The 114,127-nt window shown below is 37.5% G+C and overlaps 11 protein-coding genes, 2 long non-coding RNA genes and 1 pseudogene across 22 annotated transcripts; 5 read left to right on the plus strand and 9 right to left on the minus strand.

Annotated features, from left to right (window-relative positions):
- Positions 1–3,016: 3,016 nt before the first annotated feature.
- On the minus strand, positions 3,017–6,087 carry LOC133741858 (uncharacterized). The gene is made up of 3 exons (XR_009862186.1): positions 5,360–6,087; positions 4,729–4,805; positions 3,017–3,212 (listed from the first exon to the last, which is right to left on the minus strand). It is a non-coding gene; the product is annotated as an uncharacterized LOC133741858 (long non-coding RNA).
- Positions 6,088–8,510: 2,423 nt separating this feature from the next.
- Positions 8,511–9,851, minus strand: LOC133744956 (serine carboxypeptidase-like 31). Its single transcript, XM_062172974.1, has 6 exons — positions 9,721–9,851; positions 9,473–9,568; positions 9,232–9,337; positions 9,029–9,086; positions 8,832–8,932; positions 8,511–8,534 (listed from the first exon to the last, which is right to left on the minus strand). The coding sequence occupies exons 1-6, from the start codon at positions 9,849–9,851 to the stop codon at positions 8,511–8,513; spliced, it is 516 nt and encodes a 171-aa protein (XP_062028958.1).
- A 10,749-nt stretch (positions 9,852–20,600) lies between these two features.
- LOC133706812 (protein NOI4) lies at positions 20,601–22,095 on the minus strand. 2 transcript variants are annotated; one of them, XM_062132361.1, is made up of 3 exons: positions 21,965–22,095; positions 21,125–21,349; positions 20,601–20,866 (listed from the first exon to the last, which is right to left on the minus strand). In XM_062132361.1, the coding sequence occupies exons 1-3, from the start codon at positions 21,971–21,973 to the stop codon at positions 20,843–20,845; spliced, it is 258 nt and encodes an 85-aa protein (XP_061988345.1). In that variant the 5' UTR covers positions 21,974–22,095; the 3' UTR covers positions 20,601–20,842. The 2 variants fall into 2 exon arrangements, with proteins under 2 accessions (XP_061988345.1, XP_061988344.1); XM_062132360.1 differs by having other exon boundaries at positions 21,119–21,349.
- An 866-nt stretch (positions 22,096–22,961) lies between these two features.
- On the minus strand, positions 22,962–46,915 carry LOC133745730 (callose synthase 10). The gene is made up of 51 exons (XM_062173847.1): positions 46,451–46,915; positions 45,922–46,019; positions 45,565–45,728; positions 44,638–44,749; positions 44,283–44,393; positions 44,011–44,136; positions 43,789–43,878; positions 42,487–42,584; positions 42,286–42,403; positions 41,573–41,701; positions 40,708–40,784; positions 40,547–40,625; positions 39,565–39,657; positions 39,371–39,473; positions 39,105–39,228; positions 38,830–39,016; positions 38,682–38,734; positions 37,326–37,386; positions 36,656–36,737; positions 35,656–35,705; positions 35,414–35,500; positions 35,018–35,106; positions 34,563–34,590; positions 33,964–34,061; positions 33,759–33,840; positions 33,505–33,665; positions 33,269–33,389; positions 32,831–32,928; positions 32,641–32,731; positions 32,354–32,514; positions 32,158–32,267; positions 31,398–31,532; positions 31,196–31,264; positions 30,934–31,105; positions 29,761–29,878; positions 28,925–29,044; positions 28,543–28,658; positions 28,364–28,447; positions 27,662–27,774; positions 27,274–27,326; positions 27,014–27,190; positions 26,864–26,911; positions 26,206–26,364; positions 25,210–25,323; positions 25,024–25,112; positions 24,749–24,907; positions 24,502–24,604; positions 24,099–24,218; positions 23,874–23,924; positions 23,576–23,758; positions 22,962–23,456 (listed from the first exon to the last, which is right to left on the minus strand). Exons 1-51 carry the CDS (start codon positions 46,656–46,658, stop codon positions 23,220–23,222), a joined length of 5,709 nt encoding a protein of 1,902 aa, XP_062029831.1. The 5' UTR covers positions 46,659–46,915; the 3' UTR covers positions 22,962–23,219.
- Positions 46,916–51,792: 4,877 nt separating this feature from the next.
- LOC133746299 (ATPase 7, plasma membrane-type-like) lies at positions 51,793–55,254 on the minus strand (annotated as a pseudogene).
- A 353-nt stretch (positions 55,255–55,607) lies between these two features.
- Positions 55,608–58,894, plus strand: LOC133745228 (phosphopantothenoylcysteine decarboxylase-like). Its single transcript, XM_062173260.1, has 3 exons — positions 55,608–55,763; positions 57,570–57,966; positions 58,390–58,894. Exons 2-3 carry the CDS (start codon positions 57,622–57,624, stop codon positions 58,693–58,695), a joined length of 651 nt encoding a protein of 216 aa, XP_062029244.1. The 5' UTR covers positions 55,608–55,763; positions 57,570–57,621; the 3' UTR covers positions 58,696–58,894.
- A 4,135-nt stretch (positions 58,895–63,029) lies between these two features.
- Positions 63,030–67,632, plus strand: LOC133746198 (probable phosphopantothenoylcysteine decarboxylase). Of its 3 annotated transcripts, none has more exons than XM_062174367.1 (5): positions 63,030–63,607; positions 64,554–64,892; positions 65,718–65,927; positions 66,122–66,466; positions 67,060–67,632. In XM_062174367.1, exons 2-5 carry the CDS (start codon positions 64,557–64,559, stop codon positions 67,324–67,326), a joined length of 1,158 nt encoding a protein of 385 aa, XP_062030351.1. In that variant the 5' UTR covers positions 63,030–63,607; positions 64,554–64,556; the 3' UTR covers positions 67,327–67,632. The 3 variants fall into 3 exon arrangements, with proteins under 3 accessions (XP_062030351.1, XP_062030352.1, XP_062030353.1); XM_062174368.1 differs by having other exon boundaries at positions 67,119–67,301; XM_062174369.1 differs by lacking the exons at positions 63,030–63,607; positions 64,554–64,892 and having other exon boundaries at positions 65,791–65,927; positions 66,056–66,466.
- A 726-nt stretch (positions 67,633–68,358) lies between these two features.
- On the plus strand, positions 68,359–69,989 carry LOC133745472 (GDSL esterase/lipase At3g48460). The gene is made up of 2 exons (XM_062173546.1): positions 68,359–69,027; positions 69,320–69,989. Exons 1-2 carry the CDS (start codon positions 68,380–68,382, stop codon positions 69,821–69,823), a joined length of 1,152 nt encoding a protein of 383 aa, XP_062029530.1. The 5' UTR covers positions 68,359–68,379; the 3' UTR covers positions 69,824–69,989.
- Positions 69,990–70,396: 407 nt separating this feature from the next.
- On the minus strand, positions 70,397–73,108 carry LOC133745473 (E3 ubiquitin-protein ligase AIRP2-like). The gene is made up of 5 exons (XM_062173548.1): positions 72,722–73,108; positions 71,645–71,807; positions 71,464–71,530; positions 70,914–71,142; positions 70,397–70,780 (listed from the first exon to the last, which is right to left on the minus strand). The coding sequence occupies exons 1-5, from the start codon at positions 72,808–72,810 to the stop codon at positions 70,570–70,572; spliced, it is 759 nt and encodes a 252-aa protein (XP_062029532.1). The 5' UTR covers positions 72,811–73,108; the 3' UTR covers positions 70,397–70,569.
- Positions 73,109–74,799: 1,691 nt separating this feature from the next.
- LOC133706499 (B3 domain-containing protein Os01g0905400-like) lies at positions 74,800–83,178 on the plus strand. 7 transcript variants are annotated; one of them, XM_062132045.1, is made up of 18 exons: positions 74,800–74,971; positions 75,124–75,179; positions 76,190–76,355; positions 76,664–77,612; positions 77,745–77,876; positions 77,975–78,058; positions 78,142–78,225; positions 78,313–78,390; positions 78,506–78,745; positions 78,863–79,006; positions 79,115–79,180; positions 79,326–79,403; positions 81,085–81,162; positions 81,290–81,568; positions 81,700–81,822; positions 81,964–82,047; positions 82,164–82,327; positions 82,763–83,178. In XM_062132045.1, the coding sequence occupies exons 3-18, from the start codon at positions 76,221–76,223 to the stop codon at positions 83,075–83,077; spliced, it is 3,033 nt and encodes a 1,010-aa protein (XP_061988029.1). In that variant the 5' UTR covers positions 74,800–74,971; positions 75,124–75,179; positions 76,190–76,220; the 3' UTR covers positions 83,078–83,178. The 7 variants fall into 7 exon arrangements, with proteins under 7 accessions (XP_061988029.1, XP_061988030.1, XP_061988028.1 ...); XM_062132040.1 differs by lacking the exons at positions 74,800–74,971; positions 75,124–75,179 and adding an exon at positions 75,714–76,093 and having other exon boundaries at positions 77,975–78,052; XM_062132039.1 differs by lacking the exons at positions 74,800–74,971; positions 75,124–75,179 and adding an exon at positions 75,716–76,093.
- A 471-nt stretch (positions 83,179–83,649) lies between these two features.
- LOC133706501 (adenine/guanine permease AZG2) lies at positions 83,650–85,555 on the minus strand. Its single transcript, XM_062132047.1, has one exon. It carries the CDS (start codon positions 85,536–85,538, stop codon positions 83,898–83,900), a length of 1,641 nt encoding a protein of 546 aa, XP_061988031.1. The 5' UTR covers positions 85,539–85,555; the 3' UTR covers positions 83,650–83,897.
- Positions 85,556–92,220: 6,665 nt separating this feature from the next.
- Positions 92,221–93,209, minus strand: LOC133742963 (uncharacterized). The gene is made up of 4 exons (XR_009862841.1): positions 92,999–93,209; positions 92,788–92,871; positions 92,496–92,686; positions 92,221–92,396 (listed from the first exon to the last, which is right to left on the minus strand). It is a non-coding gene; the product is annotated as an uncharacterized LOC133742963 (long non-coding RNA).
- A 5,975-nt stretch (positions 93,210–99,184) lies between these two features.
- Positions 99,185–106,703, plus strand: LOC133746392 (uncharacterized). Its single transcript, XM_062174572.1, has 20 exons — positions 99,185–99,427; positions 99,742–99,828; positions 99,938–100,006; positions 100,114–100,246; positions 100,349–100,395; positions 100,507–100,593; positions 100,675–100,736; positions 100,881–100,923; positions 101,019–101,099; positions 101,181–101,297; positions 101,983–102,088; positions 102,841–102,904; positions 103,247–103,289; positions 103,453–103,653; positions 103,742–103,903; positions 104,471–104,602; positions 105,128–105,274; positions 105,442–105,528; positions 106,104–106,172; positions 106,284–106,703. The coding sequence occupies exons 1-20, from the start codon at positions 99,296–99,298 to the stop codon at positions 106,368–106,370; spliced, it is 1,956 nt and encodes a 651-aa protein (XP_062030556.1). The 5' UTR covers positions 99,185–99,295; the 3' UTR covers positions 106,371–106,703.
- A 450-nt stretch (positions 106,704–107,153) lies between these two features.
- LOC133746082 (disease resistance protein RPV1-like) lies at positions 107,154–112,039 on the minus strand. The gene is made up of 5 exons (XM_062174249.1): positions 111,213–112,039; positions 109,706–110,807; positions 109,254–109,529; positions 107,679–109,157; positions 107,154–107,529 (listed from the first exon to the last, which is right to left on the minus strand). Exons 1-5 carry the CDS (start codon positions 111,716–111,718, stop codon positions 107,443–107,445), a joined length of 3,450 nt encoding a protein of 1,149 aa, XP_062030233.1. The 5' UTR covers positions 111,719–112,039; the 3' UTR covers positions 107,154–107,442.
- Between the last annotated feature and the right edge of the window lie 2,088 nt (positions 112,040–114,127).

The raw sequence follows: 114,127 nt of genomic DNA on the forward strand, positions 1-114,127 counted from the left end.
AAGCCTGGGACTGAAGATGAAGTACCCGCATCAAAAAAGCTCCATATTAATCCTACTGGCATACCCAACCAGGTTCTCATATTCTAAGAGCTTGCTCCGGAGAATTGATGTTTCCTAAAAGCACATAATAGCAAGCAGTGTTAAAATACTCCAAAAGTAAATTGAAAAGGAAAACATAAGAAAAGGACCAAAAAAAAGATACAACTTGGCATACCACACAGGACCAATTTCCTTCGGAAAAATCAAAATATATCAGGAATAATATTTACAATAGATATGAAATCATTATTTAAAATCCAAGTTCTTCATTAATTCGTGATATCATTTTATGATGAGATACAGAATCAGGACTGTCACCGCAATAACATTGTGTAAATAAGTCTGCACATCAAAATATATATGGGAAAGATCAAAGCAGGTCTTGAAACCTAGCGGCTATTAAATCTGAAGGAAGAAGGGGGGACAGCATGCATTATTTCAGTTAAGAGATGAACTATAAAGCTATAAGTGAATCGTCAGGAAAGTCATCTGCCTCCGAAAACTTGCTTCCAAGACTTCATCGACTTAAAATTTTATCACATGTTGGGTCAAATTTTGTGCACATACCAATGATATCTGAGTTTAAGTTCAGTAGCAATATCATTCTTAGTTGTTTTAACTCTCTATTTTGGTAGGGAAGATATACTCAATCGACAAACTGTCAGTTATGGTGTCAAAAATTGTTTCAAGTAAAGGACGTCGGAATGTCATTTCAGAACTGAAACTGTGTCATATATATATTCCAAATCAAAAAATTGTCCAGGCCAGACACAAAAGTATATTTCAAGCCTACTTTTCCATTTTGATTATTGATAGTGGAACTTGAACCCGCATCAGAATCTTAGTCTCACCAACCAAATTAGTCTTCTTTCGTTGCCTTCGTTTATGTTCGTCGAGGCTTGAAAGGTACAACAAGAAGCCGATGATTACTTCTCGGGAGATTCACACCGCTGTGAGGCTTGTGCTTCCTGGTGAATTGGCCAAGCACGCCGTTTGTGAGGGGACTAAGGCTGTGACTAAGTTCACAACTCTTGAAAGGTTGTGTGATTTGGGTTTAGGGTTTGTGTGGATTTAGGGGTGGAGAAATTAGGGATAGTCGTTTATGGTTTTAGTATTTGTTCAATTTCTGATTCATGTGCTTTGACTGGGGTAAAGTAAGTACTAATTTTGTTCAAGTAGTGTTGACATGAAGTAAGTACTAATTTTGTTCATGTGCTTTGACTGGGGTAAAGTAAGTACTAATTTTGTTCAAGTAGTGTTGAAATGAAATTTCCTTTGCCCAAGTGATTTGTGCCTTTTTAATTTATGTTTTTGTTATCGGTGAGATGGTTTATATTGTGAAGATGGTTTGGTAGACCCTGAGTACCTCCATGGTTAATGCTCATAACCTTATGATTGGTTCTGATAGAATGTCGATGTAAATGGAGATTTGCTTATCAATTGTGAGATGCAGCACTATATTTAAATTTTCATCATATGAGTGATGCATAAACGCATGTTGTTGTTGTGGTCCTTATGCTGGGATCATTTTCCAATATGGTGTATTTCAATTTGAGTTCTTATGCTCTCTGCTGAAGCCTCAAAATAGATGGCTATGTTTTGAAGGCAAGGGATATATGTACCTAACTTGCCTGGTAGTCATAAGTAACAGAGCATATATGCAGCTGTAGATGAGCTTGTTTTTGTTCTATTTTGGCCTTTCTCTGTTTTTATTCAATTCTGCAACTTAGGTGACTTGTTATTCTTTGGTGAGCTGAGTTTGATCTGTTCATGTACGTATTCTTTTTGTAGACTATGTTTTTGCTGTTATTGTAATTAGTTATCATATCTTTGTTTTTCTGGCTGGTTTGCTTGTACTTTTTATTGATTATGTGACAGTTTTCATTATCTCTTTTTTAATATGTGTGATGCTAAATTAATCTGCTCTTGTCAGTATTTTGATTATGTCAAGTCTTCATGAAATTTGCTTATCAGATATAGAGATTGATAGGGTAAATTGGGATAAATGTACCTACTTACATGCCTGGTATTCGTAAATAACAGAGCATATATGTAACTATAGATGAGTTTCTTTTTGTTCTATTTTAGAGATAGAAGTGATTCTATTATGCGTGCCTTTCTCTTATTGATTCAGTTCTGCAACTTAGGTGACTAGTTATTGTTTGGTGAACTGAGTTTTATATGTTTTTGTGCATCATTGTGCTGTCTGCACCTAATAGCCCATTGCTATTTCATTTGACAAACTGGACCAGTGCAGTAGCAGAACACGAGTACAAGTGTAATAGCAGAGCTGGACGAGTATGAGTGCAGCGAGTGCAGTAGCAGGATTTGACGAGTGCAGTAGCAGGATTGGACGAGTGCAGTAGCAAAACACGAGTGCAAGTGTAGTACCAGCCTTGGACGAGTATGAGTGCAGTGAGTACAATAGTAGGATTGGACGAGTGCAGTAGCAGGATTAGACGATCACGAGTGCATGAAGGTTAAAGACATTAATCATGAAGGTTAGAATTGTAAATGTCTTATTGACACATGGCAACAAAATAACAACTTGTCCATGCATGAAGGTTAGAATTGTAAATGTCTTATTGACATATGGCAACAAAATAACAACTTGTCCTTATGTGTAAAATTTTGCCCTTATAAACTCTAAATCAACTTGTAGGGATGTATTTGTGAATTTATCTTTTGTCAAGAGCTTATGTGTGGTTTGCTAATACTTTAAATCACAATGATAATCAAATAAGAATTTAAGATACAAACAAGAAAGCTCCGTCAAAACAAGGTTTAGGGATCAATGAACATGGTCAGGAACTTAATTAGGCCATATATATAGTAACACTATTATTCATCATTTCATTTCATCCTCTTTTTCCTTCACACACTGTCACGCCCCGAATTTTGAATAACAAATTCAAATCCGAAACATGAATTAAACAACTTAAACAAATAAACGTTCTGAATTTTTTTTTTTCTCAGAAACAACCTCGCCACTCACGCTCAAATTCAAAACTCGAAGACCTCGAGTTAATTATTACAACTCACTCGTACAAAGTAAATTGTAAAGCTCTAATGAGCATAACAAACCTCACAACTGAAAATCAGAGTATTACAAAGCAGCTACTCTACACGGTTCGATCACCTTCCTGAATTCTCCAGTCCTGTAGGATTATCCGCTACACCGTTTGAATAGTGTACCGGGATTGCAACAACACAAAACCCGGTAAGCTTTTGACAGCCAGTATGAGTAAAAGAAAGAATGGTTGATTTATTATAACACAGTACTTTTAACTCAAGTAACAACCAACAATTTCAACATCCACAAAGAAAACCACAATCTCGATAATCGATCACCAAAATCATTAACTCCAAATCATTTGAAATCACACACAAAGAAATCAAATGAATCACTCATCTCTACTCTTAACAAGATGTCTTTATCCCCACAATACGGAATAATATTTCTCAACTTTCTACAAGTCTCATCCATCACTGCACTTCCCAATTAAACTAATAAGAACATTAATCATGCATAGAAAATTAATTCAGGAAATAACCAACACGCATAAAATCAGAAGTCTTAGTAATCCCTGCATATAATTTAGTTCAGGAGATTACATTAAAATCAAACAATAAAATGAAAACGAGAAATAAACGGGAAATCGAACCATAGAAATGATCAAGGAAATAAATAGAGATAATAAACAATATAACCGAAAAAGAAGAAAAGAGAAAAAGAATAGAAATTTAAACAAAAGAATTAACAAGGAAATTAATTAAAAACATCAGCAACTCACACTAATAAATCCATCCAAAACTCAACACCTTTTACCAAAAGGACTCTTACAAGTCACATCGTGACAAAATCATAGGAAATGTTAACCTAACAAATCATTATGAAAATCCGGTCCAACCTGGACACGTTGGCAGACAGACTAGAGCTCTAACTGATCGAAATCACTAACCGGGCCAAAGGCGTAATTACGATATATTGCCTGAGGATGCAACCTGCAAACCCCGGATCTTTAGGCCAACCTGACCCTTAGATCAAAACATTTAAGCGAGTCGCACTGGACCCAAAATGTTAAAACAAATCAAACGGAGAAATCACAACCTGTGACTCTCAAATCCTCAGACCACCGGTCGTCAGATTAAAACATTTAAAATGGTCATACCGGACCTGAAAATGTTTCCCAACCCAAAAGGAGAAATCACAACCTGCAACTCCCCAAATCCTCAAACACTTTTCAAAACAATAGAAATACCATTTCCCACGACATATTGTTTCCCGAAAAGTCATACCCAAAAACAATATATGAACTCACTCACAAATATTGTTTGCATCACAACAATTCTACCAATACATATATGTTTCCGACATATGTAAATATTCAATTCAATAATCCACATACCACAATGCCACACCATCCATATATATATTCTACATAAATATATATATACGTAATTATCCGCTCAGGTATAATCACTAATACCAACTATAGTCCACACAATAAAATCGTGAAATTCATTTTTATAGTTTAAATACATTTTACTTACCTATGGACCGTAGTTGATCAAGCCCATATGATTTAAAACAAATATTTATTTCATAAATATTTTCACACAATTACGACAAAATAAAGTAATTAAATTTATTCGGTTCGTAATATGAACCACGTGAGGTTTACTCACCTCTGATCCAGCTGCGTCTTCTTAACAGCTCAATTAACAATCTCACGAATCGTCCGCCAAATAAATCCATCGATCACCTAATCCAATAATGATCTTAACTTAGCCAACAACTCAAAAGCACACATATACGGGAATCTGACGGTCGGATTCTAACTTATATAAAAATCCGACGGATGGATTCTCACAAATCGCCTCCCGAATCACCATTTCTCAATTATACGAAGATCCAACGGTCGGATCTTCGTCCGTGACCACACAAAGTCATCGGGACAGTCATACGATCAACATATCAAATCTACAATTCCATCAGACGGTCTGATCTTCACAGATCACAAATCGAACGATCGAAATCGATCGAAACTTAAAAATTCATAACTTAATCATACGATATCCAAAAATTACGTGTAATATACCAAAATGATCGTATTGAAATATAGAATCTGAAAATGTACAGAAACCATATTTTTGATCCCCGGAGGTGGCCGGAAAGGGCCGCCGGAGTTAGTGGCAGAGCCGCCGCCGACCACCACCAATGGTGTCGGGGCCGGGCTGCTCTTCTTCCTCTCATCATGCTTAACAACTTTCATAACTACCATGTAAGCTGAAAATGACCGGAAGTGGTTGAAATTACCTAAAACAGTCGAGGTGGCCGGAATTTTTCCAGAAACCGGCGAGAATTTGCAGAAACCGGCGAAGCTACGATCAACGTAAAAATGTCCTCCTTTCGCTGCGATTCCTTCAGGAGACTTGTTCAGAACTTAAAGACGAACTCACTGGTTCAAGAATCACTCAAAACGAAGCTCTACAGCTCGAGATATCTTGATCGAAAGCGTCGGTGGCCGGAAAATTTCCAGAATCCGGCGAGCTTGAATTCCGACGTAAAAACTTCAATTTCTCGCTTCGATCCCTTCATGAAAGTTGTTCAAAACTTCAATCTGAGTTCACCAGCTCAAGAATCACAAGAAATGATGGTCTGTAGCTCGAGATATCCGGATCGATAGCTCCGGTTTCGTTCTTGGTTGGGTTTGACTTGCAGCCACTGCTACGGGCCACGCCACCGTGTGAGGCTGCTTCTGGGAGCTTCAGGAAGTTGAGGCGAGCTTGTGGATGGATTTTGGTGAGGATTGGTGACCGGTAGCTTGAGATATCAAGCTTGGTTCCAAAACGAGCTCAAACCGGGCGGAGCTTCCCGCCGCCGCTGGTGGCCGTGTCACGGTGCAAGGCTGCCTCTGGCAGCTGCGCAAGGCTGAGACGAAGCAAAAGGAAGTGGTTCGACGCCGTTTGGTGGCCGGTGGAGGTAGAGAGAGACCGAAGAGCCTTTGCTCTGTTTTTCGGTTTCGGTCGAGCGAGAGAGAGAGAGAGAGAGAGAGAGAGAATTGTCTGCTTCTTTCAATTATGCAGACATGTATGATGATTAGAACAACCGGCCTTGAATCAAGGTACACCTTACCTTTTAACAAAGGTGTTTGCCACCAAATTGTTTTGAATAAAAAAAACAGGTTATTACACACACAATGAACACCACGACCTCACCTCACTCTTAGCTCTCTCTTCCTCACCGTAACAGCCACCCCATCCATCTCTTATTTTTCTTGCAATCACCGCCAGCACTCAACTCAATCCATTTCTATTTTACTCACCCACCGAACCACACCACCATATTTATCCCACCACATGCCAGCAAGTTGCAGACCTACAACCACACGTACACCCTCTATTTCTTCAAGATCTCTTTTTTTTACCTGCATATATATCAGACCCAAATCCACCCCTCTTCGGCGGAGAACCAATTACATGTCCATAAGAGCATTCTGGACAGTGAGATTCAAATAGATTCCCAAGTACAGAGCGTTCAAAATTGAAACTTTCATAAGAGCATTCTGGAATCAAACTTTGAGGGTTTCTTCCAAAATCAAAACTAAAGAGTCTAATAAATAAGAACAGAGTGGCATCGTATGGAGAATGTACCAACGCGTTTAGTCATGAAACGCCTAGAGAAATTGATGAATTGAAGAGCACTACTGCCGTCATCTTCCTCCATCAAATTCTCGATCTCCATGTGGTCGGCGTTTGGATCATTCACATTTGACTCGTTGTTTGGATCAGAGAGTGGATTTTTCGACCTCGTCGGCGGAACTGACATCAGAGCCGTCCTCGTCGCCATGTTCGTCACCGATGAAGGCTGTGAGGAGAGAGAGAATCGTCGCGGATGAAGGCCGTGAGAAGAGAGCTCTGAATATGACTGCAGACGGGCAATTTATAATTAAATTGAGGGAAAAATTCACCAACGGTGTCTGGACACTTAGGGGACTTTCAGAATGATACCTGAACTTACAAAGTTATCAATATGATACCTGGACTCATTTTTTCGTATCAACATCGTACCTATGACCAATTTTTGTAACGGCTCCGTGACGGAAATTGGCCGTAGGTATCACATTGATACGAAAAAATGGGTCCAGGTATCACATTGATAACTTTGTAAGTTCAGGTATCATTCTGAAAGTCCCTAAGTGTCCAGACACCGTTGGTGAATTTTTCCCAATTTTGCACGTGCGATGCACGTGAGTCACTTAATGAAGACAAAATGACTGATTTACCCTCAAATTCTTTCTTTCTTTTCTTTTCTTTTTTTCTTTATTCTTCTTTCTTTCTTTCTTTCTTCTTCTTCTTTTCTGGTTTCTTCTTCCCCTGATTTGAATCATCAAGATTCAAATCATCTTGCTCGTCCGATTCCCACCACCCACTACTAGAATTTTTCTCATATACATCGGCCAGAAACCGATGTAAAAAAAAATTTGTGCACATGTGTTAGTGGGTGATGTAAAAGATCGGAAAAAAATAGACATCGGTTAAAAACCGATGTCCCATATAATAATAAACATCGGATTATGTTCCAAAATCGATGTTAAACTGCTATTATGATCACAAATTGGTGTTTTTAGATATTGTTAAACCTTCATATTTATGCATTTAATGCTTAACGAAATATAGGTCCAACAGCAGTAGTATTCATTTTAACATCGTTACTCATTCTAGAAACGATGTGTTACATTCTCTTACACATCGGTGTTTTTGAAGTTTGCCTGCTGTTTATAAGTTTTACGGGTACTTGCCATATATCACACTATTTAAGATTGAATCTACATTCTTTTGTATTACGTGACCGATGTTCATTAATCTATTAAACATCGTTTCCTTTTATGAAGCGATGTCCATTTTTCTATTAAACATCAGTTTTTGAGGTTGGCACCGATGTTCATACTTATACTAGACATCGTTTTTCATTTAATAAATCGATGTCCATTGGATTGTTTTACATCGTTTCTTACTTATTAAGTCGATGTCCATTGAGTTGTTTTACATCGTTTCTTACTTAATAACTCGATGTCCATTGGATTGTGTTACATCGTTTCTTACGTAATAATTCAATGTGCACTGAATAAAGAGACATCGATTTTTGTTTCCAATCTGATGTATCATCTCTTTAATGACATCGTTTTTGTAGTTTAATACTGATTTGAAATACGCGTATATACATCATGTCCTTTATAAATTGAAAATTGGTAAGATACCAATATGAACTCAATTCAATTACAAACCAACAATCACAATTGGAACACCATCCAAAGGTTTTGCAAAATTATAAGCATCAAAATACCTAAAACTACTAATAAGCTTCTTGTTGAACTTAAAGAGTTATACATACACAAAGCTAGTGACCAAAACTTCTGAACCATATGTGTGGTAATAACTACCATCCTCCTTGCTTGTAACATTCCTCACCAAAAGACAGGTTGAAAGACCTGCACATATAAAGACACGTTCAAATTTATATTAGGATCCACGCCAGAACACTTCTAGCTGGAGCAGCCCCATTCTAATGCTCCTGCATAATATGTATATATCAATTAGATGGAATTTAATTTTTCTAGCTGGAGGTTTAGCCATTGTTTCATAGTACAAGAAAATGATTACCGACTCACATAAATAATTGTTGTTTAAGAGATTGGGGCACAGTTTAGCTTGGCAGTACATTATACTAGCTGTTTAAGAGATTATGAATTCTAATATTTCTCTATCACAAGTTCTACAAGTTTTACCTTTTCAATAAGATTCATGGAGGACGAAACATTTGCAATATCATAAATCCGCGTAACTTTAGCTGCTTCATCAAGTAGAGAAAAGGCAAGAGTTTCAGCTCCTTAAGTAATATGTCAAATAAGGCAGAGATTCCCCAAGGAGAAAATAGGTGAATAAAGCCAGTGAGTTGCTTGGTTTGAAGCAAGGAACTGCATGCCGGCTCCTCTGAATGTAGCAAATGTAAGCCCCTTATATTCTTGAAACCACCCATTCACCTAAGTACCATATATACCAAACCGTATACAAATAAAGATTAGACTTAAATTGAGAGAATTAATGGAACTGGTATATAGTTTTGTAGAACTGATGTAGATCAAATTCATGTGATTTCCATTGTTAAGGCTAGCTAAAGCTGATTACCTGCTTTTGGTGGTACCACGGTGTCCATGCTTTTGTAATAGGCAGTCCCAGAGCACTTATGCTATATCTCGTGGACAGCACAGGAACTCTTCCATCCGTGTCTCCACTTAATTATCCATAAAACAAAACCATAATCAGTTAAGGTGGTTTAAGATTAATTCATCGTATAATATATATCCCCTCAAAATTACTGATGTTAATTAGGCAGGGAACATAAATGTATAAATAAGTTTAAATGTACCTGTACACCCATATTCTCATTCCTGCTGCAATGAGTTTCTTGTATATAGGAAGAACAGATGGCTTTGAATCAACCCACTCATGAAATATTTTGGTACTGCAACGAAATTAGGTAAACAAAATTGTATTAGCAAATTGCCACTTGTTGAGTGCAGTCTGGATATAACTAGCAATCTTGGCAAACGTGGTCAAATTAAGTATTGTTGCTAGCTATGTCCAAAATAGTGCGAGGGAGATGGGATTAATTACCTGCAGATGCTCCAGTTCTTGAGCTGGGGACCATTACTAACATGGAGGGCCTTTTGCACATCTGCTCTGTTATAGAATTTTCTTGAATAATCATCCAGACACGGATCATAGCCACCCATAATCCTTGCCATCTGATAAAAGAAAAAGACATTCAAGTCTATGACTAATTTTAATTCAAAATATAGACATCAGTCAACAGTAAAAAGCGATGTTAGTTATATTCATAGAAATCGGTTTTTGAGGAATCGATGTTAATGACATTGTTTTACATCGCGTGTATTTCTCACCGATGTAATTGTCGTGATGTCTATGAGCATAATTCTAGTAGTGACCGATCGCCGATCAAACACCGCCGCTACGTCTGAATCCACCTTCATGCACCACAGATGTTTCTGGTTCCCCCAACTTCAAATCCTATAGCAAATTGAAATTGTGCATTGAGGCTTCACCGCTCACTCCGAGTTCATCCCCGCCGCCGCCGCCAATGACTTGACCACCACCACTCTCGTTCTCTCCTCCGACCCCCTTTTATACACCATTGATCAGAAACTCAGACCCCGCCAGCCCTCCACTCTCAAATCACAGCTCCAATCCCACCCCTCCATCCTCTCATTCGTTCCCGACATGCAACACCACCTCCACACCATCCTCACCTGCAACTTCATCGGTTTAGCCGACAACTTCGACCTCTAGCCCAACTTCGATCAGAGGCAATTTTAGGCAGACAAAGATTAACAACTTCGGCCTCCACACCATCCTCACCTGCAGAAAATTCGAGCTGTTCTTATTCACCAGCTTCACCACTCCGCTGCTACCCACCATTGTGCCTCGCCGATTAGTAGACAAAGAACTCGGAGCCTCCACCATCGAGAAATTGAGGCTCACGTTCTGCGTGTCCTGCGCGGCGGATATCGGCATCGTCGGAGAAAATGTTGTATGAACATAAATTTAGTTTGGGTTCCACGGTGGCAGCTAGTCGAGCTCGTTGATTGCGGCCTTGGCTTTCTTGATTAGCCAATCGACGACCTTGCTAGGTTGGTCGTATCCAAGCCGGTCCTGCATGTCGTAGAATTGAATGGCGGTGTGGGCGACGAGCCTGATGCTGCGGTCCCTGGGGCCTTTGGTGGTGCAAACCTTGCTTTGGCGGTCCTTTCGGCCGGTGGTCCTTAGAATGTGGCCTTTTGCCTCCACGATTTCGCTAGCGGTGGAGGAAGAAGCAGTCCTTATCCCCAAACCCAATCGAGAAGCAGCGGAGGACGTTGTTGTTGTGCGGTGGTGGAGGTTGTTGTGATCAAGTCATTGGCGACGGCGGCGAGGATGAACTCGGAGTGAGCGGTGAAGCCTCAATGCACAATTTCAATTTTCTATAGGATTTGAAGTTGGGGGAACCAGAAACATCTGTGGTGCATGAAGGTGGATTCAGACGCAGCGGCGGTGGTTGATCGGCGATCGGTGGTGGGAATCGGACGAGCAAGATGATTTGAATCTTGATGATTCAAATCAGGGGAAGAAGAAACCAGAAAAGAAGAAGAAGAAGAAAGAAAGAAGAATAAAGAAAAAAAGAAAAGAAAAGAAAGAAAGAATTTGAGGGTAAATCGGTCCTTTTGTCTTCATTAAGTGACTCACGTGCATCGCACGTGCAAAATTGGGAAAAATTCACCAACGGTGTCTGGACACTTAGGGACTTTCAGAATGATACCTGAACTTACAAAGTTATCAATGTGATACCTGGACTCATTTTTTCGTATCAATGTGATACCTACGGCCAATTTCCGTCACGGAGCCGTTACGGAAATTGGTCATAGGTACGACGTTGATACGAAAAAATGAGTCTAGGTATCACATTGATAACTTTGTAAGTTCAGGTATCATTATGAAAGTCCCCTAAATGTCCAGACACCGTTGGTGAATTTTTCCCTTACATTGAGATTAAAAGTGACATTTTATTATTAAATTTGGTGGTGAATAGGCTCACAAATCTATTAGCGGAGTAAGTAAGTTAATATTAAGTCAAAATGACTCTTTAAACAAAAGCAGTTTTTATATCACTGATGGCAGCACCTTTCTCAACCGATTGGCTATCAATATGACATTACATAAGTTTTCGGTGGCTTGAAAAAAAAGTATTGGATGACCTAGAAAATAATAAAGTTATTAAAAGTATACAGTGTGTCATTGGTCCAACAAAAAATCGCAAAAAATTCTGAATTTTTTTCTCATGTTATGTTTGATGCAGTGGCCTTTCCATAAAGAAAATTAAAAATGTGATGACGACATCTTCAGATATTGATACTTCTTATTTTCGGTGGCATGGAAATAAGTATTAGGGGACCTAGAAAATAATGAAGTTATTAGAAGTATATGTTTAAGTAAAATAGATTCGAGAGAGAATTGTAGAGAGAGATGTATATTATTATTGAGAATAGGAGCCCTATATATAGGGATTACAAAGTGCTAGTTCTAATGTTGCAAGGAATACCAATCCGTGTAGGATTGGGAAATCTAGAACCTTCTCTTCTATTGCTACTCCTAGTTTGATAAGGCACACTAAATCGATATTCCTTCAACACTCCCCCTTGTGCCGCTTCAAACTTGGTGGTGACGCTTCATCCGTTGCCTCGTTAAAAACCTTGCCAGGTAACAAAAACCCTGTGGGATAAAAATAACCCTGGTCGAAGGACAAAAAGAGCACAACACGTCCTTCACTCTTCGAGATCGAACATGTAGACATCATAACTCCCCCTGATGTCGATATCTCCCCCTGATTGCTACAATCGTGGGAGTTCGGATAACTTTCTCAATCCGATGCTCTTCACATGTTTCTCGAAGGTGGATTTAGGTAACGACTTAGTGAATAAGTCCGCTATATTATCCTCTGATCGGATTTGATTCACTTCAATCTTTAGAAGTGATTGTTGTTGCTGATTATAAAAGAACTTAGGCGATATATGCTTGGTGTTTGTCGCCTTTGATGAAACCTAACTTCATTTGTTCAATACAAGCTGTATTATCCTCATAAATGCATGTAGGTTCATCTGTGGTAGACTTCAAACCACAACTTCCTTGAATATGTTGAATCACAGACCTTAGCCATATACATTCACGAACGGCTTCATGTAGAGCAATAATCTCTGCATGATTCGAGGAAGTAGCAACAAGGGTCTGTTTCGTAGACCTCCAAGATATCGCAGTGCTTCCCATGGTAAAGACATAACCAGTTTGGGAGCGACCTTTGTGAGGGTCAGAGAGGTACCCTGCATCAGCAAAACCCATCAAGACATCATTGTCGTTTTGATGGAGGGAGATAGGAGGACGCCGGCCACCATGATTGGCGGCGGCGCCGGCGGCGGCAACATGGACGGGGGCGTTTTTGCCTTTTGGGGTCCGATCCCAACTTTCCGTCATTCCTTTTCTCTCTGTAGGGATAGAATAGGCCCATATCAATCGTACCTCCTAGGTATCGAAAGATTGTCTTTACACCAATCCAATGGCGGCGTGTTGGCGCAGAGCTATGTTGAGCTAACAAGTTCACTGCAAAAGAGATGTCTGGTCTTGTGCATTGAGCTAAGTACAATAATGCGCCTATTGCACTTAAATAGGGCACTTCGGCCTCTAATGGTTCTTCGTCCTCATCCTTTGGACGAAACGGATCTTTTCCGGGCTCAAGACTACGACCAATCATGGGAGTACTCACAGGCTTTGCTTTATCTTCATTAAAGCGCCTTAGGATTTTCTGAGTATATGCAGACTGATGGATCAAAATCCCATCACTACGGTGCTCGAGTTCTAAACCGAGACAAAACCGTGTTTTCCCAAGATCTTTCATCTCAAATTCGGATTTCAAGTATTTAGCAGTTTCCTTCAACTCATCTAGAGTTCCAATTAGGTTCATGTCATCGACATAAACTGCTACGATTGCAAATCCGGAACTTGTTCTCTTAATGAACACGCGTGGGCATATTTCGTTGTTAATATATCCCTTCCCAATCAAGTAGTCACTTAGACGGTTATACCACATCCGTCCGGATTGTTTTAATCCATATAGTGAGCGTTTTAACCTTATTGAAAACGCGCTCCGTGGTTTAGAGCCACTTGATTTGGGTAATTGAAGTCCATCTGGAACCTTCATATATATCTCTGAATCTAGATCCCCATAGAGATATGCTGTAACCACATCCATAAGCTGCATGTCAAGTTTTTCGGAAACTACCAAACTGACAAGGTAGCGGAACGTTATAACGTCCATTACGGGAGAATATGTCTCCTCGTAGTCGATTCCAGGGCGTTGTGAGAAACCTTGCGCCACAAGGCGGGCTTTATATCTTACCACCTCATTTTTCTCATTACGCTTTCTAACAAAGACCCATTTATGGCCAACAGGCTTTACACTTGGGGGTGTCTGCGTTACAGGCCCAAATACCTGTCTCTTTGTTAGTGAATCCAATTCAACCTGGATCGCATCTTTCCATTTAGGCCAATCTGCTCTTCGTTGACATTCTTCAACAGAGCGAGGTTCGATATCATCATATTCTATAATTCCTTTTGCAATATGATATGCAAATGCATCATCAATCGCCATAGAATTTCTATCCATCATCTCATGTACACTAGTGTAATTTATGGAGATCTCTCTATTCTCTGGAGTTGGTTCTGACATTGGAGCGTCCCCCAATGATGTTGATAAGAGCATATTTATGCGATGTTAATAGCGTTAATCTCCATACTTTCTTTGTTAGTTTAGTGTATTTTCTAGTTATTTACTTTGTTTATTTGTTTTATAGGTATCTTGGAGTAAAGAAGAAGAAAAGAAGTAAAAGAGGGATTGAAAAGCAAAATCGGGAAATCTGCCTGTGCAGATCAGTTAATTTCGACAGAGCACTGAGACCAGCTCAGAACGATCCAGAGGATGATCTTTATATTGATGGATAGCCTCAGATGTCTAGTTTCCGAATCTTTTTACGGCTCATCAATATCATTTTTCTAGAGGAAGTTATGGCCGATTTAGTACAAGAGGTCAGGCTGAGCGTGAATCTGAGGTTGGACGAGAATTTATGTTTCGAGGCCCAAATCACACCAAGAAGCCCGAGGACGAGTTTGTGCTTCATATTCTGACTTATGATGGACAAATGGCACGATGTGAATGGTTAGAATAAGTCATCAAGTTCAAGAGCCAATAGGAAAACTCCACCTAAGTACGTGAACCCAAATTCTTTTAGGTTTTGGGTTTCCTAACCTCTAAGCATATAAAAGGAGATCAATCTGCAGCAGCTCTCTCTTCTTCTTCCTCCCTTTTTCATTATTTTGTGTTTTTGATTCCAATTATGTGTAACTAAATTTCCAGTAGTTAGGGGGCAGTTGAAGCCCCTAGACATGATCCATAACATGCTTTGACATTCAATTTGTTTTCCAATTAATAAAGTTGAGGTTTTGTTTACCGATTTCTCATTGATGAATTCTATGTTTGTGTGCTTTGGAGGCCTACTTAGTATGCATGCTAGGGTTCTAATACTTTGATTGTTTGATGCCTGGATCAATAGTTGGATTCCTCAAATTGTCTAGAGAAGTAATTGGTAGTTTTCACTAGCAAGTAAACAAAACCCTAGGTTTAGCAAGGCTCTAAGTTATTTGCGATGCCTAGTGATTGCTCAAACTCTTTTCAAACTTAATGATCTCTGCATGTTTAATCTAATAAACGTACCTTTAGGTTGCATTGCTTGGGAATAGTCTAGGTGTAGAGCACTTCCTGCCTAGCGTACAAAGTAAGAAAGGGTAATAGGTTGTGTTCAAGCGTACCGAGCCAATCTGAGCGTCTTCAACTAAGTTAATTGGAAGTAAATTGGACAAAGTATGTTGTGTGTGATTGTTGGAGGTGGATACTTCCTTCCTAGCTAGTTTCATCATCTTGATATCAACCAATCTCAAATCTGTCTCAGTTTCGTTTCTCCTTCTGTCCTCTGTTTTCACGTATTTTACTTTCATAGTAAACGAAATCCAAAAATTCCCAAATTTTGTGTGCTGGACGCCTTGTGTGTCTAGTACGTCTCTGTAAATTTTCATATTTTTCTGGGTTGTTTTGGTTAGGTTTTTAGTTTGTTTTTCGACTGCTGTTCTGCAGGAGCTGCAGTCACGTTTTTGTGACTTTTGTTGAAGCACTTAGTTTAACTTAATCCTCTGCGGGAGACCCTTATTTCTCTATACTACGATTGACATATTTGCAGGAGAATAAGGAAAATCAATAGCTTATAAATTTAGCCATCAATGTCTCTTAGACATAACCATAATCCGGAATATTCTCATGAGATGGATTATTCACATCGATGATTAATGGATTATTTTGTGCCAAACTCGCTTTCTTTCTTGGGCGAGAATCCATCGAACCTATGGGCCTCCCGCGCTTCCTGGCAGGAGCCGTGGGCCTAGCCATAACGTCACCATCATTGAGAGATGGGACGTTGGCGCCATGCTCATGCATTCTTGAGTTGGCGTCATGTCCTCTACTTTTAGGGACATCAATCCTTGCAGGCACGTTTGCAGCAGGTATGTGTGATCTCGTCACTTTAGCGATATCAGAAAACGCATCAGGCATCGATTCTGCTACGTTCTGAAGATCGAGAATTCTCCGCACTTCAATTTCGGACTGTGCGGTTTGGGGATCAAGATGAGACAGAGTGGGGACAGACCACGACAATTCCTGTCGTTCCTGTTGAACATTGATGTTCTTATCTCCCCCTAACGACGGGAAGACTGTCTCATCGAAGTGACAATCCGCAAATCTAGCGGTAAAGAGATCGCCTGTCAAGGGTTCTATGTAGCGGATAATCGTTGGAGAATCATATCCAACATAAATGCCTAATCGTCTTTGAGGACCCATTTTGGTGCGCTGTGGTGGCGCAATTGGCACATAAACTGCACACCCAAATATGCGTAAGTGTGAGACATTAGGCTCATACCCAGTCACCATCTGGGACGCAGAAAAGGGTTGAGTGGCAGTGGGCCTCAGACGAAGAAGCACAGCTGCATGCAATATTGCATAGCCCCAAGCAGAAATAGGGAGATTGGTGCGCATTACCAATGCCCTAGCGACCATTTGTAGTCGTTTAATGGCGGCTTCTGCGAGACCATTTGGGGTGTGAACATGAGGAACTGGATGTTCAACTTCTATCCCAATGGACATGCAATAATCATCAAAAGTCTTTGATGTAAACTCTCCAGCATTGTCTAATCTTATAGACTTAATAGGATGATCAGGGTGGTGAGCCCTTAACTTAATTATTTGTTCTAGGAGTTTAGCAAATGCAGCGTTCCTTGTGGACAATAGCATGACATGTGACCAGCGTGTCGATGCATCAACCAATACCATAAAATATCGAAATGGTCCGCATGATGGTTGAATATGTCCACAAATATCACCTTGGATTCTTTGCAAGAATGGTATATTTTCTTTGGTGTCCTTTGCATAGGATTGTCTCGATCCTAAATTTGCTAAAGAGCAGGCTTTGCAGAACGAATGATGGGCTTTAGAAACAACCAATGAGGATTTTGGTTGAGCCACAAAATCACAAGTGACTTTAGAAGTAAAAGTTGGAGACAAAAGAGCCTTGGTGGCGTCAATGCCACCCAGAGGCCGCAGGGGGAAGGCGGCGCCGGCCAAGGATGGCCGGATTTGGGGGTGAACGGTGCCGTGAGGCGCAGGGGCTCCTTCGGTGTCCAAAAACCGAGTTTTACTTCTTTTCGTTCTGAAAAAGGGATGTCCGTGTGAAGTCTTTAATATACGGATCATCATGTCACGACCTGGGTGTCCCAAACGGTCGTGCCAAAGCCTATATGTGTCGGAATCCCATAAATCATCTCTCATGACATGGTTGGATTCAATGACTCGAATAGTGGTTGCATACAACCCACTAGAGCGACACATAAGTTTCTCTAATACTCGGTTTAGAGGTGATGCAAAGGAACTCTTGTCCATTCTCACAATGTGTTTCCACATGAAAACCATTGGCTCTTATATCTTTTAAGTGATAAAGTTCGAAAAAATATGTCCATGACATGAAAAATAAATCGATACTTTATTAATAATAGCCAATGGTTACATCAAAGTTTCTTGACCAAAATCTAATCCAGCATAAAAATCAAACCGTAGACAAATCGTAGTCACTCAATCCGTACGGTAATTTCAATTTTGTTGTGACCAGGTAAGGTAAGGCGAGATTTTGGTGGAGCGTTGCTCACTTTTAAAACCGTTCTCTCAGATCAAACCTTGCCTAGACATCACAATTACTCTTGAGTACGCCTAGAGGGAAAGAGTTAATACAATAAGTCATTTTATTGATTTAAGGCATAATTGCCATTACATGATTCTTGGAAATAATAAAGACTATAAAAATCTGCGGCATTTTGTCTTCATCGCCAGATTTAAAGTCTTTGTGAACTCGATGTCTTGATCACCCTGATGCGACTACCTTCGTAGGTACATTGCAAATTCAGGTCCATTGATCAGACGTTCCATATCAGAAATAGACACCGTAAAGAGGATTCTCCCTTGATTGAGGCGCATTGGCGCAATATGCATAGTCCCTAGGACTGGTGGCGTTGGAAAGTGGTGCCTATGGCCAACGTTGGCTCTATGGTTTCCAACCCTATGTCCCTCAAAATCACGCCTCCTACGGTCGTGGGATTGTCGCCTTGAGCGATTACCTTCTTGAGCATTTCGATCGTATGGATCATGACGTCTATGGCGACTTTCTCTAGCCATAGGACGATGCTCTTGATAGCTATCTTGAAGCCTATCAAATCTTCTTTTCACAAGTTCATTGCCATGTCTTTCAGTAGTGGCCATAGCTTCAATAAGCTGTTGAAAACTTGTGATCCGTCTTGCATTTACATGAGTCCGGAATAAGTCAGAGGACCTCATAGCACATACGGGGAAGGTATTGAGGGTTTTCTCAATCAACTGGTCTTCTGTGATTTTTTTTCCACAAAGACGCATCATTGCTCTGATGCTGAGAGCTTCCGAATAAAATTGCATGACAGTGTCAAATTCAGAGAAGCGAAGATCTTTCCATTCTGCTTCTGTATTCGGAAGTATGGAGTCACGAACATTGCCATATCGTTCGCGAAGCGCATGCCAAAGCTTTATGGCGCTATCCTCATTTATGAACTCAAACTGTAGGTCACTATCCATGTGACGTTTCATGAAGGCAAGTGCCTTGGAATTATCTTTCTCAGTTTGAGGGTCTGGAGCTGTTTCTATATGACAAAGCTCTTGGATTGTATGCAATAAATCACGGGCAATAAGGTGGATCTCGACATCAGTGACCCAAATTAAGTACCTTTTGCCTGTATAATCCAATGGAACAAAATCGAGTTTGTTCATGTTTGACATCCTGAAAGATGAAACAAGGACAAGTTAGTTTCGGAGTCAATGCTTCCACGAAAACTAATAAGATTTCCGAGCTATGCTACCAAGAAATCGATTTCCAAGAATGATTGGATTAGACCGAAACAATGATGTTTGTATGGTCGTAAATCGATGCTTACAGACGCTCTTAGTCTGAAGTCTTTACGAACACTCTTAGTTCGTTAATTGTGTGAATCCCCACGATTCCGCTTTTCAATGATCGAACCCACGTTATAAGAAATGTGGGATGTAGAAGAATTCCCGTCCCTGAAGAAAAAGAAGGAGAAATTAAAATTCGGAAAGCTGGAACTTTAATTTAAAAACTTACTTGTTGAAATTCGGAATAGATTCTCTTCTGAACAGCTTGCACTTCGATTGGTGTACCGTTCTCAAAACAACTCCGATAAGGCTGAAATTCGGAGGTCAGATGGAAAAGACAGAGACGAACAACTTTTATGAAGAAAGTATTTTGATCTGAGGTTCCGAACTAGACGTTTCGGGGATTGCAAGCAGACTGACGTGCACAGGAAAGGAGAAGGATGCAGTTGGTGTGCGTTGGTGCTGCAGGGGCAGCAGACATGCAGCGGTGCTGCAGGGGCAGCAGGGATGCGTGCGCAGGGGCAGTAGGCACGCATGTAGGCAGAAAATTTCAGGCAAGTGCTTGCGGCAGATTTCGGTGAGAAGAACTTTTTAGGGTTTTTGGTTTTCTGTTTTTATGGCTAGAGTCGTGCTGATAACGTGTTTAAGTAAAATAGATTCGAGAGAGAATTGTAGAGAGAGATGTATATTATTATTGAGAATAGGAGCCCTATATATAGGGATTACAAAGTGCTAGTTCTAATGTTACAAGGAATACCAATCCGTGTAGGATTGGGAAATCTAGAACCTTCTCTTCTATTGCTACTCCTAGTTTGATAAGGCACACTAAATCGATATTCCTTCAACAGTATACAGTATGTCTTTGGTCCAAAAAAAATCGCAAAAAATTCTGAATTTTTTCTCATGGCCGGTTTGTTTTGATGTAGCAGCATTTTCATAATAAAAATTTAAAATGCGTTGCGGTGGCTTGGAAAAAAGTATTAGGTGACCTAAAAAATAATATAATAAAGTTATTAAAAGTATACAGTATGTCATTGGTCCAAAATAATCGCAAAAAAAATCTGAATTTTTTTCTCATGTTTTTTGACAATGTTTAGTGTTTTTGTAAAAAAATCTCAAATTTTTAGTTTCCATTATTTCACCCTGGTAAATATATGCTCTATATGGGAATACTGCTGCCTCTATAGAAAATGGTTTTATGCAAGTTCTTCATGCATTCCCCGAACTTGATGATTTATAAAGGTACTAGTTCCAAATACGAGGAATTGCTGCGAACTTAACTAGTTAACTTTGATATAATTCAATGACAAATAGAGATACACATTTCAGTCCAGGTATAAACTTAACAGTATTAGTTTACTATTATTTAAAGTATATAGTCATATTCGTGAAACTTAAAGTTTTTCCATTCCTCTTTCTCATTCTATATTACAGATGCATGCAAAATGTTTCAACACACATATAGAAGGCAAAAGAACCCAAAATCAAGCTGAAGTGAAAAAGGAAAAAAGGAAAAAACTCTGTCATATATGAGATAGACTGCCCCACATGTGTTGCAGGCACAAGAAAGCAGTGTCCTTGTAGCTCCTCTTGCATTATCACCAGGCTCCAAAGCAGTGTGTGGATTCAACCACAGCAAAACCACTTCTTCTGCATTCAAAAACAAAAAACAATAAAATAAAATAATGAATAAGGTTCTCCCTTTCATTCCAGGAGAAATATTTTCTCCCCATGCAGCCTTATATATATGTTGCCGGACCATGAATCATCATATTGTTGATCTAGTAAATCGAGTACTCATATCTGTATCCGACATGATTCTTGATAAATGAGAGTTCGGCAACATAAACATCTTCATTACCTTAGCACATTATCGTCATCGAATGATCAAATTGACATTACCTTTACCTTTTGGGGATATTGAGGATAATTGTCGACGTGGTAGTCATTGTTGTATTTAGTACCTCTTCGTACGCTGCTATCGCCTTTTCGTGGGGTCACAACATTAGGATGAGACGCATTGGTCTTCTTATCATCTCGGGCCTTGTTGAATATGACAGTAAATCCTTCAGCTGATGCTGGGTTATTTACATCCCACTCACCAAATTTAGGTAAGGGTCGACCTTTATCCTGCTGAGAATTTCAAATCAGAACCACCAACATATTAGTCTTTTCGTCGAACTATTTCCAAACATGGCTGTGTGAAACCCGTCTCAGATTTTCCATTTTTTGGATATTAATAAACTCGGGAAAAGAATCAAGAAGAACTTCTAGGAATGATTGGAATTGAAACCGGCCGGAAGGGATGATAAATCATTCCTAATGGTACTCATGTTAGCATGATTTTGGAGGAATTTCATATGCAATAGAGATATGTTTCAGCTCATTTAGGGCAATAAATTCTTGCATCAGAAAACATTTAGGCATGGTTTTCCCTTTGCACACATGCAATGTGTATACAAGGGTGATGAAGGCTCAACATGATAATATATAACGCACGCAACCCCAGGAATAAATGACAACTTGGTACAGATTGATTGCTCATGTATAAGGCAATTACAATGCAAACCTAAACCTCATTATACCCCAAGAAATTTTCAAGAAAGAAAAAAAAAAAAAAAAGGGACTCAAAATCAAGATAGATTAGCAATGGACACTGCAAGATCTAATGGAAGCAGAGATTGAAAATGGCATACAAGAAAAAATGAGAAGAAATGAAAAGAATAAGAATGTGAGAGAATTGCTCACCGAAGCCATGGATGGAGGAGCTCGCAGCCGACCTGGTATTTGGAGGAGAAAGCTTTTACAAGGAAAATATATAAACGGGAATGGGAAGGGATTTGTACGTGTAGAGAGAGGGAGAGAGAGAGAGAGAGAGAAACTAGGAACGATTTGTTATACAGAGCCCTAAGTTTTCAGAAAAGAAACAAAAAAGTAAATAAATAAATAATGGTGTAAAAGTTTGTTTATTTTGTCGTTGTAATTGCATGTACAAGGTGTTTTTTAGTCTAGGACCATAGAATAATTCCTCCTCTGGCTCTATACGATAGACATCCTTTTTTTAGTTTTCTAGAATATCATGCATGTAACGGTACAAAAGGAATGGTAATAAGAAAAATTAGGGCCATATTTTTTATTTCAGTTTTATCTTTCGTGAATAGCGTTTTTTCAGTCCGGAACCATAGAATAATTCCTCCTCTAGCTCTATACGATAGACACGCTTTTTTTAGTTTTCTAGAATATCATATACATGTAACGGTACAAAAGGAATGGTAATAAGCAAAATTAGGGGCTATATTTTTTATTTTAGTTTTATCTTACATGAATCGCGTTTACACTCTTGGTTCTACCAGAAATGGTAGAATGGTCCTCTTAACAACTGTAAAATAAACCCGTAAGAGAGGTTGATAAACTAGAGAGGTTATAAACGCGTCATGCCTACAAGTTTTCAGTTTCCTGGTGATCAGATTTGAAAACATTTGGTCGGAATTCATGAACCCTCCGTTATTTTTTATGCAATACGACTAGAGGAAACCAAGCTCTTGATTCACATAGTTCCAGGTTATCCAACGCAGTGGTAGAAGCATTAGATATCTTACCATGCAAGGCATCAATGCCTGAAGTAGAATAAATGACCAATTTTCAGAGCGAATCCTTCTCATCTGGATAGTTACTGTTCAAATATATGATTTGGGGATGCATGTCCAATTAGTCTGAACTAGAATTATCTGTTTGGAACCAGGAATAGCATTGGCAGCAGTCATAAGAGCTGGCTTGTCATTTGGAAAAATATGAGTCAACTTTAGAGTTCGGGAACCCACAGATCTCAGCCACAGCTACAATAATTTTTTTTTTTTACACCATCTATTTACAAAAATAGTCGATTTTCTACTCTGATGTTGTACAGAAACAAAAGTACCGTAAGACCAGAATGGCCAGTCAAAAATATACAATCTCCTGAACGTTCAAGCAGCTAAAAATTTTTAGGGGAAGGATGTGCTAATCAGACATCCACGTTAGCTTTGTTTCCAGCAAGGATGAGAGAGATCTCCAACCCGCGACTAAATGCTTGGTTAAACAGAAGCCGAGACTGGAAGGTGGAGATGAACGGGAACCATGACAAGAATGCTATAGGAGCAAAAATGAGCATACCCATACCAGCATCGTACATTCTGGCAAACTCCCTCACCGAGTCCCATAAACCAAGACTCCTGACAATGCTCTTCCACGTGATGGCTAGCTGTTTCAGGCATCCAAAAAAAAAATACTGCTTAAAAAAACAGTCAAAATCACACAATTCATAGTGAATAGCAGGTGATCGTGCAATAAAACGAATGCGAGGCTAAGAGATTAACTTACACATATTATGGCCCATCCGGTCGGAATGATTGCAAGTATGCTTGCAAACAGGTCTGCTATTGAAAGCCTCGTGAATATAACAAGTAGAACAATAGCTGCAACCAGTCCCATGGACGTGACACCCTGTGTAAATCTCATGAACAGCTGGAATTTGGCCGACTTTTTCTGACTCAAGGTGAACACCTACATTTTAGAAGCAGTTGAGTCATGAAGGATATGAGTTCCAAACTTCCAATAACATTATTCAAGCATGGAATAGGACACACGGCAAGGAGAAGATAGATTTCATGAAACAAACCTTGAATATCATGACAATAGTTATCAACACAACCCAAGAGAAGCCGTATATCTGGATTTATCAAAACGGAAACAAAAAGGTGTCAAGATAAACAGCGAATAAACCCAAATAGAAATGTGTCCTCCGCAGATTACAAAAAAAAAAAAAAAAGAAAGCTTAATGCATGGACATCAAAGTATTTGCTATAAGCAAAATGACAAAAAAGAAAAAGGAGGTGAAGTGTACCGCGAGTGATGTGTCCTTCCCAGTGAGATGGAGTTTGTAAACAATGCCATATTGAAATACGAAGAATCTCAAGCTCAAAATTGTTTCCAAGATACGACCTCTCAATGTTTGAATATGCATCTGCACAAATAGAATGCAACTGATCGTATGAAATAAAAAAAAAGATGTGGCAACAACGTAAACATGTAAAATGGAAACAATCCTAGATATGTGATTCATCTCTCTTCCCCTCAACCCCTAATCCGATACAACAAGAGGAACTATGTTTAACACCAGAAAATGGTGAGGGTGCGCGCGGATAGAAACACACACTTGCCAAGTTATAAGTTCAGAACAAAAAAAAAAAAAAATGAAAACTAATGTAAACTGTAACAAGTTCGCAAATAATTGGTCAGTTACAAACCTGCTCCTCATCCCACCAAGATTCCCAGCTATTTTCTCCCTTAACTCCTACTCCACCTTTGTAAAGAAGCCAACTTGTCCAATCATCAAAATCTTCCACTGTCCTGATTTATATAAAAGTAAAACAAGCCCACAATAGATGAATAGCTGTTTCACATATATGATATATACAATCAAAAGTCAGCCTGAAATGAAAACAAAATATTTCTAGATATTCCACAAGTAGACCGAAATGCTTAAGGACATACTTTTGCCACTCAAAACCGGAAGGATTAAAGATGTAGGGAGCAAACAGCCAGGAGATGACAAGGAACCAACTGCTAAGAGTTAGCAGAATGTAAGAAACAGCACCACCATCCGCGTACCCATATGCAATGTAAACTATGAGGAGAAGAGCCACTTCAAGCCTGCAAGTCATAAGACAAACAAAAATGGCTTAAGAGATTCATGAGCATATAACAACAAACACCAAAACAATTAAGGGAAATGCAGTTAGCATTCTTCACGGGAAAGTATGACTCACGCTTTGACGAAATGGCTTCTAGAGTAGAGCCTATAATTATCAGCAAACTTTATGTGTCGGACAACAAACCCCCTACCAGTTGCTCGGTACTGTAAGTGAAATGAACCATACAAATATAACCAGTTAAATTACCAAAAAAAAAAAAATAGTACAGGGAAGAAAAAAAAATATCAGGCGAGTCCATACTTTTGCACCTCCATGGAGGATGGTACGTCCAAAATAATGAGTTCTAGTTCCCAAAGAGAACGTGAAGAACACAGAACACAACTGCAGCTGCATAGTGATAAAACTGAAAACCGCCTGCAATACATAAAAGCACTCTGATTACAAACTTTTTTTTTTTTTTTGGGTCTAATAAAAAAGCTCTTGTAATTAATTAAGTTCATTGCCAAGGGAAATGACATTGCTTTCATTTTAGGAAAGAATTCCCCAAGCAAAAGGCTTTAATAACAAAAAATATATATATAAAATTACAAGTCAGTCAGGTACATCAGGGATATGGAGCTTGGACAAAACCCAAAATCAAACTAATGTGACCAATACATTACAAAGATCCAACAACCACAATTCAAAGCCAGCAAAACCTGATCTAAATTTTTTATCTTGATCTTTTGTATTTGAAATCAAAACCCAATTACAAAGGAACTAATATATACATATTGCGATACAAAGTAGGAAACACAACACTACCAAGTCACTATCAGTACCGATATTGCTAACGATTTAAATATACCAAATGCATTGCTATGAAAAGTTGAGATATTCTTTTGCCTTGTCTTCCCTTTACAATCTCAAGAGCATTGAAAATAATTTATCCCAAAAGGTGAAAAAAGCCAATGCATTTAACCTCTTTTTCAATTAAAAAAAAAAAAAAAAAACTATCATGGAGAACCCTCCCCCACTATTTCTTCTTAGGTTGTTAATAACACTAAGAACTTGCACTTCAATCCAGAGAAAAGATATGTACCTCTTTTTAAAGTTGACTAAACAAATCAATAAAGATCTTGGATATCTGTTCAAACTACGACAATTAGTGATCTAATTCCATTTCGGATATGTACTAGACCCAGAACGAATTCATCCTAGACAATTATAATCATAAATGTAAGCAAAAGCTAAAAGCCTACAGAACTTATGAAGTCAAGGTAGAAGTTGAAGTGTACATTAACAATTAAATAGTACCTTTAGTAATCCCAATTCAAGTATAAAACCCATTATCATTGGGACTGCTGTGAAAATTCCAATCTGCACCAAGAACTGTGCATTAAGAACAGCATCTAATGCTGTGTTACCCGATATTTTTGCTTCCTTCGCAATTGCACGATCAAGTCCAGAGAAAGCCTACAAAATATAGCAACAAGGCATCATCTATCTCATATTCATTTAGTTGAGCAGGTTCACCACCAAACTGTTTTTTCCTAAGGCGGTGGAAACTGGACGGAACACAAAAGATGGTGGGACAGAAATCCAAAATATTCAGGAAATATAAATACTATATATTGACAAAACTAGATATCTGTAATAATTCATGATTTTCCAAACTTCTAAACTTGCATGCAATATTACTGCAAAGGTTCAGCTCGAAAATGAAGAACCTATTCACATGTACCGTTACCCAAATTCCAGCCTCTCCATGACACCATCTAATATACTTTTTAAGATAAATTACATTAACTGGTGAAATTTAACATCTCTAGCCTCTAGGTCTCATCTTTTCAACAGAATTGTAATAATGAACTTTATTATTTCCTATTTAGAGGGAGAAAAAAAAAAAAAAACTAGTCATGCAAGGTAGGCAGAAACTTTACTTAAAAAAATTCCACTTTAATTTACCACATACCAGGTACGCCCTTCCATAGAGGAAGATGTATACAATGAGGACGGTCATCTGCATTGTGAACAAATCGTTATCACAAACCTCCAGAAAATAGAACTTTGTGGAAACCAGTGTATAAGAAAATAAATACTCAGGAGTCATAGGAGCAAATACCATTGTACACACATAGTAACCAACTGTTGTGTAGAAGAAAGAGAACATTCTGAAAAAATCAAGAAGTTGCCCAAGCCTGTAGACATCCCTACTAAGGACTTGCTCCCCATTTCCACCTGCAACTTTCCCTTCAAACAATGCAATCTGGTTCAGGCCAACATCCCTTCCTTTCCCAACCTAAACAAAGAGGCATGCTATCAAGAGACCAAAACTACATATAGGTTGTTATATGTTCAAAAACATTTGCATTAATACGGAACCTGAATGTATTCGTGGTGGGTAATGTTACCCTGCCTTAATGTGGAGTTGAACCCTGCAAAATTTGGTTTTAGTAAAGTAGATATTAGGCGAAAAGTACATGAAAGCCATCACTTGGAAGTATGGAGGGCCATGGATTAGATAACTATGCATAAAGATAACCTAAAATTGAAATCCTTCCTTAAATTATAAAGTAATCATAGACAATGACTAAATGTAAAAAATTGACAAACAAGGGAAAACTCTTCTACCCAACCGATATATTATTCAAAAACAATTCAGTGGCGGTAACATCTTTATATTTTAATCAATAACTAAGAAATATTAGCATAGCCATTGTATCAAACTGAACTGTAATTAAGGAAACTTATCACCATCCTATATGCTTACCTGCAAAAATATCTTCACTGATGTTAATAACACGTGAAGCTTTACTAATTCCACCTCGAGTAATGTGAAAGATGCGGTCAAACACATCAGGATGCCCATAATGCATACGAACTCTGCATATGGAGAAAAGGAATTAGCAAATTCTCCCAAATTTTTACTCTATTTTCCTGAGCAATAAGTAAAAGAAAAGGAAAAGGCGCTCAGTCTAAGCCTATTTTCAATAGTATTTTAAAGTCACACCTGTATTCCTTAATATGGAGGCACCACACAGAAAAAATGTGTATTAATGTAACAATGTATAACAGAGCAATTTAAACTAGCCATCAAAAAGTGAACACACTGGTGACGTGTATATCACATGCATTGAGATGCACAAAAGCAAGCAGATAATTCATCCGAGACATGCCAACAAATGTAAAAAACCACATCAGTAAAAACACAGAACAAGCATTTGCAGGATACCAAGTTGCTAAAGTCACCAAAACAAGTTCATAAAAGTGCCGAGAGGAACCCATCTTCTATGAAAATGGCAAAGTGCATTGCTCAAAGAAAAAGGGAAAAAATAAAAAAGAAACTCAAACTCAATCCCACACAAATAACAATTAGACAGAAAACAAATTCAAGCCTATGCCATAGGTTAAGATTTGTAACCACAATTTCAAATTGATCAGCACAAATGCGGTCAAGTTATGAAATACTCACTTGAGAGGGAATGCTAAAACACGTTGAGCTAAAGTTACAAAGCTAGTCTCTTGATTGGACATGAACCATGCTAAAGATGAGACACTGCATGGAGACATACAACACACAAGTAAGCGATGATCAAACTAGTCATGCTAGCCATCATCAAAAGGTAAATAAAATGGAAGAACTAGCCAAACCTTCCAGTAAATACATGCTCTCTCACACCAAGAATAGATGGGGGGCGAAGACCGTGATTTTTGTGAAACTCCTCGAGAAGATTTCTCATTTTCATTGCCTCCTCAAGGTAATTGTCCTACAGAATGAAAGAGCATATATCGTAAATTTGGTATCTTTTCCAATAATTCTTCCTAATGAAGAACTCTAGTTGAAGAACTGATGTTAATACAGCAAAATGAATGATAGTTAGCCAACACTCAACTAATATAAACATCCATGACTAGGCCTGCCGAACATCCATGACTAGGCCCTAAGATCTTAACCCAACCACCCAAAAACTAAAAAGGAGCAAAGCATGCACACCAACGAAAAATCAAGTCAAGAGTCTGAACAGTTTGTCACCTGGTTCATGTCAATAGTTTGAACAGCTTCCCCGCGAGTGAAGACTATAGCATGGTTTTGATTTTCAGGCTTCCCTTCACCAAGCTTTGGATCACCAGGAAGTTTAATGGAATATATTTCCTATGAATTAACAGTAGATAAGAATAAAACCTCATTAGCATGTAGACATAAATTATGTACAATTAGATAGTAATTTGGGTTGCAAGCAATTAGCACATTTGAGCATTAGCCACATGTTAGAGAAACCCACCGCCTAATATAGATAATTAGATACATAACTATGACTATTTAACTTGACTCCATTACGAGTTATGACTTCAGGTTTTGGGTTAGATAATGTAAATATGTCATTAGAGTCATCGAGTGTCACTCAGACAGTGAGCAATGTTTTGAAACACGAAGGCGTAAGGCACAAGCCGAGCCATCTTCCACTTCACCTCCGCGTTACCAGAAATTGACACCTATCGGCCTGAGATGTGCACTTTCCAGACTCATGTTTTTGGGCCCTCTGAGGCAAATCTGGCCCACCTAAAAAAAGCTTCTGAAACATTGCTAGTGAGTGTACATGAGAACCATGATTACCCCAAGAAGGAGCTGACTCAGATGTCTCAGAGTAAGTGTGCTGAATGTTAGCTGATATTAACTGTGCTAAGTCAAAATTATACTTGTATGTTTAACCCGCCCAACTAATATAATAGTTGTTCAATTAAATACTTCACTAACTGAAAATAAACATTAACATTAAGAAAATGATGTGAAAAAACATATGTATTCTATACTAGACAAGATCTTAAACTACAGGGAGAAACTAGTGAGCAAACAAAACATCCCATTACCTGATCCGTTCCACGTATATCAGCTTTTACAAGCTTTGAGTAAAATTCTTTCAAGATATTTCCTTCAGCTGTAGCAGTTTCCTCCACATGTATATATGCAACACGCAGTGCCTCATTCCTAGTAATCAAATGTATATTACGATATAATAATATAAAAAATACAAATAAAAAATCAAGGATTTAAACACCTACACCACTACAAAATTCCAGAAAAGATCATGCTTCAGGTAGGACCTTAAATATATTTTGATCCTTTGACATAATATCTTATTTTCACCTTGACATCTGTCATTCTCAAAGGAGTTGAACAAGAACCTCGTGAAAACTACGATATATTTTGAACTTGAACTATGAACTCCACATCTCTGTTTTGCTTTTCTATTAGATAGCTATGCAATTTAACTTATGCAACCAATAAATGACTAGATATAACATAAATAATAAATGAATCAAGTCAGGTTCAGTCACAAATAACCAAACTGATACCTTGAAACACATTACGATAATCTTGGGCCTCTCCACCCATTGCCAAGTTTTGAGTAGCATGCTCAAAACTTTAACAAGATATGTGGATCAATCTAAATACAATGCTACTAACAGACATGTTGGGCTGGTATAAGTCATCTGACAGCGACTAATTAAGCTGAGAAGACTAGATTCAGTAATTTTGACATAACCTAATGATAAGAATCAAACTTAAAATGACACAAGTCAATTTCATCCTTATTATGGCCATGGATTTAGACAAGAAGGGAACCTCAAATCCCATCATTTAAAAGTGAACCAGATTCACAAATACATCAAAACAATACTTTTTTCTATTTTGTAAATTGTGGATGTGTTTCTTCATTATGATCTCTATAAGTTATTCTAAACATATGCAGGTATACAATCATGTGAGCATAGCATTTCCTCATCATGACAGAAGGACCCTTTTGAAAGATAACATACCCAACCTTTTTTTTTTTTCCTTCAGTTGTCATACCAAACACTATCGATGCCAATAGTCTTTAGTCCACGTTAAGATATGAAAGGGTCTTGTTATAAACCAAACATTACCATAAATAAATGATGAATCAGATGTTTACAAGAAGAGACAAAGGTCAAAAGATCTCAAAACTTGACTCGCTAAAATTTAAAGTTTATAAACCAAACATTACCATAAATATATACCTCTGCAACAAGAGCGATATATCAGCAGCCTCTGGTGCCCTTCTCTGCTTCTGTTGCCCATAGATTTGGCAGGATACAACATAAGTAAACTTCAAATCTGCCTGGGCTCGTGATTCAAGTGATGACTCAAAGCCTTGACTTGAGAATGCATCAACTTGAGAATAATCATCCACTATGAGGACAGAAAGAAGCATATAAATAATGTCATGTGCTAACCCATACATAAACTTTAGAAAGGTTCAAATTAATGAAAGCATTATACCTCCCAATGACCTTCTTTCAAGATAACTCTGTAACATTAAAGCCTTTCTATAATACATCATACCCCGCACTATAATTCCAACAAAATCAAAATTAATCAGATACAAATCACACAAAGGAAGTAGCAAGCAGCCACATATGTTTTTGACAGACTAATATGGAAAGTTTTTCACAACTAATGCCATTGAGTTTTAGAAACACACCAGTCCTGGCCAAAGTCTGTCCTCGATAAGATACCCAAAACCGAAGCTCCAAAGCATCACTTGAGTTTTCCTGAAGCTCAGCATCCCCAGTGGACTGGTCCCGACCAATTCGTTCCAAGAAATTGTCCCACTCATCTAAATGAAAGAAAAACTCTCAGAAATATATCATAAATTTATACAGAGGGAAGTTAAAAGTATCAAGTAAAGCAGACTAATAATGTTTGCTTAGTTAGGTAGTTGACAATCATTAATGTTTAAATCAAGCTCTAGTAACTTCAGTCATCAAGTAGGTAGTTGGCCATCACTAAGTCTTGTGCTATAAAAGGGAAAAAAAAACTCATTAAATTATAATTAACTTTGAACAAAAGCTTCAGCCTTTTTTCTCTTAGTACTGAGTACTAATATGCTTTGGGGTTTTCAAGATTTCTCCTTGACGAGACCGCAGCTCCAATGCTGGTCCTAAAGGGCAGTCTTGATTTTTTGTTGCGTGAAGAAAACTTGTGCACAAAAATTTTCACTCGGATTGGACTTCCCAGGGCAGTTGGGACAGGGATCCATATCAAAGAAAAAATAATCATAACAGCTGTGGGTTGAAGGTCTATGTGTAGAGCTTGTAGGAATCTGATTTCTATGATAGTTTTTATTATTTCCCGCCGAACTTTGTTGAAGAATAAAAATGTAAACACCATTGCAATGAAAACTAGGCTTGACACTATAAGGGACTCATTTACAAAATACCAACATATGCATACAAGGATACCTGGAAAAATTTTCTGAAGATAAAAAAGAACAGAAATTCCATCCTCATTTTCAACCCGCAATTCGGAGGAACTATAAAGTACAGTCTCACTGTAGTATGGGGTGAATACACTGTTGTCAAACAAACCAACAGATGTAGTTAGAAAAGGGAGGATATATTCAGTTAAAAGAAATTTCAGCTCATAAATCAACTGTACCTGAAAGGTACCATTTCACTAACTGGCTTTGCTGAAGGGATGTCCATAAATAACGAATTTGTGAAAAATTCTAATCTTCTTCTTGCTTCAAGATTCTTCGGAATATTTGCTGCAGAATCCTTTACAGTAAGAAGAAGGTATAGTCGCTTCACCAGGTCTTTCTGTAGAAACAGATAAAACTACACATATAAGTAATAATCCAAAAACTCTGGAAAGTAAAAACGTATTACAAAAAGAGACCAAGTTTTTTTTTTTTCCTTTTTTGTTTTCCATTCAAATAAACTTACAGTTTCTGGGTCACTGGGCCACTTTATCCTAGAAAACAAGCGCCCTTCATTTCTTGCTTTTGCTAAAAGGCTCCATGTGTCGAGCTGCTCCCTGGATCGTTCAGAAGATAAAAAAAGAAAAGGAAAAAAATATGAGTCTCAATAAAATAGTAATTACCACATAAAAGCAGAAGTGTAGCAAGTCATATACCTCAAATCAGGTGACAGAAGGTCATGTGTAACGGTCTCATATACATCAAATACAGCTTTAGCGGCACCTTTTGCAAGCACATCGGTTTCTGGACGTATCTGACAGAAATTATAATGACAAGACATCAGAAAACCACTTTCACACAATAAAAAGAATGTAATATGTAATACTGAAACTAAACAACTCAGCAAACTAGATAGCATTCATACAACTTCAAAAGCAGTATGTATTAACTATTAACAAAGATAAGCAGCATCCCCAACCTCCCATATATTGATCCAGACAAGCAGAATGGACTAAAATCAAAGTACAAGACAAAATACAATCTTACAAGCAGTGAACAACTTATCTATCATAGCAAGTGATGATCGAATAGAAAAGCCTTAAACTATGCATAATTTTGACAACTTGTTTAATGTAAATGGTCATAGAAAATACCAGCAGCCCAGTTAAAGCCGTAAATTTTCGTAGCACTGCTGGAAGCTTTGCAAGATTTAAAGTTACAACAAGCGAACCCTCCATAATACTGTTGTTGATCTCTCGATAAATCCTCTCCACCCTGCCACAAGGAAGAAAGATCCTCTTAAACTTTGATAATCACGATATTTAGCATTCCAAATTTTGAAACAGGAGAACAGCATTCTGACATCACAATTAACAGAGAGAAATAATACCAAAGTCTCCCTTCACCCTCAACCAGAGAATACAATATTTTTTCAATACTGTAGTAGCATTCCTGAACAGCATATGCCATGTACTCATCCCTGCATACTCTGCTCCAAAGATCTGCCTGCGTATCTTTGCAGTCCAAGGCCAAATCAATTGCAAGCAAGATCTGTATATAATAAACGAAAAAGTAGTAAATATTTTGACATAAATACTAAAATCCGGTGACTGTATTTTTCCAAGTAAAACCATACAGTGGTACCTTACTACTTAGAAGAAACAGAGGCCACTGCACTAATCTTAGACTTCCAGTGTTGCTCGGAATAGAAAGCAAATCCTTCTCCCTGGAAAGATTAAAATGATAGCATTCAAAACATGGCAACCACACAAAATGATCTTGATTAAGATAACAAAGGACAGTGATTTAGAATTTTCTTATTGGAAAGTAGCAAGGCACAGCAGATTACCTATTACTGATAAAATCCTCCTCTCGTAAGCTTTTTATTATCTCATTCCAAAATGGAGAAAAAATGGTTGCATTTGTCTTGTTTAAGACTTGAGAATCCTGAGTGAATACAACTCATGCAGTCAAACCTTAAAGTCAAGAATATTTTGAGTACATAGAAAGAGAAAAAAATTCTGAGAATGACAACAGGAGAAAAGAAACATGTGGAGCCAGAAAATGAAAAAGCACAATGAAAAAAGAAAAAATCCACACCATAAAAAGCCAGTATATCTGTGAAACCAATATTTTCTCATGCAAAACACTAATATTTTCCTCAAAGAGAAAATTCAATATTTGCAAAACCACAAAGAATTCAGCATATTTATTATACTGTGTATCGAAAGCTTTTAATCAGAAATGTACCTAATTTATATGTCTGAGTAGAAGCATTTAATTCACAACCAGAGAAATGTATATTATCTTATTAAGTGATCCTCTCTTACTTCCTCACCCAAGGTCCCAAATTCAAATCCCTCCTTCCCCAATATTATTTGAGCAAAAGTGAACGTGTAATAGTGTAGTTATACTCAAAAAGGAAATGAACCAGCCAAAAGAACTCACCTGAGATGGTTCACTGTTAGACGGAAACCTGAAAAGGAGAATTCAGATGACACTAATTACAAACAATAATAAAGGACAATGTAGATAAGATTAACTACAAATCGTTTGAAATTCAGTTATCAATATCTACGATACACAATACACACTGAAACATCAAATCACAATCTCAATCATACCCTAAAAATGAAAACCATATTGACAATTTCATAACCTTGAAAAGTTTGCTTTTATCAAAATTTAAAAAATTCAGCACCAAAGAATTTTGACGTATATCATTTAAATTGGACAACATGTCCCTGCTTCACTTTCACTCTCAATGATCAAACCTTCTGAAATCAATAAAATAAAATAAAACAGCAAATATCATCCTCGTGTAGGAGGATCAGCATTTTTATATAGCAACGAAAGTTTCCCAACTATGTAACACATGTTATAAAAAGGTGCCAAGGAAAAACCTTTGTTTCTGTGATTGTGAAACTAGATTCTTCACAAAAGCTTCCGGAAAACTCTCAAAACGTTTATGCACCATTTCAATTGAGCGTATCTGTCACAAAAAACAAACAGCAGAAAATTGAATGTTTGAGAACTGCAGGAAATGCAAATATTTAATATTACATGACATGAGAAGTGCAGTGAAATCCAAAGAAAGAAGAATAAGATGTACGGAGAGGGAAAAATAATTATTTATATATGTAATAAGATGGAAGAATAGAGTATGGTGTTCCACAATATCTTTAAACATTTTCCTCTAACAAATACAAAACGTAAGATAACAGTATTAATATGCCTAAGAGAATGAGATAACCATCTGTGGAAGAGAGAATTTGCTACAATTGAGAAGATTTATATACCTCGCCTAACCGAGACCTTGCACCCATTACACCGCCAATTATGGCCGACAAAAGAGTGTACCATATGTGAATGTCCATGAGATAGATCTGGAACATTGGAAAAATATAAGAAACAAAATCCAACACTAGCCTAGAATAATACCTCTTTCACAACTGAAGAACAAAACACATCATTCAATTGTGAAAGTGAGTTAAAATATCGCATTTCCAAGAAGTCCACAGCTGGGAAGGAAGATACTCACAGCCACAACAGGAGCCCATAGGCTAGCTATAGTTAACACATTTTTGTTGTCTGCCAAAAAAATGTAGATATACATCAATAACATGTAGACAAATTCTATTTCAAGCACTCGCAGTTCCAAATAATAGCAGATGACCACCCATTTGTACCAAAAAAATATCGAGTCCATCCAATGCTTCATACAAAGAGAACAATTACACCCATTTCTTCCAACTAATGACATATGTATGCTCAAATTAGGAATTGCCATAGAGCACCACGTCCAAATAAAGCCGATGGAATCAACATGACAGTTATTTTAGGAAACGTGTTATCACTAGAAACCTAAAATGATAAAATAATATCACTGAAAACATAATCAAAATTTAATCTAGGAAAAATCAAATACTCACATAAAATAAAGAAAGAGAGAATCAGTACCAAGATATCTGATATCCACCTAAAGAATCCATCCTTACAAAGTAATCCGATATTCACTTAAAATAAAGAAAGAGACGATCATTACCAAGAAATCTGATATCCACCTAAGGAATCCATTACTTTTAGTTGCTGGCTTTACCATTCACCATTTTAATTTCATAGGGAAGCCACACAAATACAGAAGTTGATGGAAATCAGGCAAAGTGCAGTGTGCTAATATTAAGATGTGACCCGGAAAGGAAAAAGAAAATGGTGAAAAATAGAGATAATCATTATTTTGACGTGAACCCAACAATGTAATAAAGTAAAGGTAGCTTTTCTACGATCCCCCACACCTTTGACTTCTTTTAAGCCATTTCCCTCTACAAACTGGATGTGGCATGTAAATATGAGGTGCCAATTTCCCTCACCTAATGATAAATCAACTATTGCAGTTTCAAATGTTATGGAGCCTACATACAACAACCTTTGCTCTTTCCTCTTTTTTTCTTTTTCCCCCTTAATCCCACGACATGAAATACACTTATGATTGACTGCTGATGTCAAGCATCCAGGTGTTAACAAGATATTATGGAACTCACTCTTTGAGACCAAATCATGCCATGCATATTGCACAGCTGGAAGGTCCACAATAATTCTCGTTGGTTCAACAAGAGGCTTAATCTGCAAGCAGAGAAAAACGGATTAATGACATGGTTAGCATGTATATGATATCTGATTTTTTGTATAAGAAACACCAACATTAGTAATAAGATATAGAAGAAAAATACAGCCTGGAGAACAACTCCATCATCTCCGGGGTACAGCCTCACCCTGGTTACATTAAATTCAACTGCCCCACCCCCAGATCATGAGCTGCAGAAGGATCATTTATAAAATGATCGGATATCGATGCCCCAAAGAAAGACTGGGCATATACTCTATTCAAGATAACTCCATTTCCTCTGCCTTCACATCATATCCAGGGTACACCCTCATGCATAAATTACATTCAATTCATTGCTCCTGCCCTCAAATCATAAAGAATTTCAAAAGAAATTTTTTTATAATATTTGGACAGTGATGCCCCGAGAGACTGAGAATTTAACTCTACCCCACAATAGCGCAACTCCTCATCAACAAAAAAAATCCCATTCTTCCTTTCCTACCAACCATTATATCTCCTATAAACTTAAAGTCTGATACAGATCTCAGGTAATCAAAAAGTAGAATTGATCACTTAAACTTGGGAATACTGAAGCATAGCCTTGCCTGGAGAAAGTACGTGAAAAGGAACTTGCATGTGAAGATTACCACCCAAAAGAGCACAGACCTGCAGCAGTTAAGATTCAGGGAAAACTCAATACAAATATCAGGCCCTTTTACATATATGGAGTTCTCAAAAAATAGAATGCATGTCACTAAACCCTTGGAATATTAAACTTCAAGAAGCACATCTTACTCGCGCAACAAGACCAGGAGCATTCAACATAAATAGTTTTAAATATTGAAATGCAGAGCTTGATCATGCTCACCATATATACCAAATAAAAAGTTTGACATGCATATATTGACAAATATGGAAATGACCAAGCTGTCAAACCGTTGATCAGAACTAACTGCATTCATCAATATGATTTTTGAAAACCCCCAACACGAGATATATTAAGTGAATACGAAATAGCCTTCATAAACTGATAAACTCAAAATGGCTAAAGGTGGGAAAAAAGAGAAGATAATATATATGTATGTATGTGTATATATGCCCGTACTATAGAGGACTCCCTCAATTTAAAATTTGCGGACCTCCACTATTTCCGATTACTGTGCAATCCATATAAATGTTCAGAAAATTAATGGTTATAGAATTGGCCTTATTTTTCTTTTTTTCTGTAGAATTTCTGCTTGCTTAGGGGAACTAGAGAATGAATGGTTTCAATCATTGAATTACATGTTAGAAATATGAGGGTCCTTCAATTTCAAATTAAGCAACTCCTCTTTATATATATATATATATATATATATATATATATATATATATATATATATATATATGCGTGTGTGTGTGTAATATAATATAGGAAGAGTGTAATGAGGACCTTAAAATAAGGACTCCATGAAGACTTTCAAATCAACGGTTGGATGTGTGTTTCGAATTTTAGCTGAAATATTTTGTTTTTTTTTCCCCCTCAACATACAAGTCGTCCAACTGTTGATTTGAAAGTCCTAATGGAGTTTTGTTTTAGAGGTCCTCAGTAGAGCCACCCTGCTATAATAGACCCAGAACTCAAAAGTGATAAGAAAAGGTCTCATGAATCTATCTGTTATTATCTGAATATCTACCAAAAATTAATCCTGGCTGAAGATACATACAAGTCAAGTGAATATACCTAATTGTAGAATAAGAGAATTTGTATGTTTTAAATAAACCGTTTCTCCAACCTACACCGGATAGTGAACAACTCAAGACTTGGACTTAATCCTATTATAATTAGAGTCAGCTTAACTCAACTGCAAGGGATTCCTGATACCAGGATAATTTTGAGAAAAATCATAACAGAAATGCCTCAAAAAACCATTTGTTTTAAACAATAATAGCCAAAAATCCTAAGTTCCATCCATATATACCTGAGATAATCGCTCATCCTCTCATAAAGACCACGTCCAACAAAATAACGCTCCTGAAATACGCAAATTAAGCAGATAATAAATAAGTCACCAAATAGGGGCATAAAACATCCAAAAATTATCTAGTCACTATTCAAATAGGACTTACCTCATATATCCACTTGAAAAATTGGAAAAATGATTGATCTGACATTTCAGAAAGCTTATGACATGCTGGAAATTTGAGTAATAGCGCAAGGACTAGGCGTAAAGCTGCATAAACACCCAGTACAATAATGTATATCCGAAAGTAGAATGAATCATTTGATTTATCATTTCTTTCCTGCAGAACCTTCCTGCATATATTTCATATAATAAATAAATTTTCATCTCATACTGTAGTTAGGGTAAAGTTGTAAACTCTGCAACTGAAGGAGGACTCACACATAAATATATGTCACAGCGACAGAACTCAAGCCAAACCAGAAAAATCTAATTACAAGTCTTGAGATAGCCATGCCTCTGGCTGTGGTATAAGCCCCAAACATGAGCAACACATCCAAACTACCTGCACATCATCCAAAGAATTAAAGCAAAACCAGAATGGGTTTTTGCGACTTCATTTCAAGTAACTTGCAACTAGCAGTCCGAAGACTATGGAACATAAAAAACAATAATAATAAAAATTGAATATAATAAAAAGAGCTTACTTTCTACGAAGTTCATGATAGCGAATGCCGGCCCAATGCTGAGTACACTCTTCACTGTATCTGAATTGATCTTCCCATCATTAAAGGCTATAATTGCCAAACCCTTCGAAGAGAAAACACAACATATGTCAACAACAAGTTTAATCCAAAGTAACTCGGTACTTCGGTAGGATATGCAGAAGCACAAAATGAACCTGGAACATCAAAGCTAGAAAGATCCAGAGACGATGAAAACTTCGATACAAGTGAAGAAACGTTCGATGCTCAACGAAAGTGCTCTTTCCTGTCTGCCAATCCAAAGAAAATAGTCAAAATAAGAGGAAATGGAAAAAAGCTCAAGGATGTTATTCCAATTATGTAATACAACTTGCAAGTAGTGAACTGTTATCATTACCCTAATTATTAGTTAACCACCCACATCATAATAAAAATATAAAATATATAAAATAAAAAAGGTAGCAAGAACTGAAAACACAAGATTACCCAAGAGATCCAGATGTCAACAACATCAAGACAAATTTAAGCCATGACAAAATTTGAGCCATCATAGTGACGGTTCTAATTTTTTATCACTTAAAGAATAAAGAATGGAGTGATTAGAGAACTAGGATTCTAATATTTATATTTGCGAAACAATAAAATTGAAGACATTTCTAAATTTTTATCATCTACAGGATTAAGAATAAAGAATGGAGAGATCAAAGAAGTAGGATTCTAATATTTATTTTTGAGAAACAATAAGATTGAAATTTTGTAGGTCTGAGAGTCAAAATTTATTTTATTTTCGAGAAGAAACAATGATTTTATTTATTAGAAGTTTACAACCTAAACCAAAAACCATAAGAGACAAAGGTAAGAAACTGTAGTGGACGAGGTCATCAACCCATTGAAAGTTCCAAAAGACTCCAAGTCCACTGCACTAGTTTCATACTCTATGCCAAAATACTCGCAAGACTTTTGGAAGAAAAGAAGGAAAAAAAAAAAACTTCTTTTTTCAGTAAACATTGGAGGGGATCAAACCCCTGACCTAGCCTAATCCAAACACAATTCCCCACCCTCCCTCACCCTTTGAGCTAACGAAAAATCTGAACTTCCACGTCCAAGTTGTCAGGACTTTAGATGGATAAAAAATACAATATGGTATTAATTCTGTGAGAAATAATCAAAACAACTAACCCTTTTCCACTTTTTAGGCTTCAACAAAAATGTGGAATCCCTCCTCATAGGCCAGCTCAAGTCAAAACAAGCAGGTGACCTACATATTCCACAGATACTTCACATGGCTTAAAGGAGGAATCAAATTATGCATCCATAAATTGAAGGACAAGCAAACAAACCAAAAGTATTCATTGAAGTCGTCATAATTCCGCCATGCTGAATGTGCAGCTTTCCCATTATTGTTTCTAGCAGCTTCCTGCATGCAAGGTTAAAGCAAAGCAGGAGTTATTCTCAAGACCAATTGGAGTACATATCACTAGACTATGTGACTAGATAGCTTCTCGAAAATGAAAGAAGCATCAGAAAGAAGCCACTATATTAGTCATGCCCACAAAGCAACCACCTTACTCCCTTCCCCACATTGGAGTATTTATCAGCCAGACTATGCGACTAGATAAAGATAATAAGTGATACCATAACACCAAAAATTCCACCCATGCATTCAACATTTCAGATCTATAGGTACCGCACAAATAGACACTCCTAATATTTCTATAGCAAAGGACCACAGAAGTAAAGATTTTGAATTGTTATCAATGAACTGAAGAGCAACCTAAGGTGAAGTAAGACTTACTTGTCTTTTTTCTAATTTTTCTTTTATTTATTTTGGGTGAAAATGAGAATCATGCTGATTCAGTCAGGAAGCCATAAATTCATATAATCTCAAAAATCAGTTAACTTAAGATAACCAAGGAGTAGTAGAATCTTATGCAATGACACCACAATGATCTCCAGAATCGCAGCCATAAAAAGATATAAATAAATAGAGCAGGATCCGGTAAGCTTTTGTCACACCTTTTCAGAGAAGTGTGATCTTGTTCAAGATATATAAAAAAAAAACAAGTAAAAGACAAAACAATACCACTGAGAAGGCATCCAATAAAGTTGACACAACTTGAAAATTTAGTTTATACTTGGACAGAAACTACAAAGTAAGATGTATAAAATGTGCAAACACTAGAAATAAAATGGAGATCTACTGACCGCTGCCAATGTTTCATATATAGGATAAATAATCTGATCAAGGAAAGACACAGAATCATTTCCTATTGTGCAGCTAGCAGCAGGAATAGCTTCTCCATGATCTAAAATTGCATCCAACTCTTTCGCCATCTGCAGGACCACAAGTGGTGATGTTAAATCTCATGACTAATAATATGAACAGTGTGAATAAAAGTACTGCTATTATCTCTTAGAAAAGTCTCTACACAATCACGAAAATACAAACAATTGACAGCAAAGGAGAAACGGTATCATGATGCATACCCAGCAATTTCCCAATCGCCATTAAAAATATAAACAAATCAGGTAAATGGAGACATCATCCTCAACAGCTAAATGTTGCTACATATTGACAAAATGAAGTTTTCTAAGAATACCATCTTTAGTTCAAAGATCATTTCACTTGCAAATACTTTGGACATAAGCCAAAACTCTTAAATTTCATTTTCTTCAAGGTTGCAGTCAAATGATTTTGTGATGAAGTTGAATTTATGACCCAGGCATTGGTCTGTAGAGTAGAATAATCAGAAATTACAAGGAGCCAGTTTGCAGTTAGCACAGTTCAGTCTCCATAACAGAACATGTTAATGAGGCTATTTAGCAGACAAATAAATAACCAGATATGTAAGGCTACTCTAAATGAACTGAACAGATCAAACTGCAAGAAAAGTTAATTAGAAATGCTGGAGTCTTACATGGTGAAATATGTAGCAAATGCATTCAGGAAGAAAGCGGACATTTGCAGCCTCACCCCATATCAGAAAGTACAATGACACCAGAAAAAGTTTTCTGTCCCGATTAATTGCTTGTAAACTGTGGAAGTAGATATCAATTAGCAGTGTGCAAAAGCATTTAGGCATCAAGTATTTAAAAAATCATTAGGTTGCTGAAGTGACCTATTCCATACAAGCCGGATCCGCAGGTATTTGCACCATTTGATATAATTATCCAGGACTTTCAGAAATACCTCATTGATTGCTTTCTCGTCTATTTTCTGTGATTGCAAAAGTATATAGCTTATCAGTGAGCTTCACAGCTAGAATTTCCTTGTTTACGCTGAGAAGGAATGCATGATGAAACCATGCAAAGAAAGAATGATAAGCAACATTGTAAAATCACATATACGATGTTACAAGACAAGAGAGAGAATAACAAGCACAATTGACAGACAGCTCCTCTGCGTGGGACCCCAGCCATTGCAGAGCCTAGAGATGGTCAGGTGAAAACACTCTTACCCCCATCTGGGGAGAGGCTACTTTCCCCTTCAAACCTGGGACCTTGTTGCAACCTTTCCAGCGTGCCAAGCTTACCCTTCGGACCACTGTATGGTCTGGAAAGGATCAAGCATCTACAACCTTATCTATGATAACACAAATAGTTGAACCACTTATTCAGTGATATTTTCCTTCATACATGCTTTTATTTTGGTAGCTTTCAAAAATTCTTGATATTAAATTTTCAAATTTCTAGAAGCACAACAAGAAATCTAAAAGGTTAATTTTTGCTTGAAGACGAAATAGAAAGACAGCTTGAATTTTATGAACATTTACTTCAATAGGAATACCAAGGTAACATGCTTCAGAAACTCAACAAGTCAACAATGCTTCACGGTTTAAATGACCTTTTTTTATAAGAAAGAAATACAAAGACTTTGAAAGAGCTACTCTGCTTTAGCTAAAAATTAAAAAATTAAAAAATTAAAAAATTAAAAAATTAAAAAATTAAAAAATTAAAAAATTAAAAAATTAAAAAATTAAAAAATTAAAAAATTAAAAAATTAAAAAATTAAAAAATTAAAAAATTAAAAAATTAAAAAATTAAAAAATTAAAAAATTAAAAAATTAAAAAATTAAAAAAAAAAAAACAGCAAACACAACACTAGAACCTAACTAAACTTTACTTTCTTTGGAAGTAATTGTGTCATAAGGTACACAGAACAGGTGGTAAAGGTCTTGTAGGTGGAAAAGTTTTCACTCAGCCTCTCGATTAAAGTTTTTTTTCCTTTTCTTTGCAGAAATATAACATTTTCAGACAACAAACAAATGCAACTTCAAAACAGCGCTTCTATGGCAGAAAGATCCATTGCAAAATTTAGATATAAGTCAAATAGGAATATGAATCAGCATAAAAATAGGAATAAAAGTGTCCATTCACATGAATAGGAGGAGGATAACAAGTTAGGCCAATGAAGCACTCACTGGATCAGCCTGAGCAGGTATACCAAGGCGAGATTGTGCATTTGCAATTGTAAGGACAACATTCTCTCTCTGGTTCCTTACATTGTCTTTCTGCCAAATCATATATTAGAGATACATAAGAACAGAACTTGACATTGAAATTGTGTGCATAGAGTTATATATATCACACAAGATTTTACCACACATATAACTAGGCTTGAGGAAATCTAGGGAAACACGAACCTGAAAACCGAACACAAATTCCAGAAGATCAAACATGTCCGCATCCCGTTGTCCAGATATCTCAACTTTAGCTGGCAGCCTAGGGAATTGTTCAGTATATCTAATTGCCGACATTGCACCTCTAATCTGGAAGAATCACCAAATAAGCATATCTAAAAATATAGTAATAAAGAATTTGCACATATTAAAAGTACTTGCTATTTATACTTATGAATAATAATAATAATAAATAGTACTTTTTTATTATTCATAATAATTTAGGCTCTACTTACTTCTGGAAATACTCCAATTGCATTGGTTATTGATGGTGCTCCCAGTGGGACAATATTGTAGGCTGTGAGCTCCCTAGATAATGCGGTATCAGTGCTTTTAATTCTGCGCAACTAGGAACCAGAGAAAAAAAAAAATACAATTAATTAATATGTAGCAAGCTAACAAACTGAAGCTAAAACGATAATGCTCAGAATATTTGGAAAAGGAATTCTATACAAAAAATAAATGGTTTAGTTATGTGATCAAACTTAGGACAACGTAAAACTCAAAAAACATGCATTGGGGAACAACGGATCTAGAAGACACAAACGGGCTTTTAATAGGAAATGTTGGCCCAATCTAAATAACACGTACCTCCTCTGTAATTTGCCTTCCAACTCCATGAGGATCTGCATCTTTGCTGAGCAACTCCATCACCTCAATCAATGCCCTCAGGATAGCAATTGTCTTTTTCATCTCTTTATAGCTGAGCTCCAAGGAAACAACAAAAGAATGAAAAAAACATGAGAAGAAAACTATAGCCACATGAGTGAAGGGAAGGTCTTCCTCACAATCTATAAGTTGAAACAACCAGTTGTTTGGAGGAAACCCATAGGATCTCTTTCTGCCCTCCTTTTACTATTTTTTTTTTTTATTATTATACAATCATCAATGAAAAAGATTCCATACTTTATTGCTAAAAATAAAGAGAGAATCCACACAAGAAAAAGACAGCTTAGGGGAAAGTAAAAGCACCACTCAAAACAAGCTTGGATTACCAATTTCAAACTCAAACAGAGTAAATATGTACAGGCTGCAGGACATGAATTAGGCCGAAGATAAGCACCGCTATAGATTCAATCAATGAAGCATACAATTAGTTCTGTTATGCATTCCAGCATATTCAATTTACTTGTCGAGAACATAGGTTATAAATAAGGAGGCTACAATCTACATAAAACAAAAATTCACGCCCCAGTAATTGTTGTTTATTTCATTTCCAACCTCTCAGCGTTCTACGAAAAATATGTTTTGACATCAAAAGTAAAAATGAACTTTCATCTGGATCCAAGCACCATATTCTAAACTGTGAAACATCCTCAGAACTTTGAAATGCTTGCCCACCAAACGAAATATATGATACATTTTACCAAAGTAATTCGCAACATTAGTTCCATCGTTACTCATCTCGGTAAAGATCACTTCAACTCAATAATGTAGATCTTGCACTCACAGAAAAGGGAAAGAAAGGGGGGGGGAGAACTTCAAGAAATTTACTAAAGCAGAAAATGATGGTCATACTCTCCAAAGTTAGCACTAAAAGTGCCAGATTCACGCATTCTCTCCTCCTCCCTCTGGATATCCTCCAGGTGATGTCGTCGCTTGTAGCGCTGGTAAAATTCCCAGAGGTCCTCAATATCACGATTGCGATCTATTTGACCCCCATCCCTTCTCGCAAGTTTTTGCTGAAATAAAAAGTCACATGCAGACAGCTAAATTAATCTTTGTTAAAGGACACAAACTGAAGATACTATAGAAAAATCCTATGTTTGAGCAATCTTAAATCACAGGGTTGTCATAGCACAAGTGAAACCAACATGAATTACGAAGTAGTGTTATTCAAAAAGCAACAGACACTAATCTGAGATTAGATAATACCTTAATTACAGACATCAAACCAGTCTTAAACTGAAGAACTCCTCTACCATCACTAGTAGGGTCAAGATTTTGCGACATTCTATACGCCTGCTCACACACTAAAATCAAAACAATAAAACTCTTGTGAATACATCAACATAATAAAACTACTATGAACCATGACATTATCAATCGCAATGCCATAGAAGAAACTCCAATACTCCAAAAGTAACTTCAATCTAATAGTACATCGAGACAGATAAAGAAAAACTAAGGTATAACCTAGTAGGAAGCTCAAATTGATTAAACATAGTCATTTTTAAGTTACTGAACGTGGCCGAGTAATTGTATCACTAAAATGCAAAAAAATTGGCATATTTTTTCAAGCTCAATTAAGCTCAGCTCAGATTTTTACAAGTAGTACATTTTGCAAATCCAGACTAAGAAAACAATTGCACCGGCCCCTAAATTCAATACCACACTGAAGAAATCAGCATCAACTTGCACAAAATTCAAGTCAAAACTCATAAGAATGAAGAAAAAGCCTTACGAATTCTGGAGACGTTTGCATCCTCGGCTTGAATTTCATCGGCAGCCTGCAAGATCAAATCGATATTCGAGACCTTGCCCAGCGACGACGGAACCGCGCCGGCGATTCCACTCGGAGCCCTCTCATGGCCTTGGCCGGAAGTTCTGAGCTGCTCTCTCTTGAGCGTGGCTCGCACCAGCCGCTCCCAATTGTCGTAAACCCTAGCCATGCCCGCAAGGCCGGGTCAGAGCCTCAGAGGAGATTGAATTGGAAGCTCTGGATTTTTCGAGAAATGGCGAAACGCGTCAACAGTGACTCGGTCCGAGTTGAGTGGTCCGACTCGAGGATGGTGAGTCGGACAGGTGAATGTGGTGAAATGAAGGAGACGATGGGGTTTCGATCTGAAGGTTTAACCGGGAACGTTATGGGCTGCTATTTGAGCTTATTGCAAAGGCAAATGCAGGAGAAGGAAAAGGCGAGGCGAGGACGAAGGATTGAGATTACGAAACTACCCTTACGTATTTAAACGATAAAGAAACCTTAAGACGTAAGACTTGACCTTTTTCGTCTGCGAAGCGCGTAACGGGTCGTGTCCTTCTCCTCTTTTTCTCGGTCTCTTCTTTTTTTTTTTCTTTTTTTTTTAGTCATTTTCCTATGGCCGTATCTCTTATTTTTCTTTTACTTTTTTTACTTTGAATTTTCTGTTTTACCCCTTTTCTCTCTACCTACATCTCTCTTTTTTCTCGTCTCAACACACGAGGTCTTCTACTCTTCTTCTTCAATTTGGGCAATCAATCAATTGAATGTAAGTAGGATTCAATTTTGTTCTGCTTATTCAATTCAATTTGGGGTAATTTTTAGGGTTAAAAATTGATGTCAATTTCAATTTCGTGGGTTTTGCTTTTGGCATTTAGCAGTGGATTGAAGATTTTTTTCCCTAATAGATTCTCCATAATTTTTTTCCCTAATAGATTCTCCATAATTTTTTTTTTCTATTAAGAAATCCAAGCCCACTAAAGTTTCATTCCTGGATCCGCCACTGCGCATGACGAACTTTTTATATTTTTAGGTGAAAATTTATCGATGCAAACATGAAAATCATTCTTTTTTATTTCCTGTACAAACAAAAAAGTCACCAATACATAAAATACGCCTAAACGAGAACAAAAAGCGGTGATCTTCAGTGGCCAGTAGCTCTAATCAGCGAAAAACCGCAAGTTTAGTGTGCTCAGATCTACGTAATATCGTTGGCGTGTTGCCAATTTCTACAAAATTGACCTCATTGATAATTTTTTCTTTTTTTTGGCAATAATTTTAGGGACAATGATAAAAGAGGTCATTTTAAAGTAGCTTATTATAATTCAGATAACACAAATATCTCCATGATAATTAAGGTCACCTCTTTACAACCTGACACTAAAAATATAAATAATTACAGCTCATGCCATCCTCTCTCTCTCTCTTCCCCGATCTATTTCACTCTCTTAAGTCTCAACTAACTTCACTGCCATGGCCCCTTCGACACCGCCGACGGCGTCTACGACGTCACCTGGTCCGAATCTCACAACTCCCTACTCATCGCCTCCATCACCAAGGCCTCCGTCAAGCTCTACGACCTACCTCCAACCTCCTCCGCTCCTTCTTCAGTTCTACTCCTACTTCATGTATGGTTCTCTCCACCCTCAATATCTATTAGCATCTGTTCACAAATTCCTAGCAAACCTTCTCTGATTCATTATGGGGAGAAAGAAGAAGTGCATCGACAAGAAAAAGGCTACTTTCCAATTAATCTCCCGAGATTCCTCCGATCCCAACGATGACGACTCACCGGCGGCGACCGAGTCTTCATCCAAGTCTCCGGCAACCCAACGACGATCCCGATTTGATCTTGGACGACGCGCCTGAGGACGAAGAAGGTGACCACTATTACGACCAGGCTTTCGGAAACTCTGAGGCGGCGGCTCAGCCCCTGCCGGAGAGACTGAGGAAGGAGATTTTGGACCTCGGGTTTCCGGACGACGGTTACAACTATTTGAACCATTTGAGGGAGATTAAGAACACCGGCGGTGGCTCAGCCTATTACTCCAACCCCAAGGCTAAGCTCGAGCAGCTTCCGCATGACGTTAAGGTGAGCTCATATTCTGTTTGCAAAATTTTTCAGTTATAACAAACTTGTTGTAGAGTTTAATTAATTGAGGACGAAGAAGGTGACAACTATTACGACCACACTTTCGAAAACTCTGTGGCGGTGGCTCAGCCCCTGCTGGAGAAACAACTTTGATAATTTAGGTGAGGCAATCTGCATTTGCATTAAGAAATAATGCATCTAAAATAGATATAATAAGTAGAACAACTTTTGTAAATGTGCTGGATTGTTTTGAGTAGAGAGAGTTAGATTCTGTTTCTAAGAATTAGCAATCATCATTTTATAAGACTGTAAGTAGTAAAGTATAACCAGATCAAATTGTAAATTTCCTAGTATTCGAATTCATGCTGTTTGAATATATTAAGCCAACACTTAAATACTTGTCCATTATAAACATGCTGTTTCTCCCATCTGTTTTTGACATATTTGAACGTCCACTGTGTAGGTCCATTATAAATACTTGTCCATTATAAACAAGGCCAAAATTAATATTATATCTCCCAGATATAACATCAGCTCCTCAAAATTGTTAGATCATGCCAAGGGATTTGTATAATTTGAAGTGCAGGTACCCTGTGAGAAATTTATACTACATAATATTCTTGAGTGATCTTCATAGCTCTCACTAATTTATTTAGGTTGATTTTTTTCTTAACAGCTTTTTTTTTTTTTTCTGGGAATTTAGTGCAGGACAAACTTTCTTGAGTGATCTTCATAGCTCAAGCTTTCTTTTTTCTTTTCATGTGGTACGGTGGGACATTTTGATTGCTTGCTCCAATGGATACTGGAATTACAGGCATCAGGTGATTAATTTTGGCCTTGCTTAATCAATAAGTGGGTTATTGTTTTTTATGTTTACTTTGACCATTGAATCAGCGATTGGGGCTTCAAACATGTGTTTGTTATCTTAATTTTTCAGGGGTGGATTTTTTTTTCCTGATTCTAGGTTCTTCCTGAAGAAGATTATGTAATTCCAACACAGATTACATTCCGGATATCTTCAGACAAAAAAATCACTGTTTTGGTAAGTAATTTTGTTCTTCACTCATAGATAAATTTATTGCAGTTAGATCGATAAAAATTTCAATTGAATTGATGGATTTTCGATTTTTACTGGATGAAATCTTTAAGAACCAAAAAACATGATGTATGTTGGAATATTACTGTAATATTCAGAAGAGAAATTTATAGGTTTCATGGCATGCTAAACTAGCTTTTATAGGTTTCATGGCATGCTAATCTAGCATGGTTTCTAATATATTTTATTTATGTTTATCAATCTCTTAGCCTATTTGGGATTTAATATCCATAAAAAGCCAAACGCTGATAAAGCATGGATCACGGTCCATTTCTGTTCAAGAACCACTCCAAGTTCATGAAGCTTTCCAATTCCAAGTAGTCTGATTTGTTATGTGAATTGTGACCCTGTTTTAAGTTTTTCTCTAAAGCAAGTTCCCAGCTTTTGTTTATTTCAAATATGACTTTCCAGACCTGATTACTCATGTTTATTTTCTTCTGTTTACTGGGTTACTCATATACTTTTTCTAGTAAAGATCTTTGGTTGGGTCACTTGGGTGTGTAGAATAATGAAAAACATGACAAGTTCATCGCAAGTAAAGTAGGAATTGAAGAACATCAGTCAGTGAATTTGAGCTCGAGTTTTATGCTAGTGTCATTTGTCAGTAAGGACTAAGGAATATGTTTCTATTATGTTTCACCTTTACAATATGTGTATTGCACTTGTACTTGCAAAAATCATTACGGATTTGAAATTTCTCCTCCTATTGTTGTTGCTATTCATGTAGTGCACATGGTTCTTTTGAGTTACTGTAGTGTAAGTGAATGACTGATGAAGGTGGGAGATGACCATAAGTGAACCATTTGTCAATTGGTTTCCAACTAAACCATTTCTGGGTACTTGAGGCAGTTGTCTCACTGTCAATCTCTGACCAAATCATTGTCAAGTCACTTGGCCAAGTCATTATTAACCTCAAGTTACTGACCATATCACTGTCAATCCCTAGCCAGGTCACATTGCATGTAACTGACTATGTCACTGTTATATCCACATCACTGACCAAGTTACTGGTCATGTCACTGGTCATGTCACAGTCATGAACATGTCACTGATCATATTACTGTCAAAGTCACTGATGATCTTCTCCTTTTCACAATTTTGTACAGGATATACAAACAGGACTACATGGGCTGGGGTAAAAGAAAACAGAGGGAAGGAAGTGAAGAAGATTGTGAAGAAGAAGCAAAAGTTCTAGCCATAAAGAAAAAGAAGAGTAGCAAGGACGAGAAATTTTAGAAATTTGTTTACGGCTTAAGATGCAAGTCACTAACCTGGTCAATTGTAAACTCTAACTTACCAAATCAATTAGTTTTATATATATTTTTATGGTGTCATTGGTATGTTTAGTTTTCCTTAATGAAATATTATTTTTATAGACCTTTTGCAGTAGTTCAACTTGCCAAGTCACCGGCAAAGTCACTGTCAATTCATGGCCAAGTCACTGTTAATATCAAGTCACTGGCAAAGTCACTGTTAACCTCAAATCACTGGCTATGTCATTGGCCAAGTTACCGGTCATGTCAGTCATGAACATGTCATTAACCATGTCACTGTCAAATTAATCACATGTCACTAACTAAGTAACTGGCCATGTCACTGACCAAGTAACTGTCAGTAGCCAAGTCACAAGTTAATAGCCAAGTCACTGTTAATCACATGTCACTAACTAAGTAACTGGCCATGTCACTGACCAAGTAACTGTCAGTAGCCAAGTCTTAAGTTAATAGCCAAGTCACTGTTAATCACATGTCACTAACTAAGTCACTGGCCATGTCACTGACCATGTCACTGACCAAGTAACTGTCAGTAGCCAGGTCACAAGTTAATAGCCAAGTCACTGTTAATCACATGTCACTAACTAAGTAACTGACCATGTCACTGACCAAGTAACTGTCAGTAGCCAGGTCATAAGTTAATAGCCAAGTCACTGTTAATCACATGTCACTAACTAAGTAACTGACCATGTCACTGACCAAGTAACTGTCAGTAGCCAACTCACAAGTTAATAGTCAAGTCACTGTTAATCACATGTCACTAACTAAGTAACTGACCATGTCACTGACCATGTCACTGTCAGTAGCCAAGTCACAAGTTAATAAAATTCAGAAGATGTCTAAAACTTGAATGAGCTGCAAAAGATCTATAAAATTAATATTTCATTAAGGAAAACTAAACATAACAGTGACATTATAAAAAAATACAAAAAAACTAATTGATTCAGTAAGCTGGAGTTTACAATTGGCCAATGACTTGCATCCTAAGCCCTAAACAAATTTCTAAAACTCTAAATTTGCAGAGATCCATCATTGCCTAAATTCCGCAAATGTCTTGGTTATATGAGCTCTATATTTGCAGAGATCCAAGCTATTGTAATTAGAAAATTTTTGGTTCAGCGTCTTCAGATTCCACTTGCGACAGATGCGTTTGCAAAGTGGTTATGGCTCTGCCAAAGCATTCAAATAGAGTATATAATCAGTTTCAGGACAATAATCATCCATACCAAGTGACAGATCTTTATTAGTACACATGTAACAAGAACTATATACAACTATATATCTCACCTGAAACTGGAATGCTGTGACGCCCTTTTCATGTTCAACACTCCCTGAAATGAAGAAAATAATAATTAATTTGAAAGTCCTAACAATCTTACATTATCTTTTAAGTAGGAGAGAAAATTTTAGGCTTATCTGATATCTTCAATTCTTTACTCCTTATCCTGACTCGAGACTCAAGATTAGCTCATGTTCCGGCTGAGACAACCGATGTGAACCACTGGTCATCATAATGGAAAGAACAGTTGGCATAGCAATAGGGATCCCACCAATTAGGATGACGAGTAGGTTTGCAATAACAACAGCAGCACGACCACTCTCCCTCCTCTGAATTCCAACTGGTATTCCAATAAACATTCCAACAACCATTGAATAGATGCAGAAGTATCCAATTGATGTTAAAAGCTGCAACGTACCATCAAACAAATATTACTTTTTGTTAACATTTAGCATCAGCGAAATTGGTCATTAATACAATTTATAGAAATTGTTCCCATCTGTTAACCCATAAGATTAGCTCATCTATGATTAATACAATGTGGAAAATGTGAAATAAACCTTCTAGAAATGGCTAACATGTATCGTTTTCTCCACAAGATCAGCTGAGTTTCCAAAGAAAGTATGGATACCAGTTGCAATAACAACTCCTTCAAGTTCTCCTTGTTTGCATGTTGATCCTCAGTAAACCACATCACCAGGATTTTTGGTCACAGGAAGCGATTCTCCGGTAAGAGCAGACTACATGTGATAGAGAGAACATCAAGTTCAGAAATGATATACTTCAGATATATATTGCATCATCAATACAGATATATAATATTCCTTGATTGTTGACTCGAGTCATGAACAGAGTTTTCTAAGCACGATCTGTTTCATGTCACCTGATCAATCTTTAAAGGATCACCTTCAAGAAGGCGTGCACCAGATAGAACGATATCACCAAGTTTGATGCTAATTATGTCTCCAGGAACCAATCTTGCCGCATCTTTTTCTGTCCATTTTCTGTCACGTAAAACCTGGTAATAAATAAAAAAATAAAAAATAAACACAGAGAGACCAAATTTGGAACTCATCAATTTCAACAAGAAACAAAAGAAGAAATGGTATGTAAACCTGCACTGGACTAGCTTATCCAAAAGTAATGTTTGAAGAGAATGACCTTCGCTTTTGGGGCCGACTGAACCATAAGAGCAGCAGCAGCATTGCCTGCATTGTTTTCCTCTATAAAACTGATGGTAGAATTAATAATAAGTAGGATAATGATGCCAACAAAATCATGATAACTTGCATCATATATATGCACAAAAAAGGAGACGTCACCATGTAGTAATCTAGGATCTGCAGAATTCATTGCACTCTAGAGAAAACCATCCCGATGTTTTTTTTTTCCTTAGTAAGTTTAATTGATATAAAACGCTTGATGTTTTTAAGTTAAAAAGTGAGAGAGATTAAAACTAAGTTCATGTCAAAGTTTAATCTTCAAGATAACTGATGCAAGCATTACCTTCTTGTTTTCAACACTTTGTACTCTACAGGAAGAGAGGGGAAAGATAAGGAAAAAAAAGAGGAGCAAGGGTTATAGTGTAGATTTGCCCCTCCTTGGCTAAAAACAATGGCTAGGATAGCTGCAGCTTCCATGAACCAGGACAGAGGATTCCACATAAAGCCCAAAAACTTCAAAAGTTTGCTTTCCTATATGTCAATAGAAAAGTGTAACGATGAAGAATTGAATCAAAGCAATGATAACCAGTATGTACACAACTACACATACATATATGGATACTCATGCTTAACATTTGCATCCTGACCTTCTTTTCTTCAAGCTTAATTATTATAACCAAATAAATTCAACCGCTCTTTAACTTCATCAGAGCTCAAACCATCTTTTGTGCATTTAAGATGGTCAAAAACTTCTTCCATCAGTTACATACGCCTGCATAAATCAACCCCAACTATTATGAACGGCTAGTCAAATATAAAACACTTGATGCTCAACCGGAGTTTTTCATCAGGCTCGTCCCTGATAAGACCAACAATACCCTCTCTATCATTGACAGCGGTATCGGCATGACCAAAGCAGGTAATTAAAAATTTAGATTTCTTTCGAGTTATAACTTATATCCTGTTGTTCTATGTTTTACCAAGAAAATCTAAGTATATAATTACAAAAGATCATTAGCTGTTAGTTGTGTTGTAAACTTTTGTCATCTACTGTTGAAATTTTCCATTAACTACTTAATCAAAGGAGTGAAGTCTGTTGTTAAAATTGTCTATATGATTAATCGAGAATAACTATATGATGGATTGATGATAAACAAGTATCTAACTGTACCAAACTAAATAACCTTTTGCAATATATGAAAGGTCATTGGGGGTTCGATCTAATTCGAATATACTCATGTATATGTAGATTTGGTGAACAACTTGGATACAAGGTCGGGGACCAAGGAGTACAGAACCACAAATCAAGCCTAGAAAGGGAAACACCAATACAAAGGCATCTAAAAGCAAAACCCCTACAGCGATCCAGATGTTGAGAACAAAGCAATAGCAATAAAATCAGAGAAGGTTGAATTTGATGGAAAATCAATCAGGAATAAACAGATCACAAAAGTAACTAAGTTAATGACTAAGTCAAGCATGGAAATGAAGCTGAACCTGATGGTTACCACACGGTTCACAGTCAGAGTAAGGCACATAAGTGACTGTACTCCTTGTATCCACAGTCAGAGCGACAATCTGAGGTGTTGTCCCAATCCACAGCCGCGTCATGTATTACCTGATTCCAATTCCAAGTTCCAGAACCTTCAATTCACTACAACTACAAATACCAGAGCTGAAAAAAATTAGGGAGAATTGAGAAGAGAATCAAACCCGTTGGTAAGGAGATCATCGTAGAGCCTCATGTGCCCGTTTGGCTATGATCTCTGGAGATGTCGATCGTCGAAGACTCGCCGGATTGCTGGCACCGCTTCAAGAACTCACCCACTGATCCAAAGGACGCGTCGTTCTTCGCCATTGACACTCGAGAGAGGAGGTCTGTGACTTTGTGGAGGAGGAGGAGAATATAGAGAGTGAATTGGCTTGAAGGGCAGAATCGGAATCAAAAAAATTAAAAATTGACCTTTTTTAACATCATCTCATTATTAATAAGGACTAAATTAATATTACTAACAATTTATAATGGACCTTTTTATCAAGTGGGAAACTATGTGATTTTTTTATCATTTCACACTCTAATGTAACATTTTCCATCATTTCCCTATAATTTTACTTTTCTTTTTCAAATAAATCAGCGCGCAGAACATAGGGTCTGAGTCATTTGACTTTGTTGCATCACATGTGCTAGTTTTCGGGCGTGGGAAAGAACATGCTAAAACGGGTGGGCAACCAATGTTTCTTACATGATTTTTTCTGATATCCCCAAAATACCCCTCTTAAATTTTGCAGTATTTCCTTTCTCTGGTTCCCTCTTCTGTTTCTTCTCCGGTTCACTCTCCTCTCCGATCTCCTCCCTGCTTAGTCGAACCGCTCTACAGTATCCGCAGGACTCCGGTAATTACAATCTCCGGTTTATTTTTTCCGTCTTTCAGTTTTCTTTCAATTTTCATTCTTCCTTCTTCCTTTACATTTCCGGGTTTAACATATTCCATTTCTAGGGTTCATTCTCTCTCGTCTTCCTTGTGTACCAGAATTTTTCTTCCTTTTGATTCTGATGTTAAACTCAGACTAATTCGTAGTAATGCTCCTATCCTGTTAAGTAGAAAATGCATTGTAGCGACTTAAATACTTGAGTACTTTACTTTAAGGATCTAAATGAACTAAAACCCATAAAAAATTGCAAGTTCTTAGTCCTTCATCTGAGTCAGAATCCTCCTGCGGGAAGTTTAGTGTAGGGAACTACGGATTAGCGTTGTAGCTTGGTGTTGTTTTACCATGGAAAAAAAGTTTTTTTTTTTTTTTCCTTTTATTGTTTGATGAATTTTGCACCTGTTTTTTTATGTGTGGTTGAATTATTTTTTAGCTTTGGGGAAGTTAGAGAGTTGCTCATGTGGATTAAAGTCTTGTATCTTCTAAATTCAGCTTGAAATTGGGGTTATTATTAGTGTACAGGAAAACATCTAAAATTGCAAATTGTGTATCCTATTCCAATTGGATAGTGATTACTGCTAATTGGAATGATATGTAGTAGCTATGTTTGATATTCTATCCTAGGTTCGCGTGTTTTACTTTTTACCAATTTCATTACTGAAATCTATTATAATTAGAGGTGCTGATAGGGAGGGCTTCCCTAGATCCTTGTAACCACTGTCATATCCGTGTACTTTGAATCTCAGTTTGAGGTTTCTATGTTTTTTGTATCTTGGTCTTCTTCAATAATTTGTTGTCTCCTGCCTTCCTCTGGAGGTTGGTTTGCTGATTTAGACAGTGCTTATTCAATGAATTAAGTTCGTACTCATCAATAAAGAAAATAGAGAAGAGAAGATCTAGTATGAATGCTATTTCTAGTCATCTGTAGAAAGCCAAATTTGCTGGACTGGAGATATGGCATAAGTATCTGCATAGGGCTCCTTTTCTATAGAATTTTTTAAAAGGCTGAATTTTGTTGATGATTTAGTTTATCTCTTATTTTGGTTCTGGGATAAATATCTAAGTTTAGGGTTTTAACTTTAGGTTGATAGGACTTCAGTTCTTCCTTATCTTTGTACTTGTTATTTTTTTTCCCTGGTCAATTTACATTTTGCTTTTTAGGAGATATGGTTATCTTGATATGTGGCCCTATCTGTTAACCAATAAAGAGAACGATATATAATGGCATGGGGTTGTTAATTTGGCTTTAATCTGAAATGATCAAGTTCTGTCTGCCAAACATAGAATCTTAGATAGAAAGAGATTGTGGGGGTAGATGATGAAGATAAAAGGAGACACTGTCCATTTGTTAAACAAGCTGTTCTTTGGCTTTGTTACTGTTAAGCAAGCTGCAAAATGAAATTGAATTTTGAGATATAATTTCCTATATTCAACTTAGGAATCTCTTTTTCTTGAAATTGTAAAAACATAGTAGGACACATATATGGATATGCTATTATTGAGTTGTATTTTATGGTGCAGTTACCAAAACATTTCTGTGTTCATCAGTATGTAACACTGAGTGCATATTTTATTCTTGTCATAGCTGCTTCTTTTTGGTGTGTGGCCGCATGAGTCATATTATGTACTCAAGAATGTGTCATTGGTTCAAATTCATTATTAGTTGCTGGATTGGTCTCATCTATTTTTTAATTTGAGGCATTATGCAATCACCTTCTGTATTTTAGGTGGTTCACTGCATAACTGATTTTCTTTTGCTATTTGTTTTAGTCTTGTGCGAATCTAGGACGGTTAAGAACACTTGGCATCTCTTGAATAAACTATGGCTTGCTCTGAATCTGGCGGAGAAGAAAGGGAACCAACACAAGCCAATGCTTCTCCGAGGAAGCCACGGATTCTACTTGCTGCTAGTGGAAGTGTAGCTGCCATAAAGTTCGGTAACCTCTGCCATTCTTTTTGTGAATGGGCTGAAGTAAGAGCCATTGCCACAAAAGCATCCTTGCATTTCATTGATAGAGCAGCACTTCCCAAAGATGTAATTCTTTACACAGATGATGATGAATGGTCCAGTTGGAACAAAATAGGTGATAGCGTGCTTCATATTGAGCTACGCCGTTGGGCTGATGTCATGGTTATTGCCCCATTGTCAGCAAACACCCTAGCCAAGGTAATATTTAGCAATCTGGAAATCTGTATTGCTTTTCTACTTAGATTACCGACAGGGAAACATTTATGTGAGTTCAATTCACTGCATATTAGTATGTCACTCAAACTGTTTCTGTGTGACTTTCAAATCTTATTGCTCATTCACTCTATTGTACTAACTGAACATGGATCTGAAAATGCATGTATGTAGGCTTCTTGCATCCATATATATAATTTCCTTTCTCTTGGATTTATTATATGTGAAGTGATGTTTATCTTTCTGAAGATGACTTTAGTTGTTGCCAAGCCTGATATTGGCTTTGCTCAGCTTCTTTCACCTGCAAGTTTCCTGGTTCTTATACACCATCTGGTTTTACGCGTAAAATATTTAAATTCACTTCTTTCTGTTATCTTCTTATTTAAACAATGTTTCTTGGTCTTGTAGATTGCTGGCGGTTTGTGTGACAATCTACTCACCTGTGTTGTGCGAGCATGGGACTACAACAAGTCTTTGTTTGTTGCACCAGCCATGAACACCTTGATGTGGAAGAATCCCTTCACAGAGCGACATCTCATGTCCATTGATGAACTTGGAGTTTCGCTCATCCCACCTGTCAAGAAGAGGCTGGCTTGTGGGGATTATGGGAATGGTGCAATGGCTGAGCCTTCTGTGATCTATTCTACCGTAAGACTATTCTATGAGTCGCGAGTTCAACAAGGTGGCAGTAGTGTTCAGTCTGCTGGATCGTAAAGTCGCCATATTGGGACTTGATGACAGTATTTAATTAGGGTCGGCGTCTGTAAAATGCTACTTACATGTGGTTCTTCAGTATTCAAACTAGCTAACGAAACTGCAACTCTTATAATTTATGTGGATCGAGGTTTGGCCTGTCATTGGTTCTACATCTAATGAGAAGATATTGGATATGTGCTGAATTTTTCTTGTTCTACTTAAGATGTGCTGTGCTGTATGGAACGAACAGTGAGATAAATGATGTTCCTTGGGCATGGTTATATAAGCAGTAGCTTTGATTAACGACTTCAAACGATCTATAGCTTCTACTTTTAACTCTCACCTCCCACTCCACACAACTGATCAACAGTGTTTATTCGAGTTTTGTGATCTCGAGTAGCCAATCAGCCATGGTGCGAGTCACCGGCCCTTTATCGATCTTTCTTAGTTATTTTCATCAACCAAAATTCTATTTGTAAACAAGCTGATTGGTCATAATAAATTCTTAGGGCAACTCCTACCATGGAGTGCTATACTAGTATAGTCTTATAAATGGAAAAACCCATCTCCAACAGGTAAAAAAGAGGGTTACAGTTCTGGTATTATAGAACTGGGTTCTAAAGTCTAAACCAAGTCTCATATTTGAGACTTTTTCAGAACCAGGACCTCCACTGTTCACGCGGGACCACAGCAGAGGAGAAGAAAGCTGACGACGCTCCAGAGAAGAAGGAAGAGATGACGCGCTGGGCTGGAGGGAAGGGAAACTTCGCACGCGCGCGTGGTACGCTGGAGGAAGGATTATCTGCAAAGCAGCTGACGCATGTGGACGGCTGAGATCCGTCCATTTCGAATATGGACGGGTCTGATGGCTTTATATATATATATATATATATATTTTTTTTTTAATTTTATATAACGGTAATATAAAACGATCTGAGGGCTGAGATTTGATATGTTAAAATTATCAACGGCTCTTGGTAAATCAGATGTTATTAATTCTATTTTCAACAAAAAAAAAAATAGAAAAAAATTACCAGAAAATGGGGAAAAAATTCTATTAATTCTCGCATTTAAGTATAACATATTCATAATGAAAATAAAAATTCTCACATTTAAATAATAAGAATAATTATTAAATATTATGATAAAATGTTAAATTATTTTTTCTTACCTTATTTAATTAAATTAACATATTTTTAATATAATATTCATCCAAATTATACTCATATTATATTTTAGTCAAGAATAGTGAAAATAGCACCCCAAATAGAACCCATGGTTGGAGATGAGAATTGATGGATACATGAATAGTGCAACTAGGGGGTGCTAAAATGAGAATAGCACCCCCAAATAGAACTCATGGTTGGAGTTGCCCTTAGGGAATGAAATTGGCATCCGTTTTTAAATAAAAAATATAAAAATATTAAAAAAAACTCAATTTTTTTGTTTTTGCCCCAGATTACATTGCAATGAGACATGCAAAAGAGAAGAGAATATGTGGTGCTGGCAGGTGAGGGTTGGGTTTGAGTTTCTGGCAGGAGATCTCTGGGAGGTGGACGATCTCGTGTTGTTGGAGGCTTGGATTGATGGCGCGATCTATGGCGGCGTCGATCGGGTTCGATGAAATTGAGACGGATTTGTGGTGCTGCAGCTCGTGGAGGCACTGGTTTCGTCGTGTTTCTTGTGGCGGCGTGGTTCGTCGAGTTTGCAGGAGCGGCGAACTGTGGCGGACTCGAGTCGGTGGGGATATGACAGAGCAAACACTGGGCATGACGCAGCTTGTGGCGGTGGTTGTTTTGTTGTATTTCTTGTGGCGGAGATGGAAGCTCCGACGTCCACATCGGACACAGAGAGTGTGGGTCTTGTTGCGGCGCTTGCCAAAGCTACCAGTTCCTTTTCCCTATTCATATTTCAACAACATAGTTACAAATCCATACATGTTTATGATCAAGCTAGAAATTGAGAGAGAGAGAGAGAGTTTTACCATTTCGTTGTTTGGCTGCTGCAGAAACCCTAAATCTGGAGGGGTGTTGTGTGTGACTGTGTGTGTGGAGGAAAACTGACGGAGAAGAAGAAGCAGTCGTTTTATATAGATTAGGGTTTCTCTTGGAATTTTCAGTTAAATAGATGAAATTGGCCCTAAAGCGGGCTGGGTTCTATAGGCTCTGAAGAGTTCATAACAATGGCCAAGTATCCAACTTAAATAAAGCCCACTCGATTATTGGGTTATAGAAAAAGAAATAGATCATCAGTTAAAGGCCCATATTTACTGGAAGCGTGGAACGGTGGAAGTCTTCGATGACTTTGATTAAATTATCTAAATGACAGTTCATTAACAAGTGCGGGGATAGCTCAGTTTGGAGAGAGTGTGGGTTCTGTTAGTTAGTTTGTTGTGGGGATTTGGCGAGAGAGAGAGAGAGAGAGGAGGGTGGTGCAGCCAAGGTGTTCGATAAAAAGCCTCTTGAGAAATTTGGTTTCGGAAACAAGCTCCATTTTCCTTTTCGTTGCACAATTTGGCGTAAAGGCCAGTGCTTTCCTTTTAGGTCTTGAAGATTGTTGCGCAAGTTTCCTTCAATCTTTGTCTTCTAAACCCATTGAAGCTTACATGTTATTGATTTTCTGGTCTTTGCTTATGTTTAATTCTTGAACTGGTTCTCAAAGATTGAAACTTTCTTCATTTATTGGCTGACCCACTGTTTGTTCTTATGCCTGCAACATATAGAGGTGGTTCCTCAATGCTTGTATTGGTTCAATTTTACCTGGGAAAAAAGTTGTTCTTGGCATACGATTGAATTTCTAATTAGATAGTTTTGAAGTATGTTTGTGTTTCTTCGTTAAATTGCTGAATTGGGTGTCCAAGATTGGTACTTTCTTGGCTGCCCTAAAGGAATCCCCCTTTTCCTTTTTTTTTTTCTTTAGTTACAATATTTTTTGAAAAATTCTATGCACAAAAATCAAATTTTTTTTCTTCTTGCAGCATTAATTCCAAGCCCAACCTCAAGCTAAAGCCCGTGCTCAGGCCCAGATGCAAGCTCGGGCTAGAGCGCAAGTCTGAGCTGAAGCATGGTAAGAAGACTGGGTCCCAATTCTGCGACTGTAGTTCGCCTCTAACCATTTTTCTTTTATCATCTATCTATTTAATTTCCTCCAACATTTTATAATTGCCTAACCAAGCAATAAGGTTTGAAAATAATTGCATACTTGTATTCCTATCAAATTAATTATATTGAAATTATATACCATGCAGTTTTCATCTCGTTTTTATATGCAACTACAGTGAGAAAGTTGTGGTTAAAATAGCACAATATATTCATTTGCAAAATGTTTGTAAAATAATGATGAATCTTAGGTCCAAGAAGATATTTTCATGATAGAAGTGTGGAGATAATTATACCCACTAGCTAGTCTTTAAACAATGGTGTGAATCATTTAATTCATCATAAATTTTGTTGGGTCTGAAAAGAACAAAAATGTTTTCATGGAATGAGCATTTAATATATTGGAATAATATTGGCATGAATGTTGTCGAAATGGTCTGATGGAACTACTAGTGGTAGATCCACTTGAAATGCTATTTGGGTTGTAGCTCAACCCAAAATTCTTTCAATAGTTTAGATATCACATGTGCTAATATTGCATGGTACCAAAGTTGGTTCAATTGGCAAATGCAATGTTTATTTAGCTCATTTTTAACGTATGATTGTGGTTTATGTCTTTTGTTTCCTCATTTTCTTCTCCCTTTTTTCATTGGTTAAAGTATTTTCTATTAATATTTGTTTTTTATAAAAAAATCTACTAAAATCTAGTATGAAATTCTTTGAAGCATTAAAAAAAAAAGAAGGGTTTTCTTATAAACAGGTCTTAGATTAACACAGTCTAAATTTACATTATGGGTTTGCCATTGACTACAAAAGTGATAAATGCATAACGAAAGAGAGGCTGTCAACTAAGTTTAAGTAGGTTTTTGAATTAATGTAACTGGAACGTAAAGACAAAAAAAAAAAAAAAAGATGAAAAAATAGTCACTTTTTTTTTTTCAACTTAAATTTGTCAATTGAAATTTGATAACAAGCTGAAAGAAATTAAGCTCCAAATAGTAGGACTACAATGCGGGTTTGCATTTTGCTTCTAGACCTATAACCAAGCAACATCTTGGGTGCACATTGTTCAAACTCGCTAGTAAGTAGTACTTTTCGAGTGGTATGAAGTATTAGGCCATGTTGATATTTTCTATATACTGTGCTGCGACTAGTACTCGAAGATAGATTTAGTTTAATATATTAGATTTCTAGCGTGTCTTAATGGCAAATCATTATACATAATTTCGCTCTATTTAAGTACCTTTTGACGGAAAAATAGAAGATAAACAAGATTTGGGCTTTGGAAAAGTGTCCGGATACAGCCCAAGTCCAAACTCAGCCCAAAGTAAGCCTGAGGTTACCAATGCTTTGCCAGAACTCGAAGGAGAACACTCGGTCTTAGCTCTCCTGCTCAAGCAAGGTCTTGCAATGGCCGTGTCATTAGCTCCTCAAAACACAAACGACGATCAACAATCCAATCACCCAACCCAACCCAGGAAGGTCTTCAATTCAAGCAAGCCCCTTCTCCAAGCTTCATGCATTTGCCACGTGTCACGCCTCACCACACCGAAGCAATGCGCCACAAGATTCGACTTTTTAACACTATGTGCAGGTTAATACGGTGCGTTTGGGTCCCTGAAAGCCCCACGTTTTATGCCGAGCTAAAGTTGTTGGATTCTGTTAGTTAGTTTGTTGTGGGGATTTGGCGGGAAAAAGAGAGAGAGAGAGAGAGATAGGGGTCTGTGAACAAGAGGGTGTAGTGCAGCCAAGGTGTTCGATACAAAGCCCTGAGAATTTTGGTTTCGGAAACAAGCTCCATTTTCGTTTTCGTTGCTCAATTTGGCGTAAAGGTCAGTGCTTTCCTTTTAGGTCTTGAAGATTGTTGCGCAAGTTTCCTTCAATCTTTGTCTTCTAAACCCATTGAAGCTTACATGTTATTGATTTTCTGGACTTAGCTTGTGTTTAATTGTTGATTTGGTTCTCAAAGATTGAAACTTTCTTCATTTGTTGGCTGACCTATTGCTTGTTCTTATGCCTGTAACATATGGAGGTGCTTCTTCTATGCTTTGTATGCTCGTATTGGTTCAATTTGACCCGGGAAAAATGTTGTTCTTGGGATACCATTGATTTTCTAATTAGGGATTTTAGTAGTTTGTTTGTGTTTCTTCATTTAATTGCTGAATTTTGTGTCCAAGATTGGTACTTTCTTGGCTGCCCATTGGTTATTGTTGCTTGCAATGTGGAGGTCCTTGAATGCTTTGTATGTTTGTCTTGGTTTAATTTCACCCCGGGGGAAAAAGTTGTTCTTGATATGGGTAAATTATCACATTTATCTTTCCTGTTGAATTGTGTCTTCTATTGTTTTGTTAACTGAGGAAAAAGGTTATCTTTGTTACTTAGTAGAGAGTAAGAGGGTCCTCCTCTGCAGCTAAGCTTGACTCTGCCTTCAGTGTTCTTGGGGGTATAAATGAACATGTAGAGAAACTAGATGGGTATTCTTTTCTTGAGTCAAGTTTCATGGTGCAATGAAGATTGAAAATTTATCTGGCTTTCTAGATGATCTATTTGGGAGCATTATGTTATTGTTATGCTTACCGTGACTGCCTTTTGTTTCGGGTTTGTTGCGTAAATGGATCAGTCCTATCAACTTGCTTAAGAATGTGCAATTGCTGTATATGTTATTGATTGGTCTCCTTTTGTTTTTAATATGAAGCCTTTATGTAGTCACTTTAGGCATAGGTTTTTATCTCAAGTAAATCTAGGATGTTTACAAACATGTTGGTATCTCTTGCGTAGGTCATGGATTTCGTCGAACCTGGGAGCTCTGGAACCCGGAGGATACAAGCTCCGAGGAGGCCATGTGTTCTACTTGGTGCTAGTGGAAGTGTAGCTGCCTTGGATTTTGATGAACTCTGCCATACTTTCTGTGAATGGGCAGAAGTAAGAGCAGTTGCCACAAGAGCATCTTTGCATTACATTGACAGAGCATCATTGCCCAAGGATGTAATTCTTTACACTGATGAAGATGAATTGTCTTGGTGGGACGAAACAGGTGATAATGTGGTTCACATTGAGCTGCAGAATTGGGCTGATATCATGGTTATTGCTCCCTTATCAGTAAATACACTAGGAAAGGTAATATTTGATAATCAAGAAATTTCTTTGCTGCATGAAGTTGTTTTAAGTTAGCGTAGTAGATGAGAGTTTTGGTTCTCTAGTGGATTAGAAACATGTGATAAATCTGAGTTCTTTTCACTGGAAACTGATATCAAAATCTTATTCAAACGGTCATCTGTTAACTTTCAAAGTGCTCAACTCTATGTCTCACTCTATGTCTCTATGTTTCTTTTTTCTCTGGGAGAAATAGTGGGCGAATAATGGAAACGGCCATGCCTATAAAGCGCCTTCTTGACTTGGCCTTGTAACATTTATCTTTATCTGATAATCAAATCAATTAGAAAATCTTATTCAAAGTGCAACCAAGCTGAAAAATTTTCTTTATAATGTATAATTGTATATATGTGGCTTACTGAAACATGATTGAAGTTTAGTTGCTTTTACGTTTTCAGTTGTCATGGGGTCAATCACATCTTGTAAAGATTTGTAGAAAGTAGAGAAGTCGCATACTTTGAGAATTTTGAATCACATTACTCCATGGCTGCTTTTTTCTTGTCTTGTCATTTCTGCTGATAGAAAAGTAGTTTTGTTTATTCATTAGTTGCATTCACACAAGCATGTAATGCAAGTTTGTGAATCACCCCCTTTTCTTGGATATATAATGTTTGAAGTTTCTGACATGTCTGAAGACAAATTTTAATAACAATAGGCACTGGATCTTCTCGGCTTCTTTCACCTTGATGTTTCCTTTCTCTGATATCTTATCTGGTTTCATGTGTAAACTCTAAAGCTTTACCTCATTTTGTTTGTACTCTTTTTAATTACTGTCCTGTGTTCTTGTAGATTGCTACTGGATTGTGCGACAATCTACTTACCAATTTTGTATTTGCTTGGAATTACGAAAAACCTTTGTTTGTTGCACCGGCCATGAATGCCTTGATGTGGAGGAATCCTTTCACCGAGAAGCATCTGATATCAATTGATGAACAGGGAATTATACTCATACGACCTGAGGATGGCAAAATGGCTGAACATTCTATAATTTACTCCACTGTAAGACTATTTACAGCCAAGAAAGCAGTTCTTTTGTTTTAATTAACCTGATTTAGAAAAGCAATCCATGTTTTAGGTCGAAGGTTCAACAAATTGCCTGATTTCCTTTTGTTTTTACTTTTAAATAGTGTTGATCCTGTCATCCTGTGTGAATCATGGAATTTTAAGAGTACTCGTTGGAATATGGTGAATAGGTTATGGCTTGTCCCAAACTTGGAAATGTTATATGGGAGCCAATACAAGCCGATGCTGCACTCAGAAAGCCAAGAATTCTACTCGGTGCTAGCGGAAGTGTAGCTGCCATGAAACTTAGTCAACTCTGCCGTAGTTTTTCTGATTGGGCAGAAGTAAGAGCAGTTGCCACAGGAGCATCTTTGAGATTCATTGATAAAGCATCATTTCCCAATGTAATTGCTTACACCGATGGGGATGAATTTTCCCGTTGGAACACAACAGATGATAGTGTGCTTCCCGTTAAGCTCCGCCACTGGGCAGATATCATGGTTATTGCTCCATTATCAGCAAACACATTAGGCAAGGTAATATCTGATAGATGGGAAATCTCACTACTTTATGAAGTTGAAATTTGTGTTGTTTGTTGAAATTATTTGCCCTGTTGGATGAACAATAGGATCAGGATATACAGGAGTTCATCTCACTAGAAAATGCACGTCACTAAACCAATCTGTGTAACTTTACTATTTGATTGCTAATCCGTCTATTTGTTTTTGTTGTTTGGAAAATATTGAGAGAACAGGGAGAAGGGGTTTGGTTAAAATTTCCTTCTGTTCTTTTCCTTTTAAGATATGTTTTTCTGAGAATACAATGGATTAGAAATCTTTATATTTGGGGCTACTGAGACAGTGCTGAAATTTAGTTTTGATTGCTTTTCCCAGTTGTATTATACGGCAAATATTTTCAGTGTTGTTATAAAATGTATTAATTCACGATTGCATTTGTATTGGACACATCTGTTGTTCTTAAGTTGACTTTAGCTACTGTCATTGGCTTTGCTCTAGTTCTTCCCTGGATGTTTCCTAATTTCTTACATTATCTGGTTTTTCATATGTAACCTATAGTTTTATCTTTTTATTTGTAAGTTGTTGTTAATTGCTGCCTTATGTTCTTGTAGATTGCTGGAGGGCTGTGTGACAATCTACTCACCCACATTGTATATGCATGGGATGACAGCAAGCCTTTGTTTGTTGCGCCGGCTATGAACACCCTGATGTGGGATAATCCCTTGACGCAGCAACACATCAAGGCGATTGAGGAACTTGGATTTTCACTCATCCTACCCATCACAAGGAATGGTGCAATGGCTGAAGTTTCGTTGATATACTCCACTGTGAGAACCTTTGTACATTCGCACGTTCAACCAGCAGGGAGAGTTGTTTAGCAAGCAATGCTGTAAAAGCTGATGATAGCATTTGACTTGGAAGGTATAACGTGGTAAAATTGTCCTGGCGCATGATGTGTTTTGGAATGTGAATTAGGCTAACGAATATCTGCAAATGTCGTAGTCAATTTGGATTCAGGTTGTCATTAGGTCCTTTGATCTTGTATGCACTCTACATATGATACTGGGAATTTACCATAGATACTGTATCTTTAACAGCTTTAGTACCTACATTTCTTGTTCTATGTGAATGAGGTACAGTGTTACTTACATATATTAAATGTTGCTTTTGTGGCCTTGATTATATCAGTACATAGTCACATACTACATTCATCGGCATTTATAAGAGCTATCAGTAATGTCATCGTGGTAGTTGAAATCTTTAAAGATGTAGATCAAAGCACCGCCCAAACTCCTACTGAAAGTGAGAACATAAACGGTGCTAACTGCTAAGTCTCGTTTCAGATTTGAAAGGAAACAGAAACCATAATTTGTTGCTTCTTGTTTTCTCACTACCTCAGCAAGTACAGTTGAGTGTGGGCACATGACCATTTAAGGCCTACTATTTTTAGGTTCAACTACCAAAGTTACAACTCTCGCTTCTTAAAGTAATGCTCCACTAACATTCAGATATAGCTAGCATAACATAGAATTAAATATAATCCACCCCTTAACTGATCTCTGTAAGATATATATGAGAATATGGGTCAATTTCACCCTCAGAAACCAACTTATGGGGAAAGGGTTCTAAGATTTACAACCTTTTATTCCCCACTATGTGTTACAAATATTTACAATCTTTTCTCCAAGAAAGTAAAATTATGAGAACCTTCTCATTGCTGATCATAAGGCTGTACATATTTATGATAAGATCCGCCGATTAATAAATAATAGCTTTCAAGACTCATTCATTGAATTCTTAACTCATGACAGTCAGAAAGCCGCTTACAAATTCAATCATAGAAAGCTTAATAGAGTAAGGACATGTTTGCCATTTTTGAAAAAGATAAAAAACTATATAAGCCAGACTGGACCTGCATATCAATAAAATCCATGCCAGTAAGACCAGCAATGGCGTCTATCTCTTTCAGTACCATCACCACCTTCTTCATCTTCATCCTCACCTCTTCCTCTTGTTCTGCCTCTACTCCTTCAACTAAGACAACCCCACATCCCTTCAAGAAAATCTATGCCTTCGGTGACTCCTTCACTGACACAGGCAACACAAGATCTGTCTCCGGCCCCAGTGGCTTTGGCCATGTTGGAAACCCCCCATATGGCATTACCTTCTTCCACCGCCCGACGAATCGATACTCCGATGGGCGGTTAGTCATAGACTTCATAGCTGAGTCACTCTCCTTGCCTTACTTGCAACCCTACAGAAACAGAGTGAGCAATGCTTCTAGCTCTGATGCTTCTCATGGGGTTAACTTTGCTGTTGCTGGCTCCACTGCTATTAACCATGACTTCTTTGTCAAGAACAACCTTACACTTGATATCACTCCTCAGTCTATTATGAGTCAGCTGAACTGGTTCAACAAGTTCTTGGAGACTCAGGGCAGAAAGGCAGGAAATTTTGATGATGCACTCTTTTGGGTTGGTGAGATTGGGGTCAATGATTATGCTTACACTCTTGGATCTTCCATACCAGGTGATACCATCCAAAAGCTTGGGATCAGTAGTGTCACTAGTTTTCTGCAGGTACGATTTTATGTCATGATCTCGTGCTTATGTCTAAAATTATGATTATGCTCCCAAAGTTTGAATTTGGATATATTTAGCAATAAAAATTTAAGTAGATGATCAAATTTCGACTATGGCTAAACTGTCGCAGGAATTATTAAACAGGGGAGCAAAGAATTGTTGCACTTATGTCTAAAATTACGTTATTTCGAGTTTCCATTATCCTACTTAAGATGTCATATTGGAGATGTAATTAGCAGAATATATACAAGTAGATGATCGAATTTCAACTATGGCTAACTTGGTGCAGGCATTGTTAAAGAAGGGTGCAAAGTATGTGGTTGTGCAAGGTCTGCCGATTTCGGGGTGCTTGCCATTAGCAATGAGCTTAGCTGCTGAAGACGATAGAGACAGCATAGGATGTGTGAAGAGCGTGAACGACCAAACCTCTGCTCACAACCTTGTCCTCCAGGCCAAGTTGCAAGAACTCAGGAAACAGTTTCCTCATGCGGTAATCACCTATGCTGATTACTGGAATGCCTATTACACTGTCATGAAGAATCCGAGCCAGTACGGCTTCAAGGTGAGCTTCAAGGCCTGCTGTGGCTCCGGTGATCCCTACAACTTCAATGTATTTGCCGTGTGTGGCACACCTTCTGCTAGTGCCTGCTCGAACCCAAGCCAGTACATAAATTGGGATGGAGTTCATCTCACTGAAGCCATGTACAAGGTGATTACTGATATGTTTGTAAGCGGCAAAGCGACTCACCCTCCATTCAGCTACTTGTTGGACATGAAACTGCGTCATGGATGAACTGTTGGACTCGTCGTTGCTTGTCATCTCAAGACATTAGATAGTAGACTAGTAGTTATGAAGAGAAAAACCTGAATTTTCTATGTGCTATTACTCTATTAGTACTGTTTGAGAATTCTTCGATTCCAATAATAGTACATCTATAAATTCTTAACGTTGATTGTTCTCAGTTCTGGCATATATCCAGATATGAATTCTTTAAAAGATATAGAGAGCATACATTTTAGATGAGTGTAGCCATTACAAGTATCAAGCAGAATGATGACCTATTATGAGAAAAAGGGAAAACCAGCTTCTCACAACTCTTCAGCCCCTTTTATCAGCAAGTAAGCAATGCGAAATTCACGAAGCATGAAATGCTAATGCGTGAACAAGTTCATGCATGGTTGACACTCAACTGCAAATGAACTCCCTTTCTCCCTCGTGCTTGGAACGTATTACAGTAGGGCAATATAAACAGTACATGACAGCATCCAGATTCCCTTCATTATAATGAAAACTGTAATACAGATAGTACCCTAATAACTATGCTGTTGTTGGCCATCAAGTCAACCAAGATGAGGAAAATAAAAATTGCATGCGGAAAGAGATGACTCATTTATATTCATATTTCGTCTCTTACATACAGCATGTACATTATTTTGCACAACTAGAACAAGGAAATAAAACTTTCCACATGAAAGCCTTACCAGACTCTGTACATGTGACGGTTGGCTATTTCTCTATACATCATTTTGTATGTTAGATCATATTAAGTATTCATAGTACATTACGAACAGAGCATCGGGGACATCCTTAGGCAGACTGTTAATAAAAAGATAAAACCGCAACATGTCCTCCTTCAAAACAGTTTGAGTGTCAACCACATCACTTCCGCATGTCAGAACCCACAAGTCCCCGGAATCCACTCTCTTTATACTTCCCCGGCAAAATGGGCAAGACACTGACCTTGTGTTCCTATAAAAGTATAAAATATAAGAATCCAAAGATGTGAGAATGGTTGTAAATCATGATCCCCATCATCATAAGCTAAAACTGGATGACAGTCATGAGACTAAAACAACAGGGGAAAGAAGAAAGTGATTTATACCAGTCACGGTAGCAATTGATACACATGGCATGGCAGCAATTTGGCAAAACCATTTTGGTGCAAGGCTCTAAGCAGATACCACATTCCCTTTCTCTCTCCACTTCAACATCAGAAAGCTTTATCTTATCCTCATATCTCTTTTTTACAACCATCTCTAGATCTTCCTCTTGGGTGATATCCACATCCAAGGAATCACCATGGAGACGCTGAAGGGACGGTAATATAATATCTGCAGAAACAAAGCAGCTTGTGAATTCCCTGTCATATTGTCATTATACAGAGTTCTATGCCATTTAAAGTTTGAAAGGGGAACCCTATACCCGAAGTGAAACTCTTATAGAAAATTGGAACCATAGCACGAAAAATGGAATCCATTGAAAGAAATTAGTAAATAAATTTTGAAATCCTAAAGTGAAGCTATGCAAGGGACAGACTTTTTTTTTCTAAATTGTCTGTAAAAACATATGCAAAACCCTAATATTTATTTATGGATTGAATAGTGTCTTTGACAGAAGATAAAATACCAAAATACACAAAACCATTTACATACTGTAGAATTGACTGGTAGTAGCTTTTCTTCCATAAGAAGAGATATTTGCCCTCCCGTCTGAGCGCACCTGAAGACATGAAACCAAGACATTCAGAGCTTGGACCCAATTATTATTAGGGGAAAACCATTAAACAAATCTGATTCAATTCAGTAACATATGAACAGCTAAGCAGAAACCAACCTTATATACAACTATGTCGAAAAGATTCAAGTAACTTGCAAGTAAACATGAAGACGAGCAATCAATCCATTGAAGCAAAAACAGGAAAATTGGTGCCAACTGATTGTAAACCAATTTCATTTGAAGAAACGTACCACCCTTGCTTCTTGGTATGGAAGCTGCCCTGCATACATATTTGACTCAAGTTAAATCAAAAGTCACTGAAAAGGCAGAAAAGAAGATCAATCATAAAGAGAATCATCTTCTTACATTCAAGTGATTCAACAAAAATTCAAATAACAAGGTTAACAAATTTAGAAAATAAGGTAGGCAGGGACATAAGTCACTTAAAACTTCAAATCATTATGCTTCTAAATTTGCAAAACACTTTGTAAAGCCCTAGCATTAGTTCAATTCTAAACAGCAACAAAGAAACAAAAGACAGCCTGCTGATCAACTTTCTGTGGAAGCCAACAGTATATCAAATCCACCTATTGTGGAAGCCAACAGTAGATCAAATATCATCAAAGATTGTAAACTTCGGATGAAGCTAATATTAATCTATATAAAGATTAAAGCTTGGAACTGTGTCAACAAACTGAAGTTCATATAGCATGAATATGAAAGCAGAAACGAAAAGGCTTCAGATACTGAGATACACTTTCTTCATTCTTTTTCTTCGGCGGTCTGAAGATAAACTCTTTCTTTATATATATAACAAGACTATTGAAATTTTTAAAAGATAAAAACCAAACAAAGTCTGCTCATCTCTCTCTGCTCTTTTCTTTGTCAAACAAACAACCCATTTCAATTTCAAATTAGTAGACCTTGAATATGGAAAGTTGGAAACCAACCCATCAAAAACAAAACCAAATTATATAACTCCCATGAGCCATGTTGACCCTTTTGGGCAATGCACAGTAGGGTTTCAGCCTCAAAATAGTAAATGTACAATAAAGAAGAGCATTACATGACCAAGAACCAGAAATTCAGAATCCCATCACTGAGTTTTGCATTTCAACAAACCCAATTTCAAAATCAAGCCTGAAAGCAAGAAATCAAATAAGGGTAAAAGAAAATGAAAAGGGGTTGACTCACAGCATATTGGCATGCTGAACATCAGCCTCAAGAACCTTGAGAGAATCTTGATAAGAGGGCCTAGCAGCAAGCTGTTCATAATAATCCATTTTTTTTCCTTTCTCTCTCTCTCTCACTCAAATTTGCAACCTTTAAAGAAAAAAGGAAGAAAAAAACTGAACCAGAAAGAAAGAAGAAACCCAAGAGTGTTTTGGGGTGTTAAATTCAGAGAGAGAATGCAAAGGAAAATTCTTGGGTCTTTAACAAAGAAAGGTCAGGTCTTTGGAGCCTAGAAGTAGTTGTGGGGCTACTGTGATCATCAAAACCTAATCTCCATCAAACACTATAAAAAAAAACAGTGAGAGGGGATATGAGAGATAAAGACTTGGTCCTTACATTGGGGGAGGTTTTGAAAAAAGAAAAAATAGATATAATATTTGGTGATTTTGTTTTTGATTAGGTTTTATTATCCAGTTTAAATTAAGTTTGAGTTTGTTGACTTTCTAGACCGTGGCGTTTGACTGCTTTCATTGCTTTTGGTTGAGTGGTTATGAGGTTGGTACTTTGGCTGCTTCCAATCACAACAGTACAGGAAATGTGACAAGACGGGACCACTTTTGCTTTGGTTTATGCTCCTTCTATCTGGGCCGGGTCAAAATTCTGAACCGTCTGAAACCGGTTGTAGTTACCGGGTCAATTTAAGAGATACCGTATGGGGCCCAAAGCACCGGACACAATCGGATTTCAAATTCCATTCCCCGTCCTGTCCGTTGTCCAATTGTATATTCCTTGGTTGTTTTCATCAAAATCTCCTCGGAGATTTATTTTTCATTTTAATAACGTATCATATATTAAAAATACGAGGGTGTTTCTAATGAAGATTATTTTAATGAGAGCTGTTTTGAGGACTTTTTAATAAATGGTTTGGGAAACCCCCCACTTTATGATTACATTACGGTAAATCAATCGTTAGATGTTTATGTATGCGTGAGTAGATTATTTTTGAAAATTTTCTTTCAGATTGCTAATCGTTAAGGTACCGAACTAGATCAAAATCAATAAACGAATCAAATCTGTCAAACATGAATCATTCATGTTCATAACTGATAAATCAAGATTATGAATGCCTTAACGATTTTCAATTTGGTTGAAAAATTACATCAATGATCTCCAAATGAATATCTAAATATCTAACGGTTAATTTGCGAAAATGTGATCGAAAAGTGGGTCTCACATTAGAAGCTCTCATGTAGAAATAGTCAACAATTATAATTGTAAAGATGAACGTCTTGAACATCAACAAGAGCGGCCATTAACCTGTAGAGGTTAATAAAAACCAAAAACTGGACAAACCAAACGGTTTTCATAGTGGTTTTTTTCTTATATAATGGAAGCTCATTTATTGGAAATAGAAAAACAACACCACTACAAATTTATGCAAATTATCCTTATTCCGTGAGAAGTGGTTGTGCTACTCATCAATACACTCGATTGGTGCTCACAATAAAGAGTCAGCCTGAAACTCATTGAAATAATACATGATGATCTCCACACCTTTGTAAGGAATGAAAAATAATAGCTATCCACAAAACGAAGCTTTAGCATCGAGACACACTCATTCTCCGTACTTATTGACCTGGCCAAAAGATAACGTCGTTAACTACCAACGAACACCAAATCGCCTAATTTTCCACGTGGATCAACAAAATATAGATAAAAACTAATTCAACACTTGTAATCAACAAAATAACAACATCTAACAAGAAAGATAGTTGGACATGCCCAATCAATCTTCTTATAAAAGGAATGAACTTAAACATTTTCCTTTTGTTAACATGGTAACATTTCACCAAAACATGGTAACATTTCCCTCACCTACCTCTCATAGTCTCATGTAATTGGACATGAGATTAATCCTAGTAAATGCCGCTACACTGTGCTTGGGTGCTGACACGTGGTAGGGAATGATTCGCTCAGAACAGAAATTTAATAGACTCTGCTGGACCATGTTTCTACAGAAGCTAAAAGGACAAAACAAAAGATCTCTCGGGCATGCCCGAATTGCGTCATCCTATTCCTACCTCGTCTCCCCTTCATTTTCTCCAAAAAAAAAAAAAAATCCTGCTGTGAGTTTTGTCATTTAAACACTCAATTGTTATCAATGCATGCCTGAACTCAGTTACCGTTGGGCCTTAAATTGTGGAAGTGCTGAGTGAGAAGATGAAGAGGAGGCTTCATTTTTCTTCTTTGTAGCTCAATTTTCTTAGCTGGGTGAGTTCTACTTCATCTTGCAAATCATAAACCCTAGTTAATTACAAAGGGGTTAAACCCGTTTCTTAAATCTTATACATTCTCAAGCTTTGTTGTGTTTTTTTGGTCTGAAGAAAAGGTGGGTTTTTTTTTTTTTTTTGGGTTTATTACAGTTGAAAGAGTTGTTGGCAAGCTCAAAATCACTCAAAAGATCCAAGAGTTTCTGGCAGTAAGCCTCTTCCCCTCATAATTTTATGTTTGTTATTCTAGAAAGATTGTTTCTTTTTAGTGAATTCAAGTGTTTTCAAGACTAGTGTTGTGGGTTTTTCACAAAAAGAAGCCTTTTTGGATTGTTAAAGTTGTTTTTTTTTCAGTGAAAGAAAGCTGCTTTGAGTGCTTTCTTTTGTTTCCCTTGTATAAGAACCTTGCATCATGTCTGATTTTGTGCTCATGGAGAGTGAAGACCCTTTGAATTCTCTGTTTTGTGTTATTGTTCTATTATTACTTTCCATTATTTTACTGGGCGTTTAAAATAATCAAAACAAATTTTGGGATAATTTCGCACATATATACAAGTTCAGTTAAATGTTATTGTGGTATCTCCATGATTTGGTGTGGTTGTTCAAGTTGGGTCGAACCACATTTGTCCGGTTGTACTCTGTGTTGGGTCTAGAAAGGAACTCAGATAGATATGTGTAAAATTAGGGAACTGGTTCGTTAGATCAGAGTCTTCAGACTTAATTCTCGATCTTGATGCATAGGTCTTCTGCAACATGAATGAAAGCATCAGAGTCCAACTTCTACTAGTACCTCCTTCATTTGACAATGGATGTATGGATGGTGTTTGGCAATGGACTGTGCTTCCCTGATATGCTTAGATTTTCCTAAATACTTAGACATGCTTTCTCCATAAGTATAGACATAAGTTTGGTTAATTTTTTGTACCTTACCTGTGATCGGGAACCCCCCACCAGAACCATTCTTAAGACCACCAAGCCCTCTCGAATGAGTTCTACTAGCTAGAATTTGCATGGAAAGTCATTGTCTCAATCCTATTAGCTTAGTCCTTTCAGAAGACAAACTGATTATATCATCAACAAGTCATGGTTGTGTTTATCTTACTTTATCTTCCACCATTTTGAGGTATTTCCAATCTGTGCTCCCTTTTGCCCTATTTGGATGACATTATTGTGTTACTAAAATATATTTTATCCTTTATCTAATTTCTTGTTCTTCTAGGGTAGCAATAATCAACCGAGCACCGGAAGAGATGGTTCATGATTTCGAAGCTTGTGCAGATTGCACTCAGAAGTGTTTGCTGATTCATGGGAATAAGAAAAGTGGTTCCCATAACGAAACCTCTTTTTTCAAAATCATGTTTGGAAAACAGTTTTCTAAATTTATGGTATGATACTTCCCATACATGCTAATCTGTTCCGTTTTTATTTTCTCTAAACTATGTGGACTCTCTCTCTCTCTCTCTCTCTCTCTCACAAACACACACTAACTCAGTGCCACATGGTTCATGAAGTTGCAAATTGACAAGCTATTTTGTTATTTTCTCTTTTATGAGGGTTACTACCCCTACAGGGAGTCATTTTTTTTTATGTTAGTTGTAGCATTTCCTCTGATAACTATAATAAAATACAAAGATAGAATCAGTTTCATATTAATGCAATTGTGAGAAGCTCTAACCATGCCATCTCAATGCAGGATTTGCCTCCAAAAGTTGCTCGTATTTTGTTATTGTCTGATCGGAGAACTTTTCTTGAAGATTCATGTGGACTGCGGTGGAAAGTTGCAATATCTAGTGTTAATGGTTCCTGGGCCTTTCAACAAGGATGGAATGCTTTTGCACTAGACCATGACCTACAAGTAGGAGATTTTCTGGTCTTCAATTACGTTGTGGGTTCACATTTTACTGTTAAGATATATGACAACTCTGGGTGTGAAGTGAATCTTTTTGAGACCATACATCAGAACAACAGAAATAGGGTTCACACAGATGGTCAGTGCCACACCATTGGTAAAAGTACAGTGAGCAAATCCGTTTCAGATACCTTTGCTGGTCCAGATGCAGAAATAAGTAAATGCTTGAATGAAGTGCATGGTATGAAGAAACCTCTAATTATCACAGAAAATGCTTCAGATCACGATGATGATTATGAAAGGTCAAAGTGCAAGCGCAAAGCAGAATTTGCTGACGACATGTCATGTATGATAGAAAGAGAATATGGACACCAACAAGGAGAGAGCAGAGCCCGTATTCTTGATTTGTCTAGTTTTGAATCATTCAAAAAGATAAAAATCTGTGGCAGTGATGGAAGCAATAAAGTTGCTGCAGTGAATGAAACACATTCTCATCATGCTGATTCATCACTGAAATTGAGAAATGAAGTTAGCTCAGTTAAAATTCCAGTGGCTAAAGAGTTAGTGGATAGAGTAATTCCTTCAGATGCATCTGAGATTGAAAGGACTCAGAAAAATAACTATTCTGAATACAAGGTAAAGGGGGCACCCCTGTCTGATAAAGATTCATCCACCAATGTGACCTCTGGACATCTCTTTCCAACACTTCCTGAAAATCCTGAACAAAAGGAAGAGATCTTCTCTAGTATTTCAAACAGAGCAGCCAAAAAATGCCAGTCTGCTAATGTATCAGGTAAGAGGAAATCTCCTATGTGTTTTTCCTTGTGTTTATTTTATTTTATTTTGTATTTGCTGTAGTATACATTGTATTCTTCATGCTCAGTATCTCATCTTCTATTCTGTTTGTTCTTAAAATTATTATCAGGCAATGATCATCAGGTAGCAGTATCAGGAAATGAACATGATTTGATTGATGACACTTGTCAAAGTGCCAACAAAAAAATTACTGAAATTTCAAAGTCCTGCGGTATTCCCATTACTTTCCTCTCCCAAAATGGTTGTTTATATTCCTTCCCCCATTCAATATTTCCTGCATTTTGATGTAGCGCCTTCTTTTTCTATGTGGAAGTGTGATCTAAAAGTTTGTTCGAACAGATAAAGTGATGAAGGTCATTGAAAACAAGCCTGTGGAGTTGACTTCACATCCATGCGGTCAGGAGGTCATTCCAGAAAGTAATGGTATAATGTTGTTTTTATATTATCTAAAAGTTTATTTTGATATATCTTATGTGTTACTCTGACAAAAATAATTGTTTTAACAGATATTGTGATGATGAACATTGGAAAAGAGTCTGTGGATTTGACTTCAGATCCATGCAGTCGGGAGGTCATTCCAGAAAGAAAGGGTATAATGTCATTCTTACATTGTCCAAATGTTTATTTTGATTTATATTATGTGATACTCTTTACAGAAGAATTTGTTCATGGAGCAGATAAAGCTGGGACCATCATTGAAAATGTTATTGTGGACTTGACTTCAGATCAATGCAGTCAGGAGGTCATTGAAAAAGGTCTATATATTTTTCTTTACATTATCATTTCTGGATAGGTCCATTTGTGTTTGAGAGTGTATTTTGCTGGGGTCTATCTCAAACTCTGAACCAACTAAGGTGCAACTAAATGCAGAGGAATCATTAGATCTTTCCACCAAGGTTGGAATAGAAATTCCTTCAGGTCCAGCTGAGTTTGAAGGGACTGAGGAATGTAACAAATCTGAAGCCAAGGTCAATAGGGTGCCGTCTGATAAAGATTCATGCACTGAGACCTCTGGGCATCCCTTCCCAACACATTCTGAAAATCCTGAAGAAAATGGAGAGACCACCTCAAAGAAAGCAACAAAAGAATGCCGGAATGCTGATGGATCAGGCAAGTCCAATTGAACTTACATGCTCCTATTTGTTTTTCATTGTGTTGTTGCCTGACTTTGTAATGTCTATTATTCTTTATCCTCCGTATCTTCATCTTTTGTTTATGTTTTTTCAGAATTATTATCAGGCAAGGATCAGGTGGTACTATCACAAAAGGAACCTGATTTAATGTATGCTAGTTCCCCAAGAGACAACAAGAAATTGACTGGGATTTCAGAGTCTATTCATAATCCCCTTACTTTTGAATGCCAAAATTATGGTTGGTCCCTTCCGTGCTGTATATGTTCCTGCATTTTCTAATGGTGTATATCACTATATCTTGGGTGATATTTCTAAGTTCTAACAAAAGGAATGATTTCTCAAACAGATGTGATCATCAATGAGAAGGAGTCTGTTGAGGTGACTTGTCAGGAGGTCATTCCACAGAGAAAGGGTATGATGTTATTTCTAGATAACTTTGTTTGTATATTCATGTATATGGATGCATGAGTGTGTTTTGATGTGGGCTTCTCAAACTCTAAAATACCTGCAACTCAGCCATTGATTTCTCTATGAAAAAGGATTGATTTCTTAAACAGATACCATCATCTTTGAAAACAAGTCTGTTGAGGTGACTTTAGAACCATGCAGCCAGGAGGTTATTCCAGAAAGAAAGGGTATATTTTTATTTCTGCATTGCCTTTTTGGGGAAATGATCATTTACCCAATTTCAGCTTAAAAATTGCCCACTTGCTCCACCAAGAGTTTAAAAACCTCATTTACCCAAAACACTCTAAGGGATTATTTCCCCTTTACACAATTAATTCTTTTTTATTTCTTTTTATTTATTTTTGGGACTTTTTTGCCCTCTCCTTCTTTCTCACTTTGAGGGAGAAATCATCCTCCACCTTGCCAGACTTCGGTGACCAGCGGCCGACCGCCGACTCCGGTGACCGGACTCCGGTGACTAGTGGTCGGCCTAGGACTCCGGTGACCGGTGACCGGAGACAGGAATCCGGCGATCGGAGAATACCCAGTAACCATATTATTGCCCCCCAGTAATCATATTATTGCCCCCCAAAAAACATATTATTGCCTCCCAAATATCATATTATTGCCTCCACTAATCGTGTTATTGTCGTCCAGTGAATTGTATGAACTCCCAAAACCAAAATGAATACACTACAGACACAATTGATCAATTTATAATCATATTATTGGCTCCTAATAATCATATTAGTGCCTCCCAATAATCATATTATTGCCCCTCAATACAAAGTCCAATGTCTCTACTGCCTCCCAATAAACCACCAAAAATGCACCATTTTGTAGGATTCACAGATAATTTGACTTTAATACGCTGAAAACAACATGTAACTTATCAAAACACCACACTATAGTGATCCATGTCCCTCGTATCAAAGTCTACTGGGGGCCAATAATGTGTCTACTGCCCCCCAGTAGACCATTAAACAAACCCCACAGTTACATTGCAATCTCAGGATACCGGAAAAAAAAAAAAAATGTTATGGGCACCCAGAAATTGCTCTGGGCACCAGATCAGAGCGACTGGGGATGAACAAACTCGATATCCGACCGGAGCGCCTAGATCTTGAAGCTTTGGGCCGTGATCTTCTGCTCCAGCACCAAGCACCGCTGCCCCATTGCCCCCATGCTCGCAAGCTTCAATGCCAGATCCTGAGACTTGCAGCGCCGACGATTCTTTCTCCGCCTGAAAACGAATCTGGAATTGATTAGGATCGGTGGGATGGTAGAGCAGATCATGTCTGTTGGCCGGTGATGGTTCTTTTCTTGCTGCCTGGGGGTTAGGATCGGTGTGTCGGCGTAGATTCGGTGGTGGACTGGAGTTGATGGGATTGTGGTGACGTTGCTTGGCTCGGCGCAATCTGGCCCGATATGGGTTGGATCCGATCGGAATTTTTCGATCTGCGTCTGGGCTTTTGATTCCGGCATGGGGAAGGGAATGGTTGGAGACGGTTTTCCACTGCATTGCGGGGATGGAATGAGGTTGACGGCGTTCCGGCAAGGAGAGAAGGAAAGTCTACGGTGAGAGAAGAAATCGGTGAGAGAGAGAGAGAGTCTGAGAGGATAGAGTTAAATAATAGGGGGCAAAATTGTCTCTAGATGTTAGATTGGGTAAATGGGGTTAAAAAACTCTTGGTGGAGTAAGTGGGCAATGTTCATGCTGATATTGGGTAAGTGGTCGCGGCCCCTTTTAATAAAAAGCCCTGTTTGTCTTCATGCATGAATGTGTTTTTCTGTGGGATATCTCAAACTCTGAATTGCCTGCAATGCAACCATTAATTTCTCTAACAAAACGATTGATTTCTTGAACAGATACAATCGTCATTGGAGAAGAGTCTGTTGATTTGACTTTAGATCCAAGCTGTCAAGAGTTCATTCCAGAAACAAAGGGTATAATTTTATTTCTACATTACCCTTCGAATCAAAACCCTGTTTGTCTTCATGCATGTGGATGCATGAGTGTGGTTTTCTTTGGGCTATCTCAGACTCTGAACTAACTACAAGCAACCAAATGCAGGGGAATCATTAAAGGTTTTCAACAGGGTAAACAGACAGCGTGCTAATACAAATATAAGAGCAGTTCCTTCAGATGCATCTGACCTTGAAAGGACTGAGAAAAGAAATTATTCTGAAGTTAAGGTCAGAAAGGTATCAACTTCTGATAAAGTTCCACACACCAAGCAGACCTCTTGTCATCTCAACCCAATACGTCATGTACATGTTGAAGAAGATAAAACAAACATCCCTAAGATTTCAAACAGAGGAATAAACAAACTTAAGACTACTGATGGATCAGGCAAGACACAATATACTTACATGCTCTCTAGATGTTCATTATGGATTTTTTTCTTCTTCTTTTTTTCCTGTGTATACTGCTTGTCGTATACAATGTTTTCTTAGTGATCAGTCATTTTGTTTGTTATGTAGTGGCTGCATCCCAAAAGGAACAAGTTTCTATCGATGACAGCTGCCAACAAGCCAAAAAGAAATTTACTGGAATTTCAAAGTCTTTTGAAGCTCCGGTTAATTCTGGATCCCAATATTATTCAGGTCTGACTTCCTTTTGCTTTCTTTATGTCACTGCATCGTTTTTGTGGCACTTTTCGGTTTTTGCCAAGTATTGTTGAACATTATTTTCTGAATTATCTAATGTGATAGTGATACACTATTAAAAAATTGATTGTTGAACAGCTAAAATGTCAAAGATCATGGAAAAGGAGTTTGTAAACTCCAGTTCAGATCCATGCAGTCAGGAGATTATTCCAGAAGTTGATGGTATGATGTTATTTTTACATAATCTTTCTAAGAAAACTCTGTTTTATCTCATTTGCATGAATGCATTATCATGCCTTGCTTTGGCTATCTGAAAATCTGAATTAACTACAATGCAGCCCTATCATCAAAGATCTCTAACAAGTTGCAGAGTCAGAGTAATTTTGCAAGAAAAAATGACAGCGCTCTTCCAGTGGTAAAACCTGAACCCATTGAAGATGCAGGTGCAACCTTTCCAAGTTTCACAATCTCCTGTTTGGCAACTGACCGTCAATCTTTTCTGGTATGATATTTGATTGCCTTATTAATTATGTCTCTCCTCATACGCATTGCTACAACTGAATTCTAGTCTGGTTTCACGTGTGTAATTTGTTGGTGGTATTGCGTTGCTACCTCCTTCACTTCTTGCATTTGTTTCGAGTTTCAACACTTGGTTATTTCTAAATGCTGTCAATTCATTAGTGAGAAGGGTGATCTGATAATTAACATGAGGACATAATTACCACGATATGCAGAAATGCACAATGTCTCTGTGTTCATTTGTGAGAAGGGTGCATGTTATATCTATAGGCTTCTATAGAAAATTCTTATTGGCCAGAACTTGCTTGCATGATATCATCTCTTCTGTTATTATAGCATAATCTTTCTAAAAACTAACTCACAGTAAGCATTCTTTTGATTTTCTAATCTCTTTCCTCTCCCATTGATACTAACGCAGGAGTTGCCAAAGAGTTTGCCATTACCCTTGAACACCATGAAGGGAAGGTCTAAACTGGATAGGAGGATAGTTTATCTTCAAGGTCCTGATAAGAGATTGTGGCCAGTCCTCTACATTCAGAAATTTTTCTTCAGAACTTTGGCAAATGGTTGGGAGGCTTTCTGCATGGCAAATAACATTGAACAAGGAGATCGATGTACTATTGAGGTCACAAATCAAACTGAAGGCATATGTAGTGTGCACATAGTTAAGATGAGAGATGATATGGAATTCTATGAAGAGTATGAGCACAATCCTCTCATTGACCTGTCATAACAGTGCTTATGAACCACCTTGGACAATCTTAGCTCTGTATGTCCATCAGTCTTTTCTGTAGAGCTTTTTAAACCACAGCATATGAACCATCTTATGCATGAGTCTTTTGTGTAGAGCTGCTTAAAACCAGCGCTTCCAAACCATCACTAACAATCTATGATCGGTATGTACACCAGTGTTTGTGATTCATATAATTGGTTGACTATCACTATTGTGTGTTACATGCTTCCACAGTAGTTTTGGAACCTTGGTACTGATTGGTCCATGAATTAATGATGATGTAATTGCTTTGGTTATCAGTTTATCACCGAATTATTTATATTGGATGTTGGTCATGTACACAACTTGCTCCATCTGGTCCCGTTTGGTTTGTAGTTCGAAGTTCTTGCAATTTTCATCAGGAGAATAGAAGAGGAAATCCAAAGAGACTGAAAAGTTTTCATGTTTGCTCATTTGGGCATCATCAAGTTTCTTTTCCCTAATTTCAGCTTACCAAATATGGGAAAAACAATTACTTTTCCATTCTTAAGCCTCTAATCCGCAAATTAAATGAGATCTCAAGTCCTCCCCATTCAGCATATATAAAGGAACCGATCCTCCCATTCAGCATACTTAGGGTAACAGGTCTAACAATAAATCACGTAGAATATCAATATTAATAAACTACTTTTGTATGGTTGCTATAAGTTCATCACTCCAACCTTGTTTCTTCTTCATAAAAATGGATGATGAACTCAAGTAACACTGAAAAATGTGGGGGTTGCATTTACTTTTAACTACATCAAAATAAAAACTACGTACCTTAATCAACTACATAGCTTCAAATTATTTCATTTGTTAACTCTACAGCAGCTGTAGCAGACACTTGATTGTGTTCTTGGGCAACCCTTCTTCTCATCTCAACCAACCATTTCAGCAACACTACCAAATGGTCATATAGGCCAAGAGCAATGTAGAGCCCAATCCCACCTATGATCCCATTTGCTATGGAATATGTGAGAGGCATGAGAAGCATGGTAATGAATGCAGGCACAGCCTCTTTCATATCTCCCCAGTTTATGTCCTTCACAACTTTCATCATCATCACCCCAACCATTATAAGTGAAGGTCCTATTGCCCAAGGAGGCACACTCGATAGTAGAGGAATGAAAAACAATGACACAAAGAAACACAAACCAATTGTCACCGCTGTTAACCCTGTTCGGCCTCCTTCTCTCAACCCAGCTGATGACTCCACATATGTTGCAATTGGTGACATTCCCAATGCAGACCCAACAACAGTGGATCCAGCGTCGACAAGGTAAGCTAAGTACTCACCTTCAAAGCCACCTTTGTCATTCACAAACCCTCCCATTTCTGCCATGGTGAACAATGTGCCTGTGGTGGCGAGCACATCAACATAGAGCAATGTTGCCAAAGCCACCCAAACCTCTGATTTGTTGAAGTTAGTAAAGCTGATAGCTCCAGCTGTGGATTTGATTGTGTGAAAATCTACCACTTTCTTGAAATACAAGTAATTTGTGTCACCAGTTGGGGTGTTGGGAAAGACTGTCACACTTGTGCCCCTAAACCATGAGATTAGTGTCACAAAAACAATACCATATATCATGCTACCCTTGACATTCTTCATTAGGCCATATGATGTAATCAAAAAGCCAGCAGAGGCCAGCCAAAATTTAGGGCTATGCATTTTCCCTCCAAGGCATTCACCAGTTGAGGGGTTTGTATTGGCACAAGCTGTGATGGTGACCAATGTGGAGGGATCTGGGCCGACGAGGCCCACACCCTGGTGGATTTGCAAGCCCACAAATGCAATGAAAAGCCCGATTCCAGCAGCGCAAGCGAGTCGAACCGGGCGTGGAAAGAGCTTAGCAAGCTTTTCTCTAAGACCAAGAGCAGATATGGCAAGGAAAGCACATCCCTCAACAAGAACCACACCTAGGGCAGTTTGGTATTTGATGGGCCCACTGCCATGAAAGCCCACTAAATTGTAGGCCAAGTATGCATTTGAGCCCATACCCGGGGCCAAGCCCAAGGGCAAATTTGCCAAAACTCCCATAGCAATAGACCCTATCATGGATGCTAAAACAGTACCAACAATAAGGTCACTCTTGGTGTTTGCAAGACAAGCTTCGTAACCTGGATTTGGCTTTAACATGCAGTCTGGGCTGGCAGCTGTTTGGTTTGCCAGAACGGAGCAGTCGGAGATGGAGCACGTGCCGCCCGAGTCGGCGATGATGGTGGCGTTGACGGTGATGATGTAAGCCATGGTGAGGAAAGTGGCCAGCCCAGCACGTAGCTCTTTGGTAAAGCAGCTCTTCCTTGCTTCCAGCTTGAAGTATTTTCCGACCCTGCTCCTTGCCACAGCATCGTTTAGGTTTTTCTCGGCTTTGCTCCATGTCTTCCCTATCCTTGTGAGTAACCCATTTCCCATTCTTGCACTAAAAAGCTCTCCCCCCATCTCTCTCTCTTCCTCTTTCTTCCTCTCTGACTCTTTGGGTATGAATGTGTGTGTTTGTTAGGGTGGTGGTTAGACTTAAATATATAGGCTTGAGGGTTGGAGAAAGGGAATCTTCTTAGATTATGGACAAATGGGCATCGTGAAGATTACTGAAAAGTACTGCAAGCTGTGTTTAAGAATTGCATACATGCAGCAAGAAGCAATATAACTTTTAGGTTAAAAAAAAAAAGTACAGAATAATCTAGAAATAGGGTACAGTGTACTAGTAATTATGAGAAAACCTCCTCGGGTATTAGATTAAGATACTCAACCTAGATCAAACAATAAATATAATCTCTCTCTTAAAAACTTACTAATGTGTAACGAGATTAACATGCTTAATACATTTTTCGAGAGATTTTGGACATAAAAATTTCTCGACAGCTTTACATATATTTTATGGAAAATGCTATTGTGAAATATCATGTTTTAATTAACGTACAGTATAATTAAGTACTCCAGCCAACAGAGACAGCGTGGTCTTTGAAGAAATAGATTTGATAAGTTCATAAGCAACTACAAATATTTAGAATAGTAGCTACCTAATAAACACTTGCATTTTTTTAACTCTCAATTATTATGAATTATATATAACATGCATACTCTTATTCTGTAACTTGTCAACCAATTAACTTTTTGGCAGCTCAATAACTTGAGGAACCAGAAGAATGATGACAAATTAATATGAATAGACTACCTATAGATTCCTTAATTGGATAGAAGAATGGATTTGTAACATGCACAAATAATACGACTTAATTTAATTATATATAAAAGCAACAAAAACAAAACCATGATCAATAACCACATTGGAAGTGGCTAAGATCCTCATATTCTTGACCACCCAAATCCAAATATAATCTTGCAGGCGATAATATCTAGCTAATGTCCATACAATATCTTAGGCCCTGAAAAATATATATGATTAATTTCGAGTTGATCTATTTCCATCAGATTTATAGTTTATCTGGTTAGGATTAATAACACTTTGTGCTATGAATTCCAAAATCAAAATCTTTGAAAGATCTAATTAAATAGATGCCTATACTACGAGTCTATAATTTTAAAACTCCTGGTGGAATCTTTGAGTACGTCTTTTGTGGACCTCTGATGTTGGGTTCCTAACTCTTAATTAAACAGCTATTTGGACGTATTTTAGTGATATATATATATATATATATATATATATATATATATATATATATATATATATATATATATATATGCATCAAACATTCTGACATATATTAATTAGAACTACCAAATCAAGTAATTGAGGGGAATTGCTCTTCAAATGTAGACAATGAAATTGAAATTAGTCCGGGACCAACATGCAATAAGATTGTTTTTCTTTTTCTTTTTAATATCGAAATCGTTAAAATACATACATTAAAAGAAGTGTTAAACGCATGCAATTAAACAAATGAAAACAATAATAAAAGGTACAAAACCAGTGTCACTTGTTGTCCACTAGTTTAAAAGAACCCTAGTTGGTCTACTCAAGTTCAAAGAAAATAAAAAGAAAGCTTGCCTTTTAGTGAGCAATTGAGTTAATTATTGAAGAATTACTCAAAGATTATATATTGCTTAGGAAACTTCCCATCAATAGTTAGTTACTTATAAAATGAAGCAAGGAAGAGTCTAATTAAGGTTCTTGGTGTAGACCTAATGTGATGCGCCGGACTCTAGCTTGGATGAGTGGAAGAAAGTATGAGTCTTGGAAAAGTTAAGAGAGGGAAAAATGTATGTATAATTGTACATTAATTTGTTTTTTTAATATTTTTGTGTTATGTATTGAGATTATGTGATATGATCATAGTTATGAGGGGATGGTGTATAAGTGTATAATCCTAAAGACTTTCTATAATGCGTATGTTGATGACTTGATGCGACGCGTAAACAACATTACAAGATTTTTCTGCAAGTCATCAAGTTTCCAGTCATTGCGTTATCCAAAGAACCCTACCAAATAATCACTATACCCATAATTAAAACTTCATCTTGTAACTTACAATAAGATTCTAGTTGGCCAGTACATGCAGTAACAAAAGAGCTGGCTAGTAAAGCTCTTCTATAGTTCTATTCGTAGTGCCCTATTCTTTAATCTGAGGGGGACTATTTATAATTAAACTTCAAAACCATATATAAAAATACATTAATACAAGCAAGCAGTACGTACTACTTTATCAATCGCATGCGCAGAGAAAAATAAGCATTTTATAATGCAGCAGGTTGAAACTTGAAATAGCAGTGGGATCTTCTTTTGATGAGAGACTGTATATAGGAGAGGATATGAAAGATCTAACTCATCTAAGACATCTTAGAGAGAAAAATCAATGACTTAATTAAACTTATATATTAGGTACGTTAACAGTTTGAACCCGGTACGATTAGTCTTGAGACTTAGAAAATTTTTAGAGATATCGTGTGATCTCGATAAAATATATATATATATATATATATATAAAATTATTATTATTTTTTTTCATCAAATATAGAATTAGGAGATCAGAATTAGAACCCTGATCCCATGCATGCAGGGGTTGATGACAAATAGTTGATAGAAAATGGGAGTACTCACAATTAGATCCCTAGATTTTTATTGGTATCTAATCTTTACAAAGTACTCACAAAACCTTTTGATTTGATCGAAAGAGTTTTACCAAAATAGTTGATAGAAATGGCTTTTATTAGATCCTTGATTTTCATTGGTATTTAATCTATACGAAGTACTCACAAATTAGTTGATAGAAACAGAAAAGGCGCCGACTTTATCAACCTGGTGGATGCCCAAAATTTTCGAAATTTTGGAGATATTTCAAAATATTCAACAGCTATACTAGCTTAATAATCTTATTTTCTCAAGTACTTCAATCACATGCACGACACTAGGATTGGTTTGCGATAGATAGTATAATTATATAAGTGCTCTACTGAAACATGACCTGTTAAGTTTAATAAACATATGGCTGTTTTAAGTATTTTGTCAATCTAAAGGGCATAAATTGAAGCTTTTATAAGGCAATGTTGAAACTTGAAGCAGCAGTAGTGGGTTCTCCTTTTAAGAGACAAAAGGAGAGGAATTAAAGTGAGGATCCAAGACCTAAGAATATTAGTGTCACAGTTTGGCAGTATACTACTTTTGAATAAACTAGCAGTATTCTGCTGCAGGTTTTACTGCATTTGTAGCCTTGGTGGATCATCATCATTAGGAGAATCGGAATATTTATTGTACATATATCTTCGCAAGTAGCTAAATTAAAAATGTTTCTTTCAGTGTAATTATTTCAATGGTCATTCCACTGCATGAAGATCGATCAGAAAACAAGTGACAAATTTCTAGCTCGCTAGTTTGTTATCGGTGAGTAGCTAAATTTCTGAGCTTTGATGATGTATTTCCTAAGACCAAGGTCTGAAAAGAAAGAATTGCCTGATGAGACTTGCTGTCTTGCTATGACCTAGCTTGATGCATGATAAGCAGAACTGAAACGGATTCTTGATTTCGGCTACTGCCTTACTGGTACGTACTCGTCCTTTATGATGAACTAGCTATGATCCTCGGGAAGAACAAATCTTTCCCGGACTCCTTGCTGTACTGGGAGACTACAAACTCTCCCACCTCAATCACATTACGGTCCCTAACGTTCATGATATTAGGCTTCCAAAACAAGGCTGCCCCAAAGATGGGCGACAGTGACTCGATCAGTGAGTATTAGGTTTTGCGGGAATTAGGGTTTAGGGAAGTGAAATGAGAGAGTACGAAATCGAAGGAAGAGGAAGACAGAAGAAGGGAAGTGGCTGTTTCGAGATCGGTCCTTGATCGAGGGTACCACGTAGCTATAGCTAGCTACCATTATTGCCAAACTGGCTAGCTAGCTCGTAATGATCAAACAAGTACTGGATTTCCTAGCTCGCTCAAACCAAAAGATCGATATCGAGTCAAATAAAACTCATAATTGCTCGGAGAATCTGTCACGATCTCTAATTGCATTCTTTGATGAATTAATCATTATCTCGAATTGCCTCGGTTAGTAACTACGTTTTGAAAATGATGCGCAACAATCTATAATTCACATAGACGACATTTTGTTGATTGCATTGTACACACATATAAATAGTAGTTGCAAGATGAGACTATAGCATTCCATGTGAGCACTGATTAGTCTCACGTTGACAATGGGTTGGGAGGATTCTTCTAAAATGTTAGTCTAATAATGGTTGACATTGGGATCGTTGTATGTCAATGTTTCTTGTATCATTAATTACGAATTGGCATCTACCAATGTGCTTTTTAAAATTTTGCCTAAACGTACATTATCAGTAACCTATAAACAAATGTAATATTAAGTGAGACGAAAATATATATGCTATTGAAGACTTCACAAGCTCACATGCACAACATAGAAGATGAAGAAACCCTAAAGTCGGCTCTCCCGCTGTCTCAAAATCGATCTCGTCCGGCCGCGCCCGGACGTTAGTGGTGGCCTCTGGGCCTCGCTGATGTTTTGCGGTTGGCTGCCGGACAGGGTGTTGATGCTATTGCTCGGAAAGTTCTCCAGAAGGCTTTGTGCTCCTAGTCTTGGCATGGTGGTCTTGGTAGTGGTCTCTGGTGCTCAGTCTATGTGCGTGGGATGCCGGATTGTGGCGAAGCAAGATCATGGTGGGATGAGATCGGTGACTGCGGGTCAAGGTGGATTGGATTCGTGGTGGGGCGAAATCGGGATGCTGCGGGTCGTAGAGGCTTGGGTTGACGTAACTCAGTGCAGCTCGTGGTTTGGGAGGCGTAGGGGTGACGTTGATCGGAGTAACACCGGTCGTGTACGGCGTGGTCGGGTGACGTAAATCTGGTTTCCGGTATTGTGCTGCTGCTGGGTGAGGGACGGGGGCTGAGCCATGTCAGGCCAGTCTTTGTTGGGCTTGGAGTTGGGCTTTTTGGGGCTATTTTTGGGCTACTAGGGTTTTACATAGTTTTTGCTATTTAATTCCAATAATTCCCTATTTGTTTAGGGAGCTATGCTTCTAGTTTTTTTTAGTAAGCGTCATCGAGTCTAGTTTACTCGGCCTATTTACTATGTAGTAGTTAATAGTTTATAGGCTCTCTTTATGAGCGTGGGAACCGTCAAATGATTGGACCTAATCTATGTATCATTTTGCTACTACCACAAACTCTTTATCTACCCAGAGATGGTAGAGGGAGGATATGTAATGGTCCTTTCTGGCCTGAGATTTATTAATATATCGACATGATATTCTTCAAAAAAAAAAGCTCACATGCACAACAATGCATTGAATCAGGGCTGGTCCTGAGCGTTTTGATGCCCAGGGCAAAAAAATTTGTGTGTGCCCAATTAATTGGCCTAAATAAACATGTAATGATTCTTACGAATGTTATACTCTAAATCCTTTTTTTAGCGGTTTGGAACCTAATCAAGCTGTGCGGCTCATCCCCATGCTGATTTTATTACATAAAGAAACATTATATAACAAGGGGTACATAAAACCAAAACCCCGTATAAAAAAGATTACAAATTTTTTCTTATCACATAAAACTCCTAGCTAATCCAAAAGATCACACATAATGTAGTACTTCGACACAATCACACAAATAAGAGACATGGTAACGCGTGTCTTGGTAAAACTTACGAAGAATTCTGAATCAAAAAAGAAAAACCATATTCAAAAGTTGAAAAAATAAATAGAAATGACTTGGAAAAAAATAGAAATTATATAAGGGAAAAAAATACAAACAGTACCCAACCTATGGCCGACTCCGAATTTCTGTACCCAAATTTTCAAAACTATCACTTTGGTACCTGAAGTTCGGACCCCGACCCAACTTTAGTACCTAGAACACTGTTGGCCGTTGCGGAGTTAGTCAACTGTCAAACTTTGAGGGGTATTTTCGTCCTTTCACTAAATTTCTTCTTCTTCCTCAAGCTCTCTTCATCTTCTTCTTCCTCCTAACACTGTCATCATCTTCTCCAGACCATTGGCAAAAGAATGAAACCTAGAATTAGGGCAAATTAACTTCATTTCTTGGATCTGATCAGGCATCACCCATCATTCTCTCTTTTTTTCTTTTCTTTGGGCTGGGTCACAATTTTTTTTTTCTTTTTCTTTTTTTCCACTCTTTCTCTCTTCTTCCTTTTTTCTTTTCTCTCTTCTTCTTCCTTCGCCTGCTGGTAGATCGAGGGTGGGCGCTGGTGGGCAGGCTGCGCTGGGTGGGCTGCGCAAGCGCAGGCGCGGGGTGCAGGGCTGCTGATGCTGGGGCAGTAGCGCGGAGGGAGATGTACGCGCAGAGGGGGGGGCTGGGCAGCGCTCGGCCTGGTGTGCTGGTCTGGTCGGCTATGGGGCTTCGCGGCAGGGGTTGCGGCCCCGGGGGGGGGGGGGGGGGCTGGGCTGGAGAGGAGGAGGCGCGGGGCTGCTGGAAGAATTTTTTTTTTTTTTTTTTTGGTCGTTGATAATGGTTAGAGAGAGAGAGAGAGATAGAGAGAGCGAAGAAGAGGTAAAAAAAAAAAACTATATATATATAAAAATAATGAATTAAATATGAAAAGACGAAATTACCCTTCAATATATGCCACCTGTCAGACGCCGTTACTGAGTTAACGGCTTCAGGTACTAAAGTTAGGTCGGGGTCCGAACTTCAGGTACCAAAGTGATAGTTTTGAAAATTTGGGTACAGAAATTCGGAGTCGGCCATAGGTTGGGTACTGTTTGTATTTTTTTCCCATTATATAATATACACTTACTCGTGGTCGTCCTCTATGAAGTATATGCTTCAACAAGGAAACCATATAGATATATTCGTCCAATATTCTGCCATTTCCACAATTGAATGAATTACACCAAAAGATCAGTAATGTGCATGAGGTTTTATATTCAATAAAACCAATTGAAAAAGGACTAGTATTTTACCTCATCTTGAATATGATGGCTGACCCCCCAAATGAACAAGGTGCTTACAACATGAAAAGTAGCACAAAATAGCATTGTAGTCCCGAGCCAAATATGATATCTTACTGAAGCTTCAAACTGAAAGTTGGCCAACAACTTTTTTCCTTCTTGTTTTTTCTTTTCTGATCGAGATTGACTTGCAAATCCAACTTCTAATTGCACATAATATTGAAAATTGAAAACCGATGAATGAGCAGGTTGTTAAAAATAACTTTGAATGATGATTGATAAACACTGGAGCACAGAACAATACCTGTAAATTTGGAATTTGCTTTTTTCCTTCTTGTTCTTTCTTTTCTAATCGAGATTGACCTGCAACTCCAACTTCCAATTGCATCTAATTAATGTTGAAAATTGAAATTCTTACAAATCAACAGAACTCAAAAAGAAAGTAACAAGACTTTTGATATACAAAATTTTCATTGGATATCAAAATTGAAGAACACCAGGAGAACACCCAATACCTATTTTGATTTGTACCTCAGCCTACATTCATGGAAATTAAGCTGAAAAATTCGTATGATCACCGTAGAATAACATAAACATAGAGAGGAGAAAGATTGGGTGATGGATGAGAATGAATTAAAGATTTGAGTAACCATTGAAACCAATTTAAAGAAAAAATTTGCTGGGTTTCAAGTTTTGAGACTTGGGAGAGAGGAAGAGATGCTTGGATAATCAATTTTGTGCTCCCGTTGCGCGTTGGAAGAAGAAGAAGAAGTAAAGACACAATCTGCGTCTCAGATTTTTTTGTTTTTGTTTTTTTGTTTTTACGTTCCAGTTCCTATACATATATAATTATATATAATTAAATATATACTAGACTCCAAACACACCCTATGGGTGTGGATAATTACGTGGGAAGTTATTCCACGGAATGTAGAGGAAATTGCTGCACATATTTTGTTTTTGATTTTTTTTTGTTAAATTTCTTTTGTTTTTCTTTTATTTGTGAATTGACCATTTTGTCTTTCTCAAATATTTCAGTTCAAATGTTTTTTAATATTTGAGGGATATTTTGGTAAAATTTTTCTGTTTTGGCTGACATACTCTCTTATCTTAATAATAGTGTATATATATATATATATTATATATATATATATCTTATATATTACATTTTGTTTATAAAATCTGGTGCCCCTTCTGTGTTAGGCCCTGGGTTGTCACCAATGTTGCCCATGGGCAAGGCAGGCCCTGCATTGAATATAGACGATATTACAATTTCTATCGTTGAATTAACCCAAGAAAACCAAAAGCAAAATAAACTGATTAGTTGCACATATATACGTAGCTCCATGTTACTTTCATATCTACTTGAGAAACTCCATGCATTTCTGTTTGGCTCCAATTTTGCTGCAGCTGGTCAACAGTCTCTTTTCTGCGCGGGCGTGCCAGCACCGTTCGGGTGCGGTCGTCGGGGATGTCCCTTGACCTGACTTCTTTTCAAGCGATTGTAGACGAGGAGAGCACCAACCTCGTCGTGGGATTCTTTCTGCCTCGTGGTGAGGACTTTACTGAAGTTTCTTCTTGTTCACAAGTCGATACTCAATGTTGCAGATTGAGCAGAGCGAAATCACCGGGAAGTATTGAGATCTTGCTAAAGCGTGACTTTAGCTTGGCTGGGTTGCTAGGGCGTTACCCTTGCTTGGCTGGTTCTATAACCGTTGTGGTCGCGGCACTACCGTCGGCTCCCGAGGAGACTAGGACCGAAGCACGTTGACAGAGGGTTTGGTGGCACTGAAAGTCGGCTTCTGAGAAGACTAGGACTAGGAGTGAGATCACCGGTAAGAGAAAGAGAAGGAGAGGAGTTGCTCTTAGAGAGGTTTGCTCTAGAGAGAACTTAGATCATCTTAGAGATGTTGTTGTTGAATGTGAATGTGTCTATTGTGTTTCAATGTAACCTCTATTTATAGGCTACCATGCCAACTACTTTGGCATTAAACAAATGAAAGTGGAGCACTAATTAGAGATAAGGGAGGTGGAGCTGTAGGTGGAGCACTAATAGGAATGATGAATTTGGGAGATAAGGGAGGTGGAGATGGGGGTGGAGCACTAATAGGAATGATGAATTTGGGAGATAAGGAAGCACTTTCGGCTCCTTTATTCCTTCATGTATATCTCCATCAGAAATTCAGATTCTGGCCATGATGTCTTCATAAAAAATGTTCCACTATGAATCTAGATCATGCTGACCAAATTTCAGAGCTTTTTTCCATGTGGTTGGGCCGGAAATGCTGCTGGACCTCTTACAGGTCCAGTTTTCCAGTTTTGCTTCTGTAGAAAATTGGGCTGATTGTTTGAAGGCCTTCCACTCAAAAAAAACTCTTGCACTCTTCATAAGAAATGATCCTTGGGCTGTCTAGAATGGATCTGGAAAGTTTCAGCTCATTTCAAGTTCATTTGGTTAGTCTTCCGCCCCTCCTTCCTTGTTTAGCTCGGTTTCTCCTAGCCGAAGTAGGAAAATGTGCTAAAGTTAACTTTTCATGCTTCCATGCTTCCATAGTAGGCTTTATTTAGCCTCTAAATATATATTTCGAGCTTGTCGACAATATATAGCTTGAGCCACTGACATTGGCTCAATTTCTCCAACACATGCCTTGTCAGGCCAAAATGTTCATTTTGGTCCAAACATTGCCCCCCAGACCTCGAAGTCAAAGGTCCTCGTCTTGACTAAAGAGGTCTTGAATTAACACTACTCTTATAATGTCGTTGCTCCAAAGCCACTTGTATTGGCTTGACTAAAATTACTTGAACAGTAGCCTCTCTCCCTCTTAATTATACATAGTGAGCATACATATATTAATCGCCAGTCTTCCTTCGCGAACCATCCTTTGCGAGGCCATGTAATTAAAACCACTTCGCTGCCAACAATTCGCAACCCAGCTTTCGCCACAATTATTGGCAAAAATATTGATTTGACCTCCTCCACTGCTAATACCATACTAGGCATATTAAATGCCTCTTGTATATGTGCCCAGACCAATACCAATGGCCTCTTAAGTATATTAGCAAGTTCCAGCCACTATTAGGCAAGAACACAATTTTTTGCATCCTCCGCGACGCACAAATTTGAAATTCTTTTTTTATTTTTGTATTTTTGTATTTTTTTTTTTTTTAATTTTAATAAGACATTGTGAATCAAGGTTTAGACATGCGGCCCAAGTATAGTCGTCTAGACACAAATTTTCTTTCAAATCCTTTGGGCAACCTTACTGAAATGGCCAGGTGGGGGAGGGCGAACAAGAGAGGCAGAATCCATTTTGGCATGAGCTACTCCCACATAGTGGTTTAGGCCCATTTGCACGCACTTCTGGATTCAAGAACCTGTCATGAACGTTGTCCCCTTTCTAGACACCATTTCACATAGGTTATACTTACTAAGATGAGAAATGTCATAAGTGTGAAGACAGTTCAACAAGTGTTAATAAAAGCCGCCCTTAACCTTAAGGGACCTGAACTAGGCACCAATAAGGAGTTTAGGCCAATATTAACAAAAGAGACTTCACCTATTCCGTTATGATTCACAAATGACGAAAATAAAAATGAAAACTGAAAATTGACAGGAAATTTAAAAACAAAGAAAGAAGTTAGCAGCACTATATTTGGCTAACCTCCAGAAGGCCACGGGGGAGGCCATATATGCTTCACTCCAAGCTCCGATGTATCAAAATTTGTAGGGTAAAAATCCCTCCTATGAGAGCTTGTAGAAAAAGAACAAAGATACTTCTCGTTGAAGAATTTGGAGGAATTTGGCTCGTGAGAGGGGTATTCTTGCCCCCCAAGTATCTTTGTTGGTTGACGAGACATGATCTCCAATTGTAATTTGGAAGATGACGGTGTCCCAAGATCGGCTTTGTCGCCAACTGTCGCCAACTTCTCTTGATCAAAGGGATGATCATGGGTCATATCTTGGCCCCCATGCATCTGATCAGTAGCCACGTATTTGGCTTGATCAGTGGAGACATCAGATATTTGTTCAGAGACAATTTTCTTGTCTGAAGAACAATCTTGTTGATGACGTTCTCCATAAGTAGCCTCTATGTAAGGCTGTGATTCACCAGTGAGGTCATTAGGTTGATTGCCACCTATAGGCAAATCAGCCTCATAAATGACCTCTTCTCGAGCGTTCTGCTCAATTTCTAGGTCCCAATCGCGAAACCTCTGCTTTGTTTTTGCGATCAAAATGGCCATGTCCCTGGCTTGCTTTTCTTTATTCCTCTCGATGTTGGCCATGATGATCGCGAGCTGTTCATCAATGCTTGCCCCCTCTGGGATGGGAATAGGCATAAACTCATCATTAATGGCGGTATCGCCAATGGTGGCAACATTGTCCATCAATTCACTTTAGGAATTTCTTTTGGTAAAGATTTTCCCCTGGCATCTCAATGATGACGAAAAAAAAAATTCTAACCTTGTCCCACCGGGTGTGCCAAAATGTTTATTTTGAAGCCCGGTGGTTGAATGTCTTCAAGAGAAAAACTTCTGATGTTGTCCCACCGGGCGTGCCAATTTGTTTGTTTTGAAGCCCGGTGGTTGAATGTCTTCAAGAAAAAAAAAAAAATTCTAACCTTGTCCCACCGGGTGTGCCAAAATGTTTGGCTCCAATTTTGTTGCAGCTGGTCAACAGTCTCTTTTCTTGCGCGGGCGTGCCAGCACCGTTCGGGTACGGTCGTCGGGGGTGTCCCTTGACCTGACTTCTTTCAAGCAATTGTGGACGAGGAGAGCACCAACCTCGTCGTGGGATTCTTTGTGCCTCGTGGTGAGGACTTTTGCTAATCTTCTTGCGTCACCAAATCGATACTCGATGTTGTAGATCGAGCAGAGCGAGAACCACCGGGAAGTGTTGAGATCTTGCTAAAGCGTGACTTTAGCTTGGCTGGGTTGCTAGGGCGTTACCCTTGCTTGGCTGGTTCTGTAACCGTTGTGGTCGCGGCACTACCGTCGGCTCCCGAGGAGACTAGGACCGAAGCACGTTGACAGAGGGTTTGGTGGCACTGAAAGTCGGCTTCTGAGAAGACTAGGACTAGGAGTGTGATCACCGCTAAGAGAAAGAGAAGGAGAGGAGTTGCTCTTAGAGAGGTTTGCTCTAGAGAGAACTTAGATCATCTTAGAGATGTTGTTGTTGAATGTGAATGTGTCTATTGTGTTTCAATGTAACCTCTATTTATAGACTACTATGCCAACTACTTTGGCATTAAACAAATGAAAGTGGAGCACTAATTGGAGATAAGGGAGGTGGAGGTGTAGGTGGAGCACTAATAGGAATGATGAATTTGGGAGATAAGGGAGGTGGAGATGGAGGTGGAGCACTAATAGGAATGATGAATTTGGGAGATAAGGAAGCACTTACGGCTCCTTTATTCCTTCATGTATATCTCCATCAGAAATTCAGATTCTGGCCATGATGTCTTCATAAAAAATGTTCCACTATGAATCTAGATCATGCTGACCAAATTTCAGAGCTTTCTTCCATGTGGTTGGGCCGGAAATGCTGCTGGACCTCTTACAGGTCCAGTTTTCCAGTTTTGCTTCTGTAGAAAATTGGGCTGATTGTTTGAAGGCCTTCCACTCAAAAAAAACTCTTGCACTCTTCATAAGAAATGATCCTTGGGCTGTCTAGAATGGATCTGGAAAGTTTCAGCTCATTTCAAGTTCATTTGGTCAGTCTTCCGCCCCTCCTTCCTTGTTTAGCTCGGTTTCTCCTAGCCGAAGTAGGAAAATGTGCTAAAGTTAACTTTTCATGCTTCCATGCTTCCATAGTAGGCTTTATTTAGTCTCTAAATATATATTTCGAGCTTGTCGACAATATATAGCTTGAGCCACTGACATTGGCTCAATTTCTCCAAAATGCATGTAAACAGTGTGTGCTGCTTGTGGAGGCACAAAAGTCGCTTATAGGCCAATGAAACTTGACTTGGCTACAAATTATTAGAAGGAGGGGGCATATGACCGGTTAGAGCATCTCCAATAGGTTTCCTATAATTTCTCTATTATAGGGAAGCAAAAATTAAAATCTCCAAAAAAATTTCTGCTCCAACTCCAACAGATTCTCTATTTTACAGATTTCATAATTCTTCCCTAAATCCTTCCCTAAAATTTTACATATTGTTGTAAATATAGGGAATTTTGTTTTCTCTCTCATCACTATCTTTATTTTAGGAATAATTATAGGGAATTTGTTGGAGCAAAACAACTAAATTTTTCCTTAAAATGGAGAAAAATTAAGATATGAGGAAGCTGTTGGAGTTGCTCTTACAATTTATTAAACATAAAACGGATAAATACCAAAGAAATTAACCAAAAAATGGGGATCCAAAAGACCAAATCTATAAAAACGCTATGTTATAAAAAACAAATACCAAATAATGATTATTGTAGAATGACCTTATATATAGAGTTTTGCAGCTCTAGTGTTTAAGCGCATTACCCCCTATCGTCCAAGCTCTCAAATTCAAAACTCCAATATTGCTAACAATAGAAAAGAAAAAGTTAAAAAAAAAAAAATCATAACGTGTTAGTCCAAACCGTTTCAAGTTTGAGCCCGGCGAGTCTGGCCTGACCCAATTTACACGTCGGGCCTTGCCTCTAGTTTGCCCAGCACAAGAAAACGACAACAATCTAACGGAAACGACATTGCAGTGTCCATTAGCGTCTTCTCTGTTGCTCGCGCCGATTTTCTCAGAAAGTCTGAAGTCTGAAGAAGAAGAAGAAGAAGAAGAAGAGGAGTCGAAAAAGGGTGAAGCTTTGAGTGACCCAGAAAAATGGGGAAGAAAGCGAAGAAGCCCGGAAAGGGAAAAGAGAAGACGGAGAAGAAAACAGCCAAAGCTGAGGAGAAGAGAGCTCGCAGAGACACCAAGAAGCTCTCTCCCGAGGACGACATCGATGCCATTTTGGTAATTTCACTCCTCCTCTGCCTCTGCCTCTGCCTCTGCATATATGCACTCTCTACTTGTTAGTTAATTTAGTGAACAATTCGAAAAGCTTGGTTTGAAATTATCAATTACTAAGTGTTGGAAAAATCATAGCTTTGTATTCTGTATAAAAAAAGACTATATCTTTGGGATTTTAGGGACTGTTTTGTACTGAAACGCTTCTTCACAAGTGTTGTGGTGTAAAAGAATGATTGATTCTGGTCATGGTTTTTGTTTATCATCTGACTGGTTTCCTTTCAGTTTTAAATAATTTCAAATGCATTTGATTTTCACAGCTGAGTATACAAAAGGAGGAAGCCAAGAAGAAGGAAGTCCATGTTGAGGAAAATGTCCCAGCTCCTTCTCCGCGTTCCAACTGCACCGTATGTCCCATACTTGTGTGTTTGTTAACACTTCTATTCTGTGTGTGTTGATTCATGTGTACCTTACTCATTGTACAATATCCGATGTTTGTGCTTGCTTGTTGTGTAGCTGAGCGTCAATCCCTTGAAAGAGACAGAGTTAATCCTTTACGGGGGTGAATTCTACAATGGTAATAAGGTGAGGTCTCGATATTCGTACACAAGCTATAATGCTTTATTTGAAGGAAATGGACTTTCGTCCTTAATTTTCACCCTGGGGAGTCATGCTAATTTGTGTTTCTGCAGACGTTTGTCTATGGCGATTTTTACCGGTACGATGTTGAAAAGCAGGAATGGAAGTTAATTTCAAGCCCTAATAGTCCACCCCCTCGTAGTGCTCACCAGGCTGTCACCTGGAAGAACTATATTTACATCTTCGGTACACTGACAAAACTTCATTTTTTATATATAAACACATGTTCACTATTTGCAGTTTTAATTGTTTTGAATGTTGAACATGATTGCATTTTTTTGTCATTAGGTGGTGAATTTACTTCCCCAAACCAAGAGAGGTTCCATCACTATAAGGTGAACCCTTCTGGAAACACAATTCTTAATAGACTGGGATTTGACTCTCTATCCTATATATCGGCCTCAATTGTGTGATAGTAATGTTATCTTTTTTGTTTTCCCTTATAGGACTTTTGGATGTTGGATCTCAAAACAAATCAATGGGAACAGCTAAACTTAAAAGGGAGTCCAAGTCCACGCTCAGGTCATCGAATGGTAAATTCAGGTTGCTTTAGATACTATTGTTGGTTTAATCTCCATATACCTTTGAGTGATGCATTATCGGTTATGTTACAGGTATTGTACAAGCACAAGATTATTGTTTTTGGCGGCTTCTATGACACTCTAAGAGAAGTGAGGTTGTTGATGGTTTTTATGAAACATTTTATAATTATGTAACTCATAAATTTTTGTTAATCTCTCTAGCAAAGGAGACTGTATGAGCTTGCAAATATTTATCTGTTAATTTACTAATTAGTTGGTTATTTTATTACAATATGCAGGTATCATAATGATCTTTATGTATTTGACCTGGACCAGTTCAAGGTAAAGATATCTCATCTCTGTCATGTTAATCCAGTCTGTTTTTATCTGTTGTTGTTATTAATTTCTAACAATACTTGTGCAATGTTGCATTTCAGTGGCAAGAAATAACCCCTAGGCCTGGGGCCATGTGGCCAAGTGCACGAAGTGGCTTTCAATTTTTTGTTTACCAAGATGAGGTGAGGGATTTATTAACTTAATAATATGATGTACTGACTTTCTCAATAGCTTTAACCATGGGTTCTGTTTTGACATTACAGATCTTTCTATATGGTGGCTATTCCAAAGAAGTTTCATCTGATAAAACCAGCTCTGAGAAAGGAATTGTTCATTCAGACTTGTGGTCCCTTGATCCTAGGACATGGGAATGGAACAAGGTTCTTCTTTCGCATCACTGTTGTCTTGTTTTTCTTTTATTACAATGTATCAATCAAGAAATAGAAGAGTACATGATTTTCTGATTTCAAGATTTACTTATCCATCTATCTTCAGATGTTCTTTATGATGCTTATACAGAAAATGCATATTATACTGGGTGAAATTTGGTGTTGGTACATATGGAACTGGGTGTTAGTGTTTAGGTTTGATGCTTCCTATTGTAATTGCCATGTGGTTAGGTCTGGGTTTCTTAATGGTTCTTCTAGTTGTAATATACAATTCCTTCTACAAATTGCGATTTGGAAGAAATGAAAAGCATTTTCGTTTTGTTACCTGAAAATAAAATAAAAGAAAACTAAACCCCCATTATACTAATGAATAGAAAAACAGTCATACAGGTTTCATTGCATTTGTAAAAGCCATGTCATTTTCATTGGTTGCTCATTAGGAGAATTGGAAGCAACCTTATCATGGAATAATTTTAAATGTTACTTTCAGTACGATATTTATGCTCCTAAATGTGCAGATTTGTTTAGTATAGGTAGCAGTATTTATATTTTTTTACATTAATTTTTTTAATTTTTTATTATGGGTACATAACTGGCCTAGATCAGCTTCTTGATTGACCATTTTTTAGTAACTGTCATGTGTACGGTTGTTCTTACTATTGATTCCTTTGCACAGGTAAAAAAAAGTGGGATGCCTCCTGGACCTCGCGCTGGGTTTTCCATGTGTGTTCATAAGAAGCGAGCTTTGCTATTTGGGGGTGTAGTGGACATGGAAGTTCAAGGTTAGTGTTTTTGTGTATTTTATATGGCTATGCACCATGATGTTGTCAGAATCTTAATTTCTAGGGAAACTGTTAGTGTTCTCATGTTTGGCAATAAGAAAAAAAGAACCTCTTACAAAAAATCCTTTGTTCTACAAACTTATATCATACTTGCTCTTTATGTGATATACGTATGTCTGGCTGTAATTTGTTGGTAAAAGACCATATTGACAATGAGCATGTTTGTAAAAATTTAGGTGTAAAATCACCGGGCTGCAAGTTGAGAAAGTATGCTTGTTTGTCTGGCTATATCTGATGAAAACAAAGGATGGGATAAGTGTGAAGTGATATCCATTGACTTAATGTGCGGGAGGAGAAAATGATAAAGAATTTCATTTTCCAAACTTGTTTGCCTATATAGTGGATCAATATTTCCCTGGGATAAATTGGAGTTATTAGAAAATAGAATTCTGATTTGGTCAAGTGGAACTGTAAAATTGATTAATGTCACCAGTATCAGAAGATAGATGGAACCCCTTCCCTGAAAAGAAGTTAATATTTCTTTATTTAGCCCAACTACTAAGTTGACTTCTATTTGTTCGATTAGTTCAATCTCTTAGCTATTGAAATTGGATGTCATGCTTCTAATGAGGTCTTTCTGTTATACTATTCTCTTTTTGCTGGGCAGTAGGGTGGCTAGGATCCAGACTTGAATCTAGGACTGGTTCTTGGAGGGTTGGTAGATTTATTTCCTTTTTTTGAAATGCATGCAGGTGATGTAATGATGAGCTTGTTCTTGGACGAACTTTATGGCTTCCAATTAGACAACCATCGCTGGTAAGCCCATTGAGGGTTGTTACTCTTTTCTTTTAAACAATTGTAGGTTATTATAATTATTGTCCATCCCTCAGGGAGCCATTTTTATGACTTCACTTTCACCCTCTCAGAGGGTTGTAATTAAGTTCTGGCTGTGTGCACTATTTATTTTCTTTGAAAAACCAATTAGCATCTTGCGGTTTGCACAGTATATATGTTGCAGTTTGATCATTATGTCCTCCTCCGAACCCAGTTACTTTCTACTTGTTCTCATTGATGTTTGATTTTGTTATAGGCAATGACTTCTTAACGTGCAACCAGTTTTTGCCACATTTGAGAATCTTAATTTCCTCTTTAATATAGGTACCCATTGGAGCTACGGAAGGGGAAGTCAACAAAAGATAAGGTTTGGCAGTGTGTATAAATTTTATTATAGGATACTTATGGATTTCAATGTTGTGTAAAATTTTTTTCCCATTGGTATTTCACATTTTGTTAATAAATAATATCGAAATTATTTGTTTGATCGATTGGTTCAATAATGTATAGCTGCACTTGATCATTTACAGGTAAAAAAAAGTTCTGGACGAAAACGTAATAATGATGGTGATGATAAAATAGATACAACTGAACAAGAGGAGTCTAAAGAAAATGGCAAAGATGAGAATTCTGAATACGATGAAGAAGTAGGCGACTCGGGGAGCAAAATTGATGGTATATCGCAGCAAATGGCTACAGCCATGAATGTTGATGATTCTGATTTACCAGAGGTTTGTCATGCGAGATTTAGGATTAATTTATCTTTTCTTAAACATTAAAGCTCAGCTTTTTTATTCATGAATTTAGTTATTTTGTTAGATAGTGAAGCCCTGTGGACGTATCAATTCCTGCATGGTTGTTGGAAGAGATACATTATATGTTTATGGAGGAATGATGGAGGTCAAGGATCAAGAAATTACACTGGATGACTTGTATTCTCTTAATCTTAGCAAACTTGATGAGTGGAAGTGCATCATACCGGTTTGTAACACATTTACCCTGCATATTTGCTCATACTATCTTGATACTTCGCAGAGTGGTGCTGTCTTATTATTATTATTTTCTAGATTCTTCAAGCATCCCTAAATAACTCTTACTTGCGCAGAATTCTACAACTTATATACTTCTTTTTTACTGATTAAAGGGGTGTGTACACATTTATTTGTCTAGAATGTGCAACTGTGTTTGTGCTCTTCATTTTGATTTATTGCTTTCTCCATAGACTTAGAGAAAGCTTTAGTTAAAGCTTGTAAAAGATGAAGAAAGGAAAAAAAAAAAAACTTATCAAATTTTCTTTGAACCACTCTTTTGGGTTAAATAATGACTAGCTCTTGCCAATTCAGAAACTTTTCTTGATTCTAGGATGCTGACAAAATTGAGATATGCTAATATTCATGCTTCCTAGAAATTTCACATGAAACTAGCGTTTGCAAATTGCAATAACCTTTTGTGATTAGATTGAGACAACTGAGATCTTTTCAAGCAATAACCTTTTGTGAATAGATTGAGACAACTGAGATCCTGGACTCTGATTTTCTCTTTACTCAGGCATCGCAATCTGAATGGGTTGAGGCCTCTGAAGATGAAGATGAGGATGAGGATGAGGACGAGGATGAAGATGAGGATGAAGATGAAGATGAGGATGAAGATGAGGAGACTGATGATGATAATGACGGAGAGGTTCTTTATTTACTGCATTTTGTTTTTACCTTTTTATTTTATATTTTATTATTAGTTAAATGCATCCAGATCCTGTGGTTCATTCAATATTTGATCATACACCTATCTTGACCTTTTACATGTGATTTTTTTATTTCTGTTCGGGACTTGGCAAGCTCTTTTCTTCTCTGTACAGCCTACTTGATTTCGAAACAAAAGATTTTATTTTTATTTTTTATTTTGAAAAACACAGTATCAAAATGTTTCATGCATCCTTGTTTATTTTGATTCAAACTAGAAGCTTTTTAACTGAATAGTCTGAAACATATTGAAGAGGTCTAATTTTGATTTTTACATACTTTGGTTGAGGGGTTCGTAATAAGGAGCGACTTTTCATCTCATTTGGCCATGCCTGTACTAAAATTAGCTGAACATTATTTGATTTTGAATTTTTGGAAATAAAGTATCTCTATTTCAGTTCCCAACTTTTGGGTGTGACACGTCGAGCTATCTATTTTGATTTATTTTTCACTTTAATGTATGCAGAGTGGTAAAGGTGGATCGCTTCAAATGGGGGAAGCTGTTGCTTTAATCAAGGGCGGGGGAAAGACTCTGCGGAGGAAAGAGAAACGGGCCAGAATAGAGCAGATTAGAGCCAGTCTTGGCCTTTCAGATTCGCAAAGAACCCCAATGGTGCATAGCTTTTTAATTTCTTTTTATATATTTTTAAGGAAAAAGAATTACTTTGGGCTGAAAGCATGTTGACACAACATATGTCCCACTCGTGCTTTAGTCTCTCGTTCTGCTTTTTCTTCACCATATCACATTTCAGCTAATATTGGCGTATCTCTTATGTGAAGCCTGGTGAATCTTTGAGAGATTTCTACAAACGTACAAATATGTACTGGCAAATGGCAGCCCACGAACATACCCAACACACTGGAAAGGTATGTATCTTCCTCGTCTTTGAAAAACCCTTGGGCCTTGTTTGGTTCACGGAATGAATTTCTTAGGAAAGTGGTTCCTTTGTATTTCCAATGGGAAGGGAAATTAAGATTCCTACTAATATGTTAACAGTAAGGAATGGAATCAATAACTAATAATATAATAGAAAAAAATTGGTATTTATTTGTTTATAGGAATATTTTAGTCATATAAATATTGTATTAAATGTTCCAAAATTGTAATTAATGTTGGGAAATAAGAAAGGAAAATGGTTCCTCAGGAGAATGGAAGGATTTCATTTTCCTACCTATTTTCCCTTGCAAGAAAAACCATTTTCCTAACCTTGCACTTACGGGAAAGTAAGCACTTTTCCCTTTCCTGAGCTTAAAATCTGTGAAACAAACAAGACCTTAATTTAACATATTTATGAAGGAGCAATTGTAATAGATAAAACAAGGAATGAAGAAATGAAGGAGCAACTAAGAGGCTATATATAGAGGAGAAGAAACTGCTTGTTCATTTTTTATTGGTATCTGTTTTCTTGTACATGTTGACATCATTTGGTCTGGCATCACAGGAGCTCCGTAAGGATGGCTTTGATCTTGCTGAAGCTCGATACACAGAGCTTAAACCAATTCTGGACGAGGTAGCTCCTTTGGTTATGTGTCTCAGGGTTTATATATGCGCCTTCCTGAAACTGGAATCATGTAGATTGAATGTGTTTTCCTAATTTAAATTTATTCTGTTTATGCTGCAGTTGGCCATATTAGAGGCAGAGCAGAAGGCTGAAGAGCAAGAAGCTGAAACCAGTACTAGTGCTAGGAAGAGAGGCAAGAAAAGATAGGTGTTGAGCCTTGTCTTAGAAACGTCAATCAGCCTCTTACAATTTTGGTTCAAAAATTATATGAATATGCGCTTAAGCATACTCAGTGTGCTATATCCGAGTGTATTTTGAGATTATTGTAGAATATGATAGACAAAAGTTAGGATCATGACTTGTTTTACTCAAGTTGTGTGCACGTTTATGGCGGTAAACGTAAGTACTTGACTATAACTCTGTTCCTCAATTTTCCCTCCTACTTTCCTGGAGAACTTTAAGTCGGACCATGAATGCTTTCTCAAATACTGTTCAATGAGAGTGAAAAATTATAGTAAAAAACTACTTCTAATTGTGATACTGAATGTCCCGAACCACTTGAGCTGACATTATTTGCTCGTCTCATGATAATGCCTCACTGGCTGTCAAGACTATTTGGACTACAAGCAAATACCTCCATAATAACATTGTGTAATACCTCCATAACAAAATCTATGATCGTAGTCATCATATGTTAACATGACTTCCATAGATTCAAGATTTTTGCTTAGTTGAAAGTATCTCACAACTACCAGCCAAAAACAAATTTCAGATTTCAGATCAACTGCCAAGTGAAGTTTTTCCCAGTGTTGAATGAGTTTCTGTTGCAAAAGTGGTCAATATGGTAATCAATCCCTAATCCACTCATTATATTCCAATTTGTGCCCGCAAACTAAACGGCACATATATTTGATTGAAGCAGGAAATAGCATCCCATCCTTGATCTCCAGCTACAATTTATCTTTATGTTGCAGATCATACAGTAGCATACAACAGAACCAGACCATTTTAGTACACTAGATCAAACTAAGAAAACAAATTCAATATCGCTTTTCTTAGTGTAATTCTTCATTTATTAGTTACATGGAACCAGGCTTGGCAAACTAGTTCAACTACTATATCCACACGAATGGAGAATGCCAAACGGAGTTGATATTACAAACTAACTTTGAAACTCCAAAGATACCAAAGGAAGGGGGAGGGGAATCTGAAATGAAACCTGTATTCGTCACACTGGTCCCTAGACAATGCTTCACCAACTTTGTTGCATTAGTACTAATTACACCTTTTCGTTCTCCAGTTGTGCATCAGTATATAATACTTTGCAGTCGGTCCTCTGCTTGGGACGATAATTTTCCCAGTAGTCCTGCAATAGCATTTTAATTTGTTTAGATGTCAGTACTCGGTCCTTTGAAACTACTGAAGCTAAAATGAGGAAATTTTCATCAAGGGAAACGATACTAACAAACACAATTCAAACTATATATCTGTAGCGGTTTGAAAATAGTAAACTACCTGGTAAAGGTCCGAGGGAAATTCATTGTTGAGGTTCTCTGCATGGGATAGCCTCATACAAACGTCCTCATTGGCTGGTATTACAAGGTGGACCCCACATGTTTTTAAGGACGCCTTAGAGTGATTACATTGAAAAATAGTGACTACACACGTAAAAGGTGGCAATGGACGTGCATAACCAAATCGCCACATATCAAGGAATGGTATGTAATGCAACCACACATGATCCGACTGTTCTGAAACAACATACTGTGTGCCGAGACGTGAAACACTTACTTCATTGATGTGAATATAGACCTTAAAAGCGCAAACACCACAAGTATCTTGCAACTTTTGATCAACAACAACACACACAGCCAATCCTGTGTTGTCCCATTTGAAATTTTCAAGTATTTCAATACAAAATTCAAACCGTCGAAAACCCTTGAAATCCATTTGACACCCGAACCACTTTGGAACCTCGCTTCCTGGAAATCTAACTGTGAATTCGACTTGTTGAGAAGATAGGAGTTTTGAGAAGAGATCAGCGTCCAACTCATCCTCATCATCCTTGTTTGCCATCTGAACCAAATTTTCACAAAGTCTCCAGCAATTAGTCAAGTCCATCTCCTTAATCATTTGTGATTCTTTACGCTCCAAAATGTTTGACAACTTTGAAATTCTTTCCAATGATACGCAGTCCCTCAGATACAACCATTCAATCCTTGATGGAAGCTTTGGAATTTCTACGAGCCTCGTGCAGCCCCTCAAATTCAGTCTTGACAAGTTGACAAACTTATTGATGCATTCGGAAAGAATAACAATGGGGCTTCCTGATAAATCAAGTTCATATAAACTGCATGCACAATCAAAGGACGCAAGGAAATCAGTATTTGATAAGTTGCATCCTCCCGCAGTGAATTCAAATAGCCAAGGAAGAGCCAAATCGAATTCAGAGTCAGAGTTGTCATGTGAAACCTTAGAGTAAGTTGGAAGCACTTCAGAGTCCACCTTATTTGGGAATGTTCTGAGTTTGGGGCAGTCATACAACTTAACCTTCTTTAACTTCTGCAACTCATAAATGCTGCCAGGCAGGTTTGTGAAGTTTTTACATTCCATTACATGTAGCTCTTCAAGATTAATCAGATGTCCAACTGATGAAGGCAATTCTTTGATGGCAGTGTTCCATAAATTCAAGTCTTTTAAGTATTTCATCTCTCCCTCGATTTCAGGAAAGTTCTCCAGCCTTGTGCAATCATTAAGACAAATGAATCGCAGTGATCTCCAGTGAACTTTTCTCGGAAGCATCATAAGGTTAGAGCATCCTTGAAGAAACAGGTGAACAAGCTTTTCAAGAACTCCGATAGAAGGATGAATCTCATATAAACTTGAACATCCGCCAAGATGCAGCCACTCTAAACTTGGGCTACCAGACAGGTCTGGGATTTTTGTTAGGAATTTGCATTTCGACAAATTTAAGGATTTCAGATTTGGCAAGCTCTGTCACACCAAAGAAGAAAAAGAATTGAAATGTAAGGTCTAAAGAAATTAATAACGTAATTTAAAATAAATAAATAAATAAAAATTTATAAATACCTTGAATCCTTCCCCAAGACATGAGATGCGGCTTTCACAAATATTCAATTGAACAAGGTTCTTCATTGTAAAATTGGACGGCAAATATTGAGACGGGTAGTAAGGCCAATCAAGCAACCTCAACTCATTGGGAAGATAATCAACCTCTCCACAAAGCACTCCATTGACGTTTATAAAAATTTTAAGATTTTTCATCTTTTTGAAGCATCTAGGACTCAAGTGTATCTCATATATTGTAGGCAGCTTTACAATTATGCCTTCAATTTTACTTGTTCCCTAATTAAAAAGGGAATAGTATTAGCAAAACAAGAATTTTATATAACAAAATGCAACTGTTTTGAATTTTATAATTTCTTTAATAATTAAAAATATATATATATATATGTTGGTTGTCAAATTGGATCAAACTACATATTATATGAGCATATGCATGTATACTATTTAGTGCTTACTGTGTTTTTTGTTAAAACTTGGCGCACATCCTCGTGATACCACAATCTGTTGCGTTCACCAGGCTCGTTTGGTGATTGTCGATAAACTATCTCTTTTCCCATTTCTTCTAGCAAATCATGCATGCTTAAGTATCTACCAACATATATGAGGGCATTTTCTTCGAGAACTTTAATACTATGCTCGGGATTGATGTGGCCACAACCTTCTAGTATTTGTATCACATCATTTCTATTCCAACCTTTGAAGAAACACGCAATGTCAAGGAAAACTTTTTGCACTGTTTCTTGCAATCCATCATAACTTATTATAAGAACATCTCGAATGTCTTTAGGAGGATTTCTTTTAAAACCATGTAACATAGCTTGCCATTTATATATAGATGTATCACATAAACATGAACCTAAAACCTCTAGCGCTAGTGGAAGCCCTTTAGCATATTCAACAATACTACTAACAGACAACTTCTCATTGTCATCCAGATTTTTATTATCCTTGAAGGCATATGAACTGAAGAGCTTATGAGCTTCAAGACGACCTAGTTCACGGACCTCATATATTGGCTTCACTTGATGAGCAATCAACAAATGTTTATCTCTTGTTGTTATGATAACTCTACTGCCATGTTGAAACCAATCAGATGTTCCTGCTAATTTGTTCAACTGGTCCAGTTTATTCACATCATCAAGAACTAAGAGAATCCTTTTATCTCTCAATCTTTCACGCAATAAAGTACTTCCTTCATAAACATTGGTTGCCATCAATTCTTTCCCCACAACAATCTTAGAAAGAATAATGTTTTGTAGGTTGACTAAACCTCCATGTGGTTCTGAACCTTCTCTAACATTTGCCAAAAAGCAGCTAGCTTTAAACTTATGGGCAATTTTATTGTAAACAGCTTTAGCAATTGTTGTCTTCCCTATTCCACCAGTTCCCCATATCCCCACCATGCGTACATCATCTCTGTCAACATCTAAAATTTCAAGCATATCTTGTACTCGAGAGTCTAGCCCAACTTGACACTTTGGCATATCCAAATAAGTTGGTTCTTTTACTTGTGTGGAAATCTCTTCAACAATTCTATCAATAAACAAAGATTCATACCTGTGGAGTTAAAATAAAATGAAAATTTTTTTTTGAACAATAAATCAAATTAAACATAAAAAAAAAATGCTAGTTGCTACTTCAAAAAAGAGAAAATATTGTATATATTTTTTTTCTTGAGCAGAAATGAAAATCTCGATTATCAAAGCTAGCAGTATTGTAAAGACACCTACCACATAGTGAATATCCCCATACATGATACTAAAATTACATACGCCTAATCGCCCAAAAGACATAAAAATTATACACAACAACAATAAAATAAATCATGGGGCTAATCTAACTGTGTGAGTATCGTAACTCCTCAAAAAATCATATGAACCACCTCCTAAATTAAATTGATTATGCACCAATTCAGACAACTTTTCCTAGATTAAAATAAGTAAAATTAAGTGCATGATGTACCCGCCGGAAAAATGCCACCCAGATAAGTTTGCTGCTTCTGAAAGAGCTGCTCTCCATCTTAACACCTTGTCCATATCATCTTTGAATCTGCGTTCATGCTCTGCAAGTGCCTCACCAAATTTACCTCTTTGGTGTCTAACTTCTGAGGGATCCACGTTATAAAAGATTGGCTGAACCATTTGGTTATTTGATCTTTTACAATCAAGGATATGAACTAGTTCATCCAAACACCACTTCGACGATGCGTAGTTTTCGGAGAACACGATGAGAGAGAGCTTTGATCCTTCAATGGCTCGGAGAAGTGCTTGTGATATTTCCTCTCCTCTTGTAAGCTCATCATCTTTGAAGGTGTTGATCCTGTTGAGAACCAAATATTTGTGCAAATGATCTGTAAAATTGTAGCGAGTATCCTCGCCTCTGAAACTCAGAAACACATCGTATGTGTATGAACGGGTGGAAAAACTAATAGAAGAGAAAGAGGAAGAAGCTCTCAATTGGGTGGCCATTGAATCTGAGTTGTTGTTTGATTGCTGATGAAATGAAGGGGGTAGAAGAGGAAGGGGCTCTCAACAGGTGCTCTGATCACAGTTTTGTTCTGTGAGCTTCGATCAACGTCAATGTGAAGTCAAGTAAGATGAAGCGAAACTACCCAGAAAAGAAAAAGGGAAGGCGATCATAGTTTTCAACTTTTTTTTTGTTTTTTTAAGTTTTGCCTCTGGATGACGAACGTGGACTGATAGTGACTATTGAAATTACTTTCAATTTGAAAGAGCATTTCATATTGATCCACGTCCTAATGAGAGAGGGAGACTTTTCGCCATGGTATACTTAACATTGGGCCAACACGGTTTCTAGAATAAATATGAATTCTTTTCCTTGGATGAAAGAATAAAAATGAAAATTTCACATGATCTGTAGTTTTTTTTCTTTCATAAAACTTCATTATTTCATTTGCACAGGAGAGGGAGGTGTGTTCGTCGAAGCTGAAGCAAACTGTGAAAGGGAAAACACAGGAGACATAACCAACTCGTTTGATATCATTGTCTGCATTTGTGTGAAGCATCCTTGCTGATCTCCACAATTTTATTTCAAAATTATGTCTCACAAAATTAGTAATTATGTATTGATGTTCCATGTATTGATCACTATAGAGAGATGATATGTCATTTTTATTCATGTAGTGCTTGTGTTACCAGCTTATTTTTATAGTAAGAGTTATTGACCAATATAAATTTTTTGTTGCTGATAATTGATTGTCTTGCAACTCGCTAGCTTTGGGTGGTATGATTCTAGACACCTGTCTGGTGTCTTTTCTAATTATGTATCTAGATCATCTTGTTGGAGCTTGTGTAAGCTCTTTTGGGTTGTAAACCTCTTTTGTATTAAAAGAAAAACAATAGTTTGTTGAAATCAAAAGCGCGCATTTACATTCTAAGGAGACTTGATATGATAAATTATACAGTTTCTGTTTTCTTTTTGGCTGGAAACAGACATACGATTGTAAATAATGCAAAAAAATAATGGTTAGTTTTGCTAATATTATACAGGGAAGAAATGTTGGAAGGTCAACATCATAATATTTACCCGCGAAAGGGCTTCTCTGTGTTGGAACTGCATGTTCTATTAATCGAGGGACGTGGCCTAATCCCCCTAGCTAGCTCCTAAGTATAGTGTTGATCTATCAAAAACACCTCATTTGCACAAAACTTGTGGTTAGTTCATAGAAGTTTGTCATTGATCAATAGTTATTTGTTAGTTAGTTATTCGGTTTATTGTTCAGAAGAGGAAGATATATATACACACACACACATATATTCTTGTCTAAGATGGGCTTAGCTATTCACCCTCGAACCCAGAGTTCATACTGTTGGAGTGAGTTACTCCTTAATTGTATCCCTTGATTGTAGCAATTGTTATGTAATTAGGATTGTGCAATTATTTAGAATGTTATGTAGTTAAGGGGGAGTATATTACGATATAATTAGGTAATCACTTTTCTATTAGGTTTCTGCATACTTTGTATATATACTCTATTTTTGGAGAAATCAATATACATCAGAAATTCCCAAACTTTTTCTTTGCCTTTGTTCTGTTTGACTTGGTATCAGAGCAGAGATCCGTCTGGACTCTTTCGTTTGTTTCCGCTGCAAATTTGTCTTTGTACTCTTTAAGAGTTTGTCCTTTGTCTTCATCCTCTGTTCATTTTGCCCTAAAACTCTAAAGTTTGCAATACCTTGCCGTCAACCTCTCCTTCCTTAGTCGTGTCAAATTTTGTGGTTTGTATTGCTGCTTGAAGAAGAAGAATGGCAGATTTGTCCCTTAGTTCGTTGTTCAACAGTCAGGTGACTTGCAACTACTGTAAAACTGTTGGACACTACAAGAGTCAATGCCCCAAGTTGCTAAGACTCAACTCCAATAACTCTGGTTGGAAAAGAAGTAACAATGGTCAGAAAAGCAAGGCGGCAATCCAACTGGTGCAGGAGCAAGAACCTAATTTCTATGGTGTGGAGGGTCAAGATCAAACTAAGGGTAATATTTCCCTAACCCAGGAGAATCGAGGTAAAATTGGTGTCGCTTTAAATGTTTCTGGCTTTACTGGTAGTAATACATGGATAATTGATTCTGGTGCTTCTGATCATATGACCTATGATAAGTCTTTCTTCGTCACGTTGTCCTCCCCATCCATAACACATGTCTCTAATGCTAATGGTGAGTCCTTTCCGGTCTTAGGAATTGGGTCAGTCTAGGTTACACCGTCCATTACTCTTTATAATGTCCTCTATGTACCCTCTTTATCTCATCATCTTTTATCTATGTCTCAATTAAACACACAAAACAAATGCTCTGTCACCTTTTATCCTATGTATGTCATCTTTCAGGATCTGCATGTCCACTCGAGTGATAATTGGCAAGGG

This window comes from Rosa rugosa, chromosome 4 (genome assembly GCF_958449725.1).
Source record: "Rosa rugosa chromosome 4, drRosRugo1.1, whole genome shotgun sequence".
In the NCBI taxonomy this organism is placed as follows: Eukaryota; Viridiplantae; Streptophyta; class Magnoliopsida; order Rosales; family Rosaceae; genus Rosa; species Rosa rugosa.

Bases quoted from the DNA above. Each gene is read 5' to 3' on its own strand.
- LOC133746392 (XM_062174572.1), top strand. From the start codon at position 99,296: ATGGGGAAGAAAGCGAAGAAGCCCGGAAAGGGAAAAGAGAAGACGGAG. The intron at 100,396-100,506 runs GTGAACCCTTCT...TTTCCCTTATAG, and splicing joins AGAGGTTCCATCACTATAAG to GACTTTTGGATGTTGGATCT. The intron at 105,275-105,441 runs GTGCATAGCTTT...TCTTATGTGAAG, and splicing joins ATTCGCAAAGAACCCCAATG to CCTGGTGAATCTTTGAGAGA.
- LOC133745473 (XM_062173548.1), bottom strand. From the start codon at position 72,810: ATGGATTATTATGAACAGCTTGCTGCTAGGCCCTCTTATCAAGATTCT. The intron at 71,143-71,463 runs GTATGTAAATGG...TTGTTTCTGCAG, and splicing joins TACTACCAGTCAATTCTACA to ATATTATATTACCGTCCCTT. The intron at 70,781-70,913 runs GTATAAATCACT...ATACTTTTATAG, and splicing joins ATCAATTGCTACCGTGACTG to GAACACAAGGTCAGTGTCTT.
- LOC133746082 (XM_062174249.1), bottom strand. From the start codon at position 111,718: ATGGCCACCCAATTGAGAGCTTCTTCCTCTTTCTCTTCTATTAGTTTT. The intron at 109,158-109,253 runs GTATTTATAAAT...TTGGTGTGACAG, and splicing joins GTCTTGGGGAAGGATTCAAG to AGCTTGCCAAATCTGAAATC. The intron at 107,530-107,678 runs GTAGTTTACTAT...ATGCTATTGCAG, and splicing joins TTCCCTCGGACCTTTACCAG to GACTACTGGGAAAATTATCG.
- LOC133745472 (XM_062173546.1), top strand. From the start codon at position 68,380: ATGCCAGTAAGACCAGCAATGGCGTCTATCTCTTTCAGTACCATCACC. The intron at 69,028-69,319 runs GTACGATTTTAT...AACTTGGTGCAG, and splicing joins GTGTCACTAGTTTTCTGCAG to GCATTGTTAAAGAAGGGTGC.
- LOC133745228 (XM_062173260.1), top strand. From the start codon at position 57,622: ATGGCTTGCTCTGAATCTGGCGGAGAAGAAAGGGAACCAACACAAGCC. The intron at 57,967-58,389 runs GTAATATTTAGC...TTGGTCTTGTAG, and splicing joins CAGCAAACACCCTAGCCAAG to ATTGCTGGCGGTTTGTGTGA.
- LOC133706499 (XM_062132039.1), top strand. From the start codon at position 75,981: ATGGAAAGTCATTGTCTCAATCCTATTAGCTTAGTCCTTTCAGAAGAC. The intron at 79,181-79,325 runs GTATGATGTTAT...TTTCTTAAACAG, and splicing joins GGTCATTCCACAGAGAAAGG to ATACCATCATCTTTGAAAAC. The intron at 81,163-81,289 runs GTATAATTTTAT...AACCAAATGCAG, and splicing joins GTTCATTCCAGAAACAAAGG to GGGAATCATTAAAGGTTTTC.
- LOC133706812 (XM_062132360.1), bottom strand. The intron at 20,867-21,118 runs GTAATGTCAATT...TTTTGAATGCAG, and splicing joins AATATCCCCAAAAGGTAAAG to AAGAAGTGGTTTTGCTGTGG.
- LOC133706501 (XM_062132047.1), bottom strand. From the start codon at position 85,538: ATGGGGGGAGAGCTTTTTAGTGCAAGAATGGGAAATGGGTTACTCACA.
- LOC133744956 (XM_062172974.1), bottom strand. From the start codon at position 9,851: ATGGCAAGGATTATGGGTGGCTATGATCCGTGTCTGGATGATTATTCA. The intron at 9,569-9,720 runs GTAATTAATCCC...ATTTCGTTGCAG, and splicing joins AAGAACTGGAGCATCTGCAG to TACCAAAATATTTCATGAGT. The intron at 8,535-8,831 runs GTAAAACTTGTA...TTATATGTGCAG, and splicing joins CCATGAATCTTATTGAAAAG to GTCTTTCAACCTGTCTTTTG.
- LOC133745730 (XM_062173847.1), bottom strand. From the start codon at position 46,658: ATGGCTAGGGTTTACGACAATTGGGAGCGGCTGGTGCGAGCCACGCTC. The intron at 36,738-37,325 runs GCAAGGCTATGC...CTCTGCTTGCAG, and splicing joins TTTTCACGTACTTTCTCCAG to ATTAAGCCTCTTGTTGAACC. The intron at 33,666-33,758 runs GTACCACTGTAT...TATTATATACAG, and splicing joins TGTTTCTTCTAAGTAGTAAG to ATCTTGCTTGCAATTGATTT.
- LOC133746198 (XM_062174367.1), top strand. From the start codon at position 64,557: ATGGATTTCGTCGAACCTGGGAGCTCTGGAACCCGGAGGATACAAGCT. The intron at 64,893-65,717 runs GTAATATTTGAT...GTGTTCTTGTAG, and splicing joins CAGTAAATACACTAGGAAAG to ATTGCTACTGGATTGTGCGA. The intron at 65,928-66,121 runs GTAAGACTATTT...TATGGTGAATAG, and splicing joins ATTCTATAATTTACTCCACT to GTTATGGCTTGTCCCAAACT.